The 142,265-nt window shown below is 47.1% G+C and overlaps 4 protein-coding genes and 1 long non-coding RNA gene across 7 annotated transcripts in view; 2 read left to right on the top strand and 3 right to left on the bottom strand.

Annotated features, from left to right (window-relative positions):
* The window catches only part of PHTF1 (putative homeodomain transcription factor 1), a 10,699-nt gene extending 4,921 nt beyond the window's left edge, over nt 1-5,778 (top strand). Inside the window, exons 10-18 of the mRNA XM_082778708.1 lie at nt 540-749; nt 1,140-1,268; nt 1,646-1,918; nt 2,482-2,613; nt 2,746-2,832; nt 3,832-3,987; nt 4,395-4,490; nt 5,132-5,257; nt 5,639-5,778. Coding sequence (XP_082634834.1) covers nt 540-749; nt 1,140-1,268; nt 1,646-1,918; nt 2,482-2,613; nt 2,746-2,832; nt 3,832-3,987; nt 4,395-4,490; nt 5,132-5,257; nt 5,639-5,659 — 1,230 coding nt within the window. The 3' untranslated portion in view covers nt 5,660-5,778. The remainder of the gene's footprint in view (nt 1-539; nt 750-1,139; nt 1,269-1,645; nt 1,919-2,481; nt 2,614-2,745; nt 2,833-3,831; nt 3,988-4,394; nt 4,491-5,131; nt 5,258-5,638) is intronic.
* Nucleotides 5,779-9,238: 3,460 nt separating this feature from the next.
* On the bottom strand, nt 9,239-68,492 carry MAGI3 (membrane associated guanylate kinase, WW and PDZ domain containing 3; the record flags this gene model as incomplete). Of its 3 annotated transcripts, XM_082778707.1 has the most annotated exons (22): nt 68,147-68,492; nt 38,824-38,940; nt 38,001-38,120; nt 35,655-35,864; nt 34,214-34,388; nt 33,284-33,363; nt 31,072-31,129; nt 30,037-30,131; nt 29,079-29,267; nt 27,046-27,654; nt 26,462-26,493; nt 24,451-24,604; nt 24,107-24,198; nt 21,881-22,073; nt 20,900-21,085; nt 19,255-19,440; nt 15,559-15,661; nt 15,316-15,448; nt 14,683-14,826; nt 11,783-11,921; nt 10,780-10,869; nt 10,194-10,332 (listed from the first exon to the last, which is right to left on the bottom strand). In XM_082778707.1, exons 1-21 carry the CDS (start codon nt 68,466-68,468, stop codon nt 10,820-10,822), a joined length of 3,387 nt encoding a protein of 1,128 aa, XP_082634833.1. In that variant the 5' UTR covers nt 68,469-68,492. The 3 variants fall into 3 exon arrangements, with proteins under 3 accessions (XP_082634831.1, XP_082634832.1, XP_082634833.1); XM_082778705.1 differs by lacking the exon at nt 10,780-10,869 and having other exon boundaries at nt 9,239-10,332; XM_082778706.1 differs by lacking the exon at nt 10,780-10,869 and having other exon boundaries at nt 9,239-10,332; nt 24,451-24,601.
* Nucleotides 68,493-91,288: 22,796 nt separating this feature from the next.
* LRIG2 (leucine rich repeats and immunoglobulin like domains 2) lies at nt 91,289-112,944 on the bottom strand. The gene is made up of 18 exons (XM_082778362.1): nt 112,703-112,944; nt 109,489-109,560; nt 108,940-109,014; nt 108,321-108,455; nt 107,652-107,795; nt 107,385-107,528; nt 106,551-106,694; nt 106,167-106,310; nt 103,486-103,566; nt 102,612-102,683; nt 102,406-102,474; nt 100,824-100,987; nt 99,448-99,768; nt 98,259-98,540; nt 97,201-97,650; nt 96,569-96,718; nt 94,971-95,252; nt 91,289-94,667 (listed from the first exon to the last, which is right to left on the bottom strand). The coding sequence occupies exons 1-18, from the start codon at nt 112,927-112,929 to the stop codon at nt 94,438-94,440; spliced, it is 3,186 nt and encodes a 1,061-aa protein (XP_082634488.1). The 5' UTR covers nt 112,930-112,944; the 3' UTR covers nt 91,289-94,437.
* On the bottom strand, nt 95,420-96,528 carry LOC309886991. Its single transcript, XR_014319011.1, has 2 exons — nt 96,122-96,528; nt 95,420-96,014 (listed from the first exon to the last, which is right to left on the bottom strand). It is a non-coding gene; the product is annotated as an uncharacterized lncRNA (long non-coding RNA).
* Nucleotides 112,945-126,492: 13,548 nt separating the features above from the next.
* Nucleotides 126,493-139,841, top strand: SLC16A1 (solute carrier family 16 member 1). Its single transcript, XM_082778545.1, has 5 exons — nt 126,493-126,547; nt 134,026-134,283; nt 136,463-136,606; nt 137,106-137,966; nt 138,277-139,841. Exons 2-5 carry the CDS (start codon nt 134,067-134,069, stop codon nt 138,552-138,554), a joined length of 1,500 nt encoding a protein of 499 aa, XP_082634671.1. The 5' UTR covers nt 126,493-126,547; nt 134,026-134,066; the 3' UTR covers nt 138,555-139,841.
* Nucleotides 139,842-142,265: the final 2,424 nt, after the last annotated feature.

Raw genomic sequence — 142,265 nt, 5'->3', positions numbered from 1 at the left:
CATCAGAACAGACCATTATTAAATAATAGTGCTTCAGCATCTTCAGGTATAACGTGTGGCCTCCCTACATGCGTGTTTGCAGCTTTGTGGACTTCATTCACAATTGTGACTATTCTATTTTGTTTAACAACAGCAAAAAAAAAAAAAATCATTCTACTAGCAGCACATTATGGTCCCAGCTGCCTTGAATTGCTTGTATTGAAGGCCTGGTGTTTGGGAGGCAGCACTGTGTTGTAGCTTTTATGCTAATAAATTCTGATTCTTGAAGAAATACTTTATTCTCATATACTCATTCACTTAATTACTTGTTTATCTTCCTGACCCACTGCTCCCACTATCTAAAAATAAAATATAGATAACATGTATGGATATAAATATTTTCATAAATAAAATCTTAACATAGATTATGCAGAAACCAGAAAAATTTTGCATTAGAATTAGTGGAATCAGCCATGGAAGCTGATTTGTCTGATTGCTTGGAGAGGGGAATGCAGCTTGGGTGTGGGGCTGTACTGTGTAAATTTTGTTCGTCTTCAAAGGACTCAAGATCCTGCATTAGCGTGGGATCCCGGAGCTGTAGCGTGACCCGGAGAGACTCGGAAAGTACCCGCCAGGACTCTGAGACAGAAGACATGCTTTGGGATGATCTGCTTCACGGCCCAGAGTGCCGCTCATCCTGCACCAGTGACAGTGAGGAAGTGACTGTGAAAGGTACCAGACGAGACCTGAAGGAAGATGTTTTCCAGCAGGTTTGTTGTTTTGCATGCAGTAGAGAGTACTATGAAAGGTTTTTTTTTTTTCTTCTTCAATTCAGCTACTCCCTCCCTCCCTCCCTCCTCATTTGTCTGCCCAAATAATACAAAAGATGCATTTGAATGCTGTTGGTATAATGTAAGCAACCTACTGCTGGATGAGCCCATTCTGTCAGCTGTGCTAATCACACAGAAGACTAGAATGATCTAAACAGGATCAATGAACTTCCCCCCACTATCATCTAGACTACTGCTAATCTCAAAGTGTTTCACTCAAAGACAACTTTGGAATCCCCTTTCAATCTAAATACTCAATAGTAAAATTAATTATTTAGTAGTGAGACAAAAATGCATTATATGCCTGTTGTGTTCTTTTTTCTTTTATAGAACCATTTGTTTTGGCTTCAGAATACAAGTCCAGCATCTGCAAAAGTGAGTGCACTGATCTGGGAAGGGAATGACTGTAAGAAGGTGGACATGTCCGTGCTGGAGATCAGTGGAATTATCATGAGCAGGGTAAGAGAGCTGTAAAGTATTGCAATCTTTCTCCCTTACACTTTAAAAAAACAACAAAAACTGAAAATAGCTACACTGGCAACCATGGAATGAGGCATAAAACTTGGTCCTCCCACAGCTGCAAATACAGTTGTCCTAAATGTACTTAGGAATTGCATAAACCAAAATTTATCAAGTCTTGGCAAAGACTGGTGAGCGTTTTTTGTTTTGTTTTTAATTTGCAGTGTTTGGACTGAAATGGGTGGAACTTTATGCTCTGTCCTTTGAGGCAGAGGGGAAAATGAGTGCTCAATTAAATTAATGCTGCCACAGCAGCGTATGTTTCCTTTGATGCAAAAAACCTGGTTGATCACGCTGTTTTTGTTCCTGCTTGCCAGGTTAATGCCTACCAGCAGGGAGTGGGGTATCAAATGCTGGGAAACATCATCACCATTGGATTAGCATTCCTGCCATTCCTCTACAGACTCTTCCGCACAGATAACCTGGAGCAGTTGTGCTCCTTTTCTCTAATGGAGCTTTTGCACATCTTTTGTGGAGCACCTGCTAGCATCCCCGTCATTGTTTTGTCTGCCATCAACTTCCTTGAACGTCTTTGCTTAACCTGGATGTTTTTCTTCATGATGTGTGTAGCTGAGAGAACGTACAAACAGGTATGCTTAAATATGTTGAAACTAAAATATTTCATGAACCGTGGAGCAGTGGGTCTTCCAAAACCATGCTACAAATTATAAGACAATGGCAAGACAAACATGTCTCAGCAAGCAGAAGTGTTGAATCTGGTAAGATGTGTGAGAAACTTAGGTAGGTGAGTCTGGTAAGACTCTTTATTTATCAGACATAAGCTTGTTGATACACTTGCTACTTAGGAAAAAGCATACTTAGCATTAGAGAGTTGGCTACATCACATTCAGCTCTGTCATAACTGGGCAATAGCTTTGTCCAAATGGTTCTAAATATTGCATGCTGTGAAGAACGTCGTCATTTGCTGGCTTTGTGGCTACCCCTGTGTAGCATCAGCAGTTCTACCTCTGCCGCGCACAAGATGAACAAATGTCTGAGAGGTCATGCAACAAGACCCTGCAGTTAGGTTTTCCCAGAGTGCTGTAAAGCTAAGGCTTTCTGCCAGTTACTGCTAAGCAAACCCTAGCAATGATTTTTCTTGGTATGTTTTATTATTTTCTAATTCACGTTTTTGTGTGTTTTTAATTTGCAGAGGTTTTTATTTGCCAAGCTTTTTAGTCACATTACATCTGCTCGGAAAGCTAGGAAATATGAAATTCCTCACTTCAGACTTAAGAAGGTAGAAAACATTAAAATCTGGTTATCCCTTCGTTCCTATCTAAAGGTGAGTTCTAATCCAAGAATGGGTGCGTTTGGTTACTACAGTGAGTGTAAACGAAGTCTCTAGGTACGTTACAGGTCTCTGCAGATCCTACATCCAAACCTTAGACCTGACTCAGTGTCTTTATTTCTGCAGAGGCGAGGCCCCCAGCGATCTGTGGATGTTGTTGTATCATCCATCTTTTTACTGGCTCTTTCAATTGCTTTTATATGCTGTGCCCAGGTGAGATTTTTTTTAAAGTAGTTAAAAAAATATTATATATATATATATATATTTTGCAGAACCTATTTAATGCTTGCATTGTAGCTGTTGGTCTCCAAAATAGTATGGGGAATGGAGTTCTGCATTTTTAAAAATTTTGTGATGTGTAGTTGGTTATAGATGTTCATTCTCTACTTTTGTGGTGGAAAGCTTGGATTTTGTATAATTTAGATTTCAGGACAAAGGCTTTTTGCACAAAATAAAGGACTCTGCCTAAGCACTTCATGTGTTTACAGGACATTTTATTTAAGAGGGCTGATTGCAGCACCATCTTTAAGAAACCCTGTGGTTGAAAATCAGTTCAGTAACTATTACACCTTTTAATTCTTCACTAAACCTTCTGTTACAGTAAGTAGTATTAATACAGGAGCTCTTTCTTGGTTTCTTTGGTTTTCACAAGAGATCAATTATGTTTTTTAGGAAAATTCTTAATATCATAAACATGGCAGTTGTGATGGAAATAGGACTGATGATTAGTAGATACTGACTTTCACTGCTGTGATTGCTTTTGTAAGCCACAGGTTACTGGAGAAAGCAATGACAGTCCCCATCCTGCTGTAATAGACCTGATGAATAAATGCACTCCTAGGAAAGGCAGAATCAGCTTAGCATGGCTATGGTGGTCTAAGGCTGTGCGACAAGCACACACAAGGAAAGACATTTAATTACTAGTTAATTGGAAAGAGGGAGGAAAAAGAAAATACAAGCTTTCAGGCTAACACATCTTTTTCTTGGTGGAAAGAAAAAAAAAAGCAAATGCCAAGCTAAAACAAGGTTGTAAACAAGGTTTTTTACTTTAACCTTGTTACATGAATGAATTATACTTCAAAGGAAAAATCATCAGTCACTCCAGAGCATGGATATCTGTTCAGAAGAGGAACAAGGGCAAGGCTTTTGCACCTCTCCAAAGAATAGGCATGTTAGTTGTTACTGATGTAGATGTTTTTGTTTTCAATACAGGTCCTGAAGGGTCACAAAACATTTCTGAATGCAGCTTACAACTGGGAGTTCTTAATCTGGGAGGCAGCACTTCTCCTCTTTTTACTACGCCTAGGATCCTTGGGATCTGAAACCAACAAGAAATACAGCAATATTTCCATCTTGCTTACTGAGCAGGTACCTCCATGCATGTTCTCCCTTTGGCTTTATGCCATTTTTGGATAAAACTATTGCATTTCAAACCATCTTAAAAAAATACCGGAATCAAGTTTTAAAATTTAAAACCCAACATTTGTGCTGCACTGCAATAAAGCAGTATAACTACAGCTACAGAGGGACAAGCTGGTAAACATAAGACCGCCTTAGATTTTAAAGTTTTAAATTATTTTTGGCTGGGCATTAACACATTTGCCATGTCAATCAGGAAAATAATGATATAGCACTGTTAAAGTCCTCTGTCTGTAGATGTCATCACTTGTTTAGGAGTGAGATTGCAAAAATGACTCTAATTTTTCCAAAGCCAGAACTTGTTTGGGGGCTAGTGTTGGAATATTAATCTCTAGTCTGTAATGTTTATGTCACAGATAAACTTATACCTGAAGATGGAGAAGAAGCCAAACAAGAAAGAACAGCTGTCTCTAGTAAACAATGTTTTGAAACTCTCTACAAAGCTACTGAAGGTAAGTTCATCTCCCTCAAAACAGGTGGTTGCTCAGCTTTATGCAAACAGTGGCTAATGACAGTGACCATGTGGTTTTGCTCTTTCCAGTTCCATTGTCTTTTGATTAGATAAGTTAGGTTTCGCAAAGGGAGTTTGACTGTGCTTCGACAACAGTGGTATAAGCTCTAGTAATACAAGATTCATGTAGCTAATTATGTTGCAAACATTTGACTAACAGCAGCTTGCTACAATTTAGAATGTCATTGTCCTTCAGCAACTTCAAAGTGGAAATTTCTTGTTGACAGGAACAGAGTAGCTATTTGAAAAGAAAGGGCATAGTCTAAAAGCCACCTAGAATAGTCTAGACAAATTTTGCAGCCTGTTGCATCACACTGTTGTTATGAAGCTAGTATTTATACAAAGGAGGTTTTTTCAGGTCCAGGATGGCTGTTAGAAAACATCTGTGTGGGGAGGCCTGAAATCCATAGTGGGAATTTTTACGTGAGTGTATAAGTAAGGCTACAGAGGCAGCACAATGTCTTCCAGAAAGCCAATATTAAGCTAAAAAGCAGATTAATTGCTTCAGGTATGGGCTAACTAATGACACGTTGTGGGTTATGTTGTGTTTTGTTTCTTTTCTCTTTCTTTCTCTTACTGTAGGAATTAGATACCCCATTTAGGCTGTATGGGCTGACCATGAACCCATTAATCTACAATATAACACGTGTTGTAATACTTTCTGCTGTCTCGGGTGTTGTAAGTGATCTGCTAGGATTCAATATCAGAGTAAGTATAATTCCCACATAAAGAAGAAAACTCTTGGGCATGCAGGTGTGTCACCCTTACACCACTGAAGGGGAATTTGGCACCCAAGCAAAAAGACTTGGTTTGAATTAGGCTCCCTCTGCTTGGTAATTCAGAGACGGGACCATCTTGAGTCAAGCTCTACTTGACTCAAAAGCCCTGAACCAGCTTGTGGCACGGGGTGGGGGAAGGACAGCCCTTAAGTTTCAGCCCTGCTCAGGCCTGCTTAAAGCCAGTAGTCAGAACCCTCAGTTCTGTCTTCAGTGCAGGATGGGTGAAGGAAAGGGGAGCCTTACCTGTAGATGAAAAGCATTCAGCCCGGTGGCTTTCAGGGCTATACTCATTCTCAACATCTCTTTCCAGTTATGGAAGATTAAACCCTGAGCTGACCAAACATCAGCACTCAGCCATCTGCTCCACCAGGACAGACCAGAGACCAGTGGCTTGGGCAGAAAGCAGAGGCGTGCTCACACTACAGAAAGATGTAACCGCCGAGGGCTTCAACAGTCTCAGCGTATGTACTGAACGTTGTTCCTCTGCTGTACTGTTCTGTAACTCTACTGGGCTTATTAGTTATCTTATGGCAAACACATGTACAACAGGATAAAGGGGGCTAAATACTAGTAGCTGAGATTGAGAATATCAGGAATTGTGTGCACATACTGTGGGGCATCAAACACGGTAAGAGTCATGGTACTGCTCTTACTGGGGTGGCGCGATGGGTGCCTTGTTTAACACCCGTCAATCCTGTGCATGAGATAAACAAAGAGGCCTCCTGGTTCAGTCTGCATCATTTCCAGAGAGCACTGGAGCTACACTGACTTCAGAACTCTGTTCAGCTAGACAATACTTAAAGGCAGTTACCTGAATGTGCTGAGGAGTATTTTTCTTAGCATCTCAGTGTGTTTTAGGCTTTGCCTCTTTATCGTGAGCTACTGCAGGATGCAGTGAAATTCAGTCCGCACAAGCTGAACGCTGCCCCTACGCTGACAGTTGTTGAGCTTGCAGCTGCATAGTAGATACAACAGATTAATACTGGGTAGCTTACATTAGGCTTACTGCAAATAAATTATTGTTTTTTTGAAAACATCAGTTACGTAAGAACAACCTTACAACACAAACAACACGTAGAACAGCTGGCAACTACAAGTATTTTGCTATGTTCGTTCCCGCTAACATCTCCGTTAGGGTTAGTCAGTGGGCAGTTAGTAGCACGTGGTATGTACAAAGGACATGCTCCTGTACCTTCTGGTGCTGCACCAAACCCAGTGTTCTGTGAAGTTGCTGCAGCCGTGCACTGCACTAGTGCCTTACACTGGAATACCTAAGGAAGTGTTCTGTTGCGTGGATCAGGTCAGTGGGAGATCAGTTACAAAGACCTCACTTAAAAATAGATTGTTTAGAAAAGGCATAGGACAGAGAAAAAAAAAAAGGCTATCTGTTAAACTTCCATTTTCCTTAAGTTTTGTGACCATTACCTTCAATTATATTAGCAATGGAAAAAAAACAACCAACCAACCAACCTTCTCATAGCTTCATTCTTTCACTTAAGGAGTAAGAGGGCATGAGAATCTTGGGTAGCAAATTGTTTATAGCTATTTTCTGTACAAGGAAAGGTTGTAAGATGGAAAAGGAAATGACATTTTTATATATCAAAATGTACAAATAAACCTACAGTACAAGTATTTCATCGTAAACAATTGTTTCTACTTGACTTCATGATTTTTATATTACCTTTGTTGAACATTTGTTATTTGAACCAGGAGTCCAGAAAACTTCCAATAATAAACTGCATTTGTTTTCCAGAAGAGTATTATGTTTGTGGGTAAAATCTGGGTTATATATTTATCTGTTTAAAGTATCACACCACTGAAAGTCAGCAGACAATCTATTTTATACAGTGCAGAACCAACAAGCAACAAACTGGACTTTCTTTTTTAATATCTATATAAAAAATAATGAGCGATTTACAGGTCTCTCTCTAGTCAGAACCTCAGAAGTATGTATAAAGGTGCTGTACATTATATAAACATTTACACCCAGTACATCCATACATTGCTTAGCATTCCAAGGCCACATTGCTAAGTCATCTGATACAGTAAGTACAGATACAAGTTCTATGGAAGGAGGATTCACACACAGATAGGACAATAAATCAGGTCACATTAATATATAGAAAAAATATAGGGGTAGTTGATGACAGGGAAATAATTTCAGTGGTGCTATTTCATCTCTGTACTAAACTTCTGAATCTGTTTCTGCATTTAGTGGTTAGGGCAAGTGCATACAACAACAAAAAACAGACTCTTGTTAAGAATACATGGTTAATATCTACATAGACTAACTTTGAAGTATTAAATATTTTCACAGTCATACTCCGTAACGTGGAGTACTTGTTCATGTTATGCTACACAACAAATCAATGGATCATCCAATGTGAAGCAGCAGAGCACAGTTCAGATCTGCTTTAAAGCCCATTTAATATTCAAAGTGTTTCTTTAAAAAGCTGTTTGAGTAGTCATCTGTACTTCCAAAGAGTTCTTCAACTCAGAACTGAATCACTGTGCTTCATTACGCTTTAAAAACATTACATGTTTCAAAGCCTAAACAAGTTTGAATTTTGATGAGTAAGTAAAGCTTGGCCTTCTACACTTCTTTTTCCTTCTGCAAGCTGGACCAATACACTCCTTTTACCACTTTTTTTTTTTTTCCCCAGTAATTAAAGACCTGTCACATCAGGAAATCACCTCTAAAACTATCATGGAAATAAAACCCTTCAATTTATGCAGTCTGCTGTTCTTGCAGCTATAGGTCTAACATGTCAGAAGATTCTGGTGGTAACATTCTCCAGTATTATTTTTAAAAAAATCTGTATTATAGCCCAAACAATAGATATTAAGACTCATGTACCCTGTATGTCTTACTACTCAGCACTCTTAGACACACATTTAAAATAAAATATGGGAGACCTAATACACACAGGCAGGAACTTCATTTAAGGAGCTAGTATGGCAGTTGGTTCTGTCCTAAAGATCAGTTGTTAGCTCTACAGAGGGAAAGAAAAAATCCAATTCTTAACTAGCATTAAATAATTAAAGATGTGACTTTTTAGTACACAGCACCACAATGAGGCTGAAAATAAATGCACACAATGCTTATGTTTACAAAGAATGCTAAGGAGGACATTGTGCTACATGAAACGAAAAGAATTATGCTATTTAACAGAAACCAGCATTTTCTCTGTTTTGACAGATGTTTGCAAACAGTTATTATAAGCATCCTCATGAATCAAGAAAATAAAGCAATTTTGTTGTGTTCGTAAAAGGCAAAATTACAAAACATTGATTTATGTCAAATATAATTTTTATCTACATGATTTTATATTAGGTATAAAAATTTAAGAAAAAGACATCAATTGGAACAGCATCAGTGGCTCATTTGCTGCCCTACAATTGATAGAACCAACCCACCCATCTTCTTACTGAACCAGTAAGACATGGGTATTTCCTTATGTAAACATGCAACATGCTCTTGAGAAAATACCCATTTCGACAAAACCTTGACTTTCCTGTGACTGGAATACATATGAGAAGAATTGGATTGACTGGATACAGTAGATAACTTGGCACAAGAACAAGAAGTGAGTCATGATCACATTGGCAATATAGGCATTAAATAATTTTGTTCAGAAACTCACAATACTATCTGAGAAAGCTGTAGCAGTGCAACGTTGAGAGCAGCAGAACACCGCCTTCAAAAGGACAAGGGGACAGCAGCTTATGGAGGCATTTCATTTAAGCAATCCAAAAGGTCCTTCATGCAGCTTAGATAATTTAAGAATGAATCAAATACTTTCCACCCTCTAACCAGTTTCTGAAAAATACGACAACTTTGTGTAAAGAAACAATGCTTTTAAATGATCATTATTAGAAACTTGATTACATGTTCTAAAAAAAGTGTCAGTCAAACCCGTTTTTCAGCCACACCTGCTGTATTGGTGACTTTACATGCACTTGGTACCCTCCAAGGTCCAGGAGTTATTGGTGTTTTCTTGACCGGAGAACTATTTTCAGATTTGGAAATTCCATCATCTTTGGTTTCATCAGGCAGCTCCATGTGTCGCTCTCCATGCTGTCTGTTCAGAATATCAGTCTCCTGTGCGTCGAGCCTTCTTTGTTTCTCCATGGAAAGCAGTGGAATATTGGAAAGGCTTGAAGTTTTGAATCTGCTGGAACTCAGTTCTCCAGAGTTTGACTTCCTCATTTTTTCCTCTTCGGATGTGTTTCTCTTAGAGTCACTGAATGGAAGGTTGCTCTCAAATGCTGCATATTTTATCTCTGGAGACCACCCTTCCTTCTTTCCGGAACTCTTCTGCTTCCCTTCTTTCCTTGTGACTCCTATTTTACCATTTCCACCTTTCAGTTGCTCAACAGTCATCTTATCACCACCAGTTAAGTCAGGATATTCTTGTAACTTGCAGAACACTTCTGTGTTTCCTTGCTTACTGAGATGCTTTTGAGGACTGGCACACCTGCCTTGATTTCCACTGGAACACTCTTTTTTGCTACTATTGTTCATCCCTATTTCTGTGAGTTTACTCTCACTCCTTCTGGAACTGTCAGGTTTATGTGAGAGATTGCCATAGCTTTTTTCAGGATCCCCCTTTCTAGGGCTGTGCAAACCTGTGTGATGGTGTCCCTCAGCTGCCCCTAACTTTTTTGGACTTGCAGATCTGTCTCTTCTGGTCCCTAATTCCAAACTACCTTTTGTGATTTCAAACCCAGGACTGGAGGGGAGATCCCATCTGTTATTTGTTCTCTGGGGAGAAGACAGAGGCTTCATCTCAAACTGGTTTTCAGTTAAAGTGCTTATCTTTTCAGGCACAGTGTTCTTTGCTTGTTCCAGTTTCTCAGACAGTTGAACTTTCATTAAAGCTTCTCCTGGTACTGGTAAATAACACACTTCAGATGGGGAAGCAGAATGTGAAGATGAAGATAATGGTGACTGTTCTTCATATATTACAGTTGATGAAGATGGATTATAACTATCCCAATCACCTGGAAGTAAACAGAGAGATTTGATTATTTTTTTTAAGACTATTTTAGAAACGTGCGTGCTACGGAGGTATCAGGATGTTACGTGAAAGCTTCAATTTAAAAAAGATTCTGTAGTGGCATAATCTCAAAGTTTTATTTAGTCATTTTTCCATACTGCATTGTTCTACAACCTACAACAATTATAAGGAAGTGACTTTGGAAAAAGCTTCTGCTTATGCTGGCTGGATTTCTGTGGGACTGACATGGTCTTTTACAAGCATAATTTTAGAGGCTACGTAGCCAAATTGCAAAACAAATTCCTGGTCTACATTGGTTACAAGAAAATCAAATAAATGCTAAAATGTTTTTTTTGCTAAAAGAAAATTGAAAATAATGAGAAGTTGAGGTTGTTCATAGCTTTACACTTTACTAATAGGAAGAGATGAAACACAAGACATGCAGATTTACCAAGTCTTTAAGGAAAACCCAAGAAAAGCACTGAAAGCCCTTAATGTTGCTCAGGTTTCACGTAGGGACACAAACTGGAGGGAGCCAAACCTGAAGAAGGAAGAGAAAAAGCCCAGAACTACATACCAAAATCACAGAGTACAGCAAGCAAGAATTTAATCAGGAATGTATGATTAACAGCAAGACAAGAGGCAAAACCTTTCCCTTCTTTACAGTCACTGATCCAGTCCCAGTTGTTTAAGGTTATCTCAGGACCTGACTTTGGCAGAGGGCTGGATCAGATGGTCTCTAGAGTTCCTGCCTGACTTTCTATATCGTGTATTTCTGCGTAACATTTAGGAAATTTCCATGCACAAGAGGGCCGGCAGTGGTTCCAGATAGCTCTTGTGCTGTCCTCCTGGTGCACGATGAACACTATTTAGCATTGCTGAAATTATACCAAGCTTGAACAGCTGTTAGTAAGGAGAGAGAGAGAGGTGAACCTCACACTGGTTCCCTCTGTTCTAGCTTGTAAGTGCTGATTTAAGAGGACCTCAGCAGAAGTTCATCAGAACACAGAGGACTCTATTTAACTTTCACACTTAGTGACAAAGTAATTCAGTGTGAAACACAAACAAAGCCAGTCAGGAAGCCAGCAAGATGGCACAGAACAGATCTCTTGGGTCACAGATGGGCTGTTTCCATGCCATGCGCTAATTCACTCTGATTTTACTGTGATGTGCAATTTGGAACAGTAAGATGTTCAGAACTATCTTCTAGCTCTCTGGAGGAAAGAAATGGAGAAACTTCTGAGCAGATTTTATCCCTTGAGCGGATGCCAGTTGCTGCCTGTAAATGACTGAACACAGCACACAATTTGGTAGTTCAAACTGCGTGTTTTAAAATTTTCAAGGGATAAACTCGTGGTTAGTTAACTATTACTGAAAAGCTCTTCATCAGAAAAAGTGACCTTACGATTTGTAAGATATTTACACAAAATGAAACCACACTTTAGATGACATACTGTGATCTGGTATCAAGCCAGTCCCTGGTCTCAGCAGCAGCAAAACTTTATTTCCTCCAGCCTGAATCAGCTCAATAGCTCGTGTGTGAGTGATTCCTTGGGTGGGTTCTCCATTGATTTCAACAATTTGGTCACCAACCTGGTAAGAAAATAACAACCAGTTCAGTTTTTATGAATCATGGCCACCATAAAATATTTTTTCATTTAGAAAGAAAAAACAGAGACAGATGCTTCTGTTTTAGCTCTTACATTAAATCCACATGAAATCAACAATAACAAAACCACTCTAGGACTGCTGATTACACAATGCAACACAAAACAACACAACAAGGTGGCAGTTCAGAACTCTTCATGTCAGGCCTCCAGTTCAGCCAGCTCAATAGAAAGTCTCAGCTTACTTTAAACATCTTCCATTTATTTACAAGCAACGAGACAGGTACAGCCATATTCCTGTGCCTATTTTCATTCTGGATCATCTTACAGAGGGATATTGACAAACCATGGAAAACCTGGCAACATGCGTCTGTATGTTTAATAAAAACCTGACTGTTACTACGGCAGAACAAGTTTCATATAAAGGAATGGATTCATTTTTCCAGGTAGGAAAGATCACCTTTATGCAGTTATCAGCACTAAGGTCTTTGAGGCCAATTAGCAACTTGCATAGAAGTTGGGTGGATAATTACCTTTCACACCAACTTTGCAGGCTACCAGAACGGGCCTCAGTATCTGCACAAAGTGTCGTGAAACCTATTTTGCAATACACGGGTCAGCCAATGGATGTCACCAGTGTTTAAATTTAACAGTTTAAAGAAACTGGGCTTTGTTAAATAAAATGCCTCTGCCAAAGAAGGTCAGTAGCTGGTTACTCATCTGATAGGACAGGGCGCTCTGCACCATGCTACGTGCCTCACATCATGCTCAGCTGCCATTAACTGGGTGAGAAATTCCTCTCCACTGTTTTAGAGAACAGCCAGAAAAATGACAGCATTTTACAGCTGCGGGAGGGACAAAGCGAACGACACAAAACCCATGAACAATCTCACATTGGGTGAGCTCAGAGCTGCAGGGGGCACGCACCACAGCACTTCTGGCCCTGCTCCACCGCTCCCACCGGTGCCTGACCAGCTGTGGAGGGGTACAGACCGCACCCACCATCAGCAAATACATTCACTGCTGAATAACAAAATCACTAATGTGCCTAAAACCGGTGTCCTGAGTGATGCAAGAAGTGGTGCAGACAGCAGCGTGATTTACTTACTTTCATATTGTACTAGCATTTTGCCTCCTCTTGCCACTGACACATCTGAATTAAGCAGCATTTTATTCACACAAATGCACCACCAGAAACGAATGAGGATGAAACACAAGCTAGGATTCTCTCGTGCTGGTGGGACAAGCAGCTGACTCTGTTCTGAATCCACTTTTCAGATGCGATTGCACTACTGTTACACACAGCTTCAGCACAGGAATGGTGTGAGTCTGCAGATGAGCTCTGCCCTACTGTACAGTCCACTTGTCTACTAGTCAAAAGTAGGACCTCTGGGAAACAGTAAGATGAAACTTGAGCCTATTGTTCATGTAAGTTTAAATCTTGCTCTCAGCACCTTTGCCACCTATGATCACAAGGCACTCCTGTTTTACTGGCCAAAAGGTGATCAGAAACAAAAGGGTAACAAAAAAAGATGTGGATGTGACTTTATGAGAAGAAGCATGAAACTCCACATCCAGGTTTGTTTTTATTATTTAGATTTTAATCTGTCTGCTAGGATAGGACTCCTTTCTGGTAAGAGATGAGACTGGAAAACTCAGAAATAGGCAACAGGATGTACCTCACTGTACCAGGCTGGACTTAGGAGGAAGAAACTGAGCATTTGAGGAGCCTCCCATATACATACATCCTTGGCACAGAAAGGTGCCTGGTGCCAAGAGGTAGGAGTGGGCTTTAAAAGACTGCTGAGGTAGCTCCCCATGGTCTCCCCCTCCCTTGGAATCTATTTTTGAGCTCCTTGAATGCAGCTATGTAGGCAGAGACCATCGGCTCCTGTCACGCTTGTCTTCTCCGCTGGTCAAAGACAGCATGCACTAAATCTTTACCTCTGTCAGAAATTTAATTTCTGCAAAGAATTAGGGTAGTGGAAGTTAACAATACATAAAATTTCAAATCCAAGTGAGAGTCAGAATAGCTCCAGCAAGTACTGAGTGTCAGCTCTATCCTGGTAGACTACAGTCCAAAAGGAGGCAGAGACGTGTGTCAGCAGCCACGCACAGTGAACCACCAAGGGACTGCATTTCACGGTCACCCGACTCAGTTGTGTGCTCCAGACTGTGAAAGTTCAGCTCTGAACAGAAGTCACAGATCATCATGTGCCATCAATTCTTTGCTATTGTACCTATACATTTTGTTTTTCCTATAATAATAGGGAGTGAATTTCTTACAAAAACCTAAGAATCAGCAGAGTAATTTTTGAAAAAAATAATAGACTTGTATCTTCAACTAATGCACAGAACAGCAATAGCACAACGTACACACAGAAATTCTTTACAAATTCACTGACTTGAACAGTGACTATACTTTCCGTTTTCTGCTCCACTGTGCAATTTCTTGTCTGGAGTATCCTGATTTACTGCTGCTAAGCCCAGAGACATTATTGTAACTCAGGCACATGGATAGACAGTTTGTTTTGGATGGCCAGAGTAACATTTTCTCCTTTAAAATCCTAGCACCACAGCATTTGCTATCGCTGCACAGTAGTAGCTGAAAGGACAGCTGTCCAGATGCTGTTCTGCCTGCTGGAATCCCGACCTCATGAACAAAGTTTGTTACCAGCACAGGCAAAGTAAGTATGTCAAAAGGCCGACTTCTGTGCTGACAAACTGATTAGGAAAGACAAACTCACATGTACTCTCCCATCTTTGACAGCTGGTCCATCTTCAGCTAGTCGAAGGATAAATAAGCCCATGTTGTATTCCTTTCCTCCTCGAAGACTGAACCCAAACCCTCGAGGGCCTCTCTCCAATTCTACTGGGAAACAGCCAGAATTCTGTGCAGGAAGTGAGACCAGAGGGAAAAAAAAAAGATGAGGACCTATAGGCAGACTTAAATCTTTGTTTCTCTGGAGAAATGCTTTACAAATTTCCACATTTTGAAAAGCATGCAATATACAATTTAAGATGAATTCATCACAACTCATGTATGATTAAGTGCAATGGTTTCATTCTAAGTCTAAATATAAATAACATCTTTCTTCCTAAGTTTTTGATGTGCATATAAGATTTCTTTAGGAAATGTTGCCAGAGGGTCTGTAGTAGCCCTGTTCCAAGGATTTTGTCTGAGTATTCAACTATGGCAAGTAAATAAATATAAATTATTAGCAAAGACATTATGTGAAATGATTTAGTGCATTTTTATAAGCAACTTTCTACCCAAGTCTGACAAGGAAACATTTTCCTGTTCTCATTTTGAATACTCTGTGGCAATTTCACAGTAGTGTCTTGAGGAACTGGCATTTTGCGTGCCTCTGCATGGTTACCTGCACCTGCGAATGACGACTACCAATAACTGCAGCAACGCCAGCATCCGGTTGTGTCAAGTGCTTATGCTCAGGCCACGAAAGCCTGTAACTATTTGAAACTTCTTTTCCAGCTTCAACTTCCGTAGCTACCCTGCAGAGAAGTAGAAGGAAGCGGATGTCACTTTTGCATGTAAACGATCCCACCAGTCAAGCTTTTCTAGTTGCTTTCAGTTCCTTTTGCCAAATACAAAAGCTCTGTACCTGTCTGTGCTGGAAGGGTTCATCTGTGCTGATCCCAGAGGTCGGTGCTGCGGAGCTGGACTCTGCTTGGCAGAGTTTGTTCCTGACGGAGGACCACGATGTTCTAATAAATTCAAACAAAAACAAGTCAGAGATAATTTTCCAAATATAAAGCGAGGCACACGCAACGAGAGACCACAGTGACCAGCAGTGCTGTGTCTGCTGCTCTCAACTGCCTGGATCAAAATAGAAGGTTTGCATCTGAAATTTTGGGAAAAACGACCACAGCTTTCAGAGGATGAGCTGAAAGGCAGATCTGTGTAACAGCTGATGGGCTGCTCGCGGTGATGCTACTGCCACAGTCCCTCAGGTTGAGCTGAGCTCACAACAGTTACCAGGTGAAGGGGATTTTCCCAGGTTTGGTGCTGTAAGCCAGGAACCAATGGCAGCTCATCAGTTCCACAGAATAAATTATGCAGAAATTTTATTCTTACTTACACTGCTTTTTCTCAGAAAAAAAATACAATTTTAACCAAACCAACCATGAACAAAATGCTTTTAGACTGTCTGCAAGCTGATAAAGAGCAGAAGGTTCGAGCCAGTCAGATCCACAAAGCTGGTTCAGATACTCGATGCAGCAGTGATTTGTAAGGGACGAAGAACAATGCCCATTTGAGAACACATCACTTTTTAAAGGTAAGAGGAGAACGAGGATTTGCAGGGGCAATTAGGATTCACCGATGAAGGCCTGAACAACAGAGGCAAACTGTCAACTCTTTTAAGCTGCAACACAGTCTCCTGTAGGCCACCTGGAAGCAAGGTTATGGAAATCCCAGAGCTACACTGGGGCAACCAGGTAACTGGCACGTACCAACCAGAATTGCAGTGTTCTGCTTTCTCCCAAAGGCTAAGTAAAAATTAAAGTATAACGACGCTTTAATAAAATCCTTTAAAATAATACAATTTCTTTACCACGCAAAGTAGTGATTGTGCATTTTACAATAAAACCACTGCATTTATGAAACAAGATGTTTCAGAATACAAAATGTCTGTCACTTAAAAGAGTAATGAAGCATGGTCTATGCAAAAAGCTGCCTCTTAGCTAGAAACTTAAATGGCAAATTGTGGCCCAAGATGAACTTAGGTACTGAATTATAAACTAATAGATTTATTTTCCTTATACAGTTTTAAAAAAATCCCAAGCAGTCAAAGTGCAGTTGTTCCAGTCCTCTGTTAGGTGCAACTCATTATTCATTTCTGAGTTAAAAAAAAAAAAGCCCAAACCCTAGTAAAATATATAAAAGGCTCAAGCATCTTATGGAAAGGAAAACATAATGTCTATTATTAAACTAAATTCCTCTGTTATGCTAGACCTCAGAAGTCCTTCATAGGACTTGTTGGTGCTATTACTATGACGTGCCTTAAAGAGGTTTTTCTCTAGAGACAAAATGTCAACTTTTACTCCTGGTTTATACTCAGAATTTTAATTTAGAAGCACAGACAAGAGAAATGCCATCTGTTTGTACAAATTTTCCAGTCCTCTTTCAGCCTTCTCTCTTGTGTTTCCAGCTAATACATGACAGAAGCTGACAGGCTCCTGCTTTTGTGAAAAATGTTAAAGAATGTCTTCTGGAGCATGAAGTGGAATTCGTTTATTCATATGAAAAGCAAAGACCACACATCTGTGAAAGCCGGAAGGGAGAGAGGAGTGCTACATGGTAGCATTCTCAGTGCCAGTCTCAGAGGATAGCACTGAAGATGATGCACTGGGGAACATTAAGCTCTAGGAGAGTTTATGTTTTGTGATGCTGTACAGCTTTTGGCAAAACAGGCATTTTCCTCTTTTGGAGCTGCGTGTTATATTCATCCTTGGTGTCATCCACCACCTTGTGAACAATCCCTGCAAAGCTCAGCTCTCTCCCTGGCACCCCAATAGGGGGAAAAGACTAAAGCCCTGACTAATTTACAACCACTCTGGCTTCTTAAGGGATTCTGCTGTATGGAGGGTTATGCTGTGAGATAAACACTGTTCTTCCAAGTAAATGAGTGAGAATTTTAAAACAATGATTTATTCCCATTTCTGTGGAACAGGTTCTGCTTCTCTCTTTCATTGTCACAAAATTCTTTCCATCTGAAATGTACAAACTTCAGCTGTTTTAAGTCCCCCACATTTTCTGATTGGTCTCCTCAGTCTAGTTTTATCACTTTTTTTTCCCCCCCTCTTAATTCTCCTCAGGCTCTTGATTTATCTCTACATTTTGGCTCCAAATATGTAATTGAGGAAAGGAGAAATGCTAAGTTCTTATACACTGTCCAGGTAAGGTCATGCATAAATAAGGGGAAAAAAGATAATATTCAGAAAGTTTATTCTAAAGACAAAGAGCCCCTGAGAAACAGATCTAATAAAACAAACTCAAACTTCAACTGCGTTATAAACTGCCCTGGGCAACTGCTCTGAGGTATGTCCCCTCAAACTGCAATGAATTAGATTTGATAGAAATGAAAGTCTAATAGAAAAATAACAATTTGTAGAAATCTCTCTGCTTTAAACATTAACAAAAAGGGAAATTAAGTTTTTGAAATTCTGTATTACGGGCTGAGATAGCATGTTAAATATTTGCAATGAATGTGAAATTAGAGAATGATCTGTTGGCTATATTCACATTCTGGCTTTAGGTATTTATTATCTGAAAGGTGACAAAAGCCAACTTTCTGGCAAAATAATGATAGCAAGTTTAATTAAACCCACAAGCAGCAATCCAGAAAAATGCAGTGGTAAGCAGGGTTAGAAAACAGCTTTTCAGTTCAAATGATTGAATTTTACATATTTATAGTGAACTGTTTGCGTAGGAACAATACCATATTGAATGCAAAACTGCATGAGAGCTTTCATTAAAAATATCGTCTCTGAAGCTGGGACTTAACGGTCACAAACATTCATTTTCCTGCTTAGATGATACAACAGTTGTGTGCGAAGAATTTGCTAGCAGCCTGGAAAACACCAGACAGGATTTCTGTGGTGGGATGGGACCATTTCTCAAGATGTATTTTTAGCAGGCAAGAACTACAGGGTGTTTCAATTGTATCCTAGGGATGCAGTACTAGTTCATTTGTGTATTTTAAGACAGCAAGAAGAAAAGACTCAGACTGCTTAAGTGGAGGGGATATAAAACGCACCCAGCTCCCGCCCTGTCGCTGGGTCCCTGCACAGCCCTTGCAGAGCTGTGCTGGATGCTCCTGACAGACCGTGTCTGGCACAAAGCTTCCTGACAACTACTGTAGCAGCAAGAGACACACGTACGGTCCCATGGGGTGAGGAGGTTTTCCTTCTCAGTGCAGTCCTTTATTCTGATGTAACTCCCCCAGAAGGGACAACTTCAGTGGAAAAACACAAGCTGTGGACAGGTCGTATTTCCCTGTGAGCAGCAGGATCTCTCTCACACGAGAAACCATGAGGGAAATCCCTCGCCCCAGATCATGCTGTTATTACTTGCATCTTATGTTTCAATATAACCATCTCAGCAGCTATCTCTTTCTACCCCATCTGTGCTGTTCTTCCAGAGCCAACAGATAAGCCTCATTCTCCTTCCTTTCATCCCCGAACACCTTAAAATGCTCCCTTGTCAGTGAATTGACTTCAGAAGTTACAAACATCAGATCTGGCTCGTGTGGTAGGCCACATTCACTCAACTCAGCCGGGCCGTGCATCCTCCTTACCTTCCTCAGCGACGACGGTCAGAGTCACCACGTGGCCCGCGTCTTTGATCAGCTGCACTATGCTGTCGTGCGAGAGCTCCACGATGGACTGCCCGTTCACGGCGGAGATGCGGTCTCCCACTTTCAGCTTCCCGCACTGATCAGCCGGGCTCCCGTCTATAACACGGCCGATCTTGTGAGGAATCACTAGGGAGTCAAGAGCAGGCACATCAGCTTTTCCAGATCACAAATAATGCTTGCGTTGGGCAAGCACCGTGCAGACCCAGAACTGCCACAGCCATCCCAGAGACTGTCCCTGCCCTACAGGCTGTCATCGAGGTGATGATTAGGAAAATAAAGAAGGATTTGCAGCAGATTCTCTGTCAAAAATGTTGTCTGTAATAGAGTTATGTAATAATGCCAATTCTGTTTATAACATTTTTCTTAATATCTGACTGTCCAGAAAACACGCCCACAACCCATGGCAACTCTAACCCTGAACACAGGCATCTGTGCAGCATCCTGCACCAGAAGGTGACAGTTCATGCTGTGCACTGCCATGGGGACCCAGCCCTGCAGCGGGCATTTGTGCCCAAACTGCCCCCCACAGCACAGGCTGGCACCAGGCACTTCCAAAATGGGTGTTTTTAAAATTCTTGCAAAAGTAGCATCTGAGCCAAGACGGCATCACGCGCTAAATATATGTTGGATGAATTCAGCACAATGTTAGTTAGAAACACTGTCTTCTGCTGTGTTCCTGCTGCTTTTTGTTGTACAGTAAAATGAAGTGGAAAGGCACAGGAAAGTGTCTGAGCCCCAGAAGAAGGATTCACTTTCAAGCCATCATTGTATCCATCTGCAACCACTTGAACAAGTTCCAGAGCAGCGATTTCCAATAAGGAACTAAAGGAACTGACTATGGATTTCAGGAGTTACACATTTTTCATGTCAGTTTGTGTGTAAACTCACTGGGCTGGCGTGTATTTTGAGGGCTGACACAGACAACCCAAACGTGATGGACAAAAGGAGTGAATCTCAGGAAGAGCATCCTACTCACGATCTCATGCAAAAAATGTTCAAAATTTCTTCTTGGCACTGCTAGTGCTTAGCAGCTATGAGCACGTGGAATACAAATCACTTGATTACACAGAGCAAAACTGATCTTCTGCAGGTGGTCACTGACCTTACCATTAATCAATTTGGACTCAGAGCTTCCTAAAAGAAGCTTCCAGCTTCTCTCCCTCACTCCCGCTCACAACATGTATTTTCCTTTTAACCTTGGTTATTTTGCTGTTTATCTTTACAACTGTGCCTGAAGCTGTGTTCATATACCAGAATTGTAATACCACAGCATGCTACTTTTTCATTTTGATGTTCTAGACAAACACTATCTATTTCTAAATGTCTGACAGTAACAACTTCATTGCTCTCCTCCAAGTGCTGCAGTCTCTGCTTTCTCAGATTCCCAAAGTAATAAATTAGATAATATAAAACCAAGGTTGAAACTATACTTCCATTTAAATACCTATGAATCAATGCAATGTGGAGAATATACATCACAAACAACCCGTGTCCTGCAGACATGTCCTGGTATAAGGACCATGCTAAGACAGTCAGGCACCAGTAATGCCAGGCAGTGACAAAACCACCAGCTTATCACACTTACCACCAGGAGGAGGTTTGTTTTTTGAGGTGAGAATGACAAAGCCAAATCCTTCATTCTCCTTCCGTTGCAGACGGACATCGTAGACCTCTGGGGTCTGCTGGTTTGCAAACTCTCCCCGATTTAGTCGGGGAGAACCATCCTGCGTCACGACAGGCTGTGACTCTTCCTCCTCTGGTTGCTTTTCTCCTTAGAAATAACAGATAAACAACAAATAAGGAAAAAAACAATACCGCTGCTTTATCAGGTAAAGACAACAAAGCTGTACATCTCAGTATCAGCGCTGGCAAGAGGAAGCACTGCCTGCCTTGGAAAGTATGGGACTGAGACTTGATCTTAAAAATGTGTTTTCCTTTTACTTGTTTATACTCAGAATGAATGGTTGACGAACGCATTGGCAAAGCAGTACTGGTTACTGATCAGAACAGGGGACTGTATCAGGATTCCTGAGCCCTATTCCAGCTGTCGTTTACATGATCAAGCACTATTAACTCGAGGTTAAATACCCTTCCATACACTGCAGACCTGGACACTGATCTAAAACTGCAGCATTACAAGATGCTGCACTGAATCATCTCTGGTTTGAATGCACTTGTCCTTGCTGCACACAGATGCCAACAGACTTCAGAATATAGCATGTAGTCCAGAAGACAGGTTGTGCTATTACTCCATTTGCATAGCATTAATGGCTGTTCTAACTACTATCTGCAAAACAGTTTGAAGAAAACAGCATTGCCATCTTAATTTTCAGTCTTATCTGTGTGAGCAGTGCCAGCCAGCGAGTGCCAAAGCATCCTGCTTTTCTCCACTTACTCAGAATTGTAGCTGACACTCCTGAACCTCAGGTTGCTCAATTCTAGTGCAGTAACTGATATGTCTCAGAGCAGCTTTAGTTGATTTGATTGCACCAAAGAAAGTGTTCCTTTAGTCACATCTACTTCGTGTGGTACACTCAGACAGACAGACAGACAGACAGACACATACCACCAAAGAAGACCTTCCTCCGGACTGTGAGCAGCACCTGACCGTTCCGTGCAGCACTGGTCATTAAGTCCAAAACTTGTTTGTGTGACTTCCCTTTAACAGGGACTCCATCGATACACATCAGTTCATCAGCAGCTCGAAGCCTGCCATCTTTTTCTGCTGCTCCCAATGGGATTATGGCTCCAATATAGATCTATCAACAGAGCACAGTCACTGGGTTTGAATGGCAGAACATCAACTCATCAGAACACGTTAACAGTTGGAAACGAGGTGAATCCCGACAGAAAAGGTCTTTTGGGAAGATATTTTAAAAGATTATTTGACCATCCAATTCTAGCAGAAAAACAGCCAGTGGGTGTACTTTGCACTTTTGACATAAGCATAGATTCTGTACTTATTACATATATACGACTTACAGACATTATTGAAATAAAAGTCTCTGTTTTTCATTCCACTTTTTAGAACTTTTAATTATTTAACTAAGAAAGCCCAGAGTGCCTAGCGAAGAAGCAAAAGCATTCAAAAGAACTTGAATTTATTTCTGAAAAGCTGCTCGGTCAGTTCCATGCTTCAAGTTCTTTCAGTGCACAGCTTTTGGTGATTAGATAATGAATTCAGACAGCTGCACTCCCCTTATCAATTCTGTCTAGCCTCACCTCTTAAAGTGCTACTAAATATAACCCAGATAAGAAAAACACACTATTTCATATGCTCAAATCACATGCAGGTTAAATGAAAGGTTAAGAATAATCACGGCCGGTCTGAGGTTAAGCAATGGAGAGCAGCTTGCCTGTATGCAGCGGTCATGGCATCAGCTCGGCACCAACAGCTATGGTCGTTATGGAAACAAAACACAAAAAATGCTACGAAGTGCAACAGAAGTAAAACTCTTTGGTTTTGCTCAAGAGAGGCACTGCTCTTCCCTTTCTTTAAATGCATGTTAAAAAAAAAAAAAAAAAAAAAAGGCTTGCACTGGATCATAGCTGTGAACAGAAAAAAAAGATCTCTCTCTTCAACTATAATCAGAAAGCAATCTATGATTATCTACTCCAAAAGTTTTTTTTTTCTCTTGACAGATGAAGCAACAGCCCCTGACATATGTTATTAGTCTTACTACTTCTTTGCAGAGAAGAATGTTTGCCTTTTAGGAAATTGAGGGGAGTCTCCTAAAGCCTGCCATAATGGGGTACCAGAAGGGCATTTGCCAGCCTGCCTCCAACTTTCCCATTCCTCAACAATTCCCACTCACATCCATGTGAAACTGTGCAACAGCTCTGTAGGCTGAAGCCAGGAAAACTATTACACTGATGACTTCAAACAGTAATTGAACCCTAATCACTGACCAGGTTAAAGCAACCCAGGCTCTAATGAGTATGCTTCCTCTGGAGCAAACATTAGAGCTACATTTTGATGCCACTTACGAAGCCAAACAATACGTACATCCATTTGCAGGAAGAAGCCAATTTTAATAGCTTCTGCTTCAAGGCTTTTATGCAAATTCTAAAGCACCACATTCTGTATTTTCTGAGATGAGAGGAAAAAACACAAGGCAAATATTAGCCTGAAAGAGTGCGCTGGAAAGGCCATGCTTGTATCCTCAAAATGAATTCACCAGAAACGACACAGGCTGACAAAACAAGATTTTTTTTTTTTTTGAAAATTTGGTGGGACTGGGAGGTGAAAACCTCATGAAAACCTCCATCCACCCTGCAGCTCTTCAGCTGTGGGCTTCTCACAGACACCCAACTGATCAGAGCCCAAGGCTACCTGCTGGAGTCCTCAGGCTGTGGTCAACGCCTTCATGGCCTCTGGGAACACACAGTGCTAGCACAAATTCCACCCAAGTGGACACTGACAAAGAAACACAAAACTGAATACACGCCACAGAGTTAGCTTGCTTTCCTAGAGCACTGTTCATGCCCTCTGGCTTTAACCAGGGCTGGATTACACCTTCCAGCTTTAACTAGATTACTGAAGAACATCTCAATGACTGAAGATGGGACTATTCTCTTCTCTTAGGAACTGGAATTGAGCTAGTTCTTAAACTCAGCATGAACCTGGTAATCTGAACGAAGTTTTGATCTTAAAAGGTAGTCACTGAACTGATGAATTTTTCCATCATTGGTCTACTTAGAATGAGAGAGAAAAGTCGATGACAGAGTAGGAGTCATTCGAACAGTAACAAGGTAAGGTACCCTGTAAGCAACCAGAAACAGTTTCACTTACAGGCTGGTCTGGTCCATCCCCTCCAAGCACCCGGAAACCAAAGCCCGATTCTTGTTTGCGCAGGAAAACGTCCAAATCTCTTGTGTTTGGAGCTGAGAGAAAACATTTCAAAACATGTAACGAGCTATCTTTGATTACTGAAAGATTATTCCTTTGTTGTGTATTCCAATGATTTTTATTGACAAAATGCAGTAGCCAGAAGTACAGAAACCAATTTGAACAGCTAAATCTTCAGTGAAGTTCTATGTCCACAATGGTAAAAAAAGGTATTCAAGAAAATGCCAAAAAAGGACAGGAAAAATTCTGTCAGTTGAGTATTTCCAAGTTGATGCTGCAATACTCACGTTTGTCCTCATATATAGTCTTGGACTTCAGGTAGACTTCTGAAGGGTCCAGTTTTGGGGAGCTCGATCTTACAGCAGTGGGTGGGAAAGGCATAGGCTGTGGAATGGGATCGTTGATAGCTTCCAAACTCCCTGAACTGTCCTGCTTATCCTTCTGAAACAGAGCCCCGCCCCCACAAAGCATGTATTAAACCAAAAGCCTGACGGAATCTGTGTGTGCAAAGACAATAACCATCACACTGAGGTGACATGCATGGCAAAACGTGGCAGTAAGGGTGACACTGCAGGTGTCCTCAGCTTTCCCAGCACGTGAGCTCTGTACAGCAGCTTGTGTCTGAATAGGCTGCTCCAGGCTTCCAGATAGGTCACAGATTTCTGCCAACCACTGGGCTTAGAAACAGGGTTTGAAGTGACTGATGCTCAGAAATGTGTAAACCTTGCAAGCCCCTGCCATTACCGACCCAGTGGCACGCTTGGCGGAGCAGCCAAGCCATTAGGGCAGCCCAGCAGCAGCACAAGGGCATTATAAAACCCCCAGCAGGAGGGAACACCTGAGTATCATGAGGCACAGATAAAACTGGGAATATAATTCAGTATTTACATTTTTCTCTTCTGCTGTGATAGCTGCAACACTACCATTTGCAGAGGAAAGGACACCAAGTATCCTTGTGGTCTCCCATCCTAGTTTCCAGTGGATTATGCGCTGAAGTAACTCTAAAAATCTATTCTGGGCTGAAACCCAGCCTAGAAAACTGGAACATGGTGGTCTGCGTGCGTCTGTGCACGTTAAACAAAAGCACGAGCAGAATAGGCTTAGATATGCCCTTTTAAGAAGAGTGGAAGAAAACCCCTCGAAGGAGTTTAGCAGTTTCACACTTCTTGTGTGTTTATCAACACAAGAACTTGCCCTTTTTAACTGAATTCATTTGCCATGTTGCTTAATGCCACTGAACATTGAGTGCTCCATGGGAAAGCTGCTCCTGCCTGTGTGCTGGAACACCATTCCCGGACTCCTCAGTATTTTTAGCATGCCTGCAGAGAGCGTGTGGACACAGGAGCCAGGCTGACAAGGCCTGCACCCTCAAGTTGCACAGATTTATGCAACGATTTATTTACTGTCTGCTTGCAAGGAACTGAATCTTCAAATCTTATTGAGTGCAGCTTGTTTCAACCATAAACTTGTGTGCTCATGCTATCCCACTGCTTGGATGTGACTACGATATTTGAACTGCACAACACAGAAAAATAAACTACGCCTACATTCTAACGGGGGTCTCCTAAACTGGAATCATTTGTTGTGTACAAGAAATATTTTTGAAGAAGCAGCTCTTTTCTTAGAGGTGTTCACTAATGGGCATTGACTAGGCTATTTCATAAGAGAAGCGCTCATGACAAAAATATGCATTATCATTCACATTACGAGGTACTTAATTAATCCCAAGGATTCTTTACTGAACTAACGTATATTAAAGATATTTCAATGGGTCAAACTTTACAAGAATAACAAACATCCAACTAGAAACGCAAAGCTACAGACAGACTTTCTGAAAATATGGATTCAAAGATAAGCAAGCAATTCAAGAAGGAAATACAAACCAGTTCATTTTATGTGGAGATCAAGAAATATCAAACTATCTTAAACTTCTTTTAGAAAACTTATTTCACTTTACTACAGGTAATTAGCAAGGCATAAAAAAAAAGTTTTAGATACAGTACTTTGTTTCCCCTTTAACACATACTCTGACAACATTTACCTATGGCAATGAATTTATTTTATATGTATTATCTTATTTATATGTATTTTCTTACAAGATCTTTGCTCTGTTCTTGATATTTCAGTAGTAAGAAAGAAGAAATCCATTGCATCTACCAAATAACCCCCAAAAAACTCAAAGGAGTCTGTGGAAGAACTTCTGTGCTAAGTAGATCACATTAACAAGTTTTTTTTGCAACCAAAGAAACCTCAACATTCTTCATCAGAAAGGAATTTAAATACACCATTAATACTCACCACTTTGCCAGTTTTAGTAGGTGAGGGTGGACCTGAAGAAAATAAAATGTAGAAAGCAATTTCAATTCTAGGTCACCACAAGTTTAAACAGTATTAAGGCAATATAATCAGTTTCTCCTGAGCTGAAAATGATAACTGCTTATTACTCCTTTTAAATGGCAAAGTGAATGTTCAGTTGACCAAAGCCATTACTTAAGTCTCAAATTAGAACTGCCAGCTTTACAACAATGAAAAACATGTATTTCTCTTTTTGCTTGAAACTAGTAAACCAAAGCACACATCAGTTCATTGGATTATGCTAGAGACTGCATTTTTGCTTTAGCATTCCCCAGACACTTGGAAGAGCCAGTGTTTAAACATATTACCATATATTTTTTGTTAAAAAAAAATCCCTAGTAGCATCCTCTTACCCCAAATACTCAGGGATATAGATTAAACCTAGAACATAATGGCTTAGAGGCATAATAAACTGCTAGTTAACTTTCAATACTGGACAGGTTTTAAGTATCACACTAAAAGAGGACTTTAAAAAAGCATGTAACCACATATAACTGTATATGACAACTGTAAATGTATGTATATACCTCCTCTTAAGATAAGCAGCGGCACCTCTGCTCCTACTGGAAACTGCTTCAGTACCTCCACCACCTGCAGATGTGTCAAGCTCTGCACGTTCTGATGGCAAATCTCCTTGATCACATCCCCTTTCTGAAGTCCTTGGCACCACTGGCTGTCTAAAATCATTTTTACCTTCTGCCCCGTAGGACTGTCTGCAATGGCAAACCCAAAGCCTTTAGGACCTTTGACTAGAGGAATGGTGACCAGCTCTGGCTGAGAGCCTCCTGAAGATGCGACAGAGATCCTCTGCTCGTTTGTATCCACGGGAGGGCCGTTCAGACGACCATTGACCAGCATAGGGCCCGTTTTCCCATTCTGGTCCAACACGACTGTTCCTGGCATCAAATCCTGGCTGGTCAGACAAACATCTCCTTTAGTCCCAGGCGGTCCGTTGATAATAGGTGTAGCTGTCACTATATCTACAACAGGGTCTTCATTGTCGTCAGGAAGAGGATAACCACGACACAAAGTCATGTTTACATATTGGTTGACAGGAACTAGCTGAAACATCTGGACAACATCTGCATGGGTATGGCCAAGGACACAATTTCCATTTATGTCTACAATGACATCACCTGTTAAAAAAGGAAGTTCAACAACATCAAAACCAAAGACAGAACCACCCACACCTTTCCAGTGTTCTGAGGCTCAGAAGAAAAGCCTGAGTGGACAAAATCTCAGTGCAGTCTTCAAAAAATAATAATTGACGCTGGCTGTGCCGTTACCTGTTGGCTATCTGGTGCCAAGACACATAAAGGATTTCTAAAGGATTTCCTCTTTGCATTTTTTTATGTCATCTCAGAACACAGTGTGCTAAATATATAAACTTTAATCTGCAGCAGATTAAAAAAAATGATACTGTATAGCCACAAGAGATGAAGCAATGTGCACACACATTACTGCAAGCAGATGTTCCTGCTTTAATTCATATTGTACAGCATCCTAATCTCAAACCAAAAATAAATCAGAGTTTTGAGGGAGTTCCTATGTTTATTTTAGGACTGGCTGAACTTAAGCTAGGATTGCGCCCACGTATATTTCATACTTTTAACACTGTTGACAGGTGGGTAAGCGTGTATTTTCAAAATGAAGTGGAAGTGCATGTCAGATCCTGAAACTTTGTTTCATAATCTGCATCATGTTGATCACAAAACTTTGCATATGCAATACAATATTCCTCGGGAGTAAGCTCTCTTGCCACTTAAATGCCTGTGTTAGTAATATAGTAATTCTCCTATGCCACGAAGTGTAACAGGAATAGATATGCATCGAACATGTGTATGCACTGAAACACAGTGCTGCACTATTGTCTTAAATTTTTACTGAGGATGAAATTGAATTATGTATAAACAAAGGGAAACATCAGGGGAAAAAAATAAAAAAATAAAAACAGAAAAAGATTTTATTTCCTAAGTAAATAGTATTAAATCATTGAAAGCATAAACTCTTCTTACTTGAAGCATTTTGTCTTTTCTAGTATGCAAACCATATGCTACATTAAGCATATAAATAACTTAATTGAGCATGTAATAACAATGAAAGTGTCCAATTCTTTATGCATTGCAGGTTCTCTCATCCCTCATTCCCTCACTTGTCCACTTCTTACAGCTTTGCTTGTTCATTCCTACTGTATTTTTTTATTTTTTTTTTCAATTTTTAATATCTGGTACTTTTTGGTAGTAACAAGAGACCAAGATTCAAATGCACTGTTTTTACTTTACATATGGAGAGAGAACAAAAACCATTCAGTAAATGGCTATGAAGCCCAAAGCTGACAAAACTACTGAAATCTTCAAAAGCGACCTCAAAATAGATTTGTCCCCAGAACACTGTTTTTTCACATTTCAGATACTGCTCTGCATGGATCTTTCAAAAATCTGACAACTAGTGAGGTATTCATATTCAGAGTCAGTGGACAGCACCATCCAACCTCCTGCACATCAGAAGCTGCACTCTCTAAAAGCACAAGAAACACAAGTTTAGAGAACTTGTAATTTACCTGGTGCAATTCTCCCATCTTGTGCAGCAGGTCCGTCTTTTAACACATTCTTCACCTGGAGAAACTCATCAGGCCTGTCCCCTCCGATGATTGTAAAACCAAAACCCATTGTACTTTTTTTTAGTGATGTCCGTATGAGGGCTCCTGTAAGCTGGGATGGATCTCTAGTGAAGAGAGACTTCTCTGGTCCTGTGCATGGTAAGATCCAACACAATTCACCATCAGCAATGCTGCTGTATGGTGGCATTAAATCCCCAAATGATGCTGACTACAGACATGTATAGGATGGCTAACCACAGAAAGAAGGAAGATGTTTTAATGGCTGAATACCAAACCTCTTTAAGTGATTTTTGAATTATGGAATAAAAAGACATGAAGGAAGAAGGATTAGTTTTGATAACTTTTTTTCTTTTTTTAAGGTGTCATAATGATTAATGCTTTGGTTAACTTTGGTTAATCTCCGCAGCACCCTCACAGAGTAAAGCACACAAGATACTGTTGCACTCATTTCACAGCTGAGTTAAGTGAAGAGTTACAGTTTTTCAAGACTGTATTACAAATTAAAACAGAACAGAAACCAAAGCTCCTACCTGTCATTTCCAATTGTACTCTCTAACTCTTGAACGTCAAGCTCAAAGTAGACCAAAAGCATAAAAATTCAAGGAGTGGGTTACCCTGCACTTTCCAACTGGCTCTTCTAAGTCTCCATTTATTGAAAAACTGCTTATGACAACCAACTTTAGAATGATTAAAATTCTTTTAAAGCAGTGTCAGGGTCTCAGTTCAATTTTAACATCAAAAAAATCATTCCAAAAACCTTATAGATTCTGGAGGGCAAGACCACAATGGCCAGCAGAAAGACAAGGCTAATGCCTTTCTGAATTCCAAAACAGGTTGCATACAATGCTTACTTTTAGATAAAGATATTAGTGACAAAGAACATAATATTTAGTAATACCTGATTTTGAAGGGCCGACATCAGTCTGTCCTAGCTGTTTTTTTCTTTTGGCTTCTAATACCGGGTTTTCAAATTGAGTTTTCTGGTTAATATGACTGTAGACAAAAGGTAGGATCAGGAGTTCAGAAGAAAGCAGCTTGCCTATTTCACAGAAAAGACAACCACAAAAGACACCCTACAAATACTAATTTTTTTTTTTTATTATTTATCTCAGATTAATACCCTAGAGGAATGAAAGCTGAACTATCATAATCAACATGAAAAGCATTTTTTTCCTTTCAACAACCTGATTTATTTAAAGCACAATGTAATTTTACTTCTTGCAGCTATTAAGTAGAGTACACATTCATTCCACTCTGCAAACTTCCAAAAGTTTGTACTAGATTAAATAGGGAAAACTTATTTCTTCTCTTGATCCCAGCTACGTGTTGCTTCCATCTACTCATAACGTTTACAAAACTAGCCGTCATTGTTTTAATAGTAGATACTGGAGTAGTATAGCAGAATGGGGAAAAAAAATAAGTCTGAGCAGGACTTAAACCTCTGTGTTGCCTTTGCAAAGTCAAAAAATGTTAGCTTGTTCTGTGAAGCTAATATTTTCAACTCTGCTAATTTTCCTATCCATGGTTAAAGAAATGGGTCGTTTCCTCTGACCTGAATTAGAGCTTTTACAGCAGTTACTTACTTGTGAGGGGCCTTTGGAGACAGCAGTGAGATGTAAGTTACTCCTGCCCTTTTACATTTAACAGGTGCCACTCTTAAATCAAGTGACCCCATTTTTATTAGAGCTAAGAAAAATGACACGAGCTCATTCCCATTAATTAATTATTTTGGTTGCTACTTGCTTTCCTTCCCTGGAAGAAATACACTCCAATAAGTCAGTATGGTCACACTAAGGATCTTCAGCGCTTCAGAAATGTGCACCATGGCCTGTTGAACTGTTTCTACTCAAGATAAACTATATATAGTGCTAAACAAGTGCTTCATTACTTTCTGCCCAATTTATGACTACGTCAAATTATAACTAGCACTTACTCAACATAATATGTTCCATATTGTGGGTCTTCTATTTTTTCCCATCCATAAGGAAGTTCTACAATCAGAAAGAACAAAATTATTCATTACAGTAGAAAACTGTATCAGAGCTCTGCAAATATCAGAGCTTTTAATAAAGAGAGGACAGATTACAGGCTCATGAAAAACATTAATTATATAGAGGTAACTTTTTTCCCTTTATTTGTTTGAGGCTGGTCCTTCTGATGAAAAGATATTAGTCTCTTCCAGGGAATATGGAACCTTATACATCTCACTCTTTCTTCCACTGGATGAGGAAACTTGTATTTAACAAAATCACATCACTTTCAGCCTATAATAAACTTAAAGACAAGGTACAAATTAACTTATTTAGAGAAGAAGAAACTCTCTAAAAAAAGAAAGGGGAAGAAAAATACCTTATTTTAAAATAATGTAATTATCAATCATCAGTTTGATTTGATAGCTGTTGACTTTTCTAACTAGGCAATATAAATATGGTTGCACAGTCTCTACCCGGAAACACCACGAGAAAGAACTATAAATGCCCCAGTGTCACATCTCAAGCTTGTAAAACAATGCACCTCCATTTCTTTTTAACTTTCAATTTAAGACCACTTTGCAGAAGAAATGCCATCTTCATTTATTCTATTAATAACATCAATGTATTTCACTGTATTCTGACAGTGTTTCACTTTTGAGTCAACTCAAGGAACCTTCAGCCAGAAATGTAACAGGCATAAGTGAACCTGACTGTTCTGATTTTTACAATATAGCGCCGACACCCCAAAACCAGCCAGCGCTTCTTTAGGTCTGTCAGCATCAAATTCAGCACAGACTGCATGGCCTGCCAAGACAATGAGAGGCAGTTCTGTACTGCTGCACTTTGACTGCTGCTGCAGCTGTGGCAAAGTAGCTGGTAGTGGAATGTGCTGGGACTGCCTTAGACTTCCCTAAATTTAGGGTCTAAAATAAAAAAATACCTGTTTGGGAAAGGTACCAAAAGAAACATGTGAAATAAAACTATATCTTGCAAAGATTTATTTAAAAAAAAAAAAAAAAAAACTATTATAGATTTCAGAAAGCTCCTTCTAAAGGCAAATACACAATCTGGTAAGATAGTGCGCAGCAACTGACCATTCCCGAAGAGAGGTGACAAGCAGTTAAAACAGGGGTCCCGTAATTCTGCCTTTATTGTTCTTGTTATTTTGACCATAGAAATTTAAATATTAGCATAACAGACAGAGTCAGGTAGCTAGACATTTTGAAGGATAAAATTGCTGTCTAATCTTGTTTGAAGGTAAGAACAATTTTCCAAGCATATGACAGTGTGTTACCACTTATTAATATCAGCATCACTCCACAGGATTTGACAAAACACCCATTGGGACTATTCATTTAAATGTTGTTCACTTGGATATCCTGCATCTCTCTGTTTAAAGTGCTCTTTTTATCCTGCGGTGAGCTGCACGTATGTTTAATAAGCAGCAGTATGAGTCCATTGCTCCAGCTGGCTTGATTATGAATACATGATTGCTAGCCTGTGCAATTTAAGAAGACAGGCCATTCCGAGTCTGCCTCAGCTTTTGCAACATGTCAGGCATTTGCTGAAGACAGAGCTATTTGGTACTCTTGTTTAGCTGACTAAATTGCATGACTACGTAGGAAATGGTTGCAGGAATTGTCTGTAGGTCAATCATGAACCTGACCTGTCTTAAAGCAGCAGCATGAAGAGTTGTTCCCTTTGCTTACACATTCAAGTATTACACCACAACACATGCCGTACATGTTCCTAGCAATAGGCACTATGCTGCATTTTCATTATTCATACATTCTAATACTTATGGACCTTTTCTTCCTGCCATATTCCACTCACATAAAAGTTTCCAGTGAGATCATCAGCTTTCCAGCTTTCTCCTTAGCGATGATACTTATTGGAACAAAATATACCATTCTCTTCTCAGGAATGCAGATATATCCAGTGGAATCAGTCAGATTCCACTGCTCCAGGGAAAACATACTATCGTCTTTCCCAGCCTTACGTTAACTCGTATTGCCACCTCACTATGGACACTCAGTGCTATACTCTGTTTGCTCCAGAGAGTCAAGGGTCTGAGGAAGAAGCTTCTATCACAGCAGTAATGGATCTTACCCAGCTCTGATAAACTCAGACATTTATCAATCAGAGGTGACAAATGAATTCTGAACATCTCACCTCCATCTTCACAATCTTCAGGAGCTTTGGCTTTCTTACAGAGCCGAGGATCAAGCCACGTGGTTGTCTTGGTGTTGTGACTGTGGAGCAAAATGCAGCCCATTAAAAGAAGAGGATTTCCACAGACTGAAGAAATGTTGGTTTTCTTTAACTTTTAAATATTTACTACCTTGGGCAAACTATAGTCTTTAGACAATTTAGCCTTTATTTATGCCTCAGCCCCATCGTAAAATGCTAAACAGAAAAGACAACAATACTGCTCAGAGGTACTAGCACACTGGAGATCTCCAGGACAGATGTGAAACATTAGAGCTACAAACACCATCCCCTGCCCCTAAAAGCTCATTTGGGAACGTCAACTATTTCGACCTGCAAGGAGAAAACATTTTTAGCCTACTCTTATGCTTAATGCTCAGTTAGGGGTTTGTTTCTTTCGCCTCAGAATTCATAAATGAGAATTCATAAATTTCACACATGAACTGCTTTCCTATCCTGATCTTTAATCTGTGCTGCTTATCTTTTTAAGCAGGCATTCCAAGTCAAGCAACACATGAGGAGAAGAAAGAATAAACAAATCCGCAAATTTCAGAGAAATCTGTTATATTAAAAGTTTGTACGGTGTTACACCTTACCTAGCAATACCCACCCAGCTTTGCACTTTGTGAGATGCATAGCTCATATTACAAACACACTGACTACGCATGTGGAATCGTAAGACTTCCCTGTGCAATGGCAATCATACCAAGTATGTAGCGCAATGATTATCAGCACAGAACAAAACAGCAGAAACATTCAGAATTCCATACAGAAATATAAGGAATAAGAATAGAAGAAGAGAGGTGTAAGAGCAGGAGGCAGCTTCCCAGACCAGCTCCTCAGCACGTCTCTCACAACGGCACAGTAACTTCTCGGCGCTGTCGGGCTACTCACTCGATGAAGTAGATCATGCCAGTGTCGGTGTAGGCCATCTCCCAGTTCTTGGGCAGAGGTTCCAGGGTCTCATCCCTTGACAAGTAATTTCTGAAGTCCATGGAGCTGCTTGTCTGGTTGTAACTGGGAACAGGTTTCATCCAGTCAGAGGAATCTGAATGTTTTTCTTTGTTTTCTGCAGTTGTTCAGGGAAAGTGTTACTATTTGTCAGATGCTTATGGTGTTTCTCACTAAGCACCACCCTCTTAATCTGGCTACGAGAGAATGTCAAATACATTCCTGGATGCGATGAGCATTTTTCCACTTCTTTTTAGCTATGAACTTTGAAAAGCTGACATGAAAACACTGAACTCTGTTCTGCCCCTGCCAAACAGAATTAACCTTGTATTATTCGTCTGAACCTAGGCTGAAAAACATCAACGCTGGCAGAAATCCAAGTTGACTACTTTGTTTCCCTTCCCACGGTGTTTGTAATGCCACTGAAAATAAATAAATAAAAATCCTACTAATATTCCTCAAAGCACCAAAACTGAAGTGCGGAAAAGACCCAAACTGCCAATAAAATAAACACAACCCTCCTGCAATCCACGAGAAGAAAAAGCTCCCCAAAATCCCTGTAGAAAACTCTTAACTGCAAGCCTCGGCCCTGCATCCAGAGGTTATGCTCGGTGTTCTCAGCTACACGACCGTGTCCATGACTTTCACATAACCACCAGCCAGGCCAGCAGGCCTCTCTGTGCTGTGGTGCTGCCAGCCCTAAAGCTCGCAAGGCTCGGTCAGGTGCGCTCAGTGTAAGTCCTACACACACACAAATGCAGCGCGACGGCTTCTCTCCACCGTCACTTCTTCCCCCTCGAGATGAGTAACTGTGACAGCAGGAGGAAAAGGGTGTCCTGCCAGTCTCTGAAACATCCCACCAGACACTGGTCCAGCCTCAGTGTGCTCCGCTTTACTTCCCTCCGCAAACACCCCCGTAGGCAGTTTCAGGTTGTGTGACAGTTCCCTTAACCAGAATAATATGAAAATTTTACAGTATGAGTTAGTGTTGCCCCTTAAACTAACTGCTTCACTAAAATCTCCTGCATGCAGTAAGATTACTGAAATGAAATGATCAAATTTACAGGGTATGGATTATATTCTGCAAAGGGATTCTGTCGTACGGATAAATTTTTCCTTCCCTGTTGTAACTGGCCACTACCCAGCACTACATGTTCTCTACTGAGCAGTGCATTTTATGATGCAATTGCACATCTGGCTGAGAGAACAGCTGTTTCTTTTTAAAATCTAATTTCAAAGGAGAGTAAAAACACCCGTCTGAGTAGAAAACCACCTTCAAACTTAACCAAAGCTAAGGAAGCACTTCAAGCAAGCATGAATGCTATCTGTGTACTTCTTATTCATTCATGAAACACTTCAGGGAATTTTTCCCTTTGTAACCAACCTATCCCTCCGCTGCCATTAACTGCTTCCTTTTCCTCCTCTTCCTCCTCTTCAGGGAGAGAACTGTCCATCCTTTGCATTTTGCTGACTGATGTGGTTCTTTTCCTTTGCGATTCAGTATCAAAGTCATTGTCAAAAAGAACTTGATCCACTGGATCGGGCTGAAAGGGGCTGGGCTCTGCTGGAGGCTTCGGAGTACCATAAAAATTACCTGACAATGAGACAGAAATCAGGATAATGAAGGCACTGGTACTTGCTGAAAGTACTGGCAATTCTAGTGAACGTTTTATTGCCCATGTAATGTGTCTGGTGTCATGTCTTAACTGTAACTTCCTAAGGAAGACATCAGCATCATCAAAAACCAATCATTACTCAAAAACTACTTATTCCTACAATGTGGTTTTGCTCATGATTACATTGTATATCAGAGAACAAGATGTTTAATTCAAAATTTCTATCCCGCCACAGGTTTTCAAAGTAAATGAACGATTTGTTATTTTGCATGGAATTCACTAATGCTCCAGAAAGAGACTTGGGGAACAGTCTTAGAGAAGTAGAGCACTGAAGGTCAATTGCTCTTACTTTGTATACTGATTAAGTGACTAATAGAGTAGTGTACATTAATAGAAACATGCTGAAGTCAAAAAGCAAAACAGTATGTGCAGAAACATAAAATACCTATTTACGTTAAAAAAATACAAATAATTGATTTTTAAACTACAGTTCTACATTTTTCTACTGACCATATACATGCTGTTAATACAGCTCTATCTAATAATGATTTGTAGTTGAGAAAAATAAACTGATTTTTTTTTCTTCAGTATTTTCTTTCGAAACACAAAGATTGAGAATCATCTGTAGTTTTCTGGAAAAGAATTTCAGCAACTGACCTCTCTCCTGACTGCTCATATGATTTTTATTAGGGAACTGAGCAAACAGCAAGAGAGCGGCCTAGAATTCCTGCTGGGTTAACATTTGGTGGCTGGATTTTGATTTGACTGTATTTAAAAAAAAAAAAAAAAAAAAAAAAAAAAAAAAAAAAAAAAAGAAACCCAGATAAAGGGGAACTCAGGAAAAAAAAAAGTACCAGTTTACCCTAAATTTGCTTAGAAGATTTCCCCAGACCAGGCAATGTTATTTGACAGCATGCAGCACGAGATACATAAAACGAGGAGGTACAGAGCCTTTCACACAGTTTTCTACTTCAGACATTTGTATTTTTTGTTTGTTGACACATCAATCAAATTAATTCAAGTGCTATTATAACCACCACCTACCAGAGAAGTCCTCTAGAAGCATGCTTACAGCTATTTGTATTGTATGTCAAAATCAGGCAGCTTTATAATTTGGTAAGCTCAGTTTAGCATCAATGAATGCTGCACACGCTCAGCATTTCTGAAAATTTAGTTCATTTCAAGTACAACTACATATTTGAAAAAACCTTAAGCCAGCTCGTATTTCAGGATTTATAAACTTACATTAAAAAAAAAAAAGCAATGCCGTTTCTTCTGTTTAAAGTGTCAAGAGGTAAATTGTTCCATAGTAAAAAGCAGCAGAACACAGGCAGTCATTACTTGACACACATCTGCAACAGGGGAACGCTCTATAGCAGTGCAAGGCTTCCGAGCCAAACTTGTCCCTCCTCCCTCTTACTGTAAGCAAAGATGGGTTGTGGGGCCAGCACCCCCACCCCCACAATACAGCATTGTGAGGAACCTTAAAGTTATCTCTGGCTGCTATCTAACACTTTAAAACAAAACAAAGCAAAGCAAAAGCCCATCACATGATGGCAGTTCCAGAACTCTGGATAATTGCTTCCTGATGGTTCAGCCCCCATTACATTTAAACCAACTTTGCTACAGATTTGGACAACAGAGTCTAGTGCTGAACAGTTTTTCACTGCAAAATCCTTTCTTCCTGTGTATCAAGATTTCTCCTGCCTCCTGTCCTTTTGATGCATGCCTCTGAGAAGAATGTCTCTGCTGTCAAAGGTTAAAAAAATTTGTCTATGAATTCCTTTATGACAAAATTCTACTAAGTATAGGCAAAGATTTTCAGAACACCTCCTCAAAAATGCAACATGGAAAATAATCCGATCATGGAAGACTGGTCAGCAGGACCAGTTGTGATGCAGTAGCAAAAACAACAAAGAGCCCAGACAGAGTTTCAAAACAAGACCTAGAGTCCTCTCTCAGGTATTCCAATATTGCCTCTCTCCTGCTCTAAGAACCATCAAAGTGGGCAGGAAACGTGGCACCTCCTGTGTGTGAGGAGCTGTGCTTAGACCAAGATTTTGGGTAAGAGCACTGGATATTTGTTCCTGTTCCAACAATCATCATCAACATACCATCATACGTTCCACTTTCTAGCAAGGCTCCACTTTCTTCAAGTGCTTTGAACTGCTCAACAGGAATAAAATTATAGTCTACCCCAGGGACCTCCCCATCTCTGGGAGCCCTTGTAGTGCCTGGAACGACAGAGAAAACACACTTGTAAGATACGTAAAATCCTTCATGTTTACCAAATGCAGGAAAAAAAAGCAGAATAAGGTGGCAATTACAATTTTGTCTTATGCTCAGTGAACTGAAAACTTATGCTGTAGATGCTGACAGTGACCTGGGCCAGGCAACAGCAGCCTGGGGTTGGAGGTAGCTGTTTCACACCTGTGGCATTTTAATGCAGTGTTAGGGGTGTTTCATCTTCCCACTGTCTCCTGACCACCTGTACCCATTCAGTAATTTTTGATGAGGTCAGTGTGACTAAGCATACTTGATTACTGGGCCACCAAATCCATAACTAGGCACAAGAACTATTTTTTAATCTTACAGTTGAGAGGACAATTCATCTGTATTCCAAACCCTGGCGAGAGGTAAGTTTTTTCAAAATAATCAGTAAATTGTTGTATTAATGCAGAAGTTCTCAAAGTTTTTATGTCTATAATTAAGGGACACACATAGTTATAACAGCTTAATTAAAGCTCTCCTGGTAAGGAATTTAATTTCATCACAACTTTAAGATATGAAGCTATTCTATCTAGCAAAGTCTTTTAACAAAGTTCCTGTTGAAAGGTAAAACTACAAACCAGATTGAGAAAGAAGACATTTATATCTCTCGAATTATGCGATGGTTAGCACAAACAGATCAAATGAGGCTGACCTTTACATACTTACAAGGGATGGTTCTCAAGTAGAGGTTGTCTCTGATCACTTGCTGGAGCTTATGGTCTATTGAGCCCTTCTGGAACTGAAGGCTCAAGTAGTGACGCAAGTCTTTGTTGATGACTTTTCCTTAAAATTTTAAAAAAGAAAAAATAAAATAATAATAACAACAACTTGTAACTATTAAGCCAAAATTGCCAACAACGACATTTCACTACCATAAATATGTCAAAAAAAAAAAAAAAAAAAAGAAAAAACAACCCAAGGCTTGCTGCTGCTTCTAAATGCACCAACTTCAATGGAAAACATATTACTAAAGCCCGATTCTCAGCTGGCGTAAATCAGGCACAGTGATTTTAAGCACAGCTGAGTGACAACCACCCAAGCTCAGCATCTCCTAAACAAGACGGTGCCAATATTCTGGAAGTGTTTTGAAATAAAAAAGTATTAAAATACAAAATTATTAGCAAAATTAAAACTCTCTACAGATAGAAAACTGCTCCAAAACATACACAGAGATAATACTTTCCATTCAATTTACTGCTATTGCTTAGACACCTGAACTCAATATTTTGTCACACGGGAGCCTACATTCTTGGTATTACAAAAGAAAATATTTTCTTTTTAAAAGCACTGCATGACAGAAGATTTTTTTACAATTATTCCTTTGCAATACTTCTGCCAGGTATCATTAGCAAATCTGTCATATCGCTAGATAGCCATGGCCCCTTTAGCACACAAATAACTGAGCTCTTGTGTTACTGCTTCATCCTTCTGACAGAAGGGTACAAAACAATCTTTTGTACCCTGTCATCTTCCCAGAAAGCACATTAAATAGAGTTCAGTGACCCTGATAAATTTAAGTTACGTACTATAGCAGAACACTCAGGGCTTCAGGGAAAAAGGCTTTTAGCTTTTGTCTTTAAGAACTGATATAGGAGATGGCCAGTAGCATGCCTATGCTGGTACATCTCAATGGGAACAAAAATTGGATTGGTCCATACTTATTTTAAGTCAGCAACAGTGATGAAACTTAAGAAAACTCCCATATGAGTGATTCTAAAAGGGCCTCTGAAGTCTGCTGAGACCCAGCTGCTGAAGAAAACCACTTCAAAGTGCCAAAGAGAAGGGAATGGGGCATCAGACACACACCAGTCCTAACACAAAGCTCATCTGCACCTTAAAACCAAGGTTGTTGTCCTGATACTAAACGTCAATCTGATGTGTGCGCTGCACAAAAATCCCTTCCGCTACTACCAACCATATTTTTCCAAGCCACGTCATCACTGCAGCGAGGTTCATTGCAGATTTTCATTTTGCAAGTTTGTACCTCCCTTCTCCATACATAATAGATCAGTAACTTTATGCATCAACTACTAGTACCAGCATTGTTGGGTTTGTTTGTTGCATTTAAAAATAGAAGCAACCCCCCAAAACTTAAGCAGTTTTAAGTCTTTAACAGCTTAACAACATAAGGTGGAGCGTGGAGAAGAGAATGTGGTGATCTGTCTAGAAGTACAAATGACACACAAAAGAATACAGTGGGTATGACAAAATTTATGGGGCTGAACTTCAAACAAAATGCTGAAAAATGTGATAAGATTCTTAACACAATCTTGTTCAGAATTTAAGATTTTTAAAAAAGCTAAAATTCATTCTGCACCATCATCAAGAACTAGTTAGAAAATATAGGTAACGTGGGGAAATCTAAAGTATTCACACATCCTGACATTTAAGGAAACACCTTGCCTGCAGTACTGAAAACCGATTTCCAAACAATCCTGTGTTGAAAACAACCTTCAGAAGGGAAACCATGCCAGATTTCCTACCAGCCTTCTCCTTGCAGAGGTCTGCCATAAAATGGCCCAAACCAGAAAGCAACCGAGAGACCCAAAGCCCCCAGAGGAATGAGCAGAAAGCCCACCGCACCCACACCTCCCACAGCACACGGAGCCCTCAGCTCTAAGGTCTCTTTCTCACCCTCGTTTAATTCTGTCATTTATCTGAAAACTACATTCAGAAACACAAAAAGCATTCTACAGTATTAAGAAGACCCCACAGCATAATCCTCACAGCTTGCCAGGAGTAAAATAAATGATAAATAATTACCGCTAATGGGGATGGAGGGAGCAGCATAACCTTCTGTGCCCTGCTCCCCCCCAGCCAGGAGACCCGCCGTGGCGTGGTGCTCCCCTGGGTTACGCGCTCTCTGCTGTTAGGGCAGCAAGCCCTGAGCTGAATTCCCCGTTTTGCCATCACGAGCCTTTCTTTACAAAGCTTTGGGTTTGCTTCCTGCAGCATAATGAGCAAAACATGTCACGGAAAATGAAAACAAATGGTGTAATCTCCAGCAAGAAAAATATTTTCCATTTGTTACCACAAATCTCTTCATTGTTTGTAGACAAGATGGTTTCTCAACATTAAAAAATGTTTTACCACTGAAGCGGTCCATCCATCTCCCTGCCAAAGCCAGATCTATAGCACTGCACTTGAACACACAAGCACATTTCACTCAGGCAGATCAATACGCGCGTATTTCACTCCGGCAGATGGATCTGGTTGTTAGCCATGTTCAGAGTGCTGCACGGAGGGAAAACTTGGCAAGAGGTGAAATTCTGAAATGGACGTAGACTTGCAGAGGCTTTATTCACTGATCTCCCCCTCATCATGTTTTAAAATTTAAGAGCTCATAAGCCTTTTTCAATAAATACAACTCAGTCCCAAAAAAGGAAAACCAAAGCTGTCTGTACGGATATGCTGGCATTACGGGGTTAATCTTAACACTAAAAACCTCGCACATCAGACTGTATTCTGAGAGCAGGAAGACTAAGCTGAAGATTGAAAGCACTGCCGGAGGAAAATAGGAGAAAGTCAAACAACACACTAAGCAGCGAGAAAATGATGGGAGGTCACGTGGAGAACCGTATGCATTAGGAAGCAGAAAAATAAAGTAACAGCGAGGATGCTTTAGGCAACCTCTAGGGCTTGTTCTTATGTAAAAGGCAGTTATTTCCTCCTTCTGGAGTTTAACATGCTGCTTTACATCGTTTCACACGAGCTTCTCGGAAGACCTCACGTATCAGACCCTGAAATGACCTAATAAATGCAAGGCTGCTGCTTGTTGTGCTGCTGAGCTGTCTCTTTTGGACGACACATGAAACACAGCAGCCAGTCGAGAGGAATAACATACTTTATACCGTTTGGCTCTCTAAGATGAACAGGCACAAGCCTCTTGCTTTCAGATTTAATTTAAATTAACCACAAGGGACCTGTTTACGTGAGGATATACACACCGCAGTTCAGCAAGGAAAACTAAGCTCCTATGAAGGACAAAAAGAGGCCTGAGTAGCACGGCAGCAAAATAACACACTGCGAAGCACAGACGCAAGCATGAGTGAGAGAAACAGAGAAGAGAAGGGCTTCCATTTAGCTTGTCTCCTCACGAACTGCACAGGTGAATGCCACCGTGGCTGCTGACCCGAGCAGGGCTACCCACAGAGTGCTGCCCAGAGCCAACCTGCTGCGGCAGCGATGAAGTGTACGGGGTACAAACAAACGTGTACCAAAACGGTGCTGCTAATGCCATACAGAGAGGTATGGTTCTGAACTACCAATGCTGGCAAACAGCTGAGGTGAAAGTTTTAATGGGCGGGTAATTTCTAAGCATTCAGTCCGTGAGGGTTTTACGTCGCTGCCCAGTGAGGAGCGACGGCAAAATAATTTCACAAGCGTTTCTGAACAGTGCTGCTGACCCACAGAACACCTGACGTGTGCTCACACAAGGCACTTTGAAGGCCTCGTGGAAATGCTGTGCTTCCTTTCAAAACCCACCAGCAACCATAAAGGCAAATTTCCGTGGCTGCAGCTTGTTCCAGGTACGCCACGTCCCCTTCAGGTCGCAAAGCCCCCAGTGGGTGAAGGGCCGGGGGGGTGCTGCAGGTGCGCGGGCGCCCGGTGGCACCGCTAAATCCCCTCAGCCCCCCTGCTCCCCGGATTAACCTCCCGCAGCAGCGCCTGAGAGGGTTTTGGGGGCATTAAAGAATGAAAAAGGCGCGGATTAGATGCGGCTACGGGATTATTTTGCCTTGTGGTGGGCACAAAGCGTGGGAGGAAGCAGAACCAGGCCTCACTCCGCCCCGGCAGCCCCGCCACAGCCCCACGGGGAACACCGAGGGGCAGCAGGAGGCTACAAGGCCCTGCGCAAAGGCAGCCCCCTGCAACAGGAGTTGTCGGGCTGATCGAGTGGAAAACTTACCATTTAATTAAATCTAGGACATTATTATATAAAGCAAGATTAATTGATCTTTGACTCGAGTATGCAAAAGTCATTTAAATACACTTGCAGGTACACAAAGCAGGTATGTCGCTCTAAGACACCAAAGTTATCATTAGTGTGCAAGACCTTAAATTTATGATACTCCTCGGCAACTACTCACAGCTGATAATCCAGCATGAGTTACAGATCCAAATACATGCACGTTAACTGCATACAATAAGTTCTTCCTAAAAGCACGAAGAAGAATCACAGCATTCACAGAACAAGCAAAACAAAAGACAAAAAAGCTCAGCAGTAACAGCAGCTTTAGTACTCGCCTCACAAGGCTGCCTACCTAGCAAACATTCTGCTGCGTTCTCAGCACAACATGTAGGAGGTTCAAATTACTTCAATTAAAGATGAAAAAGACGGCAAAATTTTGAGAATGTCTGACCTACTTAGCAGGTGCAGCTCAGCTAAGATTGCGGGGCAGAAATACAGATAGAGTGCTGTGTAGAAATCGGCTTTTCCTTCATGGAAAAAGAGGAGGCAGCAGTCCTGGGACCACCACAGAGCACACCTCCACCAAGGACTTCCCGTCCCTCATCAGGGCAGTTCAAACCAGCCACAAGGAGCAGAGGTTTGGACACTGCCTGTCACAAAGAGAGGAGCTCAATAGAAAAATTCAGGTTGATAAGAAGGTCGAGGTGGTGACCGAATCTAGGACAGCAATCAGTCCGGAACAGATATCCTGGTCCAGATATGGGCTGATCTCCAATCGAAGCAATTTCTGCTTATTCACTAGGTAACAACAACTTCTTAAAAGAGCAATCAGCTGCTGCATTATTTTGTAGGGGACAACGAGAATGAAAATCACTGGGTTCAGTAGACAAAACTTAATAAGCACCTACATGCTACCCAGCAATTACAGGCCACTTTGGAGTTAGGCTGCTGCAGGACATTCAGAAGACTAAAAGCAGATAATCACCTCAGGAATGTGCCATGTGCGCTTCTGCTTGTTTGCCTTTTAATGAGACTCAAACAGCGGTAGGTCCACACTGCTCTGCTCGGAAAGTCTAAATTAATCACGTCTTTTGATTGCCAGATCTGACATCAGAAACTGTCAGCCACTTACTGATGTTGAGCATTCAGCTGAGATTCTCCAAACGGCCACAGTGGGCATGCTTTTTGGCTGAGATATCATAAGGGCATCTTGATTTGCTGTATCACTTCGGTTACGGGTAGTGACATTTAGGTTAGGTAGTGACATTTGTCCTAAAACAGAAATCTGTCAAAAGACGTAAGTTTTCCTCTGCACAATGAACAGAACAGACAAGGTAAAGAATGGAACTTCATTTTCTAGAATGAGAGAAGAGAGATGTGGGAGAAGAACCAAATACATAAAAAGCATATATATATATATATATATATATATATATATATATATATATGCAAATGATATATTTACAAACACAAAACAACAACAAAACTTAGATTATTAAAGGCCATGAAAAAAAGAGAAAAAATATCTGTAATCTGTTCTGGCCATACTAACAGACTTTTCACCTTCTCCCTCAACACGAGTCTTTCTGGAGATTTAGACTGGGAGCAGACATGGAGAAGACATCAAGAGCTGAGCTCTCCTGAAATTACTGCCACTGCTATCAGCAGAGAGAGAATCAGAGAAAGAAAAAAAGAAAAAGGATCACTAAAAATGATCTAAGGAGTGATCAACATATGCCTTTGCTGAACATTGCCTTAAGATCTTCAGTGAATGTGGTGACCAGGGAGACTGTTTCTCAGTCCTCAGTCTTGACCATCACGACATACACTGTGTTGTAGTGCTTCCCTGAAATCTTACAGTGGTGGAAACATTCCACCCAATATACGAGTCCAGTGTTGGTAAACCTATGCAAGAATAATTTGACTTTGTGTTTACTTATGAACTTTTTCATTAAAAGCGTTTTAACTTTTGAAGATAACTAAAATATAGTTTGAAAGGTACATCCCTAAACGATCTTTAATAAATACAAAAAGCATTGGCAAATAATGCTTGGTTTCTTCAGAAACAACACGCAGAGCTGAAAAGGACAAGTGAAGAAATGTGAACAGCAGGAGCCTGTATTCTATCCTTCCGTTTTTTTATTTTTGGCAGTATAGGAACAGCAAAATCAACTGTAACAGAAGCCTCTAGATAGTGAATGTCTGTGGCTGGGATCCTCATGTACCATGAGAAAAATCCTTTGTTTAGTGCAGAAGGAAGAAGAAAGAAAATACTGGCAGAACATAATGGCGTTTACAGGGATTCTTTCAGTGCCATTTGGTTGGTGTATGAAAATAACACTTGTTACCCAACTAACAATTGCCTCAGTTTGCAAATAGATGTGTCATAGTTGACAATCTTGGAAAGAAGGAATAAGGACCCAGCATTCTGAATCCAAAAGGTTTTTCACAGATGAAAGAAGCATCTGCTACCATCTACCAAGTGCATCCTCCAGCTCCAGACAGGACCAAGTCCATGGTGGGAGAGACTCCTCTGCCCCTGCCCACAGCCCAGGCAACAGCTCCTGTCTAACCACAAACAGCAAGAAATACAGCTTTTCCTTAAACCACCTGAAGGTAAAAGCATTTGCCTCACATTCCAGAGCACGTACCAAACAAATACAGCATCAGTAAGGCTCGAGTTAAAAGCCTTGCACTGCAGGGGCCCTGGTGGCAGAGCACCAGTGGAGCAGCTCCCTCCGACCTGCTCAGGTGCTGCCAGCAGCTCTTGCAGCAGCATAATGCAGCCTGACGGTGATGTGCGCCAACAGAAAACTGCAGAAGAAGTTGTAAATTAAGTCCAGCTGTATTTGGAAACATGTAGGTAGGAAATCAACACATAAATGCACTACCAGACTCAAAACCTAAACATTTTGCAATACACTAATATAATTGCATGACTCGCCTTCATCACAGCCCAGCACAGTTTTGTCAAGAGGCATTCATCTCTTCATGAAAGTAAGTATAGATAGTGGGGTTAACATGAAACATGCATTTTGAAAAAAATTAGAGATGATGAGACATGCTGGTAAACTGGTGGACAGCACATTCAATTCATTATTTTTCAGCGAATGCTATTTTTTCTTTTGCATATCTCATTAAATCTACAGACATTCTCAGCCTGTGCACGGTTCCTGTGAATGACAGCAGGCATCATTTTAAGTTTGTTCTACGTGATGCACTGGTAGCAGAAGCATAGCCTGATACATTGTCTGCCTACAGCCTTAAGGATTTTTAAAACGAAAATCCTTTGAGTGAAGAACTTCAAACTTGCAGATGCCAGCTTCAAATATAATATTATCAGATATAATTATAGTAATACATTGCACACACATAAAAATCCATTAACGATGGAAATAGAGTCAGGAGAATTACAAATGGGTAGGCTTTTCTCTGATAATGCCAAGTATTTTAGCGTAGCTATTATTAAATAGGAGAATGGCAAAGCACAAAGAACTGTACAGCTGTTTCTGATATAAGATCAGAAACTGAAGGAGATATGAGTAGAACTCAAATGATTTAAAATAATGAATGGGTTTCAAATAAAATGCAAACATAACCATTTCCTTCAACTTAACAGCAGGGAAGAAAAATGCAAAAGAACTTTCCACAAGAGAACAGTTTGACCTTTTACATAATATATGGAGACTTTCTTCTCTCTTTGATTTGGTATTTTCTTTAAAAAAAGAAAAAAAAAAAAAACTCTAAACAGATCAACAATCTTTCACCTATTTATAAAGATTTGCTATATTTTGAATACATATTTTAATTTTCTATTTTTCTCAAGATGCTTCCCACACTTTACTGGGAGGCAGCATATAGCACACGTAATTCATGGGGAAGATAGAGCGTTTTACAACTTTCTGAAACAACCACAGTTCAAGAGAATTTGCTTTCAATTACTGCAGGGTAGTACCTAAAAGCAAAGACATACATCTCTCCTACTGCTCCCAGCTCTCAGAACAGTATTCTGTGTTTTGATACTATAAGATGGTTGGGGGGGAAAAAGTCAGTGGAAGAGTTTCTGTGCAGAAAGTCGCCCTTGAGATACTGCTGTTTATACACCAGATTAAGCCGTACTTGCAGGTCAGCAGGGAAAAACCATGATTCTCTCTGGCTACTACTGGAGCTGCCCTTTCCCTTCGCCTCCAGCACTGCTCTGCTTGTTCCTGTCCTCATTTTTAGCAGTCCCCACAGCACTTCATCTGCTGAAATGGCACACGATTTCCATCCATGATTTCCATCTCAAATCAGATGCATTCGCGCTGATGACAGAAAACCAGAATCCAGATAAAGTCCCTCTGCCACTGCTGGTTTGAAACAGAGACAAGGATTTACACAGGTATCTAGAAAGCTCAGTGAACACAGCTCGAGAGCTTGAAACACCTCACAAAACAAAACTTAGATTCGCAAGATCTAACTATGCTCCTGTAAGACAGAAATGCAAAGCGTGAGAGTCAGCAGGTTTCTGACTTCTCCACAGGAGATGAACACAGGGCACCATTAGCAGGACAGAATGCGATGCGCTGGGAGGATCGGGCTGGTGAAGCCTGCACGGCGACACCACGCAGGGCTGAAGGGAATTAAAGGAGAGCGCTACAGAAGTCTGATGGGACAAAACAACGACGACGGTTGGTAATACACAAACTTGTTCAAAAATTTTATAATACTGGGTTGCTCTAATAATAGCACTGACTACTTTATTAAGGCTTCCTAATCACATACTCAATCTCTTGCTGAGGTTTAATCAGCGCACAAATGACTACACCTACAGAGGCTGTTTGGCAGGAGCAGTATCTGTCGCTGCTCCTCTTCTACTGGGAGCTACAAAATCAGAATCCTCTGTAGCTGTTAGAGGTTGTAACAATACATTAACAAATATAAAAATAAAAATAAAATAACACCCCCATACGCAAAGACAAGCACCCAGGCAGCAGAAGTGAATTTCCTCAGGACAGCTATGGCTTGTTTTTCCCAATTTATAAACAATCTGCCACTCCTTTCCTTAAATTCCCAATGTGTGCGGTTTTAGCATAGTCACACTAGAGAAAATGATTTCTTGAGACTGCAAGGAAACAATTTGCTCTGGAAAGCAGAGTTACCATACACAACTGAACAGAACGTTGTCGCGAAACTGTTTTAATACCACTGCTGCCCTTTGACAACCTGCAGCTGCCGTGTAAATTTAAAGTTACCAAGCACTTAATGAGTGGAGTTTAAATAGCCCACCCTAACAAAGGATCCCAAACAGGGCACTTTTACAGGTTAACCCATTGCAGTGTTGGGCAACAGCTGTCTGCCCTGGTGTTTGCCCTACGTGAGCGTCACGTTTCACATGCAGACATACGTGTAACATACCATATCTTATTGCTTAAGCAGCGTGAAGTTCTATAGAATGACACATTTCAGTCATCCCCAAAAGAAAAATGTCCTTGCAGCTGCTCTGTGTTACACAAGCGATTTAATCTGTTCGGGACTTGGCATTATTTTCCCAGCAGAAGGGTACATGTTTGCATGCCAAGACCTTTTTTTTTTCCCCTTTTTTTTTTTTTCTCTTCCCAGCGTGCTCTGATTAGAACTTATTCAAATAATACGCACGCTTATTTTTAGCCTGCTTTTCATAGGAAGCAAGACGTGCAATTATCCTGTGCATAATTTCTAGGCCCACTAACCTATTTCAGTCTGGAGATTGGCAGAGCGGCGTTTGACAGCGACACCGTATTTCTGTTCTGAAGCACAGCAAACCTTTCGGGGTCTCACCACCACAGCCAGCAGCAGCTCACCACCCGTCCGGCCATGCAGAGGGCGAGCTCCCTCCGGGGACACCAGCCCCATCCCCAAACTCAGGCTAGAGATTTGCTCTCTTACCACAAAAAAAAACTATTCGCGCACAGTTCAGCTTTGCACGCTGGGAGCAGATCGGCCACAAAAAATGAAGAATCACCATGAACCACAGGCATAACCGGCATTTTTCTGCCTCTCAGCTTCCTCTCCCTACTGTTTCCAATTGTCCCATCGCTGACCTTTGTGGAGCAGAGCCATTTACACAATTCATTTACTTTTGAAAAGACATGGATTGCAGCTACCTTATTTTCCTTATTTTACCTTATTTTCCATCTGCTACACTTGCTCTTCTTCACTTTTAAACCGATAAAGCCCATTTCAAGCCATGTGTACCCAAACCCCAGGCCAGGGGGCAGCGACTGCAAGGCCCCCCAAGCGCAGGAGGGGCAGGGTCTGCCTGCCACGCACCCACAACAGCAAGCAACAGAGCTGCAGCGCGGCTGATGGGAGAGAAGTAGAGCTTCTCAGACAGGCTTTTCAAGGAATTCAGGAAATCCCAGCATCTCAAAGCACAGGCTGTGACATTCCCTAAGGATAGCTGCTGCTACGCCAGAGAGAGGCAGTGCAGCAATAAATTCAAGCTCCAGAGGACAGCGCGGTGCCTCCCTGCGCTCCCAAGGACTCCCAGGAATTTAAAAATATCAGCGTTAAGTCCTAGGGCAGCACTCCTCTGCATCAAACGAACAAACGTGCTGTGGTCACAGCCGTATTGATCACAGACATCTTCAAGTTGAATTGGAAAACCAACAGCAACAACAATACCCCCCACAAAAAGCTGCCTTTGTCTAACGCTCAGCAAAACCCCTTTAACTCCAGATGTGCACTGGCCATGACTAACGCGAATGCCTGACACACACATTGCACGTTTCTCTCAATTTTGGAACTGAGAGAAGCCTTATTGAGTCTGCCACTGTAACTAAGGATCGGGGTACACCAGCGTGTGCTGTAACTCTTGGTAAGAAGCAATGAGCATCCACCAAAGATGAGTCCCTACAACCGCCCGGACTGAGCATACGGAAAGCCAACGCGGGAGTGAAGGCTGCAAAGTGTTTCTTATAGATGTCCTCTTTTACATAAGCCTGGTTGGAAGGAAACAGGTTTGTGTTCCTCACAGATTGTTCAACACATTTCTCAGCAAAAACAAGCTGGTTAGAGGAAAGTATAAACGCTGACATTTTAAAGTTCTGGCATAAACAGCACTGCAACTTTTAGATTGCCTAAGTCATACCAATTTCATAAAAATAAAATAAGAAAAAGACTTCCTCTCAAAACACAACCTACAAAGCAGCATTTAGTGTCAACTGTGGTTAAGTCAAACCCGTCAGGAATCCAAAACGACAATTTTTTTTCCCCAGAATGCCTCTGCAAATGTACTGAGCATCCACTATGTAGCTTTACTGTAAGTGTACCCAAATCACACAGTGTTCCTAACAGTAACCTACAAGTAAGAAAAAAACCCTTACAAGACCTACCAGCATCTTTCAAACTACTTCCAATTTGGGAAGTAAGGCAATTCTCTCTTTCACCTGTATGCAGACGTCAGCCACAAACACTTTCTGTCCATTTTTTGGCAATACCTCTACGGGGGAAGCTGCAGCCGCAGAGCCCGGAGGCAGCCCAGGGCCCGCGCCCATTAGGGTCTGCTCTGGTTCAAACCTCGGCCCCAGAGCTACCACAGCCACCCATCACCCTCACAAATCTCACCAGCTTCATTCAGTGAACTAGAATTTGTTCTAACTTAATTTTGAACACTGTCTGCAAGGAAAATTGTGTTTATGATCTTAATGGCATGTTGTCAAAGTAATCATGTAAGGAAAGAACATTTCTCTCTGTGTTGATCCTTGTGCAATATTGAAAATGAAAGGAATTTATCTTATCCCTCACACGGCATATCCTATTATCTCATCACTATTCATTTACTACGATTTATTTTCAGTTATGGCACCCAGGATTTTCAATTAAATAAGAAATATGCTTCCTCTGGAAAGAGCATGCAAGCAAAGCTAAATGCCAGCAGAGGACCTGCGCAGCTTTTGGGATTCCATTGCTTTCCAGCAAAGTCCAAACAAGACAAGTGGCCTAGTCACTGAAATTGCTAACAAACATAGCAGGTGATACAGCCCTACTCCTCCTGCTACCTTCACTGCTGGAGAGGCGAGGCAGATGCCTGGGGTCAGCTCCTGCCGTGAGCACCCACTGCCAGCATCGCACTGTGGTGAGCTCAAAGGGACCCCGCACATCACCCAGGCTGGCCCCCAGCCCAAGCAGGGTCCCTCAGAGCAATCAATTCAATTTAAATCTGCACCTATGGAAGCTTCCAGGGGGACTGTGCACAGGACTTCAAGTGCAACACGCTCAGTATGTCTGATGCACAAAACACTCTGAAAACGCGGGTTAATTCCTTCATTTAACTTTGAAATCTAAAGCACTCTCCTCCCATAATCTATTTGCATGAAAACACATCTAAAGATCAAGCAGATTGCCAAAGCAGCTATTGTGGAATCTCATTTGTTCCTCAGCACTGCTGGACAGTAACTAGAAGGCATCTGCAATAGCAGAAGCCAAACACAAGCTAACAAGGACCAACAGTACTGTGCTGTCACCGCTTGATTTCTGTGCTTCTGCAGGGAGAAAAAGTACATTCTACGTAATGACCCATTAATCCCACAAACCACACAGCACGCTAATTATGACATTCCAAAATATATTAAAAAATTAGAAAATGCATGTTTATTCTACACCAGGAATTTGAAGTTCTCTTCCAAAGTTATTCTGATGAAATGCTCACATTTAGCAGTATCTTAGCCTGGCATGTCTGGGGAAATGCCGACACTAAAAACCATACCCCCTGACCAATGCAAACAACAGGCTCTCTCCTTATCCTAGAGAGAAATGTAATTCAGAATTAACATTCAGAGATCTTTGTAAATATTTCTTCAACCTAATAAATTCCTTCATACCCAACTGCTAAAAAGCAGTGTTATAGTTTCTAAAGTTGCTTAAAAGCCACTTATAAGCTTGCTATAAATTTGTTCTTCAAACTGTTGTAAGCTGCGATGAGTAACCCATGAGAAAAACAGGTGCAGGGGGTAAAACTGGAAGGGTGGCGACATTCACAGAGCAGCACAAACTAAATCATTTCTCTAATGAGCAATAAAAAGGCACTGCGGAAAAAAATATTGCAGAGGACAGAGTTCTGTACCTGCAGCCACAGCTCTGCTATCTATATAGCCAGAAGGTCGGACCGATCTTTATCTTCCTCCTTCACACGCGCTCACCCGTGTAACAGTGGCGACACGGACTTCAGCTCCAACTTCACCAGTTAACTTCAGGTGGCTGCCTGTCTTTTTGTCAGTTCCTGCGTTTGCTGGCGTTGACTAAACATCTTTACTGAACAGCAAGTAAAAACTCTACAGTACTTATTTTCCCTTATTCAGTCACTCTGCCGTTCAGATGAGGACTCACCTCGTGCTTAGGAAATGGAAACGTTGCATTCTGCTCCCAAAGGGTTACGGACTCAAAGTCAGCTCAACTGACCTTGGTGTGACTTACCCACAACAGTCAGCTCCTCCGTAACACAGATGGTTGAACTGATGCTGCCAGTGTTTTAAGCTTAGAAAGTGCTTTTAATTTTTTTTATTATTATTATTATTATTTCCTCATGCTGTGTTTACTGTTTTACATATGCCTCTGACTGCCAAGGAATTGTTAACTAATCACCATGAGATTCATTTTGTTAATGCACAGCTGGGTACTTGGTCATGCAACATCTGCTTCTCAGCATTTCTGCTTTCCTTATCTAGCTGTAGTCAGTAAGAAAGCAGCCTCAACAGAGCATGCGGAAGCTGAAAGTGGTAAATGAGTTTATTAACAAACGGTGATTAATATTGGAACCCTCAGACTACTAATGAACGCGTGTGTCTCGCAGACTGAAAGGACTAACTGGAGCAGCCAGGCAGCAGGTAAGAGACATTCTCATCACCCCCTCCCGAGGCATTTATTTGAGGTTACTTCAGCGTTGGAGGAGAGCACGAGGCAGAATTGTGCCACCTACCCTCAGAGCAGCAGCCTCACCTTCCCAAGCAGCCTCGGCCGGACGGCAGTGCCAGGACAGGACGCCTCGGTGCAGCTCCTGCTGCAGGGTGGCAGCGGCTCCTCTCCAACACCCTATTATCTACTAGATCATCAGTGATCAACTTTCACCAGTTGATTGCAGTTTAATTTTTGCCTCCAGAAGTTCTACACATGGTAGATGTCCTGAACAAAATGGCAATGCTTGTACAGCCTATGCGACAGGAAGGGTCATTCAGTTACAATCATAAAAGTTTCAGTTTGGGAGCGCTTAGCTCTTGGATTGTGGTGCATTCAGCTCGGGAAGCTTGCCAATCATCGTCTTCATACAGCTGTCTCCAAAGGCTGGACTCATTTATATCTGCTTAAAGAGCTCACTAAATTCAAGACTGACACAGAAATGGAATTCTCATAAGAAAGCACTTCAAATAACAAGACAGCTTTGAAGGCAAAGCCAAATCTAATTTCTGTTCTCAATTCACAATCAATCAGAAGGCAGCTATGTACACACACCCCGATAGGAAAACCAAAACTGACAGCACAGTAGTTTTTTTCCTGTATTTATTGCATCATTTGCTTTTCTGTCACCCCTGTCTGACCATATAGATTCTGGAGTAATCTCTCTGAAATGCTTTACTATTACCAGAGCACAGTCTTTCACAGAGCAGATACTTCTGTTACCCACAATAAATACTTATTAAAATGCTTCCTTATTCAGAGCCCGTACGTGGTACTTTCAGATTTACTTGCACTGTTTTCCCAAGACAAATGAACTCAAGATTAAAATAAAATTCCATAGCCTGAACTCCATGCCTTGCTGATCTCTCCCTCCTGTCAAAAAGAGACCGTGTTAAATGCAGCTTCTTCAGTTGTACAACCCCTCCAGACCACGACCTTAGCACTCAGATGTCGCTCTGGAGCCACCAGTCAAACAGCGCGGCAGAAGTGGGATTTTGAGTTTGGTCTTGAAATGAACAGGGTCAAAAGAGCACTTCCACCTTTATTGGAAGTGCCAAACAGGAGGAACTGCAGTAACTTTCCAGCTTTAGGTGACCTTCAGTACCAAATTTGCATTTCAATCTATCTAATACCTGTTTAAGGCAGCCAGAAGGGACACAACCACAAAGCATTAGAAGCTGCACCTAGTAGGGGAAAACAAACCAAATCCACCAGCTGAGATCACCTGCACGTGTCCATTTTATTTGGCTGTAGAATTAATTGGATGCATGAAAACAAACACTTAATGCAGGCCTACAAGTTTAAAAGCCATCGACCTGGGCAGTTATGGCAAAGACCTGGAACAACCTTCAGGCAAGCTCAGCAGGACTGGCTTTGGGCACAGAAACCACAGCACTGAAATGGCAACAGCTTTACCTTAGGCATTTTGCGAGACTAAGCAACACCCCAGTAAGTGCCCCAGCAAACACTCTACCTTCCTTCTCCTAACAATTTTCTCTTCCTTCCTAATTTTACTCATCGTATCGATTCATGATCAGGGAGCAGTTGCCTGAATTCTAAATTCCTCAGGTAAGATCCAAATTTTTGTCAAAGACTGCCTTAAAAAACAAAACAACAACAAAAACACAAACACTTCCTCATTATTTTGTTAATTCTACATCTTTTATATACTCCTTTTTTTTGCTATGAAATGCTGAATATTAATTTTCCACTTTCTCTTCATAAACTCTTTTGCAGAGTTTCTTGATTCTGTGTTGGATTTCTTTTTTATTGTGGTGGTCTTAAAATCTCTCTTAAAACGTCAGGTCCCATACTGTGGGTATACTTCACTAAATTTCAGTTTAAAAAATTTTGAGCTACTAAAAACCAGTCAGCCTTTAAAACTACTTTCCCATTTCCCATAATGATTAATTCTGGAAATAGGAAAACTCATCTCTCTCTGTTTTTAAACAAACTTTAAGCAGTTTTCTTATGTTTAAGTAATAACTGTAAATACTGAACAGCACAGAAGTTACAATGCATGAACAGGCATAGTTTGCCTTTGCTGTTTCCTTAACATCCAACATCTCTAAAACCCTGCAAACCAGAAAGAGCAATGGACCTCTTAACAACATAGTTCAATTAAGAAAAAAAACAGACGTGTTTGCCAAAAGGCAACAAATAACGATTTCAGAACAAAACGTATGCCCCCTGAAGGTGATTCAACAAAGCAGAAATTGATTTAAGGCTTTTTTTTTTTTTTTTTTTTTCCTGCATTTCACCCAGTGCAAGAAGAAAAACACAGAAAGAACTTCCTCGGGTAAAAACCTTTTTACCGTTCCTACAGGATGACATTCCACATTACGTATCAGAGACTGATGACTGAATGGAAGAATATTCCATTTTAGTAAACTCTTAGCTTGAAAGAAAAATATACAGTAATATGCAGTATAATATAAAACCATACAGTCCCCTGCAATTACTCACTATTTTGATGAACATTAAGTGTCCTACCCTAATGAATTCATTTAAGTACTAGTAGCATCTCCTAAAGGGCGTTAATTAAACTTTTTCAGCACCTCTACCTTCACTAGAGAAAAGTAATTACTCATTGCTGTCCTACAGAGAGGGAAATAAAAGCCACATGATTAGGTATTTTTACACTGAGTAAGTAGGGCAGACAGGAAGGGCTGCAGTTCAGAGGCAAGTTGCTATACGTAATTTCACTACACGAGCAATACTTCAGGCCTTGCACTGAGAAAAAGTTTTCCTGCTGCCCTTAAGAGAGCCACAAAGTAGGGTTTGAAAGCACATAGGTCTGTCAAGGACATAACTCCATCAGAACATCACATAAACCAGTTGGCCACCATCTCAGCTTTCTGATGAAGTTTAACCACAAGTCAGGTAGACACATCAAGCTTTCATACCTATTGATGAATACATTTTAAAAGTATTTATAAATACAGCATATTAATACTTCTACAGTAAGTGATTTAAAAAACAAACAAACAAAAACACATACATGAGTAGCAGCTGTCAGATCTTGAATAATGGACCAGAATAATTTTTATTTATTCATACAAAACTGCATTACACAACAGGGACTAGCTTTCAATCTGAAATATAATCACAGCAATTTTGTCTTCAAGCTTAGGTCATTTGTAATTTTTGTCATACACCAAACACATTGCATTAAAGCTCACATTACAAACACTGTCTTCCGAAAACATGGCAAATTTGAAGCACAGTCAGGGTAACGCATATTTCAAAATATTACTCAGCAATGGAGTGACACAGCTTTTTAGGCATGGGCACTTCCACCTGATGGTGCCCACAGCACCAAGCTGTTCCCACAAACACAGCTCTCCCAGCATCAAAGCATTTACAATCTAATCTCACTGCAAAGAAGATTAGTGAAATTACTGAGCAGTAATAGTTCCAGCAACAGAGGTAAAAATACTTCACTGGCACTTTTAGTCAGCTGATTTCTGAGGAATTCTTTAGACCAATAAAGGACAAAACAAGCCATTAAACATCATTCCCCTGGATTAATACGGGACTCTGCTTCCCTCTTACATAACGGGATTTTGAAATTCCTCTGATGTACATGCATTAGGAGGAAATCATCTCTGCAGACCTAAAACTTTAGGGCTTAGTTATTTCCTGATAGTTCTGTGGTTTTAGAGGAAATAAACTGAACGTTAATCCTCTTGGATTTAATGAGTAGTACCAGCAAACTCTGCTTCTGCCTATTAGCAAACCTTCAGCCTGGGAGAAGGTCACCGTAAACTTGGCCTATAACCAAAACAAAGTTGCATCTACTGGCAATGAAATCTTAAAGATAGGTGGGAGGCTTACGTGGTTTGGGTGTTCTTGTTCTTTATTTGAGCAAACACTGTGTCAAAATTATTTAAAAATTCACCTATGTCTAGACTTTTTCATGAAAATCACTTAGCACAGTAGGAAAATACCTCATCAGCACGCTGACTTACACTGAGCTCAAATTATTTGTCAATGGTTTTTATACGTATATATTTATTTATTTATTTAATAATAATTTCAGAAAAAGAAATAACTTACATAAATGCATCTCTGAATTCAGCTGCAGGATGAGGCTGGGAGGCCAGCAGCTGTGCCAAACAGAATAAACCAGCCCCCATTCCTCCTTCGATTGTATTTATGTTGCGACCTTCCACTAAGTCTTGCGGGAAAAATGAAAATTTATACAGAAGCAGGGACTTTTGCTTTTTATTTTGATCTGTTTTTAAGAGTGATTTTCCTGCTTAATGCTCACTGAAGTTTTACTCTTGACACCACCCACCTCCTATGCACTTCTTCCTTTCAGAATGCAAAGCGGATGGGGAAGACACTATACAAATGACTTTTTCTGAAGACTGACTACAAGTAGAGCAACTATTTAAGATAAAGAATGCCTTTTAAAGAGGCTTTCTGTACTGAAGTAGACAGGGAACCAGCTAGTCATCTAAAGATTAGCTACACTTCCACATTTTGCTATCTTTAACTTTTATTAAAAACATTATGCAAAACAACAGCTCAAAGTTGCTCATCGGTTGCCTTGCCTATTTCTTTTTAACTTTTACTGCTAGTCTTAACCACTACAAGAAGTCCATTTTCCAGGATCTTACACAAATAATTTATGTGAATCAGATTTTTTTTTTTTCTTAGGATATCAAGAAGCAGAACTGGTTTAATTATCTGTTTTCTTCCAGTAGCCTGATTTCAGGAGTTAAGAGAATGTTGCAGATCCCCTAAGACCAATTTAATTGCAGATCCAAATACCCTGGGACATGTTTTAAACTCTGCTGGGACCACGTTGGTCAGTCACTAGCGGCTGCACCGCTCTCCGCTACAGATGCTCGGCAGGAGGGGTTCTTAGCTCACAGCCACTGCAGACTGAGACTCCCTGAGTGACTCCTCTAGTGCTCATGAAACATTTCAGTAAAGCAAACAGACCGAAAAGGGGCTTAACTTTGCTATACAAGACCTGGTGACCCTAGAAAATAATGAAGAACCCACAGAGATCAAGAAGTTGAAAGTTGCTGCTCTAGAGCAAACACGCTTTCCACCCTAAGATTATTTCCACTAACAACTTAATTTGATAAACTACATCACCATATCAAGCCGTAATTAAGCAGCTACTTCAGATGGAATTTTTCTTCTCATCTGTTCTTTCATCATCAACATGAAAGAAGATTTTTTTACAAACATGTTTCTTCTGGCCAAGCACAAAACTGCTGCATATTTTACTGGGCGCCGCTCCCATCTCCACGCGGGGAATCTGCTGGCACGGCAGCGCCGCATCCGACCTGAGCGCTCCCGGCTGCAGCTGAGCAGGGGCTTGGGGTGATGCTCTTCACCCCAGCACAAGCACTTTGCAGCATTTCCACCCCGCCTGCCCTCCGCACACAGCACTTGTGCATGCAGCCCTGGGTTGAGTCACAACAGCCACCGCAGGCCCCAGTGCAAGCACCCTGATTACACCCACAGAACGTGCGAACGCTGATCAACCTTTTAAATGGCAGGCAGAGGAGTCCTGGCAAACTGGGCTGCATCAAATCACTTGCTATGCCCCCTCCTGCATACTAAAGCAGTCCTTAATAGAAGGGACACAATTTGAATCCCAAAACGTAATCAACACTGAAATTCTCTCAGAACACAACTGTGAAATGATCCAAGTCCAAGGGAAATGCAATTCTCCCTGAACGCTTTGTTAAAATTCCTCTGACAATGGCACTGGGGACATTTCAGTAGAAACTCAGCTCTAAATCTGTTCTTCCATATTTCTACCTTCAGAGCCTGATACACAGGCAATACTACCAAGTAACTACAGTTGCTTTTCAGAGCAATTTTTAGCAGATGACTGCAGAGATCTCCTGCCTTACACCTTAAAATCCAAAAGGGTCCTTGGTGTTCTTCATAGCTCATGGATAGGGGCAGATGTTGCATACCTTAAACTGAATTTGCTTACCAGAAAGTAAACAACACTGGATCATACCAAGCATCCATTTTTATTTCCATGACATGAGATCTTTATTCAAATTTGCACTACAAAGAAGTGAAATGTCTAGTGGCCAGGCTTAAAAATGCACGTGGGTTGTTCACTGGGTGGGCGAGGGGATCATGGTTGTTCTTTCAAGTGACTTCAATGTTTAGTCTATGATGCATCTTAAATCACGAACTTCTAGAAGTGTTTTTATGTAAACGCATAATAGCCTGCAGACAGCTACTGAGGGCTGCAAACCTACAAGCCAAGAATAGAGGATGGATTAAATGTCACTCAAGATTCATATTTTCCAGATGCAGTAACATGCATTCAGTTAAATGATCAGTTAAGAAGACTAGTTTATTAAAAACAACAACAACAACATTTTCAATTTCTTATTCTTTACTTCCTGGTAGTAAACCTGATAAATCACCCTCAGAAACAGGCCGGGCTCCACCAGGGGTTACCTTCTCTGCCACAGAACCAGTCACAGGGTCAGGGTGGCTGCCAGAATTCGGGTTCATGGCTTCTGCAGCAGCACCAAGGACAAGGAACGGGCCCGGGACATGAGTGCTTGGGGCCTGCTGTAGCCCCAGGGCCCTGCTCCTGAGGGGCCTGTGCCCAGGCTGCCCTCGGCCCTGAGCGGACACCAAAGGCCCCGCCAACAAAACCAGGGCAGAAGGGTATCACATCCCCGCCTCAGCCAGGAAACCTCAGTCAGGCATGTGAATGCTGGGGGCTGCGGTGGTTTCTGGGTGACTCTGAGCGAAATTTCTGTGATCCAAGCCCAAGACTTGGGGAACAGGTTTGAGAACATCCCGCAGCAGCAGCCAGGCTCCGCCGCTCTCTGCACTTCAAGAACTTCACCCAGGCACAGACGTGTCCGTATGTGTGGGGATTCCGCAAGTTGCTACAGCTCCCACTTGGCTGACAAAACGAAGAAGTTGTAAATAACAGTGCATGGGAGGGAAGCGTTCCCAAGTCTGCACTTTGAAGAGTAAGCAAAGCAGGAGATGTACAGGAATCATAAGAAAAACGCTAAACATCTGTGCCTTTCTGTACAGAGCCCTAAATTAGCACGTACAAGTCAGCAAAGCCATAAACGTTACAAGGCTTAGCCAAAGTTCAAACAATTACTGAATCTCGGTGAACCCTACTTCAGTAGCTGCTCTAGGCGCACTAACACCTGTAAAGGCATTTCCTGTTATCACCAGTTCCCTGCTGTCACCTCCTCCCACTTGCGTTGCGAGAGGAGCACCAAACCCCGAGCCCAGCTCTTCTACACAGCATGACCCCATTCCCCGCATCTGTTTCCTTCATGCTCTGTTTCCACCCTTCTCTGTCTCATGGCACAGGGCTTCTTCCACCCAGCCGGCCAGAAATGATAATTCGTTATCATGCAGGTAGAAATAACATTTATAGACAGCCATACCAAAACAACAACAAAAAAAAGGATAATTCTGATATTTATATAGCATTCACAATCCATAAGATGTCAGCTGTTAGTCTTATTGTATTTATTACCAAAAGCCGGTAATGAAACAGCACTGAAGTAGAACACAAAAATCAATATTCAATAAAAATCAATATGCCATGATCTGACAGACAAAGAATTCAAGTTTTACTTTTTTAATACAGATAACTGAAGAGAGATAGCTATCCAGAGCTTAAAGGAATTAACTCGTTACTTACATACTGTAAGTTATTTTCATGAGATGAATCAACTTATATGAGCTAGACTACTATTCAGCAACTGAGGAGCGACACAGGATTGATAATAAACACACTGGTGATTTTCAATTTGAGGAAGTTACATTCAATTAAAAGCAAGCAATAATTCACGAAAAATTACAAGCTCATGCAACATACATATTGAAAAATAGCTTCAAGCAAGCATTTTTGACAGCTCACTTGGAGAGAGCCCAGTGCTGTATCTAAAAGCCTTGGTGTGCTTTGCAAATGAAATTACATTTCCACATAAGATCATTACTTTAATACATTGCATTAGTATATGACAAAAGCAAGGGGACGTAAGTTTGAACAAAGGATTGCTATGATTTTATTTCATCTTGAAAGCTGCACCTGAACTAAATCACCCAAATTTGCATCAAATAGCACTGATGCAAATTAGCATGGCTTGTACAGAGGTTTTAACAGCTAGTGTGGAAAAATCAAACTCCAGCGTCCCCGTACTCGCAGCACCCACAGCAGCAACCCCTTTCCTCCCTCGGTGCCTTGACAACAGTCTCCTTGATACCACGGACAAGCGCCCTTGCTGGGTGACTCCCCTTTCCCCCTGAAGAATACGCTCTTGATTTTAAGACTGATGAGCTTGGAAGCCAGCCCAAAGCATTCAGCTACTGCTGGCATGTCACCTGGGGGCTGGTCCCATTCCCACCACGACCCCAAAGCAGAGTAATTCAGTACAGACTCTACCAGCCATCAGCAACAGAGAAGGTGAATTACAGAGAATTCTGGTTTTGAAGACTGGTATAGCAGATCAATACAAATCTGCCGTCTTCCCACTGCATTTCCTCTCACCTTCTGTTCAGCTGAACTAAATCAGAAATTTACTCTCAAATACAAAGAGCTCATATTTTTCTTAATCCAAATCCAGTCCTCTCAGGAATACCATTGCCTTAAAGAAGAAAACTGTTCCCATTCAGGGAACAATATGCAATTTAACCCACAGTCCATGAACATTAGAAGATATTTCTTAAAAGGAAGCATCTCAAATTAAAAACAAGAACCAGAAGAATGAATTCAGAAGACTTTAAAGCAGAGCAACAATCAAAACTAGAGTAATTTTTTCAGCTGTCAATTTGAATGCATAATCCTTTTTATATTTGTAAGATACTTTTAAGAACAATATCTTGAAGCAGATGTTACAATAATAAAGGAGCATCGTGCAGAGCAAGTTAAACAAGCACAGCTTGTTTATTTTGGGAAAATTCTAAAATGACAGTTTTGTTCTGAAGTGCCTTCTAAAAGTAAAAAAAAAAAAAAAAAAAAAAAAACTTTGAAAAAATTAAGGAAATTGAATCTTCTAAGACAATAAAAAGAATAAAGAGACAGCCATTTTCTACAACTGACTAGCATTTCATTAAAGCCAGCCAAGAATTCAAGGGCAATACTTAGACAAGAACTATGAAGAAATCTGTGGTTGAAATCACAGCTTCTAATGAAGATTCATGTTTTGTTTAATTCTTGGTTTCATTCACATAGAAAATAAAGTCTCCTGCTATTGTAGAATAGTGGCAACGGACAGTTTCAAGGATTTTAAACAAGTTAGTTCTGTGCCAATGTGTAAACCTAGGCTGCTTCCTTTTTTTTTTTTTTAAAAGGGAAAAAACCCTCTCCTTATTGCAACCAATAAATATATATGCAAAAACTTCAATCAAAGTTGTCTACCTGAGTAAGAAAATTTTCCTTCCAGGAATAACTGGAATACAAGTGCTCAATTGTTCTGCCCTAGTGAAATTCCCATGCCCCACAAGGAGGAGACAGGGACACTGTGGTGGCAGCTTTGAAGCTCACAAACAGGGAGAGCAGACGCTGCGCTACCGGCTCCTCCGCCAGCTCAAGGTAAAGGCTGGTCTTACTCTGTGCTGTTCTGCCAGGTCTCTCCTGAGAGACATCAGCGAACAAACAGGGAACAGAATGGCTCTCCTGAAGGGAACAAAAAAGTACAAATTAAAACCATGGTGTTAAGCAGCACAGTAGCAAAAGCCACATGAGGCCTCGTTATCATTTGAAACTAACGTGCTAAGAAAGAATAGAATAATTAGAGCCAGTGAAATCACAGCGCTTATTGCAGTGAGATTTAAACAAGTATGTGAAAGGGAACGGCAGCATGTTCTATGCCAAGAATAACATGTTTATATAAAGATGAATAGGAGAAACAAGACTACAAATTGCATACACATACTAATGCTAATACCAATCCCTTGGCAAGCGCTTGATGGTCCTCTGCATCCACGCACCTGAGATGCAAACTAAGAGCTTGTAGTGCAAGGTGGCTCTCCCAAACTGCTACGCGATGCACCATCGCTATTGCCAATGCTGGACAAAAGTGACAGGGCCCAGCTGAAAGAGTTTCTCACTCAGGTTTCTTTTTAAAGATAGAACATCTGTCTTCTGCCCACTTCCACTAATCTGAGATACCCTACACATCTGTTATAGGAAATAACATGTACATTTGTTTGTTTTGTTTTTTTTTTTAACCTCCAAGTGTGGTAAAATGAATCAACCTTTTCTTTTTTTAACGGGTCACTCTCTCACACGCCCTCGAACAGGAAGGACTGTTTTTCAGACCAACACCCACAAGTCCTCCACCCGGTGTGCGCGAAGAGCGAAGGACCCGAACCGACTTCCTCATCCCCCCAGTAGCACAGTAACACACTGGTCTGGTTAATCACCGAGCTGGCCTGCTGCCAGCTCTCAGAGAAACACAGAATTAGAGTAATGCCTTTCCTCAGAGAGGCAAAATTATCCTAGTGTGTATTCTGATCTCTGTTTTAACACGGCACATTTAGAATTCATCAGATTTTGTGAAAACAGCCTCTCAGTGCTGTGTGCGCTCCTCTCTGCCTTAATTGCCAAACATGCAAATGTTTACCCCCACACAGAGGCTCAGCGCCTACCTCAAGCACAAAAGAAAATGTAAATCAATCTTACGTACTCAGCTGCAAGCATTATGTCTGAAGCATCCTGGTCTGAGCTACCGCAGTCATCTCACGCCTCCAGCTTCAGGGGAAGGACACCACGCACAACCGGCCTCTGACCGCCCCCATCGCTCCTTCTGGTAACGGGCACTTCACAGGTTAATTACTACACAATTTCACCGTCACGTGAGAAAACGCATCTTACTGTTTTCTGGTAAATCTGTAGTAGACTTTGATCCAGAGAGCATTTCGGTAAGCTAAGGCCTTGATATCCTCAAGATTCCTACATCTTGAGAACGTTACGTGATTTAGTGAAAGATACTGGCACGAAAGCCAAAACAGCTCGGTACCAAGAACTTCAGAGTCCTGCACCCACCCGTCGGTCACCTCACTTTCTGTACGAGTGCATCGCAAGCCAGGGGGAAGCGACAGACCTGAAGCCACAGCAGACATCGAGAGGCTGCGGCTGGCCAAGCGCACGCAGCAGCAACGCGCCCCTGTGCTGCACCAGGGGGCAAAGGACTGAAAAAGATCCCATGAATGTGAACGGGGAGGTTATCTGAATGCCCCATCTGGTAAAAAAAAAAATAAAATAATAATAATATCCTAACCTGAACTGAACTTACTGCATGCCTGAGAATCCCCAGCGGAGGTCACTGATAATGCCCCCGCTGCAGAACAAGTTTTAATCACAGCTGAAGTTGTGACAGTCGGCTATGAAATAAACACAGAGGAAATCAAGGTTTAGTGGTTTCAGGAGCACTGAGACTTTAAAAAAAAAAAATCAGAAGATAATCTGAAGGGAACTTTTAATCGTTTGGAAGCTCACTGCATTTCTTGATTACAGACCGGGTTAGTCACAACAGAGCTGATACACATTCAACAATAAGCCAGGGACAAAACTCCACGGTTTGGAAGTGGAAGAGCAGCGTGACTCTGCCTGCTTCTTCCCAGATGCTAGTTATATGAAACCATAATAATTGCCACAGAGTAGCTTTATGCATCGAAGCTCCTTCGTTTGGAAGGAAAGCACATTCCTTCCTACATAGTATCTGGCAACCCAGGCTCCAGAAGGAGGAACTTGCAGATAATCAGCAATGCTTGCTGCTTTACCACGTTAAGTCTGCAACCTACTTCTGATGCTGCAGCACGCTGCTCTGAAGAAAATACGCATTCAGAGTGAGAGTGTTAAGCATTTTAGCGAGTAAGCTCAGCTTCACGTACAAATATTTTTCAGGCAGAATGTGACTGTCACACGCAACCAGTCGGTACGTTTACAGGATGAGCTGAGCAGGCAGAAGGATGATGGACTGACTGCAAGCAAAATGCTTCAGTTTTTCCTTAATGGGAATAAAAGAATCAGAAACAGCGCCAGCTACTTACAAGGCTAATGCAAGTACTAATCCAAGTGACATTGGGCAGGGAAGGTCCTTGAGCCACCTGGCAGCCATCGTTGGGATGCACATAAGCAGGTGATTAGCTTGAAACCAGCATTTAACAAGTGTGGCTAAAATACAGATGCGCTCATTACGATGAGGCTGCTCATGTTAGCACGCACACAGGACGAGGAGCCCTACTGCTCCGTAAGGCCGGCTCTCCTCAGCTGATCGAGATGATGAATGACACAAAAATAAAAGCAGGGTTATAATCTAAAGCACCGAGCAGAACGAAGCAATGCCTAACTTTCATTTGGACAACTCCGATCCCAGCATCGGTCCAGGAACACTGGCAGAAAACCCGAGAGCAGCCTTCCTGCAGGTCTCACCGCACGGCCCCTGCTGCTGAGGGGCTCCCAGCGCCTGCAGCCCCATCCCGGAGGTGGCTGTGACCCCAGCCCCGAGCCCTGCTCAGCCTCACGCCGCTCTTGTTCTGCTTCACGAGGAAGAACGGAGTGAGAGGGAAGGAGGAACTTCATCAGCAAAATGGTCCTTCGTTTGTGATGTGCAGTTAACAGATGGCGTTCAATTTAGCATTCGTATCTTTCAAGTGTCTTATCAAACAAGACTAAACAGCATCTTGAAATTTCCATTTTAAATTTTCTATGAGATTGCTAGAAGTATCACAGACGGATTCTACTGCTGTCAACTAAAGCTGTTGCTGCCTTCAACGAAGGATGCTCAAAATAAAGCACACGTCCAGCCTCCTGACGTGCTGCCAGAGGCCACTGGGACACCCGCACCAGATTTCACCGAGAAGACGAAGCCAGCTCTCAAACACTGAGAGCCAAGGCCTCACACTCTCCAAGACCAAGTATGAGGAGACCAATTCCTCCCTGCCAGGCGGGAGGCAGCAGAACACAGCATGGCCCTGATGATGCAGAAGTTGCCCAGAAGCAGCGCGCTGCCTGCCAGAGGCTCTCCCAGTCTGGCAGCGCATTCAAAAGACAACATTTGGGGCTGGAGAGCAACACGGGGCCTTAAGAAGTGGGGCAGCTCGGACCTCTGAGCATCCAGCCATCCCACAAGCACCACACGCCACCACCTCCGCAGCCCCTACCCCTCAGCCACCGTCATTGGGGTCAGCCAGCCTGGAGCACCCCGGGTCGCTGCGGGAAGAAGGGGAGCCACGGCCAGAGTCGTGGTGCTTCTCTGAGAACACTGTGCCAACAGCTCTCGTCACACGTACCCTAATTGGAGTATTTCCACAGAGTGCTACTGTGGCAATTGAAAAAATAAAAAGCAACAAGAAAAATAGTCTGCTTTAAAATACCGCATTTAAGGACACTGAGTCTAACACCGAAAACGCCTGCCAAAATCATCTGATGTGGTAAATAAGCTTGCAATATGCTCTAGTATGGAAAAACTGCTGGATCTGAAGCATGAATTTGATTTGTTCCAAAAGTTACATAAAATCAGCATAGAAATGCTACTTCTCTTTACACAACTTGCCCAGTGTTTAGTTCACAAGCCCAGAATGACTACACTTAGTAACACCGGGCTGTGCAAGACACCAGCAGCACTTTCCTTCTGCTGAGAAAACCGCTCCTACCTTTTAACCAGTTCATAATCCCCAGGAGAATTCTGCTCTTACCTTTCAGCAGCAACACCGGCACACAACAGCTCCGTGCGTGCCCCACTCAGGGGCTGCTGACACCCCACCGAAAGCCTGCCCAAAAACCCAGCTGCACCAACTCACGGCACTGCACAGCAGGAGCCCAGCACCACTGTCTGGTGGGCACCACGCTCCTCGCCTTCTATCCCCCTGCTCCACAATCGATTTAAGGAACAGAACCTGCACTGCTTTTTAGTGTCTCACCTTCACAACACCTACACCTACATCAGAGCATCATCTGGCTCTGGCAAGTGTCTGCTCTTCATTGCATGCATTTATTTCAAATCTTTTCTGCCAGTTTTAACTTGAAAGTTTGAGACATCTCTCTGTTACGGAAAGTCCCAGTACGGGAATATCCCATTTCCCTCCAGAGTAACCACACAAGAATTTCGTTTGATATTCTTAGTACGGTTTCATCTGCCATTAACTTTTTAAAAAAGAGATTTGTTATTGTCTCGTCTTTAACAACGTGTTCCTTAATTTATTTATTCTTTTATTTGAATTTAACTTGCAGCAGTTTGTTCTTTCCTAGTTTCCTCATTCAGACGGGGTTTCCAGTTTTTGAAGGCAGGCATCTCGGAGCCAGCAGCCTTCTGTAGCTGCTTTAAGGTGTTGCAGGTTTCATTTTTTTTTAACAGGTGATACACATCGGGACTAAGTAAGTGCTCAATCTCCGTAGCAATGATAACTTTTAATTAGTGGTCAAAGGAGGAAACTCTGATTTAAGATACGCGTTACCTAGAGTCAAAGAGCAACCTGGGCGTTATGAAAGAAGCACAGAGCAGGTGGTAAACAGAGAGCCTGTAAAAGCAGCGTTTTGGATTTCAGCCCCTGACAGGCTGTTAGCGGCTGGGATTCAGACAGGCACAGCTTTAAGAGAGCTTCTGCACAACGCACCGAGCTCACACCTGGATCGCGACCAGCAAAGCTGCAGCTCCGGAGCTCGTTCGCTGTGAATCATTAACGCGTGTGGTCGCGGGCACCGGGGAGTGCCGGGCACCAACCTGACGCCCGACACCTGCTGGCCCTCATTACCCGCAGCGATAACCCCGACCCAGGGGGGGGCACAGCCCAGGGGCTCCTCCTCAGCCCCCCGCTCCCAGCCGGGGCCGAGGGCGCTCGGGGGCCGCGGCCGGGGCCCGATCCCGGTCCCACCGCGCTCCAGGAGGCGCCGCCCCCGCGACCCCGGCCCCGGCCGCGCCCCGCCCGGTGCCGGCCCCGGGGGGTCGCGGGGAGCTCCGGGGAGCTCCGAGGGGCCTCGGGACCCCCCCCATCTCCCCCGGACCCCCAACCCCAAGGCCCCACCCAATCTCCGCGCTCACCCCGGGGCCCCCCCAGCCCTCTCAGGGCCCAACCCCAGCTCCGGAGGGAGCCTCCCCCCCGCCCCCAGCGGGGCAAGGACGCGGGGCCGCGGCCCCGGCCCCAACCCCGAGCGCGCTCCCCGGGCCTGCCCGCGGCCTGGCTCACCTGGGCGCACGGTCTTGAGGCGCACGGGCTCCCTGAAGTGCCGGATGACGGCCAGCGCGTCGCGGTGCGTCAGGCCGCTGACGGGGGTGCCGTTCACCTCCAGCAGCACGTCGCCAGGAGCCGGCGCTTTACCGGAGAGCAACGCGGGGCCCGGCCCGCCCTCGGAGCCCGGCGGTAGGCGCCCCGCCAGGTAGGGGAACTCGCCGCGTTCGGCGCCGCCGCGCAGCAGCTCGGGGTCGGGGCCCGCCGCGCCGCCCCAGGACACCACGCACTCCTGCACCTTGCTCAGCCAGTGCCGCTTCTTCCGCAGCGTTTTGGACATGCCGCACCCCGGCCCCCGTCGTCGCCGCCGCCGCCCGCTCCGGCCGCGGCTGCCGCCCGACTGCCGCGCGGCCCCGCCCCACCCCCGGCCCCACCCCTCGAGAGGCCACGCCTCCTTTGGGAAGCCCCGCCCCTTCTCGAAGCCCCGCCCCGCCGCTCTGTGTAGCCGAGGGGCGGGGCTTTACGTCACGGGCAGCGCGGAGCGAGCCCCGCCCCCCCCCCGCCCGCAGTCCTGAGGGGAGGTGTCCCCTCAGCAGGGCCTGTGCACACCCAGCTCCAGCCTCTGCCACAATTTTTATCCTTTATCCTTTATCCTTTTCTCACATAGCACCTTAGGAAAGGCGTTGTCTGGCCACCTACAAGGACCCTCACAGCGTTTTTCCCCTCACAGCGTTTTTATTTTGCGTTACAGTTCATCGTTCATCCTGCTGTACGCTCCCTCAGGGTTCAGGGATGCTGCCCCCGAGCTGTGCTTTGGGGTTTCTGCCTCGCTGCTTCCTCCCCACTGTCCCGCTTCCCCTCCACAAACTACTAGGAACAGAGCAGTGCCAAGCCTGCAAACATTAACCCTCCCCGAGTCCTATGCTGACGTAGTCGCATGTGCATATATCTGTGTGCATCAGGATACACCCCGTACATGTGAAAGCAAACAGTTAATTTACCATTAAGCACATGAAGGTTTTTATATTCTCACTTCTGACTTCCAATTTAATTGCTAACTGAGACACGTTGCAATATGTTAACAAACCTCATTAGCCACACACACACACACACACACACACAAAACTGGCTGGCCTTACCTCCTTGTGTCCCTACCAGGAAATTAAACCCAACCAGGCATTTTCGAAACTGAAAACACGATGGGGATGTACAGAGCAGAGCGATCAGACTGGCATTTTGAGGATTTGTGTCAGTCTGCCACCTTTGAAGGAATCTGCCATGGAAAATATACCGGGAATGAGTTCCTAGACAGAAACTAATACCTCAGTGAAATCCAAAGTAATTTAATGAGTCTGAATCGCTTAAACCGAAGGCTTTATTTACTTCATAGGTATCAGCAAAGACAGCTCCAAGAATCTGTGCTAAGATCAGTGCTCTCAAACCCACTTCCATTATAGCCCTTCATTTTATGCTTTGTGCCCGTGGCATTTGCCTTTCTGAATTCAGCTCTACTTCTGTCGCTAACAAACTTCAAAACGTGAGCAAACTGCTCAGAGAACTGACTGACAATTTTAATTCTCATTTATGCCACGTGACGATGAGTACATTCATCCTGCCTTCCTTCTCCCCTCTAATTACTGCAGCTCACAGACGTGTGAGGCGTCTGCACCGCCTCGCAGTGATCAGAAGGAGCGGGCTGTGCGCCGCCAGCCCCAGCCTCCTGCGCTGTGAAGAATTAAGTGTTTACTGAGCACCAGCATTTGAAATCTCGACTAGCTAAAAGGGGCCATCAAAGCAAAAACAGCGCTCCGGCATCTCCAGTTCATCACATCAGGCCATGGCAGCTGCCATCCTTCTCTGCTGTTGGCATCAGCTCACAAATGATGCCTGCAAACACGGTGCTGAGCTCTGCTGTATCAGAACCAAGGGAAGAAACTGCTTCAAGGAGCAGCATCTTCCTGGTAGGCAGGGAAGCGACGTTTGTTTATCACACTGCCAAAGTTCAAAGGCAATCAAAACTGCAAAAACATGTCAAACTGCTGTTTAATTAGAGTGTGAAGAGGCTTTCTTGGAGAGGACAGAAAGGGAATTGTGGTGCTACATTTGGACTCCTACAGAGTCGTTCTCCCAGTGCCCAGCGCTTGCAATGCAACTGCCTGTGCTGCATGCAATTCGTCAGTCCTGCGTTCAAAGGGAAGACACCCAGTCCAATGCTCATGCAATACAAACAAAATAGGCACAGTTCCACCTTCAGCAAGGACAAAATGAAAGCAAGTTGCGCCCATGCAGAGCTATTTGCCTGTGCAGAAGCGTGATACTGCCTGACCTCCAAGGGACTGGGCGTGCAGCAGCTCCGTCTCACACCAATACCATCTGAGTGCACTGCTCTCAGGACTTTTGGGAGAACCAGCGATGATGGGTGACTGCCCCGCACTGACGGCAAACAAAAATACTTGCCAGGGAGGAGCAGCAGGCACAGTGCTCCTCTCGAAGAGAAGCACTCATCTCAAGCATGGGGTAACAAATTATTCAGGAAGCGAAGTGTCTCTGAGGAAGCCTAAACAAATCACAGTTGGGTAGAGTGGTTCAAAGCCAGCCGCTTGCTATTCTGTGGGCAGACAAATCCAGGATTGTCTATTTGAAAATTGCGTTACCCTAGGATACAGTTATCTAATGGTAAAGTTTTAAACGCATCATAAATTAACTCGGATGGCAGCAAAAGCTGCTTTGCAAGCAAATCTTACGTGAATTTTGTCACAATTCAAAAAAGCCCAGAGAATAAACCCATGTCTTAATAGAGATCTGTGTCAACCAGGGCTGACTAAGCCCCAGTGTCTGGACTGCTCACCTGAGAACAGAAAATGGATCAGCCCCAGCAGGCTGCAGATCAGCACCAAGCAATGCCTCAGCGATACGAGGCTGCTCTGTCCTTCTTTTTGGTACATGCCACCACCACAGCACGCACGCAAGAGGCAATACCAACAACAGCAGCATTCATGGATCGCTTTGTCTTTCTCTCCTGTCTCTGCCCCCCTTCCAAAAATAAAAAAAACCCTTGGGCATTGCAGATATTAATTAGTGATCATTACATACAATAGGCACTGAATGACTCTCATGAACAATCACGTTAAGTTTTCAAACAACAGGAGCAGTGGTCTGGGAATTTACTGTGCTTTGGCTAAGATGTTACAGTAAATTAATTCCAGTCCTATCTTCAGCATGCCTCAATTTCCCAGCTGCATATCCAACAATATTTCATTCCTGAAAGAACATGAGTTCCTTTAAACTAATGCTTATAAAATGAAAGAAGCCTCTATGAAAGGAGGCTGTGTACAGGCAGATCATTGCTATGGGGAACGTTTAAAAAACCAATAGTTGGTGTGCTTGCTCAATACGGGCATTTCTACCAGCAGGTGAAAAGCGTGGACAACTGACGAGCCTGCTCCTGCACTCAGGGGTGTTGTGCAGTGGCAGGGTGTTTAGCTGTCCTCCATCTGGAAAAAAAAAAAAAAAACAAACACAAAAAAACGGGGGGAGAGAACAACAAACAAGGCACTGCTGCAAGAGGGGAAACAGCCCCCATCAGCACTTGTAATGGAGACACGCACAGACCATGCAGCGATGAGCTCTCAAGCACCGCTCGTCCGCTTTGCTGTTCCCTGTGCAGCTCGTGCTGAAGTCAGAAGGTACCAAACGGAGAAGGAACTGCAGAGATCGCTCCACATGTGCCTGCTCCAAGCGCGGTTGGCTGCCACTGTAGCTTTCTGTATAGCGGAGTTAAAGAAATGAGCTAAGAGGACTTGTCAATGTGAATAAAGCCACAGTCTATGCAAACCCCTCTGCTGCTCGCTCTGGGACACATGCTACACGTCTTTGGAGCAGTGTGATCAAGCGCTGGGGATGCCGACGAATGCAAAGCAGGGATAAAGGCCTGAGCAGCGAACCGAGAGCCACGCAGCCACAGGGAATCACAGCCAAGCACGGGTTTGAAGTCTGTGTACTGGATATAGAGCCTAGAAGTAGTAATGGAGTGATTCAGTCTGGATCTGGAGCTTAGTGCTTTGCAGAACAATCGGGACTGCTGCAAGACCAGGAAGTACTTTTTGATTCAAACGAGACAATTCAGGCGTTAGGAAACCCAGTTGGTCTCTTGCTCTTTCAGACTGGGCTCACTTGTTTGTCTACTTGTGTACCAGAGGGAGAGCTTTCCATCCGTGACCCCGTAATCATTCACAGGAACAGAATCTGCTGTTGCAAACATTGCCTCCTCAGAGCTTACCTAAAACAAATCAAACTTCAGAAGCTGTTGGCTTTGTTGAGTCTTACCGTGTTTATCAATTCAGCCGTTACACTCCGCTTCTGCGTGTCTCTGACGATCACTTGCTAAAATCCTCCGCTTGAACCTTCTCCCTGGTGTCAGATGACTTCACGAGAAGCCGGGTTAGCATCTGTAAGCGTTTCAGCTCTGTCAGTGGTTTTACATCTTTAATGGGATCTGAAATATCTGAAGCTGCCTTGTCAAGTTTCGTAGCCCCATTCACAGGGATTTGGGATAGCTGACACGGCCCAAAAGCCTACCCCAGTCTCTGCCTGATAAATGTAATCCCCAGCTCCCTCCTGACTCCTTTCCACCAGACACTTTCATAACCGGGTATCAGCTGCACGAGCAGCTGGGGACACGAGGAGGAGCCGGTCCTGGTGGCAGAGCAGTGCTGCAACCTCCCTGTTCTGTACGGGAACCTCCCTACCCAACGCGGAGGGAGAAGCCGGTTTCTTGAGAACAGATTCCCACTCCTCTAAATCGCTGCCTTCCAGGCACTGGGCCCCAATAGTCCCACAAGCATTTAAAGGCTGTACTGCAGCCTGTTCCCATCTCTCAGACACAACCTATTGCCATCACAGCACTGAGGCTGGCTGTGAAGCAGAAATGGGGGGGAGCAGCCATCCAGGCCCGTCCTGTCACAGCGATCCCACTGCAAGAGCCACCAGGGAGGAGCCGGGGGTTAAGCTGCAGCAGCAGGCTGACAGTTCGGTGCTTCTAGAAGAGGGGATGAAGGCAAAGCATCGGCTGGCTGGGAGCAGAGCCCCAGGCCTCCTTCCCCTCCTGCCCTTGGCTGCCGCCTTCTCCAGGGCTGGCTCCCCGGCAGAGGTGAGCTCTGGCCCTTTGTGCACTACTGCCACTGAGGATCGCTTCCAGCACTAAGCACGTTTCAGAAAGGCTCATCTCAGCCAGCAAACCTTGCCCAGCTGAAGAAGGCTGGCCGTGCTGGTTATTCCTAGCACTGTGATAACTCATACCTGGCTACGTTATTCTGCACGAAGTTATACGATTAAAACATTTCTTGTTTTTCCACGACTAGTGTTTAAGCAGCAGCAATGCCACACAAGATTTTTTACAGGCGTATTTAGACGAGACTGTCCCCATTCTTCTTTTTTTAATGTTAATAATGTAGTTAGAGTCGCAGAAGATCTGTCATAAAAAATATTATCAAAGGAACTAAGATAAGTGCAGAATTATTTGCTGTTTGGAAAATCCAGACACATCACAGAAAGCAATAACAAAACAGAATAACTTTGATAAAAGTTTTAAAGAAAGATTTTTTTATAGCCCCAGCAGTAATTACAGCTTATACTGAAATAAGCTCCTTACAGCGAGTTTAAGTTAATTTACATTTTAGCAGAAGAGATCAAATAATGTTCTGACAGAATAGACTTCACCTTGAGGGAGGGGTCATCCAGATACAGCTATTGTAGATGAAGAATTTGGCAAAAAAATGTACCTAGGGCTCAGCAGAGATCCGCAGAGAGATTTTCATCCCCTCTGTTTTGCAGGCTTCGGAGGCCGTCCTGCTTTCAGGGGCCATTCACAAATCCCAGCGTTCCTCAAGGAGCACTGGGGGGACACCTTGCCCTAAGATTATTTTCCTTCCTTCCTTCCTTCCTCTCCATTATGACATCTGTAGTTCTCAAAGTCCTCTTTTATTTTAATTCAGTGTTAGAATTATTGCTCGAAACACAACAAGAACAATTTTCTAGATTTTTTTTTCCCTGGTGGTGTTTGTACAGCCATACATGTCACTGTGGGCCAAAGCCTTATCAGTGCTTCTGGTTTTTGTTATCAGATTAATAGTAAAGGACTCCTTTGGAACAAAGGGGATATAATAGCAGCTTCATAGATCTGCCATTACACTTTACCACTACCATTTAGAGCTAGTTACTTTAGTAGTCATTAATGAATAACGACAATATAATAATCTTCAAAGCTCACTATTCCAGCACCAACCTTTCCTCCAGCTTATAATTAAGATGTCAAAATTAATTTCCCTCTCAGAAAGCAGGGCCTTTTTCTCCTTTTTGATGGATATTTTGCAGATATCGGTTCTCAGCTTCCACAGCTCAGCTTCACCTCCCTGTAAAGGACTGCGCGGTTGCGTGCACGGTTCTCCATTTCTCGGTGTCTGTCCTCCAAAACCAGCCTCATAAAGAAAGAAGGGAAAGAGAAGGGCCTGGTGCTGTGTGGCCTCCCAGGGCTTGAGCATCGCAATTACCTTAGCATCTCACAGGGGGGCTGCAAAGCTTAATTAATTTGCAGGGCCTCGCTGGGGCCCCTGGGGCGAGTCGCTCGTGCTCCCATCCTCCAAGGAGGACCCAGACAGCGGCGGGTGACGGTCAGAGCAGGACGAGGGGATGCAGCACCTGGAGGTGAAGCCAAACCTCTCCTTATCACACTGCAGCCTTCGTGCTCAGCTGCTTATTAAAGACCTATCAAGACAAAAATTAAACAGGCCATTAAGCAGCACTCCGGTGGATTAACGTTAGTCTGTCTCCCTTACGCTGCAGGATTTCAACATTCCTTTGAAGTCTGTGCATTAGAAAATCACTTTCCAAGCCACATAACTTTGAGCTTTAGATGTTTCCTAACAATTCTGGGGCTGATGAACAGCTGACTAATCCTTTAGGATTTAATGAGGTTAACTAACATGCACAGCTTTGTAGGGGAGCTGTAGGTGGTATTCTGGTAGCAAACAGGAAAAACAACGACAGTAAGTTGTGCTCTGTGAAGAGCCATTACGGGATCCCAGCATCGATCAGCAACTTCTGCTGAGGCTCCTCTTTCCTTCAAAGAGCCCAGGGAGGGGTTCTGCTCCTGTTCAATCACAACAATTAAGAATGAACAGCTCTGCTTGCTTGTAACTCTCACCGAAGCCAAGAGGCTCACACATTCCCGTGCTCTGGGTTAGCTTCTGGTTTGCCGGCGCGCCGACGGAGCAGCAGGGGCGTTTTGCTAGCAGACAGTAACTTTTAGCAGCTGGGGCAGGCGGCGGAGCCCGAGCCCTGCTGGCTGCCTGGCCGAGCCCCAACCTGCTGCCCTGCGAGGCCTGGCACCGAGCCTGGCACCGAGCCCTGCTCCCAGCACAACGCTCAGCACGGGGAAGAGACCGCAGCAAGGAGCCCGAGCTGTCTGCATGCTGCTGTGGGCACCTCGTGAACGCTTCTTCTGCTCCCACTTTGTAGGGGCACGGCCCTGCTCGGCTACAGCTCGAGGTGCCCCAGCCTTGTGGGCCTGCGAGGGAGCACGGCACGGCTCCGGTGCCCTGCGTGCCGGAGGGCTGAACGCTGAACTTAATTTGGTATTTACTGAAGATGCCAGAGTTTACACACAGATTCATTAGGATGCAATTACAGAGATCAGAACTCAGGCTACTCAATTATTCTTAGCGAGAGCATGTAATTAACTGCAGGTTCGCGTCAAATGCTACCTAGTGCCTTGGATCAGGTTCAGAGGATCGGCTTGCCCAGAAACAACCAGCAGTGGTATTTTTCTAAGCACAGCCCCTGGCTGGGAGGCAGCAGTTAGTGGGAAACAGCAGCAGCCCAGGGAGGGGGCTTGCTCGGTGGGAGGACAGCCTGAGCGAGGAGAGGGGAGGAACAGAGCATCCTGCCTGCCACCCAACAGCCCATCCTGAAGGGTCTGGACAGCAAAATGCATGGAAATGCCAGAAAGCGTGAGCCTGCCCTGATGGCACGGCTGCGAGCCCCAGGAAGGACTTCAGGTAAGAGGAAGCAAAAGAAGAGGCGCTTGCTGCTCAGCCGATCGCTCTGACAAGCTGGCCCACACTGTGGTCATAGAGACCAGCAGAGGAAAAGGGTGTGATATGCAGGCTGGTGACATCGTAAAAGCTTAAATGGCTTTCCGAACTGAGTGTGCATTAATGAGATGCTAACCAGAACCGACGGTCGAATACTCCAGCAGAAAAACTGCTCTTAGCTGAAACATCCTCATCACTTCCCAGCTGCTGCTGCTCAATTACCATTTCAACAAAGGCACGCAGCCTCAGCTCACAATGTAGATTTCAGGGCTGATTTTCCTACACGGAGGAGGCATTGTGTAGCCCTGCTGCTCCGTGTAACTGCTGCACCATCAAAGGGAGCTGCAGGGACTAGGGCCGTGAGAGCACACGGGTGCACGGAGCTGACTCTGAGCAGCCCTCAGGCAGGAGCCATTCCCTCCCCATAGCCACACGGACCCCTCGGACACGTCCTACCTGGACGTGAGCAGGACAAGGAGCAGAAAACCAGGTGAGTCCCCGTGCTTGGGAAAAGCAGCAGACCCATCCTGGCTACTCCAGGGAGTGAACCGAGGGCACTGTAAGTGGGTCGAGTATTCCTGCCTCTGCGATTTTGCTGCCTCATGATTAAGCACCATACATATTTATGATTTATTACTGCTGCTTTGGAAAGATCTGCCTGCTACAGCTCATAGATCACAGTAGCACTAGTGGAAAATAAAACTCCGTAAAACTGTTTGCCTGTTGCTCATTTGTAACTCTCCCCTTCAGCTCACAGGAGCCTGGAGACAGAGGCTGCTCTGTACAAGCACAGTTTCCTCACCATCTTCTCCACTCATGAATTATTTCAGGGGAAGATTTCTTTTCATAATAGGAGTGGAAAATTCAGTGCATCCAATTAACGTCTCAGTCACCCTGAGGCCTTCGCAGTCCCTGAAGAAAATATGAAGTACCCAGGTAAAAATCCCTTACAAAGCAGTAGCCAGGCAGGTGATTTTTTTAGGGCCTTTTTAGAGAAAAGAGGACGGAGATGGGCACAGTGCCTTCCCCTGGTTAATTGTCCAGCCCTCCGTGCCCACGGCGGTACCGCGGGGTGCCCAACTCCCGGCTCAGGAGGACGAGATGCAAAGAGCCCAACCTTCTCACATCTTATCTGCAACTGGACTTTTAACAGACTCCTACCGTCTGGAGAATAATAAATAACAAGCCTTTACACTGCAACATCCCAGTTACTGCGGAGAGCTTTAAGCAAAGCCTAAAGAGGAATGGATTTTAGAAGATGGTTGTGAATGCAGCGCTGCTGGAGCTGCAGCACCCGGGCGAGCGCCTGCAGGAACGCACCCGAGCGCAGCGCACAGGCAAGTCCTCAAACACAGAACTTATTTCCAGGCTTAAAGCCATCGCTGGAGAGCTTTCATGTGCGGCGATGAAACGAAGGCAGTGGAAGCGTTACAGAAAATACCTTATTACAGCAAAATCGCGCCGCTCTGGATTTCATCATTTCCCTTACGCTGGGGAAAGCTCTGCCAGCAGGCAGCGGGGCAGGGGCAGGGCGAGTGGTGGCAGCACCTGCTGCCGGGCAGAACCAAGCAGCCCGTGGGCGCCGTGGGGCAGCAGTGGGGCAGCAGAGCCAGAGCAGAGCCGAGCCCACCCACGGCCAGCCCCAGGCAGCCTCGCAGCACCTGTAGGAGAGCCGTCGGTTTGGGCACCGCTAGCTGGTGCGCTTCCCTGCTGCATAACCCACACTTTTCTAGCAGAGGATAAAAACTCCACAATTGCTATTGTGCAAGTGCCCATTAATGTGGGGACTGCCAGACAGCCCTCGGATTTGGGAAGAGCTTTTGAGAGAGTGCCAAAGCCTGTCCTCTGTAAGCAGAGTTTTGAAAGCTGCTGCCTGGTAGGTAACAGGCTCCAGGCAATTCTCTGGTGGCTGCTGAGCTGCTGCTTCATCTTGGAGCCTCTGATGAACTTGGAGCTTCGCAGAAGCAGAAATAACGAAATAGACCCTTCCCTTTATGTGAAGCTGGGTGCTGGATGTGCCGCATTGTTCCTATCCCTCTCCTTCACCGCGCAGCAAAGCAAACGCAGCACGGAGGTAAGAGCAGTCATTCCCAGGAGTAACACAGAGAGGATGAAAAACAACCTCAGAGTCGTGTTCTGTGCAAGGTTGTTTATAATGCCAGGAACTATTTTTAAACCTGGGCAATGAAGGGCTGCCAGCTGCAGAGAGCCCTTCTGGGCAGGTACGTGCGCTGCTGGCAGTGCAGGAGCGGGCGCTGGGTGCGGGCAGGGATGGCCGTGACACCACCACAAAACCCTTCCCAAGGACACCGCTCAGGGTAAAAAGCCGTTTCTGGAGCTCAGAGGAGAGGAGGAGCATGGAAAATCCTGGCAGGTGATGCCATGTGCTGCGCTCGGCCATCGGGCAGGAGGGAGCATGCCGGGCAGGGCGGCTGCGCGCGGGGACAAACGGCACGCGGTGCTGCGGCTCCTCGGCGGGGCAAAGAAGAGGGCAGGAGAGGCAGCCAGCCCCTCCTCACTGCATCATCCACACGTCAGCTCCCAGATGCTGACAGCAGCTATTTTGAACAGCCTCTGGCATGGATAAAGTGAGAAATCAATTCCCAGAGCCAGAATTCCTGTCTACGGCGTTTTGGAGAGATTTGAGGCCACCCAGGCTCAGGCTGCGGATACCACCACGGAGCTGCGAGCCCTGTGCCCACCCTTCCCACCGCCCCGGCGAGGGCGATTCCCCACCACCAAGAGGCTCAGCAACCACGGTGTGGCTCTGGCTTACCGGGGAGCCAGGAGCTGCTTGCAATCTGCTGTCACCTCCTGAAGTTTTGGTGTGCGATCATCAATCTGAAAGGGATTAAAAGAGAAATGAATATCGTAAACACCCCAAATGAGTCGGATCTATAATGGTTTCCGAGCACACTGTCAATATACGTTACAGTATTTAAATAATAGGTTAACAACTTTTGCCTATAAATTAAACTATTTTATTGAAACGTATGCTGATTACAAGGCAAATATCTTTGTTCTAATTATCTTAATTACGGGCTTTTAATGGCAAGAAGCTGCAGAAATAAAAACACACATAAACGGCAGCTTACAATGATGATAGCCGCACCTGCCAGCGCTTCTGCTGTGTTGTCAGGGTAATTCATGCACCGATTCCCACCGAGGCCGAGGGCTGTGCCGGTGACGTGCGGGCAGGGCGGCAGCCTGGGCTCAGCACATGCCCATGGGGGGATTCACTGCATGGAGGGGCTGCTGTGGAGGGACGGAGGGCAGGGAGGGCAGGGCAGGGGGCACGGGCTGCTTCGACCCCTGGCACCACGGTGCCTCGATGTGCTCCCGGCCATCCCCGCTCCCCCCGGCACAGACAGCTGCAGTGTGCCCGGGCACCCGTCCTGGTCCTTCAGCCCCAGGGCCTCAGCTGGGCCCCGTCTGAGTCTGCACGGAGAAGAATTAATTTCCATTTGCTCTGCTCCACTGCTAGTGACTGCATTCAACCTCCCGGGCTGCTGACTCGGCTCCCATTGCCTATGCCTGACAAACTAATGAATTTCCTTTGATTAGACGTCTGCGCTGCGTCTACCACCTTCGTTTTATTCTCATTTTAGCTCCTTATCTTTCTTCACGCTCCCTTACCTTCAGCCTGTGAGTGGCTGCAGCCTCTCCGGGTGGAGGCTGCGTGCCTTGCTCAGGCTCTTTCTCCTCTCCGAGCGCACAGGCAGCGATCGCCCTCGCTGGCCTCTTGCTGGGTGCTCCACAGCAGTCCCAGAGACACAGGACTGGCCTCAGCTGGGGAACACCACCTGGCTGGTTAGCAAGGAAAAGAGCCCTTGCGATGCAAGCCCAAGCCGAGGGCTGTGCCTGCAGGCCTGGCTGGCTGCAGCGCTGCGCTCAGAGGCTCGGTGCAGAGCCAGCAAAGCACGCACGGGCAGGGGCTGCGCTCCTGCACCCACTGCTCGGAGCCCCAGGGTTAAATGCCAAGCGCTGGGAGCAGAAGCAGCGGGGCAGCACGGGGGCACCCACCTCTCGTCGGCTCCTGATGGCAGAGAGTTCTGCAGGACCGACAGGGGGGCTGTGCCATCTCCTGCTGCAACTCGTAACGGTGGGGACACGGCTTCTGAAAAGCATGGAGCAGAAGTAGATCAGAATCAGGTTTTATTTCCCTTCAGATTTATGCAGGCAGGGCCATTTTGGCTCCCCAGCCATGCATTAACCCTGGAAACACAAAGTCCTGGCCAAACTATCGCGATGGTACAATTTCAAACTGGATTCCCCATCCAGGTTGTTTTTCTTTTCTATCTGGACGTATGGATAGAGGAAATCTTTGGAGACCCTGAAAAAGCAAACTGCCTCACTTTGAATTCCTGAAGCAGCGGCATGGCTAAGAATAGCCTCCGAAGGGAGTGACAGGAGGAATTCAGCACCTTTCCTTACTGCCTAACGTTCACGAAATTTAAAATACTGTACAGAAGGAAAAAAAAAAAAAAAGAGGAATAGCCAGTCACGTTGAGGACATTTGGAGGAGTGTGCTATTATGTAAAGCGAGCCAAGGAAAGGTTAGTAAATACCACTCCTTCCCCTGGGAGCTCTTCCCTTGCAGGAGTCATTAGTGCACTGGCAGGATAACAGATCCTCGCCGCTAATTCTCTAGGTCATAAGCAAATGAAACAGCAAAGCTGATCGGCTCTCGATCCACATTAGGCACGGCTGACCAACTCACCTGCCTGCTGGCTGCCATTGTTACAGCAAGGTTAGGGCTACAAATACCAAGCTCTTGTCATTAAACCAAGCAAATTTTGCTCCTAACTGCCAGGCAGACCAGGCACGGGGCCTTAGGAGACTACAGGGTGCTCGTCCCCGTGTGCTCACACCACGATCCGGTCCCTCCCGTAGCCTCGGGGAAGTTACACTTGTACTAAAGAGGCAATTTTATTCCAACAAATTGTGATTTCAGTGTTCGCACCATCAGCCTATGTATATAAAGATGGTCATTTTGTCACGCTGGCTCTGCAGAAGGGAGGTGTGGCCCCTCCTTTGCTCCTTCCCTAAGCAGTTTGGTCCGGAGCCCACAGGTGGCTCGGTGTCTGGCCACCAGCACCGACCCACGCCGCGTGCACGATGCTGGCCGTGATCCCTGCAAGCCTGGGCAGCACGCCCAGCCCCGTGGTGCTTGGAGAGGCTTGTGCGAGCACTTTGCTGCAGGGCAGCTTTGGGGAAGAAGCATCCTTCTTGCTACCTCTGCCAGTGCTCTCCCATTCCAGCTGCTGCAGGACACCGCGCAGATGCGCCAAAGCCCACGGAGCAGCAGAGCCAACTTCAAACGGAAACGCTGCCTGTGAAACCTCCGGAGTCGTAATGCAGCGAACAAAACCAGCCACCCACATGCAGCACACCGTCCCAAATCCTGCCTTTAATCTCAGGTTCCAGCACCAGCCTTCCCCCCACCCAATTACTTGTCTTACAATTGACATCGCAATATTAAATTCCTAAGAACTAAAGCACTTTGAAAACATAACCTACTTTAAAGCAGACAAGATTTATAGCAGAAGTATTTACTTTCTAGTCCTTGATGCTATCAAAGTCCCTGCTGTCTGCTCAGCAGCCCCTCAGCGAGGCCTCCAAGCCCAGGGGCTGCCGGGTGCGCACCCCACAGCGGGCAGTGTCTGCCGAGGCGCCCTGGGGGCTCTGCTCCCCCGAAGGCTGCGGTGTGGTTTGTGGCCGTGCTGCAATTTTAGCCCTCGAGAGCAGTGCAGAAACCACAGAGAATGCCTCTGCCATGGCAGTGAAACAAGGTCACGGCAGCGAACCTCCAGAAGGGAGGCTCAGAAAAGCCCGCAGCAAGGTGCTGGCCAAGCAAGTGGGGGTCGGGCATGGAAAAGGACTGAAGAGGTGCCCAAAGCGGGCGAGGGGGCAGCGAGGGTCTCCCCGTACTCACTGGTGGCAGGAGCAAGACAGTGCTTTCCCTCTGCTGCTCCTAGGACATAGTAAAACAGCCCAGAGCCACTGCTCTCCTTGCGCTTCTCTCCTGCTGCCCCCAGCGCCTCCAGCCCAGGGGTGAGGGTGGCACCGCGCTGCCCCTCCGCTCGGGTACGGGGGCTCTGGCACCGCGGGCTGGTCAGCACGCAGCTGTGACACCCAGAGGCAGCTCGGATGTAAAATGGGAAATCTTTCCGCTGGTGCAAGTGGAAAGTCTCCCGGCAGCAAGGCAGGCAGTGGGACTCCTGGTGCACTTTTCTGCCTGGCCTCATCCCTAATCATATATTGCTGCGCTAACCTAAATGGAGTAACATTAACTTTCACTCCTGAAGCAAGGTGCAATTAGTTGGGCATAAAAGAACACTGAAGTGATGCTAATTACCCTCTAAAAAGATGAATAGGATTGAGCCAGAGAAGCAGAAAATTACCTTTGTGGGAAATCAGTCTCAGAGTCTGTACTGAACAGCGGCAGCAGCAGCAGGACAGGCACGGCCCGGCACAGAGCTGCCTCTCCTCCACATCCAGCCGAGCCCTGAGCAGCCGAGGATGCGGGGAGCATCCCACCCGTGCTGCCTGTTAGCCCCACACCGAGCCCAGACCCCCCGGGCACAACAGCACCGGGACGAGGCACTGGGAGCGCCCGCTGCTGCTGGGCAGAAGGGGCTCAGCCACGTTGCCCCTGTTCCACAGGGCACTGCTCTCTAAAGCATAGGGCAGAAAAAACACATCCGACAGCAGCTCAGGGAGGCCACAGCCCTGCAACTTTGCCTGCAGCAGCTGCAGGAACTGCGGCTCAGCCAGAAAACACACACAGGAGGGGCTGTGCCACCGATGTCCCTACGCAGCGGCGCAGCGCGTGGCGTGGTGCCAGCACACCGGCCGTGGCACTGGTTGTACCGGTACTGCAGAAAGGCAAACATTGGCAGCACCCTGAGGTGCCTCCGTCCCAGCTGGGAGCACGCAGAGGGCTGCGGGGCAGCTGCAGGGCTGATTTCGACTTTCCTGGTTCCAGCAGGGCTGCCTGTGGGGCTGTCACCGTCTCCCACGGCGCAGCAGCTGCTGTTGGTCCCCGCACAAAGGTCGTGGCTCTGCTCTGCGGGAGATGCTCAGGCACAGGAGGATGAACGGGAGGGATTGGGAGTGGCTGGGGCTGCCCAGGGAGGGGGCATCTGCTCGGGGGTGCTGCGCCCCCAGCCAGGAGGATGCAGCGCAGCGGCACGTCAGCTCTAACCCCTGCGCGGAAAAGGTCTCGTAACAACAGTTCACGAGTGCCCCGACTGTCCCATCCTGTTTGTTCTTGGAAACCACCCAGGTTTTTAATTAGACATCAGCTATTCCCTACCCATTTAGCAGCATTCAAAGAACCCAGTGCGTTTCTTTCCCCTACCATCCGGCAGGTTCCTCGGCGCTGCCTCGCGGCACTTTGCTGGCCAGCGCCTGCTTCCAGTAACAGGCCGGCATTCCTCAGGGCAGGAATCCAGCCACGCTGCAGTCCAAGGCACTTTTCTGACCTGAAATCCTTTTTTACGGAGGTCTGCAGGGTGGCCACGTGCCCAAGGCAGCCCAGGGCACCTGCCCAGGAGCTGGACACCACACGGGACAGCTTCAGGGCTCGCAGGACCAACACGAGGTGCAGCGGAGCCGTGCCACAAGCAGCTCCTGCCGCAGCCCTTCACAATGTGCTTTGTGCAGCTTTCAGGCTGAGCAGCAGAGGGGTGGTGATGCTTTCACCCTCCAGATCACAGCAGCGAGCCTCATGGCCACAGCCAGCTCTGCTGGGTCTGCAGAGCGGGGAAGTCCCCGGCGTGCAGGACAGGGCTCCCCAGCACCTCCTGCTCCGGACTGGGTGTCCCCAAGAGAAAGCTTGGACCTTACCTAGTGCAAAACCACCCGCACCCAAGACCTCGGGGAGCTTCACCCCCATCTGCTCCACTGCAGGCAGGCTGCCTCGGTACTCTGCAGCTCCCAGGACCTTTAATAGTAATTAACAGGCTGCTCTGCTCCAGTCCTGGTGGTAAGGGGAGGCAGCTTGCTGGGGTCCGAAGCACGGCACGTAGCAGGACAGCTCTGACACGGCTAAAAATGCTCCTGAGAGGGGGCAGAGACCCGGCTCCCTCCAAGGGATAACACCTCGGCAGCCTCCTGCTTTCCCTACCGCTCCGAGCTCATACATACACAACCTTCATGTTCCCATCAAAGCCTCTCCCTGATTTATGCCCATGGGAGAAGCTCACGGAGTTATGCTGTGGGAACTAAACATTTTAAAAGGCAAATTGAAAAGCAGTCCAGAAAGCAATCTGCTCCCAGGTACCGCTGCCGTCTGCTCTCCCTGCTCCACCAGACTGGCTGTACCTGCAGCACAGGCTGCTTGTTCCAGCCATGATGTGAGCGCTGGTTTCATTTATAAGATGCATTATTTACCAGTCTGACGTGCAGCTCATTTAAAAAACAAGATTTATCAGCAAAAAAAAAAAAAAAGTAGTGCTTGCTATGGCAGCTTCCAACAAGCGCAGCGGGGCTCTTTGCTGGCCCGGTGCTGACCGTGCAGATTCCTGCCCCATCCAGCACCAAAGTGGCCCCAGGGCTCATCCCCCCCATGCCTGGGGCTCCCCACGTGGTGCCACCGGCCTGCAGCCCCCTGAACTTGGGAGTTAAACAAACGGGTCAGGGATACCTGCACCAAGGAGAGACCTTCCCAGCACCGCGGTAACTCCCATGCTGGTGGAGATCCCAGATCCTGCAGCCTGGCCCTTTTTGGGGAGCAGCAGCTCCCCAAAGGGGTGCTTCCCACAGAGCTGGGGTACCCCCACGCTGCTCCCCGAGCTGCCGTGTTCCCAGTGGGATCTGCCCTGCTCCACTGCTGCCCGCCCTGCAGCGACGGGGCCGTGCTTGCCTTTCGTGCCCTGCTCTGCTGGTAGAAGCGGCTCCCTCCAGCCCAACAAAGCCAGAGGAGCTGCTCCGGTGCCAAGGAATTTTTAGCAAGCCGTGGGAAGTGTCAGTCGCTTTGCAAAGGTGCGACTGTTCTCAACGAGCAAAGCGTAACCAGAGCTCGCCGAGAGATCAGGATCTGCAGCGGGACACCGGGGCTCAGAGAACCAACGTCCTCGCCCCGCGTGCCCCCTTCCTGGCCAGCACCCACTGCTGCTGTGCGCCCAGCTCCTGGGGCCACGAATTTCCCTCCTTCGACCCCTTCCTCCCCCTGTCCTTGCGTTGGTAAGCCAAGGGATGATGCCACCCTGCTCGCTGTGCCCCCTGCCCTGGTCTGAACACCCCGGGGCTGTACCTGCAGGAGGAGCTCCCCAGGGACCCGCTGCCCTCCGACACCCGGCGCCGTCACGGCCACTGGCACGTGCTCGATCCTGGCCCTGCCGCCCCTCCTCAGCAGCCCGGAGCTGGAGCACGCTGTAAGCACAGATGAACGTTTAATGCTCAGAGCGAGTTTTTGCGTTGACCTACATTTCCTTCCCCCAGACACCACGCTGGGGCCTGAGGGGATCGCGTGGGGCAGGAACGTGGCACAACCCCCAGTGCTCGTAGCAGCCCCCAGCCCACACAAGCCAGGCACCAGATCCTCCCTCCCTGGTGCCCGGTCCTCTCGCAGCTCCAGCCTGAGCCAGAGCTGGTGCACGCCTGCGGGTGCTGCTTCCCCTACCTGCAACGGGTGAGCGCCCAACTTCCCTGTGGGTTTGGGGGGAGCAGCTGGGATGCTCCGGGCAGGATCAGGCCGCTTTCCGCAGGGGGCAGCTCCCAGGTTGGCCAGAGGCCTGCCAGGAGCACCCAGCTCCCCGACTGCTAAAACCAAGGCCAGGCTGACCCCGAGGAGCACACGAACCTTGTGCCAGGGTGGCCGCAGCACCGGCAGGGCCCAGGGCTGCTGCTCCTGCACGTGGCCGAGTCGCATCCTGCAAAGGCAGCGCTGCCCCATCAATAATAAAAAGCAATTTCCCCGGACAGAGCCGGGAGATTACGCGGGCATTCGCGCTCCTCATCTGCTGCTGACAGGATGGGAAGGACTTTAATAAGATGTGATTTGACAGTAACACAAAACAACAACAGCATTAAGGGAAGAGTAATGGCAAAGGCAGCTGTCAAAAACCTCATGTTCCCTAACCAGGAGAAAGAAATCAGAGCTGTCAGGCCTCGGCGGAGGAGCAAAGGGCAGCCAGGACAGGAGTGGGTGGCCAGGTAGAGCTGGCGGCCCCAGGAGGAGGCGTCGGGGCTGGGGAGGCCGAGGGGACCCACCGGGGAGCTGCAGCAGTGAGAGCAGGAGGAGCGGGGCAGGCAAGCAGTGCTTCGTGCCCACCATGAAGCCTTGGTGAGCACGAGCCAAAGGACAGCTGATGGATTGAAAGAGAGGGAAATGAAACGCATCCAGGAGTCGGGCTCTGCGAGGCCGTGCCAGCACCCTGCAGCACCCTGCGAGGATCCACAGCACCCCACAGCACCGCAGCCCCCAAAACCTGCAGCAGAGGGAGGACCACCAACAGGGCAGGGACGCACCAAAGCCTGTGGTGGGGAGGGGACCCTGCTCAGCTGGCAGCAGCCCCTTGGCCACGGCAGGGCTCAGAGAGGATCCACGGGGCACTGCCGCTGCCGGGGAGCGCAGATCAACAGGCGGCACCCACACAGCACGGAGAGGTTTGGGCCAGACGAGATCTCATTAAGATTCTGTTGTGCCTCGATTCTTGTAATTAAGAAATGAGGGTGAGAAACGGAGAGGCCCCAGTAAAACCAGACACCCCCCTCCCCTTTTAATATGGGCTGCGTGTTGTGAACCGCATTAGTACAAAAAGCGCAGAAATACAACTTGGAGGCCTTGGAAAAGTGCCCTGCCCATGCAAAGCAGCACGCAGAGATGCTCCAGTGGTGCTGTCAGCCTCCAGCTGCACGCAGCCACGCCAAGAAACCCCTTGGCCAAAGCAGCAGCACAGTCACAGCCCAGCACCACGGCTCCCCGTAGCGATGAGAGCACGGGGAGGACGACCACAGCACGGGTAGGAAAACCTGGGGTTCCACCCCGAGGGACAGCAGGAGCCTCGAGAGCACTGCCTGCACGGGAAGCACCTTCCTGAGGAGGAGCAGCCCCGAGGAGGACACCGGGCTCCCATCAGAGGCTCCACTAAAAGCTTCCCCATTACAGCCCCAAGGAGCAGGGGCTGCCCCGTGCCCTCACGCGGTGCCCGCTCCCAGGGCAGAGCCTGCCCGAGCCCAGGGAGCCGCTGCCAAGCCCAAAGCCACTGAGTACAAACCAGGTTTGGGATTTGCTCACGTGAGTGCCTGGCAACACAACCAAGCAGGGCTTCGTGAAGCCTTTATTTTAAAAATATGTTTTTTAATTTAAATGCAAATTCGGCGCTGTGTTATCTGTAAGGTCATTTGAAGTGACACGCTGCTTAATTAGCGGGGATGAGTTTCAGGAAGCAAAAGCAGCTAATGGCTGGCCCTTTCCTGGGCATTTGTTTTTTGTTTTAAGTTAATTAAAATTTCTCAGAGAGGGATCCATCCTGCTCTGCAGAACGGCTCCTGCCTCTGTCCAGCCAGTCCCTCCCTAAGCCAAGCGTGCTGCCAGGGATGCTCTCAGCAGCCCATTAGCTATTAATCAAGCAGAGCACATTTATTCCTGCATCCTGAAATCCCCTTTGGCGTGTCACAAATCACAGCCCACCGCTCGATGGATGCGCCTGCACCACCCAGCAGCAGGCAGAGTGGTCCCTGCGATACATCAGAGCGAGGATGGGGGAGATTTTTCTTAATGCTGGGAGGAATTACACGTCTAAGCCTTCAGAAGAGACATTAAACCTAATACGAAATTGAACCTTCAAAGCGAGGAGCGGAGCAGTTACCCTGTGTTACGCACAAGGAGCTCATTTGGAGACGAGCTGCCTTTGCCAAGAGCCGAGCTGGAAGCGAGAGCCGCGCTCCGTGCCGTCAGGGGCGTGCGTCACAGCTCCAGGGAGGGAGTTCAACCCTTCCCTCAGCCCTCCTCTGCCTCGTGCCCCCGTGGCCCGCTGGTGTGAGGGGTTAGGAGCAGAGCCAGGGGCCTGGACCTCGCAGCAGCGACGGCTCCGAGGGCGCACGGAGCGCCTCAGCCCCCCGTGCTTGGTTTAATGCTTGGTTTAATCAGCGTAAGTCCCTTCACGGTGCGGATCGATAGCCTCTCATTGGGAGAAAATGAGATAAACGGCGGCCTTAATAGCGCTCCATTTCCCTGCAAATAGGAATCCCGATCTGGGTCTGCCTCCCAGCTGCAGGAAGAAAAGGCCCTTAATTAAAAGCCCTGCTCGGAGGCTGCCCGCTCTGCGCAGCGCTGCGTTTCATCCCAGCTCCTGTCCTGACCCGCTCCGTGCGGCCGAGCAGATGCAGAAATAGCTGGGTGCCAGAGGAAGGGAAACCAGGCAGGAGAGGCATGGGGTGAGCCCTGTCCTTCCGCTCCATTACTCGCTTCTTCTCTTACCCAGCACGTGCCCTAAGGACACAAAAGGCTGGGCTCAGAATCCTACGACACCCTGAGTTGGAAGGGACCCTCAAGGATCATCGCATCCAGCTTCTGGCTCCACACAGGAGGAGGACCACATAAAAAAAAAATAAAAATAAATCAAACCTATAGCTGAGAGCAGTGCTCAAAAAGTTCCTGAACTCCACCAGGCTGAGCCCCGGGGAGCCTGCTGTACGTCCAGCCGCCCTCTCGGTGAGGAGCCTTTTCCCAACACCCAGCCCAAAACACTTCATTTGGTGGAAGGCAAATCCCAGCCAGGAGCACAGCTGGGACCCCGGCTGGGTGCACCCTCAGCTGCTCCGAGCTGGACCCTGCGCTGCTTCAAACCATGGAGGGATTAAAGCGAGGAAGGGAAAGGATCTTCCATGAAAACTCAAGTCGTTAGCGAAGCCTGAGGGTAGATGCAATTGTTTTCTGTTTTTTCCTCTCTTTGATGACCCAGTTTTTTTAATCTCATCAGCACCAGGCTGCAGTGTTAATTTTTAAATATGCTTGGGTAACTGAGAACATTAACTATTCATGATCTTATCTTCAATAGCTGCTGGTTCTCTGACACTGTGCCAAAGTTGAGATGTACATAATAAACCTGGGAGAGCTGAACTTACCCGGAAAGGTAATATCTGGTTTTTCCTGAGCACCTTGTTGAAATGATCACAGGACGGGGTGGGGTTTCACAATACTTCTCCACAAAGCAAGGCTTGGGGGGCAGGCTTGTATCACGGCGGCTATCTGCATGCAATTACCGTGGCTTGAAAATACTCAGAGCATGCAAAAAGCTGGTATCTGGGGAATGCTGTGGACACACTGCGACTGCTTCAGCTCCAGTCCCCTAGGAAAACCCAAAGCGTTCTAGAATTACCAGGGAAGCCTCCTGAGGCCAGGCACGGGCACCGAGGTCTGTGCTGACAGACCTAAGAGTTGAGAGCCTTTATGCAGAGAAGCAGCAGCCCTTTGGCAAAAAAAACAAAGGAATGCAGCACTACGGCAGTAAAATGAAAGCAAAAGTCCTGATGTTTGCTTGCAGCCTGCCTTCGCTGTTGGGTTCCTGCAGTGCGGGACCTATGGCTGCGAGATGCTGCTGCTGGGAGCACACACGGCCCACGAGCAACCCAAATGCATCGCATGCTGCCACGCAGAGCCGGGCAGGGACCCAAGGCAGGGCTGCCAGCAGCCGAGCCCCTGCCCAACAGCGTGCTCCGACAGCTGCCAGCAAGGCAAGGCAAGGCAGGAGCCTCCGCAGGGGCTGGCCGGCTCTCCTGGGAAAGCGGCGCCGAGAGCCGCATCTGGAGCTGCTCTCTGCCAAGCCGCTCCCCTGGGCAGCCCCTGGCTGCCACGGCCAGAAGAGAAAAGCCCTGAGCTGGAGGTTGCCACGTGCTGAGCTTCCAACAAGCGCGGCGTGCCAAGGAGGGCGGCTCAGTTCTGCTCGTTGGGCTGGGGTGAGCTCTAGATCCACGCTTCGTGGCACAAACCTTGGGGGTCAGCAAGAAGAGAGGAGCAGGCAGCCACGGCTCAGTTAAACCTGGGAAAAACTGTAGTGCTGACAGCTCTGAACAGGCAGAATGGAGTGCAGGAACAGCGAACGTGCTTATCAGACATGGACTAGCAAAATACCAGTGGTAGAAATAGGATAGGTTATTCAAAGGAACAACAATAAAAAACTTACGCAGGTTTTTAGGAAGGATGGTAGCTGGTAGGGTGGGAAGTAGTCGCCTCTCCTCCTGCGGCAGGTATCTGGGGACGTGCTGTCACTACCTCATTTATGCTTTTGGTCTGTTGCCAGAAAGAAAATCACTTTTGGCACTTGAAAGGATCCGAATAGCAGGACGGCAGTGCTATGAGCACAGAGATCGCTGAGTCTTCTCGCTCGGAGGCAACAGCCCTGCTGTTGTACCGCATTTCCAGAAGTCTTTGTGCTTCCTAGTGGAAAACTGAAATAAGAACTATTTGGTAACAAAATCTACTTTTAATGAAGGCTCTAATTTTGAAAATAATCTGTGTCTAGGTGGGAGGCAGCTGACAAGAAAAGCTGGCACCGTTCTCATCTCTCACAAGCAGCAGGTGCCTCAGGTAGCATATACAAGGCACCTGAACCAGGACTGCAAGCAATGAGTTTTCATGAAAACTGACAACCTAGTAACAAATTCAGATCTCACCTTGCTGCAGAATTACTGGCGAACCTATTGAAATGCAACATTTTCCTTCCTGACTGCCACTCACCTTCAGTTGTTTCCTCCCTGCTTGCTCCGTGTGCTCCATGCCAGGCCTGCAGCAGTGCCCATCGCGGGCAGAATCAGCCAACAGCCCCATGCCCTGGCACAGCCGCTGAGAAAGAGCTGCAGGACCCCGTTCCTAATGCCAGCTACCACTTTGTTACCATGTGTGGAAGCTTATTTGTGAGCCAGGGTAAATACCCGGTGCCCTTCCCATAATGAAAGGAAAGGATTGGTGTAATATTCATGTGAAAAAGACTGGAATCCTACCTGAAACCGTTTTTATGAGGCTTACTGCGTTTTCTTCCCTATAAAAATGAAATTATAATTGAATAAACACACATTACTTAATCTGCAAACTAACAGAAGTTACAGTGACAGCTCCATGTATACAGCATTTTATTGAATGAAGGTATATTACAATAGACAAACATATATTACACATGCTATACAAAATATACATTCTTATGTGAAAAAAATATAAATAGACACTAGGAAGTAGCAACAGGGAACAAGAGCATCTTTGCTCACGCTGAACCCCAGCTCCTGTACCGTTAGTACTTTGGCATTGATTGAGGACACCATTTACTGCAAACTGAACGGCCACTCTGCTCTTTGCACCTCCTGGAGGAAAGGGTAAAGAAAAGACACCTGATTTTTTTTTCTGCAAGTCTGCCAAGTAAGTTTTTCCACAATTAAGCACCGCAGCATGTTCACCTGTAAATAGCTGCATGCAACTGGGCCGTGTACTTTCACAGAAGTCAGTGCAGCTTCAGCTCCTAAACTCTTTCAAGAGCTGGGACTTCAGTTTGTTCTGGTGCAGACAGCATAATTTTAAAGCCTTGTTCTGGGCTAAGCACATCTTAACGACCTAACACGAGTATGATCATATTGGGTAGTTGTGCCTTAAGTACACCTAAGGTTTTGGATGTTTTGGATGCCCCCCATGCAAATCAACAGTTATAATGAGACAGCTGAGAGACCTGCATTAGCTTAACCCCACAGAAGAGAAGGATGAAAGAAAATAAAAGGTAAGAAGCATTTGCCAAATGGTGATGGGAGACAAGTGGAGGTGCTACTTTCTTGCTTGTGGGAAACCATGGCACTGCACGTGCTAAGAAGCAACTGTCACATCAGCCTCTGAATATCTGAGTAAAGCAGCAAGCAGCCCAAAAGGATGTGTCTTTGCTGCTGCTGTAGTTTCATGACCTGACCTTTCTCATCTGAATTTAAACTGAAAGTTCCTGCAACAGAAACAAGTTTGGATTGAAAATAACCACTCGGTCTTAAATGCTACCTGGGAAGGAAAAGCCTGGAGCAAATAAAACCAGAAAGGAACAAACATCAAATTCTTCTTTTAGCATGTATGTTACGTGTAAGCCTTTAAAATATTTCAGATGTCAGAGGTCAAAAAGAATTTAACACACCTGTTTCTCCACTTTATCCAAAGGTCAAGGAAAATTACATCTTCTTCCTACTAAAGCTGCTGGCTACCAAAGTCACTCTAGCTGTTTTCAAAACATGGTAAGAGCCATTAATAATAATTGCTCATTTGCATAGATCTGACTACTATTCATGCCCAAAGAGCTGTGGGAAAATAATCACTATTCCCAGCGCTTCCTCACTCTTTCACTCAGCTAAACCACAGCCTCAGAAGGTTCAGCTGTGATTCTGCAAGACTGCATCTGATAATGCAGTCACACCCCCTTCTATTTAGGAATGGATCAACAGGAAGCCCTACATACTTCTCTTAGGCTTGTCCAAAAAGGCTTTTGTCTTTATAAAAATATACCTTGCAGCTGTTTTCACTCTAGTGCATATCCTATGGCTCCAAAAGATACAGCAATGACCAGGAAGAAAGCCCCTTGCTCTTCCAGCAAGGCTACACAGCGTAGCACAGAAGCGCTCTACCTCCGAATGCGAGACACTTGCTGAAAACCCACTGCTGCTGGGTCATATCTTTGTGTAGAATATGTTAATATTTTCTTAGAAGAACTTTTCAGGAAGTCTTCAGAATGTTCCTCCTCCCAACTTTGTCAGGCATGTTCCACTAACAAGTGAAGTTTCTTTGCTTCCTCTGCTTCTCTCATCCAGTACTAGACTTTCAGTAGAGTGGTTCTCCCCCACGTTATTTCACTGCTCACCTGTGAAATACTTACACCTTTTTGCCACCCTGTGGTCTAGGGAACTATTACAGAGCTCAATATGGCCAGAATTTTGCCTGATCTTTTACAAAAGAAAAGGGCGCAAGTGTTTTAAAGGACACGTGCCTCTTGGCTGTGCAGAAGAAACAGAAAATCCACAGTATAGTTCACAGATAATTTACCCAATGCTTCTCCAATTTATCTAATGTTCTTCATCACATTATTCTTTTTAAAAGTTCATTTAACTGGCAGCTATGAAAAATACACATATACCTCTCTGCAACATACACAACACAAAAGCTTTTTAAAGATAAAAGCTTAGATAAACTTCTGAAATAAACCACTCAAAGCTCCCACCTTAAAGCTATTTTAAGAGATGAAAAGAAACATGTTGTGTACTATTTTTTTTGTTTGCTATTTACAAAGCTTCTGAGAAGTTGTATAGTACTGCCTGTAGTGTAGGCTAACGCCGTTAATGCAGGGTCCATTGGGCTTTATGCTCTCCTAGAAAAGACAGGCAACCTAATATAGAAATTGAGACTCACTCACCACACAGAAGTGTGCCAAACTTGGAATTCTGCTAATCTAATGAAATTGATCAGCTTGCAGTCAGGTCAGGCAAGCTTAATGCCTACAGAGTTGTATGTGACAATGAAATTCATCAGTATCACCGTTGCACCACATATCTATAGCAAATTCACTTCTTTCCAAAATGAAGAATTTGTTATCCCCCTCAGAAACAAGCTTTCAATACCACCAAAAAAAAAAATATGGCTTGATATGCAGCTGTCAAGACTAACAGTATAATACATACTTTGGCATAATAAAAAATATATTTACATTACAGCCAACACATTTATATGCTTAGTGTATACAAAATATTTATAAATGCAAATTTATTTACAACTAGAGTCCATTATTCATAGGAGAAAACAAGCCCCAAAGTTAGACTGGTAAGAAACGCTTGCCAATAGTCTGAGGAACAAAAAGCTGGCCAAGAGTTTTATGCTTACAATTACTGGGGAATTCCATGAGGAGGCCCTGAACATTTGTTTTCGAGCAGACAATGTACTGTGAAATAGCTACGCATTCTTGAGAGCTTTTCAAAGCATGCACCAACACAAAGGCTGTCTCCAACACCAGAAGATCCATGTTTTAACACTGTTCTTGTGGATATCACTAATTGCCATGCGTACGTCCCACATTCCAGTACAGGTGAATCCAAGCAAAAAGGGCATGTGCCACCTCCTTCGAGGGAGTCTGTCTTGGTTTACTCAGCCTGTAATTGTAGGCACATGTACAAAAGCATCTTTGGCCTAGGGGTTAGTCCTGAGGTAGTAAATACAAAAAGTCGGTCGGTATGGATTTGCTTCCAAGACTTCATTTGAGTGTCTTACGTGGTTTCACTATAGTCATGAATGTTCCGTGTCCTATTAAAATCAAAGTTATGTTCACGTAACCTGTGGCAAGGTCGGGGTGAAGCAGCTTGCTCCCGGTCACTGTCAATAATGCCCTCGTTTCGAAGAGGTCGTGGGGTCTCACGGGCTGACGGCTGATGCAGGAAGTGTGAATGAGAGAGCGCTAGATCTTTGTTTACTCCCCATAAAGGAAGCTGAAAGGGTTCTGAGGAAGAAAAATTAGCAAATGAACAGGAGTGGGTTCATGAGAAGTACATGCAAGGGATCACATTTCACAAGCTTTAAGAGAGGAATTAAGAAGTACCATCTTTAGTAACATCACCCCCTTCAACTCTTGGATATTGGATGCAAACAGAGCTAGCTCTGAGAACAAGTGGTTAACAGAGTAATTACTCCACAAACTATGGCGTTTGTAAAATTAGCTGTGAACCAACACTGAAAGGCAGCACAACAAGGGCTAGCAGTGTCAGGGAATACAAAACATCAGAAAGGAAAAGGATATGCTCACCATTAATATGCTGGGAAGAGATTTTCTTCTCACTTATTCTGTCATGGTTGGTAAGGAAGACAGACATGTCTCTGTCTGCTAAAAGATTATCAAGAGTACTGGGTTCATGCTGGGTGCGTGCTGCATACGTTTCCTTAGGCATCTGCACCATGAGATTAGGGAGAGTTTGCTCCAGGGGGTCCTCTTCTGAGATGTAGGCATAGGGACAGTACTCGCGTGTCCTGGAGTAGATGTTTGCGTTGTCGTAGCAGTCTGAGCAGATCACCAACGGCGCTGTACCACCTGGCAAACAGCAAGGAAAAACAGAATACTCTTAAAGCAATAAGGATGTTTAAATTCCATCGACTTCCATGTATTAGGATGGTTTCATGATTAGGATGGCATTATAGCAGCACAGTTTGAAAGGCCTCTGTATAAAGGTAACACAATAACAGAGTATTCAGCTCCACTGTTTACCGAGGAAGTCACGTGAGAAATGCTCTGTTTGTCACCATCCCAATTCCCAATAGCACAGCCTTTCAGAAGCTGATTACAAAAAACCACAGGAGTGAAAGAATAATCTCATGTTTGCTTTCCTGTTTCAAGGGCAGAAGGGCTCCAGCAGGTCCAACCAGCTTAGGCACCAGGCTGAAACAGCGCTGGAATCAAAGCTATCCGCACAGGTCTGTGTGTTGAAAGGTTTCACCAAGGCACCCTGGGCTACACCTGTGCTCTGCTATGCTCTGGTCTCAGACTGGGTGATAAAGTGGTGACTGAGACAAGTTGCTTCTCAACTCCTTTCCTGGTACAGGCTCTAGAGACTGACTGGGCTGCAGATGAAGGGAATAGATCACAGGACGCATGTGGAAAAACTGAAGAATCACTTTTGGAAGCCAGGCTGTATAAAGACTGAATGGCTCCTCAGCATTTGTATGGTAAAACATCTCTATAGACTCAACATCAATATCCTGAAAAGTGTCCAAACAGGGCAGGGAAGTACTGCAGACCCTTCAGTTGTAATCTTAGTCAGCTGACCAGACGTCCAGCAGAGGCAGTAATTTTATGCTAAGGACAAAAGTTACAGCAAGTCATCTTCCACGCAAGCTTTGTTTCCACCTCTATTTCTTATTATTTTTAAGATGCCAAAGGAACGTAGCAGCATAAAAACCTACCTTGACATTTAACCTAGGAATTCTCTAATGGCATCCCTGTCTTGCTGGACAGATCACAAACCCTGAAGCAGAGAGCCTCTGGAGGAAAATGTACTAATTCTGGGAGTTGAAGGATGGCAGTCATGACATCTACACACAAAGGCCCTGAGAGCAGAGCAGAAGTGAGCCCAGACATTGCTGAACCGAAGCTTAAACTATCTGCATGGAAAGCAGAAGCTTTGATCACAGAAAATAAACACTGGAAGAAAAACAAAAGCTGCCTCAAACTCAAAAGAGTCAATGGAAACTTTATGATCAACCTGAATTCTTCTCCAGGAAAAGTGAGGAGCTTTCTACTCTACCAGGGCATCCTTCTCTACTATCCTACATTGTGCAACACTGCTGCCAGCTATGAGGACTGGAGGCATCTTGCTCAGTGCAATTGATAGATGTGAGGACTTCACTTACCATCTGTGCCTTTGTGCACGTAGCTACCGGCTGGAGGCATAAGCTGCTGATGGCTTCCTGCCTCTGAGGTACTGTAGCCTTCCTGAGGCTCCGACAGAGTTCCTTGGGAGGATAAATAACTGGGAATGTCTGCAGGTAGGTTCATCTCCTCTGCAAGGCAGAATTAACAGTGATGACATTCAGAGCTAAGTAGCATCAGCACTATTATGCACATCAACAGCAATATAATGCAGAACTTCAGCTCACATATGGTTCTCTCTACCTCAGTGATTAAAAATCCATATATCTAGCTCAAAACTAACAGGGACAGAATAGCTATTTACACACATTATTCCAGGTCTTGAAAACATTTAAGTTAACTCAAATATTGATTTTCAAATTAGTGTTTTCCCTCAATGCAGAACAAATCTAGTGTGTCAGGAATAAAACAGACTGCTGATACTTAAAAATAAAAGCCTAAGCTCGCCTCTTCCCCTAACGGATGAAGGAATTTGAGCAAATCCCTGAATAGATTTTAGAAGGAAATCTTTAACGCTTTGATCTTATCCAGCTGTAACGAAACCAGAAATATCACCACTCTTCAGTGTTTTGGATTAAAAACATGTCTGAAGCATGCTGCTTTGGCACTTTACCTGTGTTAGTGATGCTATAATCCTCATTCTTCCTTCTCATGTGGTAGATCACAATAACCCATACCAGGGACGTTCCCACAACACAGCAAACCACAACGATAATCACAATGCCTACTGTTGCCCAGCCATCCTCCTCATGGACAATGCCACTCTGGGACGAATCGCAATTTGGGGAAGCCAGGACATTTAGGTAAATATGACCACGCTCGGTGCCCAGCGTGTTGGACATAATGCACGTGTACTTTCCAGCATCCTCTAACCCAGCATCCACGATGATAAGGAGTTGATTGGCTGCAGCAAAAAAATGCCGTTCTGTGACTGTCAGAGGCCCATCGTCTTTAGTCCAGTTGAGGCGAGGGGCAGGACTGCCACCAGCGATGCACTGCAGGACAGCAGTTTCACCTCGGGTTACTGTTCTGTCTTCTAGAGGCCTAATGAAGGAAGGAGTTTCTGTAGCAATAGAGGAGGGGAAAAAAAAAGTAAGATAACTTCACTACGCAAGCACCCCCGTGTCACCACGGTGTATTCCATGAGATTTTAAGTCTGACTTTACAGCCTGAACATAAACATAAGCAACAAAATAGAGGATTCAGGAAATCCTGTGACGTCAGTTATTCTATGGATCACTGCAACAAATGCAAGTACAGCAAACATCCTGAAGATTACGCTAGCCTCATTCTGCTTTATGTATTCCAGTTCTAAATTTGCCTATGACCATAATGTTAGAAGTGTCTCCAAAGAAGACTGCACTATAGAAGGAACTGTCCTTCCATTATTACTCAGCACGTTTCATGCTGCCTGTGACTAGATTTGTTCCAGTACAACGAAAATTCTCATTTACATTGCTGGGCTGAGGTATCTCCCTCAATTCTCTCCTGCAAAGATCACACTAACTTCACTGGTCAGCACTGAAGCTTAGCTTCTAAAAAGCTTTGCTGTTCAGAAGTCCTGAGTGCAGCATTCAAATGCCCTCAAAGCCCTCCAAAGCAGTTCAGAGACGCTGTTCCAAAGGCAGAAGTGAAATGATCCATGCCAGCAGAGATAAGCACATCACTTACCTAACACAGTCAGCGTGGCATTTGCTGACAAACCGCCTGCAGTGTTTTGTGCCATGCAGCTATAGATACCCATGTCTTCTATTTTTACATTTGCAATAAAGAACACATCATCCTCGGGCATGACGTGCATTCTCCTCTCTCGTGCAGCAGGGAAGTCTGTGCCACCATCTTTCTGCCAGGAGATCTGAGGAGTAGGGTGGCCCTCTGCAGCACACTCCAGCCGAGCCATAGCCCCAGTACGGATAGTAAGATCCATGGGGGTTTTCAGGAAGGAAGGCAGCTCTGGATCAAAGGGGATACTAAAGCTTTAGTATTTTCAGAAACAGGAAAAAAGCAGCAAAAGCACAGGATATCTGAAAACACACAAATCTGGAACACCTGTAGCTCTCCCTGGTTAAGGCAGATTATTAACAGCTGCACAAATGTTAGAAGTGGTCACTTTTAAGAGCCTATCCTTCAAATTTAAATGTAATACCTACACTGCTCATTTAAGATGATCTGAACAATAACATTTCTCATCAGGAAAACACAGGGGAAAGCTTTAGCCTTCTTCATGAGCCCTTTGTCACACTTTCTCTTCCCTGGTAATAGGGAAAGCAAACTTCTATCTGTTTTATACAAGCAAAAGCAACACATGCACCTCTGCTCTCCAACACAATAGGGATCAGTGGTCTACTGACTGATAAAAACAGTGCCTTCTCAACTCCCTTCTCTGAAGGGAAATAGGGATTCTCTGTTACAGCCAAAAAAAAGGGATTTCATAATTTGATTTTTCAGTTTATTTCCAGTCCCACAACTTACTTTTAGTTGAATCTTCCCTAGCTTTACAAACACTCAGGGAAGGTGCTTAGTTATGAAGAGACAGCAGAGGGAGCTTTTAGTTTAAGAGAGTTCTACCTTCATTCAGCTAGATGAACAATTCAGTTCTAGTGAAAGCATGGGAGATATCTGCCCCTTTTCAAAAGTGAACAGAAGGCCTTTCACAGCCAGTTTCACTTATCTGCTTTATAAAGAGATGTTTGATGCATTGAAATACAAGTGAGACATTATTGCAAGGCTATTTTGAGCCAGCTCTAGCTGAGAATCAAGGAAATCTATTGGGTTTTATAAATCAAAATGAAAACATGAAAAACAGACTCATTACACTTCAGGTTGAACATATTTCTTCTTTGTTACTGTTATTGCTTACCATTAACGGTCAGCTTGGCTTTGTTGGAATAGTTGGAGCCAAAGTGATTGGTAACAATGCACTGATACCTTCCTTCATCAGTGAAGTTCACATTGAAAAGATGCAGGACAGTGGTGTACTCAACCACCTCACCACTTTGCTGCTGATACCTGGCAAAATTCTCAACCTCTGCATCATACAAGACTTCACTGTCCTTACGCCAGGCTGTGGACATGGGTGAATCACTGCTGCTCACAGCAGTGCAAGTCAGAGTCACATTCATGCCTCGCAGAGCAATCGTGGTCTCAGGATGTACTCTTATCTGCGGTTTAGGGAAGTTATCTGAAAAGAAAAGTGCCAATATTAGCTACTTTGCTCTCCAACATGCAATTAATATTGCGGGAAAACTCACTGAAAAGACAGTGTAAGCAGAATGAAACCTGTAGGAACAATATGTGCACCCCAAGCAGGACATCTATGTTATTTCCATATTTTCAAGCTAGAAAAAGGATTAGAACCACAGGCAGAAGTACAGGAAAAGCACTGAGGTCAATACAGAAGCATGATCTTGAACAGCACCCTGCAATTTCTACAACTGTCTAGAACTTGCTCTATTCAGATTACAAAGACCACGCTTGGCTGAAGAACTAGGTTATTTTATAAAAGACTGAAGACTTACTTTCAGAGAGTTTATGTATCTTGAAGAGTCTTTAAGTTATACAAATAAAGAATAGCAAGCTAGCAGTTCGCACCGTCTTATCACACTGAAGTTATTTCAATACCTATTATTTCATCAAAGGCATTCTCACAGGTACACAGTGTTCAGTGTCAGGCACAATGGTGGTAACGTTCGTATAGGGAAGTTGATGATTGTGCCTACATGATGATATTGTAGCCTTTGCCACCAAAAGAATGAAAGAATTATGCAAACACAAGTAACTGTTGTTAAACCGTTCATCTGGAAAACAGAACACCAGACTATTTCCAGGCCTGCCACAGACTTCACACGTGATTCTGTGTGAAGAGACTCTCAGTTTTCCATCTTCACAGTTTTGTTACAGAAATAGGTATATTTGAAACCGTGGTGGCACAGAGACAGGTGAATGTTAGAGATACGGAGCACCAGAAAATATACCAGAGTATTAAATATCCTCACCTTGCTGGTAGGGACAAGAACAAATAAGAAAGTGCTAAATAGCCCGTGTAAAGAGAAAGACATTTATAGTCAGGAAGAATGGAAACATGATCAGTTCTTAACAGTAATCTAAATGAAAACCAATGCAGTCTTACAGAATTAAAGACCAAGCACTTCCAGCTGTGTTACAACTGGGTTTCAGAAAGGTACCTGCACAGATTTGTGTTATGTTTTGATATCAAAATTAATTTAAAATACAAACCACAGACAAAGTCATCAGGGTCCACACTGAGAAGGCTTTGTCCTGCTAACCATTCAGGATGAGCACAGCTAACGTTTACAGCCTGCTGTAAGTGACTGTCAGTGAGCCACTGCGGCAGCCATTTCAACTGGCAATCACAAAGCAAGCTGCTGGTGTTCAAAAGCCTGCAGAAACAAAGCAAAATGAAAGTGCGATGACAGTTTAAGTATTTCGCAGTCCTACACGTGATTTCACCACGCAAAACAACTTTAATGTGTATATTTCCAGAAATTACAAGATTCACAGTATTCTTTTATGCCCATGGGTGTTTACTATACCATGTTATAGATGCTAAACAATCCAGGAAAAAAGAATGCTTCTACTATCAGTATTAAAACCTTACATTTCTTTTTAATTGTAAGGAAATTAGCCTTGGATCTGCAGCTTGTAAGTATGTATGTATGGTCTCTCTTTAAAGGAAATAAAAAAACATAATACTGCAGAGCAACTCTGTATCTCAAACTAGACGCATTATGAAGTGAGTGTAAGTCTCAATATTTGTTTTCATGCCAGCTAATAAATATTTAAGAATTAAAGTGATTTGTTTCACAGAAGCATCTGCTGCAGATTGTTTTCTTCTCTGCTCCCCAAGAAAATTGAGGAGGGAGAACAGGAAACAATGACTGGTCAACTTTTTCCTCACTGCGTGCTTTCAAAGTTTCTTAAATATTATATGTGAACATAATTGATTGGAGAGAAAGAACAGTATTGTAACAGAAAATTATCTTCCACTCAGATGAATCTGATAGATCTGCAGTGAGAATAGAGGCACACAAGCCAGAATTCCAACCTGCTGTTTGCCCATACATAGCAGTGATTTCTCACTTTTAAGATACATAAGAAAATGCAATCAAAGTCTCGTCTTTAACACCTAGAATGTGTCTCATCGCCTTCCTCCTCAAACTGTCAGACCTTGCAGACTAACCGTCCATATGGCCAAGATTATCTAACTGGATAACAGTTTTAAAACAGATTATATGATATTCAGAGACTTTATCTCATAGAGATGACTGTGTTACACTAGGATTAGTCTTGGGTGTGAAGGTCACTTCAAATAATACTTTACATGTCTGAAGATCACAAGTCTCTAACAGCTTAAGCATCAGATGAGCAACTAAAAGAATGTTGTCAAGTTTTGATTTTTAAGGCCCTTCCCTAGGCAAAAAAAGGGAACAATGAAAACATAGGGTTTGTTAAACCCCCTGAAAGACTCTTGATGAATCATTTATGTTGTCTAAATACCAGTGTGTTCCAAGTTTGCAGCAAAATTCTAAGATACAAGAACTTATGGTTCACTACTGCAAGAAAAAAATCATTTTTCTACTAAATTGCAACTAAGGAAATGGATGTTTAGATTTTTATCAAACCTTAAACCAAGCCAAGTATACTGCCAATACCTTTTAGTTGATAATTAGTTTTGTTTTACATATTTCAGGATGAAAATGGGATGCACTTCGGTCAATTTCAGCTAATCCTGCAACAGCTGAAGGATTCTTAACACGGTAAGAATTATACAGAATCTGTAAAGAACTGTCAAACTTACAGCTCCTTCAATTGAGCCTGTGCAAATGCATTTTCTTGGATGGACATCACTGCGTTGTTGCTTAAATCTCTGCAAGTTAAGCAAAGAACAATAATGTAAGTGTAACTTCATAGTCTACCTTCAGTTAAATTCTTGAAAATTTGAGGGAGAATACAAGGCTGAAGTTGATAAACAACTAGGAGTTCTACACAAAGCAGAGTACTTACAGATGTTCAAGTCTTTCAAGACCGGAGAATGCTTTCTTCATAATTGATTTAATCTGGTTTCCTTGCAAGATTCTGAAAGACAAGCACCCCCCAAGCCCAAAAAGCAGCTTGAATGTCAGTATGAGTTCGTAAGTAAGACATAAAAGAAGTTTCTCTAGGATGTTTAACTAAGGTTTTCTTCTTTCTAGAAGAGATGAATGACTGAATACCATTTTCTGAGCTTGAAGGCTCATCTAATTTTCTTATAGTGTTTCTTTTCTATCCTTAACTTTGAGATCTGGGTCTGAGATGGGCTCTGAAGATCATTCAAGCCAGCAGAATGAAAAAACGATAAACAGAACTTGGGAGCAGAACAATAATATCCTAATACCAATCTGCCACAACCACATTAGTTCCTGAGACTGCACACTCCTACTATTTGTTATAAGCATTGTCTGTAGTTGCACAGGATTGCATAGCTCCCTGCAAAGCACACAGCACCAGATGCAAAGTGCATAGCCAAAGTACTGAAAAGCTGCTAAATCAGTATTGTCTCATATTTGGACAACCCCCTCCCCTCAAGAAACTGTAACTTTTACCAAACTAAAGCAAACAAAAGTAACAGTCACCATACAACAAGACCGTGCCATTCTAATAATAAATACAGTCAAATATTCTTGCTTAATTTCTTCAATATGGTCCCATAAAATGATCCAGATCCATGGAACCCAAACCTCTGAAGGTCACAGCACGAAAGGGGAAATAAACTGACTACAGCTGCCAATTAGAAAGTCTTTCTGCCTCATATCATCGATTTCACAATTATTATTTTGCATTTTCGCTCTGTTCTGCTTGCCTGAGAAGTACTGTCATTGCAACGTTTTGTAATACGTACAGTTTATCCAGCCTGCTGAGTCCTGCAAATGCTTCATTTGCATCTTCTATGGCCCATGAGATCTCATTGTTCCTCAAGTCCCTGCAGGAGCAGAAAAGCCTGATTACAAACCTTGCAACATCACTGTGACCACTGCTTGTGCTTAGCTATGGAAGAGATCTGACTGTTACTTGTGCCTGGTAATGGTGTTCTGGGGCAGGCATCACAACTCATACAGAACCACGTTTGTCAGCGGGTGACTATTGCATTTCAGAGATGCAAGGGAAAACAGGATCGTTGGAGATCAGTGCCTCAGACAGAACCACAAACAAACCCTGAAGTACAAATTCTTGATGTGGTATTGAAGGACAGACCCAGTCTGACTCGCAGTTGCCATGTGATGGGCTGTTTACCAGAAGCTGGGAGAGGCTCCTGAAGTCGGTTCATGTAAGTGAATTAACCAATACACCACCAGCATTAATCTTCCCGAGTAACAGGCTTATAATGGCATTAGCATATTAAGAGATTACACACAGGTTATAGCGCAAGGCTGCCAAGCACAATGTAGCAGATTTTCAGCATGAAGTTGATATTCTGCTCACAGATCTTGTTAGCAGCTAATGGGATTTCTCTTTGACCTCTGCACAGCTCTTCTGCCCCTCACACAGAACAGCGGCCTGAGCAGAAAAAGCAATATAGCAGCACTGTTTGTAGAGAATTACATGCTTGTTAGAGAGAAGGTGAAATAAATCCAATAGTATTTTTAGCTGGAATGGCATGGATTGAGCAAAGAGTTTCTGATAAAGCCAGTTTTCATCTGTCCTAATACAACCACACACAGAATTGCAGATAGTTGTGTGTTTAGAGGTACACTGATGGGAAGTAGTCTCTGCTGCGCTTTATCAGATATTATATGGATCAGCTCAATGAAGTTTCTGAAGAAGTTATGACACAGAAAGCTAACTACCTATACACGTGTACGTGTCATCTCATGGAAACGCTTCTTTCCTTCTGCTGGTGGTAGAAACACGCAGCATCTACTTGTCCTTGCGTGAGATTGTAAAAGCTGTAGATTACTATTCTGGGAGAGACTGGGATCAACCTCCGGGATGTTGTCAGTGGTAACACGTTGTCTTATTTGTCTTACTTTGAAAGACAGAAGGCTTGTTTTTAATACCTCGGAGGAGACACTTCCACAATACATGTACTTTAAAGATTAGGACAAAAAGAAAAGAGTGCTTGTAATTCCACAATTCAGGTATTGCAAGGATTGGAATACAGCCCTGAAGCTTGCTCACGTTAAGATTTTTCCTCTTTGAGAAGTATTTCAGTTTAATGTACTGGACATTGAAATCATCTACTGAGAAAAATGACCAGATGAGTAACATGCCTAATTTGTTTCCTAGTTGCTTGTTCCTGTGATTTAAAAGTAGTTTCTGTAATTCTCTCCAGGTCTGCTTCAGAGTTTTAGATTGTGAATGCATGAGTGGTATCAGTGGCAAGCTAAAATATTAAAAAGTAATGAATGTTTTAGAATTTAGAACTTCAGATCCTCAGTGTTATTCTTTGATACACCTTCCATCTTACTTTGCTCTTATTACCTTGTGGTTTATATACAGTTTTTACAGTTTGTTCTAGGTTATTAAGGCTACCTTGCAGAATAGTGACAGGAGCTGAACCTACAGAGAAATATTTATGTCAGCCTTAGCACTGAAACAAATAGTATACAAGCAACAATGGAGGTAAGCCGACAGCACCACAGTATCTAGTTTGTAGTATTTTTACACTCCGCTACTCCAACCACTTAGCAAAACGAGTGAGCAACCCAAAAGAAAAGCCCCTCATTGTGTGCACTGAGGAGCTGGCTCCTTATGCTTGGCTGGGCACGAATGCTTGGAGCTTTGTTTGTCACCACAGCCCTGTCCCGCACATTCCAGCCCTGAAGCAAATGGCCAGCTTTTCAGCTGTTTATAGCCCCTCAGGAGCCCAGGAAAACCCACTAATTAATCTGCTCTTGTTCTTTTTCATTCTACTCTAGGTCTAAGAAATTAGTTTTAATTATTCCATTAAAAGGTTGCATTAAGGCTAACAGAATATGACCGCTTACATAGGTCTGATAAGTTTGCTTATTTAAGCATTTATTTAATGAACTGACACAGGGGCGATAAACTTACACTCCTTTCTCAGCTACTATTGTTTAAGATGATTACAAGTTTTCAGATCCACTTGGGAAGTGTTTTTATTATTATTAAAAGCCAGGACCGAGTTTTATAAAAAAAATATTGAAGAGCTGCAGCTGGTAACAGGAGTCCTGACAAAAGCAGAGCTGTGCCTCAGATGGCAAGTAATCCTACTCCTCTCCTACACCCTGCCTGACTTCAGCTCACACACAGGGTGGGCTAAACAGCACTTTCTGTGACTGTGCAGGATTCACCATGTGGTTTCATAGTTACCCAGCCTTAAGAAAACCACCTGGAATAGAGAGAGGTCCAGACTGGCAGTCCTACAAGCTGCCTATCCACAGCTGCTCAGAACTGGTACGAGACGTAGCTGAGTGCTTAAGGTCATCACACCGCTTCTCATCAGCACACTAAGCCAGGATTCTGTTATCTCAGCATACCGAGTACCACATTCATCATCATTACTTCCAGAAGTGTTGCTGAATTAAATTGAGATTCTAGCTAGAGGTTTTCTGCACTTACAAGATCTGAAGATTCGTCAGACCTCTGAACACACCATCAGCAATGTGACTAATGCGATTGTCACCCAGGTTTAGTTTCTCCAATAAACCAAGTCCCACGAAGGCAGATTCCTTGAGGCGAGTTAGCTGGTTGTACGACAAGTCTCTGAAAATATTGAGCAAGACAAGTGGGGGGATTAATTAGGAAGATACTATTGAACTTGATTAACTATGGAATCTTGATAAATTTCTAGTAGAACACAAAAAAAAGTAAAACACACAACATCACCATGGGCCTAACAAAGAAATTGAGTACTTCCTTCAGTAACTCACCCTTGCTGTGTACTATCCAATACATTACTTGCAACATTACAAGATCCCCACTGAAAAGCAGCCCAGAACTTACAGCTCTGAAAGTCTTTGGCAGAACTCCCACGCATCTGGACTGATCCTGCTAATGGCATTCTGGCTAACTTGGAGTTGTTGCAATGTCCGCAGACCATACAGCCAGCCCTTGTTTATTTCTGTTAAGTTATTATGTTCCAGTTCTCTAAGGAAAAGAGATGGAAAAGCATTTGCAAAACAGGTAATAAATGAAAACACATTTACAAAGTTTTACCTAGTGGATGTTGAAATGATTTACTAACATTAAGCCTTACGGAACTTGAAATTCATGATTATACTCGTTCCATGGAAACCAAGAGTGAACAAACGTACACAAAAAATCCAGCAGCAGAAGTGAAATTGCAGTCTGTCCTAAAAGATGACTTTTTTTTTAAAAAAAAAAAAAAAAAAGCCTTTTGCTAATGTTGCATTGCATACCCTTGTGCTATGTCAAAACATTACCTAACAAAGAACCACCCCATGTTACAGAGAACACAAATGCTTTCTTGTAAAGCAAGAAGTGCTGAGTTTTGACTACTCCTGTATTTGCTATCCTATTGGTACTAAAGTGGAGAAGCGATTCAACTAAGCATGCTAAAATCAGAAAATTGACAAATATTCACAAGTACACAAAAAAAAGCTATCGACAGTGACAAAGCATTCTTGATCACTAAGTGGAAAGAAGTATCTTTACACCTCTAAAGGAACCAGATATGATATCAACGTAATGCGAAAATGCAGATCTATAAACTCTCATCTTGTGACACTCATCACTATTTCAGTGCAGTGTCAGTGTGAGGGTAGCAATACAGGACTGAACCCTACACAGAGAAATTCCAGGACTGGGTATACTCACAATTCTTCTATGTTATTCAGGCCAAAGAATGCTCCATCCATGAGTCTGCTAATCCCATTGCGTTGCATTTTTAAAGATTTTAGGGACTCCAGTCCTTGGAATGTAAGGCTTTCCACTATTTTAATCCTGTTCCTCTTCAGTTCCCTTATATAAAGATGTTAGAAAAACGTTCAGATGTATTTAATAAGCAACATTTTGTGACCGTCAAGAACACGTACTGAGATAGTGTAAACACCATCTTTTTAACCTTTCAAGACCGCTACTTACAGGAACTGCACATGAGGCAATTTGAAGATCTTTGGTGGAATCACACTAATCCTGTTTCTGTTCAGCTTTACCACTATTAGAGAGCTCGATAAATTATCAAGACAGCCTGCTTCTAGCGTAGTTATTCTGTTGTTACTCAGATTCCTACAAAAGAAGAGGAGAAAGGCCTTTTAGAATGTGCAATATTTTATGAACAAAACTGCACAAGCATGTTGGAGCAACCACTTATCACTAGAACTCAAGTTCATTGTGATGTCACATCAGAAATCTGAGTTCTAGCATACCAGAAAGCTGTATCATTTTTTTCCCCAAAATAATCCATGGTAGGAGCTGATTTTGACTGCATGCCATGCTTCAGTTAGACATGGTTAAGACAATGTCAACAGGAATCTACACAAGATGAGCTGAAATCATTCCACGTCCCTGCGGGCTGAAGTGCCAGCACTTTGGTAACAGCAGTTATTGTTTCCCATACTACCAGAGGAAAAAGCAATATGGATTGCTATGAAAAGTATTTAATTTCAAGCACATTTGTAGCTACATTGAGTGCTCCTAGCAGTTCAAAGCCACACAATGTGGCCTGCACTAAAACAGTAACCTAGGGTAGATGAGGAATTCAACAACGTTGAGGAAACAGGAGCCCAGGCACGGCAGACCGCTCATACTTACAGGTACTTTAGTTGCATCCGTGGAAAAGAAGCAGCTTTAATTTCTGAAATGAGATTAGAACTCAGGTCTAGATTTTCCAATGAAAGGTAAACTTGGAGCTGCTCAGCATTTATTTCTGGAATGGTATTGTGTACCCTGAAAAACATAAGCAACAGAGCTGGTTACCATCACATCCCATCCTGCCCACTGCGTGGCTTTACAGCTACAGGATTCTGTCTACCAACATCACCAGTGAGTCCCTTACATGGGAAATGTAGCACGCACTGCAGAACATTAATTCTTAAAGCAGCACTGAAAATCCAAGACCGATCTGCCGCCCTGACATAGAAATAGATTCAAGTTCTGGGGACTGTAACAGGGCTGTATCTCATGGGAACTGTCAGTGCCAGACTGAATCCCTCCCCTTCAAAGCTGCCCGTCTTGGTGGACTGCATTTTGTTGGTAATTTAGGGTGACTTGATTGTCTAACTGATTTGTATTTCTTTAAAGAGTGCTTACATATTCCCTACAGCACTTTAGAGGAGTAGCATTTCAGACAAAACAAATGCTTTCCTACAACTCGATAGCAAAATTCTTACTTTTGTTAAAACAAGAAAAAGGCAGACAAGCTGCTACTTACAATGAGAGCAGAGTTATGTTTGAAGTTGTTTCTCCAAAATAAGGAATTTCACTTAGCTCATTGTAATTCATTTTCCTTAAAGAAAAGTTAAAAAAAAAAATAATCTTTACTGACACCTCAGAGAAAAGCCCTTCTATATACAGCAGAAAACTCGTATCACAAGACATTTAACAATTTAATGTTAATATTAGTCGTTAACAAAACTGGTTAAGAGCTTAAATCCTAATAACTTCAAAAATGTAACAGTGAAGCACACAAGTTCTTACCATTTTTAACGGTTACTATTCCTTCTCTTTAACTTCAGACCGGCCATAGCGAAAACAAACAGCTCATTTCTTTTTAACATATTGGCCTGCTAAACTTTTACGAAAAAGCATTCTGCACACAAAACACCATTTTTCCATACAATTTGCTGCCAGCAAAGCATCCATTTTTAATTAACCAGCATTAAATATTTCTGCACGTCAGACCAGACTTCTAGATACGCAATGAAATGCGCTCATTAGAATCACGGAGGAAACCTTCAGCTTATCATAAAAAGCAACTTACACTTCTTGCAGCGTGCGAACGGATAAATCGATGCTCCAGTTGGATGACAGCAGATGATTATGGCTTAAATCCCTAGAGAAAAAAGAGGAGTTATTCGAGATGGCACTCCGTTCTGCAAAACAAACTAGGCTTTTTGACGCCTCTCTGGCACTAGCCCAGCACAGAGATGAGTCGCAGACACTTGTGCCGACAGCCCCAGCATCTCTGCTTGCTGGATGAGGCCAACGCTGAGAGCAGGCGCGCGGCACGCTGCCGGTACCCTCGCCGCAGGGAGCACAGCGCGCATGCACCTGACCCCTGCCCAATAATTCGGGGAGCCCGCCGGGGGCAGCGAGCTGTGCCTGCCCATGGGCATGACACCATGGACACACCATTTCCAATTCTGCCCCCACGCACAGGGTCGCAGCAAGCCGTTTCCAGCAACAGCTGCTCACCTCCTGGTTAATTCCTCCCCAGGGGCTCGCACCGCGGCTGGTTTTAACTCCATCAGCCAGGGCTGGCACAGGAGGCGGTCACCCTTTAGGAACAGAACTACCACTACTAAAAACACTAAAACATAATCTGCCACCATCAGTTTTCCTGCTGGTGAACAGGCTCAGCGTCAGCACCACGGGCACATCCTGCGCTCTGGACCCGGGGACAGCTCCAGCTACACCGAGAGCCGGCCGTGAGGCTCTCCAGGAAGGATATGGGGTGAAGACAGAGCTGGCAATGCCCCTGCTGAGGAGGGGGACCCAGAATGGGTTGAGCCCTCGCTGGGCACAGCAAGGATCTGCAGGGTCGGTCAGCAGCATGCGCAGGGCACAGGATGGCCTCGCACTGGGCAGCCCACCAGGGGCTGGGGGCAGTTCTGGCAGGGAGTTACTAAAACCTTGGGAAATGGTGAGAAATCTCTCCACTGCACTCAGCACTGGCTTAAGTAGCACAGCAATAGTCTGACGTTCAAGGTAATCCCTGGCTTTAGCTTTAAAAAGGTAACGATTTTGAAGTCCCGTTGTGTGTATTTGCTCAAGATTTGCCATTTGTAATAAAGAAACGGTGACATAAAAGCCAGAATTCAGTTACAAATGACAAAAAGAAACCACATTTTAATTCCCACGGGGTTTAATTGGGCCATTATGGTAATGCAGCAACCTGTTCTTCTAAGACAGCTTTTCAGCATGCCAGTTATTTCTCCGTGAGGCCGCTGACTGATGCCATCCCCAGGGAAACGCACCCGTTCTGCCCTGCAGCACACACACACCCCATCGTGGACAGGATGCCCAGTTGTACCCCAAAAGATCTCAGCTAATACAAGCTGGAAAGTCAGCAGGCCACGTGAATGCTTTCTTTTCTTCCACAACCACCCCTAACGCCCTGGTCAATGGGTCTGCCAGCAACCAGGAACCCTGCCAGAGGCCTTAACAACAACCCAGAGATGAGGATTTTGATTTGGAGCACCCAGGAGAAGCATGCCCCAAGTACTAACCACGATGGGACTACACCACCGTTTTTGTCAGGTCCCCTTTCAAGAAGTTCTGCACAGAGCTCATACCTAAAGCAGCTCGGGCATTATTTATATCTAGTTACTGATGCTTTCCTTTTCAAAGTAGGATGGATGGCTAAATACTAACTGAAAAACATCGAATGATCGATCTATGAACATACAAATCAGACATCCACATGGCTACGTTTCTGGCTTTCTCACACAGAACCAAATTCCCGTGTCCTGAAGCAGCAGGACACCAGAGCAGCCCTGTTATTCTACAAGCACTCGGGCCTTTACCGCAGGGCCCACCTTACAGAGGACATACAGCAAACGTGCAGAACTTGTGTTTCAGAGACTCAGCTGGTATCGCATCTAAAATCACCTAAACATTCATTTTGAGCTGAACTGGTGGTAACATCAGCTGCAAGCAGCTCGAGAGTTATGGAAAACAAGAACTTTCAGTCCATAAAGTTAGGTGAAACGAGAACTGAGGGGGAAAAGCCCATTAGGGACTTTTTCATGTGAGGAAAAAAAAAAAGCTTTGATTAATTTTAAACAGCTTTTATGCATTACAGCTCATTTAGAGTCAGAACTGCTAGAGCTGTCTTAGGGAAGAAAAAATTCCCCCCCCACACATGCTTCGTGTGCCAAAATCCTGGAAGCCACAACAGAGAATATACACTTAATTATTGTTTGCAGCATATGGCAGATTGCATAACTTAGCACAGCGCCAACACCACTTCTTCCCAGCGCAGCCTGCGCCAAGCAGTTTGCAGCACACCCTCTGTTGGCCTGCAGAAAGACACGAGCCCCTCGAAGCTTGAAAGCTCGCTCCCAAACACAACAGATATCGCTTTGCTCATCAGCCACCTGATGAACCCCCAGCTCACCTCTCCAGGCCCTGACAAGCGCTAAGATATCCTCCTACCTTTCTAAAGGTGAAATATTTTAAGAGACGAGTTAACTGCATTTCTGTGCTGAGCTCTACGTTTCCTCTTCAACGTTTCTGATTGATTATCGTATGGGGAAAGAAGAGAGCTACAAAACCAGCACACGGCAGTGCAGTGACAAACTTCCTTATGCACGCCCAGCTTTTGGCATAGCTCAGACTCCTCAAGTCCTGCCAAAAGGGACCCCTGGAGCCAGCTGCACGCACTCTGCTCTGCCAGGCCCGCTTTATGCTGCCTGCAGCCCCGTCCCCCCGCCGTGCTGGGGACAGCTCTGGCCTAGGAACCTCGCTGGCTCCAGGAGGGGCCGGGAACTCCCGTGAGCAGCGGGGATTTACCCCCCCCCCCAGGGGACAAACGGCTCGGGCAGTGCTGAGTAACGGCCGGGGGCGCCCTGCCTGGGCCCTGGGGGCTGTGCTCAGGTACCCGCGGCCCTAACCCAGGGCTGCCAACCCCAACACCAACCCCAACCCCTCGGCTCCGAAGCAGCAGCAGCGGCGGCACGGCCCGGGGAGGGGGGGGGGGTGGCCCGCAGGGATCCCAGTGGGAAGCGAGGCCCAGGCCGAGGCGCCGCCGGGAGGGCCTGCGGCCTGCAGCAGGCCCGGGGAGGACGGGGGGGGGAACGGGGACACCGAGCCCCGCCGCGGGCAGAGCCGTGCCCGGGGCCCCGCCCGCTGCCCTGGGAGGCGGCCGCAGGCCCGTTAGGCCCAGCCCGGCCTCACCGCACCACCGCAGGGCCCCGACCGGTGCCGCCCAGCCCAGCCCGGCCCAGCCCGGCCCCGCCGCCCCCCGGACTCACAGCGCGGTGGTGCCGGCGGGCAGCGGCGGGATCCTGCGCGGGCCGGGCCCGGCGGGCAGGCGGTGGCGGCTGCAGTCCAGCAGGCCGCGGCGGCAGGAGCAGGGCGCGGAGCAGGGCTCGGAGGCGGCGGCGGCGGCCCCCAGCGCGCACAGCGCCGCCAGCAGCAGGGGCAGGGCCCGCGGCAGCGCCCCGCGGGGGGGCCCCGCGCCCGGCCCCGCGCCCCGCATCCCCCGGCACGGCGCGGCCCGGCCCGCACCGCGCCCGCCCACCCACCGACTGCGTCACCGCGCAGCGCGCCGGGGGGGTGGGACCTGCGTGATGGGCGTGGTCAACGGAGGGGGCGTGGCCTAGACGAAGGGGGCGTGGTTACGGGGCGCCGCCGAGCGGGGCGGTGCCGCGGGAACCGGGAGGGGGCGTGGCCGGGGGCGGAGCTGGGGGCGTGGCCGCGCGGGGCCCGGTGTGGCCCGGTCCCGGTCCCGGTGCCCGCGGTGCTCGGTGTCGCTGTGCACGGGTCCCGGTGTGCCCCGGTGCCGGCGGTGCTGGCGGGGCCGCTCCCGACCGCCCGGTGCCGCCGGCTCCCGGTGAGCCCCGTTACCAGCCCCGTTACCGGCCCCGTTACCAGCCCCGTTACCAGCCCCCTCAGTCTCCCCGACCACGGCTCCCCCCCGCCATTTCCGTTTCCGAGCTTAGCACCGCGGCAGCCCCGCCGCGTGCGCGTTAACCGGGGCTGTGCCCCTCTGCCGGGCTGCTCCCCGCACCCTCTGTGCCGCACCCAGCCGGTGCCACCGGAGCCCTACCCACCCCCGCCGGGCTCCCTCCGGTCCCCCAGCGTCCCGCCGGTCCCCAAACTCCATCCCCCGGGGCCGCCGGGCGCGGCTCTCCCTGCCCCCGGCCGCTGGATGGCACACGAGCCCCGGCGGAGGAGCCCGGCGGGGCCCGGGGCTGCCGGGGGGGGGAAGGCAGCGAGGGAGGGGGCAGCGCTGGCTGCCAGGGGTGGGAGCCTCCTCTCTCGAGTCGCTCAGTGTCGTTCATGACATCTCTGTAAAGTAACAGCAAAAGCTTCAACCCCGCAGCCCCGCAGCCCCCCCAGTGGCTGGCCCAGCCATGAATCCACACCCTCCTGGTCATGAAGCACTTCCCAGGAACAGTGAGGAGATCTCCAAGCCTGTTTTTTTTTTTTTTTTTCCCAGGGAAATTACTGCAGCATAATAGCATCTTCAGCTGGAGCCCAGCTCAGGCTCCGAAGACATGTGGCCAACACCTACAGCCCTTCCTCTCCCTCCCTTTCCAGCGGTTATGCTTGTTTCCTTGAACATTTATGGGTCAGCCGGAGTCAAGATTGCTAATGAGTGGGGTGATTATGGCCCAGGGCGCTTCTCAAGCCATTCCTGATGCCGTGCTGCACAGGGGACAGGGACGGGGACAGGGACGGGGATGGGGACAGGGACGGGGACAGGGACAGCCTGGGGAAGGCTCCCACAGTGCACAGTGGTGTCGGGCAGCCCTGGTGCACTGCGTGGCATTTCAGTGGCAGTGAAAGCCCTGGTCAGGCCGTACAATCGGGAGCAAACTGTCTCCCTAAGTTGGGTTTTATGAGCAACAAATCAGGAGCAGTTCAATATTTACCCCAGCGTGGAGACCAGATACTCTCCTAAGATGAACGATAAAATACTGCTGTTATATCATAACCTTTAAGCTATATTTAAACTAAGTGTAAATTAATATTTTAAAAGATCTGTTTTTATTCAGATTTACATTTCTATTACCAGATTAGATCAAAGGATTTCCTGGGGAAGATTATTTTAGGAACGTTTTTGGGCCATACACCTGTGGCGCTGCTCTAATTCGGACCAGTCGTAGCTCTTCCTCAGTGCCACCCGGGATTAATTCCAGCAGTAGAATAGGAATCACCCCATGGATCTGTGTAGAAAAGTGCCAGATTTGGGCAAGGATACCAATGAACTCCCCAGTGTCTCCATCAGAGCACCTCACCGTGCTCGCCCCGGCCAGGGGCCCAGCTCGGGGGGAGATGTCAAGCCCAAGGCTCTGCAAAACCATCCCCTGGTCCTCTGCTGCTGCTCAGAGGACTCAGGGACTGGTGGCGATTGGGATCAGAGTGAGCCCGGGGCCTTCTCCTCCCCGTGGCGGGGTCCTGCCTGTGCCCCTGTGGCCCCCTCACGCCGCGGCCACGGGAGCTCCCAGAGCCGGTGCGGGATCCAAAGAGCACACCAACGTCAGAGCCGGGGCAAAGTCTGGCAGGACGCAGAGAGGTGTGAAAGGCAAAATGCCCTCACATGTGTGCGCTACACGTGACTGACAGCGCCCGCGCTGCCTGCCGAGTGCTCTGCAGTGCCCTGGCCGCGTCCTGGAGGCGTGCTGGGGCTGCAGGAGCAGAGCAGGGCCGGGCCGGGGACGTGTCCCACCGCAAACATCTGCTGGAGCTGGCACTGGGAGAAGGAGAAGCAGCCTTCTCTGCTGCGTACCTGTGGCATACTGGTGCTGTGGGCACCTTGCGGCTGTGCCTTGCATCCCAAATTCACCATAGCCCCCGAGCCCTGCCCTGGGATGACCGCGGCACTGCGGGCTGGCTGCCTTTTGCCAGCGGGGTGCAGGGACGGGCGCAAGCATGTGAGGGTGCCTGAGCACCCCGGCCAGGGCATCGCCTTTCATGAGGCTTTGTCTGCACCATCACTAATAATATCAAGGTGTTCTGCCAAGTTCCTTCCAGCAAACCCATGACTTCATTCAAAGTGACAGGGGACCTGATTTATTATACTAACGAGCCACTGATAAATAAACATGACCTGAGAGAATCCCAATCCCACAATTCCATTCTTGTTCGGTTCCTTGGGGGAGATGAAAGGTTTCCTGCAATTTCCCAATGCTACCCAGAATCTCCCCTACTTGGTCTGCCAAAGCTTTCTACTGCTGTCGAGCCTGGCATTTGATTGAATTGACAGAAGCAGCTTATTAATTGCACTAATGAGGGGCTCAGAAATATGGAGCGGTGGAGAGAGTCCAGTGTGGCTAATAAAACGCTCAAAGCTGAGCAGAGCATAAGGTCACCGTGTTGCCAGGCTACTGGCTAAGCTGCCTGGAAAAATAATACGCGAACCAGTAGGTGACTCTGGGAAAAATATTGCTCCATAACTCACATAATTAATAGGACAGTGATGCTTTATTTTCTTAGGAAGAGTGTACAGTAGGAAAGTCTGAGCGCACGGACGTCGCAGCCTTCCTGCTTGGTGCGTGGGGACCGGCGGCTGGGGCGCTGGGGGCTGAGGCCAGGCTGGCTCTGCTAACCTGTGAGCAGTAATGGCACAGATAAGCAAGAGCCCCAGGCCAGGCTCCAGAAAAAGGCAGTGGGAAGGTATCCACACCATGAACCATCTCAGCGTGTGACCTGAAGGTAGATTACAGATATCTGGTAACATCGAGGACTCTGTCCTGTGTTTGACCTGTGCTAGTTTCCCAAATACCATCACGGAGAGAGATAAAGAAGGCTGATTAGGGCTAACAGTAACTGTAAATTTGGCAAGGGGATGTTCTCGGGACCTCTGATCTCTTGAGACATTGATTCCCACTGGGAGTTTACCATACAGCTCCCCAGGGTTTAGAGCAATAAACGGGAATATTTTTGCTCCAGTAGGAAGGAAAAAAAAAAAAAAAAGGACAAATACTGATCTTAATCTTTTTCTCTGCATTCAATTTTGGAGCCCCCATTCAAGTTCTCCAAATTGCTCCTCACCAGGGAGCTCATCCTCATACCGAGACTGTTATCTTAACGAAGCCTGGAGAACAAACCCTCTGGTTTGCCGTGACAGCCCTGCCTAAAGCAAACACTGCTCATTGCTTCCCCTGGCTCTTTCAGGCTCATTTGGGCCTTGGAGCCGTGTCCCTGGGGCTTCCTGTGCCTGGCCCCGTGTCCCTGGGGTGCTGTGCCACCCATCCCAGCAGCTTGGCATGGGTATTGCTTGTGGGGCAGCGGGGTGCAGATGCTGGGGCAGGAGGCAGGAGGAAGGGCAGCCTCACCCCCGGGGCTGCCGAACAATGGCAGGGAAGGCAGCAGGGCGCTGGGAAGCACAGGGAGGGGGACACACAGAGCCTGGCAGGCTGCCTCCCTCCCCACTGGCCTGCCCTGCTGGCCCCTCCGAGCCATCCCCATCCTGTCCCGGCCCCTGCCCCATGGCCCCTGCCCTCTGCGCTTCTGGAAGCCCAGGGGTCTGTGGCCCCTCTACTCTGAGGCAGCAGCCCGGCCCTTCCCTCTGAACGCCTTTGTTTCTCTTCTCTAGAGGGAAATGGAGCTACAGCTCAGGTTTCCAAGGTGGAAAATCCACGTCTTCCCTTGCAAATTGCCCCTATTTTGTTTTGTTTCCTAATCACTGCTGACCGGCCCAGGCCGGGAGGACCGGGGGCAGCTGCCCGCCGTGCAGCTCGCAGGCACCATGGTGGCTGCCCGCCTGCCCAGGGAACAGCCCGGACCCAGTGCCCACGGGCCTTGTGGCAGCACAGCCGCGTGTGGGGAGCCCTGGGGAGCTGGGGCACCCCTGGGCTCAGCTACTGCAACCTGTCCGAGCACAAAGCTGCATGGAGGGTGCCCGGGCAGCATGGGGTGGGCACACAGCGCATGGACGTGTCTGCAGGGTCTGGCATGGTGCGGGTCAGGCCTGGCCGGCGCACAGAGCTCAGCCTCAGCCCTGGGCTCAGGCAGGCATGTCGGTGTTCACAGGCTGGGGTTACAGCCCCCTGCCCAGCAAGGGGCTCCTGCCCAGGCACACGGGCTTCTCGCCCCGGAGAAATGTGCGGAGGGGCCGCAGGGCATGGACAGAGCGGGGCAGCGGCAGGGCTGGGCCTGGGGAAGGGGGAGGCAGGGCCCGAGCTGCTGGCTGCGGGGCGCTGGGATTTTCGCTTGCATTCCCACTGCAGCTGAGGTGAAACTCGAGGCTTCCTGGCACGAGGGCTCGGCTGGCCGTGCTGCAGCCTCCGTCCTGCCGCCCAGGGTCCCCCCGGGCAGGGCAGCCCACGCCACTGCCTCATGCCCGTGGGCCCCCGCCAAGTTCCCTCTGCCGGCTCCTCTTGCCAGCTTGAAATTCACTTGGGAAAAAAAAAAAAAAAAAAAAAAAAGAATACTTAAAGAGCCTAACAAATAACAAACCTGGCAGATGGCCAGTGATTCAAAGGCTCCAAAAATGAAGCCTAAATTTGCAGCTGGCCACGCTCCCTGCCTGGGTTGGCAGCAGCGCTGGTGTCTGAACACCTGCCAGGGGCAGGAGCAACTGCGGAGCCTTCGGCAGGATGCGCTGGGGCAGCTGGCAGCAGGAGAGAGTGCTGGTGGCACCAGAGCCCTGGGCTTTATTCTCACAGAAAGGGACATGCTGGGTGCAGGGAGCAGGCGCTGGGACAAGGAACGTGTCCTGCAGAAATGTCTGCAAACAGCTGGGAGAGGCATGGTGTGTGCGGCAGGCAGAGCGGCGGGGTTCATCCCAGCCACAGCAGCAAGGTTCGGTGCAGCCATGTCCCACAGCTCCCCGAGCGTGGCTCGCCAGTGCTCTGTGGGATAAGGCAAACTCTGCTAATGCCGAGTGACACCGGGATGCAGAGGTGCGAGAGGGTGGAGGGGCCGCAGGCTGCGGCCGGAGGAGCGGTGGTGGGCGGGCGCTGCCTGGCCTCCCGCTCCCGGGCACGGTGTCATGTGAAACGGTAATTGGATCCCGGGATTTGCTGAATGATACCGTGGATTATTTCCCAGCCATCATGTCTCAGTGTAATCTTGTTATGGTATTACGCAGCCACGTGTACACACAGCGCTGCGGTGCCCACGGCTGGTGATGCACGGGGACCTGCCCAGCGTGCCCTTTTTCCAAAGCTTGCTCTGAAACCAAACGGCAGAGGTGGCGTTTGGCTGCTGAGGGTGGGTGCCTCCTGCCACCCTGCCTCCTGAAGACAGGCCGGCAAGCTGCTGCTGGCTCGGTGATGGAAAATTCCTCCCCCTCGGCACCCTGCCGCCCTCCTGAGCCACAGCCAGCCGGTCCCACCGCTGGGACGGCCTAAATGCTCCCCTGCCGGCACAGCCCACGGCACTGGTGAAGTGGGTGTTGGCAGGTTTGCAAGAATAGCAGACGAGCTGGGACAGAAAAACAGCTTCCACCACAGCTTCCTGCTGTGGTCCGGCAGCCCCGTGGAAGTGGAGATGCTCTCTGCATTTTGGAGAGCCTAAAGCCAGTGGGAAGCTCAGTGCTACAGAGCAGCTCCTGGGCAGAACGGGGGGCACTTACCAGACTAGCACAAGCCCCTGGGGTTTCAGGGGGCATGGCTGGAAACCTGAGGGTCCTCCTCCTCCTCCCTCGTCCCTCTGGTTTGGGGAAGTGGAAACCACGGGGCAGCTGCGTGAAGCGGCTGCAGGCTGAGCCGTAGCACAGCCCACGCCCTGGGAACAAATTCTGTGTTTTACCAGGGGATTAATGATCTTTGGTGCTTGTGTCCCAATGAACTTCCACCTACAAATAAGTATTTCTGCCTGGCAGCAACGAGTTTAATCAAAAACAAGCTTTTATAGCATTTTTTTGGTTTGTTTGTGCCCAGCTAAAACATTGCAGATGCAGCCAACTCTCCCACAGCAGATTTCCAGCAGGTTAACTTTGGACTAAGATGATAACAAATTATCTGCTAAACACACATTTGAAGGGAAGTTAATGCTAGCATGTTTGACATGTCTCTAGCTGCTCCTACTCTAATTTTCTCTGACTTTTTTTAAGTCTGAAAAGCAGGGGAAGGGGTACAGTGTTTTATCCTAAGATGGCACATGACCTCCTGCTTAAACACAAGGCTGGCTTTATTTATCCTGAAGTTGGGCTGGAGGAATAACAGAAATGTTTGTTGTCCCCCAGAAGACTAGCTTATCAGCTGTTATTAGAGCAGGGATGATAACTCAGAATGAACAATTAATTGGGCACATTTAACCCCATTCTCTGTTTAAGAAATATCTGGGTTTTGTTAAGATTTTAACTGTGGTCACTGCAAGGATTTTCTTCTGAATCTCTTTGGAGCCAGCGCATGCATGTGTCCTGCGTGTATGCCAGCATTCTTGCCATGGGCTGTTGTGTAGCTGTGTCTGTGTAGGTCAAAAGACATTTCATAGGGCACTTGTCCAGGTGAGAAAGCAGTTCTGGCTTGTACATAGGAGTCATTAAATTGTTTTATGTAACCTCTCTTGCCTTTACAGCCCAACCACAAGAGTTTGTGTAAACTAAACACAGAAAGCACATGAAGAAAACAGAACCTAACTGGTCAGCAGTGAGAGCTAGCTTTCACAGGTCCCTTGCAGTATTTACCCAAACCTTATCCCCGGTACTGTGGACTTGGAGGGCAGCACTCAGGGTGTGTTATGTGTTGACTCCCCCATCACAGCTTTCTTGTTGCTCACGGCTACGGACAGCACTATCTCACAGAGAGCAGCTGTCGGGCCTGCCGCTCAGCAGTGCAGAGGCTGACAGCGTTTCTGTGAGGGCATTTCGGATGAAGTGCAGGCAGGGAAGTGGGATTTGCTGAACACAGAGGATCCGCAGCCAGTGGGAGCAAAGCATCCCTGAGGGGAGGCAGGAGGGAGGCGCAGACAAGCAGTGGGATGCAGCAGGCAGGGCCCACGGCGGAGCAGCAGCCGCTCCTCGGGCAAGAAGTCCCCCACAGCCTGCTCTGACCCTCTCTGCTGGCAGCGCACAAAATCCTGGCCTTCACTGCAGCAAAAGGCAAAGTCCCATCAGCTGTACCAGCGCCAGGACTTCCTCCAGCGCTGTGCACTTTGGTGGTGCTGGACTTAGGCCTGTGTTTGCACAGGGACAGGACCTGACCCTCTTCAGAAGGTGCCGGCTCTGCAGTGGGCCCCTGGGACGGGCATCCAGCCAGTGCCTGAGGCGCTGCCACCTCCTCTCCCCTCTGCCCATTGCAGGCACTGGCCCTGCTCACTCTGTCCCAGCGCTGGGGCTCGTGGGGACCTGTGGGGACCCCTGGGGACCTGTGGGGACCGCGCTGTGCGAGGTCTTGGGGAGTCCTCGGCCGGGCTTGCCAGGGCTGCTCGCGCGCCAGCAGCCGGGATGTGTTGGAGCACGCAGCGGCTGCGAGCTCCTCTCCAGGGATCTTTCCTCCAAGTAAGCAGAGTCGAACAAAGCCAGGGGATAGAGGCTTTCCTGACATTGTCCATCCTGGCTCTTTGGGAACAGAACAAGCGGGGTTTTGGAATGAGCAACGCCGATGTGTATTTACACATGCACACAATAGGTCGTGTGCTCACCAGCGCTGAATGAGAAGCTGAACGTGGCTGTGCTGCTGCCAAATCCTGCCAGCAAGGGGAAGGCCAGGAGAGCAGCTCTGATATGCACAGCCACAAAGAAGCTGCCAGCACGTGGAGCACTGCGTTCGCTTTCCTCACATCCATGCAGCCTGGGAGGCTGTGGGTGAACAGCAGTGTATTTAGGAAATGCTTCTCAGCCTCACTGCTCCTCCCAGCTGCACTCTGCCATCCCCAGCGCCTGGCCGATCCCACACTGCTGCCATCCATGGGGTTAGGAAGCACCACGGGGGCAGCGGGGCAGGGCTGGCAGGGGACAGACACACAGATCAATGTCCGTGCTGGCTCTCCATGGCCCCACTGGGGCCCAAGCCCAGCACTGCTGTGAATGGATGTGAACGTGCTCTACCAGCCCCTGCTTGGACACCCAGTCTGAACAACCAGGAGCTTGCCTTACGCTCTGCATCCCCCAGACTGGTGTAGGACACAAGGAGCATGTTCCTGACCTCCTCCCTGCAACTTCTGCCTTCCCTTTCCAGCTGCCACCTGGGTGCAGAGCAGCCCAGGCTGGGCAGTCCCTGGGGCTCTGCCCTTGTCCCAGCCTGGCCAGGGAGGTGCCTCCTGCAAGGACAGGCACTCAGCCCCACCGCCTGCTGCAGGAGCATGCACGAGGCCCAGGGGCTGCGAGCACAGCCATCCAGCAGGTGACTTCCTTCCCAAAGCACCTTCCAGCTTGGTCACCTTCACTCACCCCACGTGCGGGGACCAGGGCTGCCCAGATGGTGCGGAGGGAGCAGGCTTCTTGTCATCCTACAACCAGTGTGCTCAGACCAGGAAATCCCAGCCCTCTGGTGCTTGCCAGGCACCAGGTTTAAAAATACTTAAGGAAAATAATCCTCCAGCCTTACTGAGGCCAAAAAAAATCCTGGGCAGGTTTCAGAACAAATATTGGTGGTTGTGTTTCGTCTCCTCGGCAGGCTCCCGCGCTCTGGCCCTTGGCTCGGCGCTCGCTGCCTCCCCAGGGACTTGAGCAGCAGCGACGTCCTGGTGGCAGCCCTCGGCCACATCTCGACGCGCCAGACAAGACATCCGCTGCGTGCTGCAGGGCAGAAGTGCTCGGCCATGCTTACAAGCCAGGAGCAGCCCCGTGGTGGCTGCTGCTGTCGGTGGAGTTTGGGACTTGGGCGTTTCACAGCCACAGCTGTGATGTGAACCCAGCCGGCGCTCACCCTCTGCTGCAGCTTCCCCTGGAAGGCACCTGCTGGCCCCGCAGCCTGGCCTTGCAGTCAACACATGCAAATGCCAAAGCACAGAGCAAGCGAGGGCATGGGAGGAGGAGGAGCTCAGTGCTCTGCTGCCCACTCCCCGTGCTGGCACTGGCGGTCAACTGGGGCAGCAGCAATGCCTGCCCCCAGTGCAGCCCTGGGCAGCTGTGAGGTGGGACCAGTGCACCCAGAGGCCGAGAGGCTTCTCTGTGTCCTGAGCCTGTGCCTGGAGGGAGGCTGTTTCACACCTCTGAGAGTGTGCTAAGCTCCCCCCGATGATGTAGAACCAAAAATACTGAGTACTGCACAGAGCAATAGTGTGTTGTGCAACATCCCAAGGAAACAGCTGCTGCAGTGCATGACTGGAGCTGGAGAGCAGCCTGGAGCTCCAGATTTTCCCTTGCTGAGACTATCCTGAGATCATCGCATGAATAACCGAACTTGCCCAGGAGCAGCCCAGACACTAAATGTGCAGGCGGTGGAAGCTGACCCTGGTGGTGCCTTGCGTGGAGAGGGAGCAGAGCTGCAGGCAGATCGAAGATCAGGGACGTGGCAATGGATGCCACCAGCATCCAACAGCTGTGGGCCACCCAAGGCTGAAACGGGTTCTCTGGACGGGGATACGAGGGAGAGTACAATGCAGGGGAGGCAGTGCTATTGACCCGTGAAGTTATTTGATCTGGGATATGGTTAAATTATTTGCAGAGCCCCCACCTTTTCCTCCCCACCCCGAGAACAGGAATAGAGTCATTAAAACAGCATGTTCTGGGACAGCAGCGCTCCCGCGGGAGGGCTGCACACGGTGAGAAGTACGCCCACCGTACACCCACCCCTGCCTCCTCCCTCGGGGACCCTAGGGCTGCCCGAGAGCTTCTTGCGAGGAAAATCATCCCAGCGGCTGGTGAAATGTCACAGAACGGGATCCTGTGGCCGGTTGGGCTGGTCTGGGTGTCCCCGAGGGCGCTGACCCCAGTGCGAGGAGGGCAGTGGGTGGGGTGCTCCGCTGCCCGCAGCCCCCCAAGGATGAGGACGGGGTCTCCATGCCCTGCATCATCCTGGTGCCATCCCATCCCAAGACACAACCGGGGTGTGATTCGCCTCCAGGCACAGCTCTGAGCTGCTCCTCGCCAGGGAAAGCTTCGGCCCCTGAGGTGTGGAGGCACTGACCCCTGCCAGCCAGCCCACAGGTGGGGGGCTGCCCTGTGCTCTCCCCAGGGAGAACACGCGAGCGGCAGACCTGGCAGTGCCGAGATGTGCTGTCAGTCAGCCAGCACTCGGGAGGCGAGCACGGGGAGTATGGAGGGAACGAGCTGCTGTGCCAGGAACATATGGGGTGGCAATCTGCAGGGAAGGACGGCAGCCCCCACGTTCCTGGAGGAGCGAGCAGAGACCTCCCGAGTCCCCACGGAGCAGGAGTCAGCACTGAAAGTACATCGAGCACCAGCACCTTCCCCCGGCTAAGGACAGCAAGGAAGGAGGAACAGAGATACCATTTCTTGTGCCAGATAAGCTTCTTGGCAAAAGGCAACGGGCTGCTATGCTCCGCACCAGCCGTACCATGAGGAGACGAACCAGAGCGTGCCCACCTCAGGGAACGAGTTAAAGGCACAGGGTGAGGGTCGAGGCAGGACCACGGTGTGCATGTGGCATCCCTTAGGGCTTGCTGTGTGGTCTCCATGTGGCCAAGGACCCCTTGCTTCTGGGCAAGCACCCTGCTCCTGGCCAGGGATGCACAGCGTTGGGCCCAGCTGCAGGGCTGCCCTGGGAGACACTCAGTGAGGCCATCCTGCCTGCTGCCACACATCATCTGACGCCCAAATTAATGTCTTTGTCTCACCACATGCCCCTGCAACTCATCTTTGTAAGGAATTCGTTCTGCTGCCATCGTTAACACTTACTGGTGCAATTAATATGCTGAGGGAGGGTGAGAAAAACCTCAACTCCCGTCCCGCTGGGGCAGCTCTCTCTGAAGCAGTCATTAGCACCTGGCCTCAGGAGCACTTTGCAGAACACAATCCTGTTAATCCTTCGTTTGCTTCCCAAGGGAGGACGTGTTTGTGAACCTGGGAGCAGCCCAGTTCCACATGAGCTGGAGGAGAAGCCCCTTCACTCAGAGGGTGACCGAGCCCTGGTGCAGGTTGTCTGTGAGCGTACAGAAGACCATATTTCCAAAGGTTTTCTATTGATTATTAGTGGCCATTTAAAACATTTTATCAACAAACAATTACTTCCCAAGACATATTATTGTCTAAACAATGACAGAAGCTGTTACACACCCCTGAACAATCTCATGCCTTTGTCATCCGACAGAGGCAGACCCCCCGCGCTCCCCAAGGACGGCGCTCCGACGCCTTCTCTTCCACAGCCATTGTCACAGGGTCGTGAGGATGGGTGAACTCAGGGCCTGGAAGCTCAGTTAAAGTTAAATGCGAACCCAAAAGTTCAGAAAACCTTTTTCCAAAGCCTAGTCAGGAAACTAGGATGGATATCTCGAAAAAACAGGCTTTCCCAAGAGATTTCCAATAATTCCTGGATTTGGACTCCTGTTTGTTATCTCTCTTATCAAGCAGGACACACGTATTCATGGCAGATGAGGGGGATAGCCTTTTACACCTGTTGGAGACATTAATTCCAATGGAAACCAAAGCTAGTGATTATATTTTAAGATTACTACAAGTCCTTAGTGTTTACAATGGGATACAGAAACCTGAACTTGAATTACTCTGCTGTGACCTCTCACTCATTCTGGAAGTAAAAGGGCTTGGCTGTACCCAATTTTCAACTCGATTAACAACAAATGCAGCCAGTAGTAAGGACTGCAAGGCTGCTTATAGTTGCTTTTCAAGGGCAGCTTTGTTGCCCAATATCCTGAAACAATATCCTGTTTTCCTCTCAAGAAAAAATTCCTGGAGGGATTAATATTAAATCTGCCTTTTAAAGGAGACAGAAGAGCAGAGGCACAGAGCATGGACTCCTTCCCGCTGTCTACGAGACGCAGCAGCAGCGTCCCACGAAGCCCACGGTCCCTAGTTAAGGCGTTACAGGACGGCAAAGCCAAGCGGCACGTTGAGTTTGATCCCAAATTGCCCTTTTTAATTATTATTCGCCTTGTTGTCTAAGCAAACTCGAGCGCGGGCCTATCCCTGTTTACCGAGTTGCACGGGAGATGTATCAAGAAAGCCGCCCGCCCACTCGCTCCTTGGTTCACGGCGTCGTCTTGCTTCAGAAGTGGGTGAGGGAGTTTGCTGCAGTGCCTGGTGCGCTTTTATCGAGTGCACCTGGCCCATTAAGTGCCTTGACACACAGCGCACACCCCTGCACGCGCCGGCTGCGGTGAGGAGGAACCGTGGTTGCCTTTGATATGAAAAGGGATTGCACCCCCCCTGCGGCTGCTCCAGCTCCCATCTGCTGAGTGTCACTGCCTTTTTGCCTCTCAGGGCTCCGAGGTGAACTGCACCGCGCTTCTCTGCTCTGAAACGAATTAAGAGCATTAGATGTGAGACCCAGAGGACAATTAACTTCATTAGGGCCGCAGGAACCGGCGGCTGCAGGGAAGCACCCGCAGGGAACAGCCCCTCGAGCAGGGCCTGTTACACACAGGGGGTGCAGGGCTCGATGCGGCGCTGCCACCGCCGTGCACCCGACAGCGAGGGGCTCCGCATGCGGGCAGCTTCCAGCAGCTTCCAGCATCTTCCAGCACCTTCCAGGCTCCATCAGCCGCCGAGCCTGGGCCCGTCTCCCGCAGAACCGACGGGGAGAGCCCCGGGCTCTGCGAGGGGCGAGCGGGGCACCCAGCAGCGCATCCCAGCTCCTGGCTCAGGGCTCCGAGCACAGCCCCGGGTCCCCCCGGGCTCCGGGGCAGCACCGGGGACCGGGGCCAGCCCGGGGTGGGCTCCCTGCAGCTGGGCTCGCTGCTCGCCCGTCCCCACCGACACCCCCGGCGGCTGTACCGGAGGGGAGGAGCCCCCCGGGGACCAAACGGGGATGATCCCGGTCCCGGTGCCGGTCCCGGTGGGGCTCCCGGTGCCCGGCTCCGCGCCGTGGCCTCGCTTCCCACCCGTTTGGGCGGAGCAGGGCGGGGGCTGGGGGGGTGGGGGGGGGCCCGGTACGTGCCGGGGCACACGGCGGCGGTGGGGCCGGGGGGCCCGGGCGGGGGCCGCGGAGCGCACGTGGCGGCGGCGGCGGCGGGGGGGGGGCGGGGAAAGGGGCGGAGCCTGGGTTCGGCCCCGCCCCCCCGCGGTCCCGTATAACGGCGGGGCGGGGGGGGCCGCACTCGGCCGGCGGCGGCACGCGCAGGTAGGGCCCGGCGGGGCCACGTGGCGGGGGGACGGCACCGGGCACCGCACCGGGATGGGATGGGATGGGGACGGGAACGGATGGGATAGGATGGGATGGGGGGGTCTCGGGGTGGGTGGTGCGGCTCCGTGATCCCGGGGCTGCCGCTCCCGGCCTGGCGGGGGCGCGGGGCGCAGCCGGAACCTCGTGGAGGGACCTCGTGGAGGGCGCTGCGGCGGTGGGGACACGCGGGGCCGGCGGGCACCGGGCCGCACCGGGTCGGTGGATGCCCTCCCGTGCCGCTGGGGGTGCGAACCGGCCGGCCCCGGGCCCCCCGTCGTGGCTTGGGGGCTGGATGGAGGCCGCACGGTGCCGCCGCCCCCTCCCCGTAACTCCGGGGTCGACCCCCGGGGCCCCGCAGCCGCCGGTCGGTGTCGGGCCGGGGATGCCCGGCCCTCGTTCCGTGACCTTCCCCGGTAGAGGACTTTGGGTGCCGGTTCCTGGGCCCGTGTTCCCCCCCTGTCCCGGTGCAGGGCCGTGGGCAGGCGGTGCCCCCCGGTGGAGCTCCTCGGGGTGAACGGGGGGCGACCGGTGACCGGTGGGGGCCGGTGCACGGAGCCGCCGTCCGGGGGCTCCGCAGCCCTCGGGCCTCCCGGTAGCGGGGAGGGCAAATCCGCCCCGTGTGAGCCGCAGATAGCGGGGGGAGCCGGGGCTGGGGCGATTACAGCCCCGCTCCGAGCCGCCGATAACAGCGGGGAAGGGGCCCGGGGTGGCCGGGGCGGGGGGGGACCGAGGCCCTCGGGCTGCCGCCTGCCCGTGCTCCCCGGTCCCGTAACCGCCCCGAGGAGGTCACGAACGGGGGGGCCACAAGGAGAGCGGGTGACCTGCGGCTCCCTGGGGAGGCTCAGAGGGGACCGAGCTGTGCCCTTTGTCCCCCCCCCCATGGCAGCAGGTCCCAGCAGGCAGCCCCAGGGCTGTCCCCTCCGCCAGGCTCCTGCTGCCCCACGAGCTGGGGCCATCTGCACAAGGTGTTCCTGGGCTTTTAATTTTCTCGGGGGGGGGACTAAAATAAGTCATTTTTACCTTTCCTACGAGACACCTGAAATCCAGGGGTAGTGTTTTCTTGCTTTTCTGTCTGCCTGGAGCCTTTCTGTGGTGCACAAGCATCCCATTTTCATGCTAAGTGAGGTAATTTAGTGCAGGCTGCCTCTCCCGGGTGGCTCTGCTCTGAGGCTTTTCTGACTCCTGAGAAGCGCAGGGAACAGTGGCTGCGTGCCTGGGGGGCTGGGGCTGCAGGCAGAGCCCCACAGCTCCTGCTTGCTGCTTTTATCTTCTCACTTAACCACCGGTGTGGTGGATCCTCTGCCTACAAACAAGCGTTTTGCTGCTGCACTGCAAACTTCCCCGCCATGCCGTGACCCTGACCATGTTCTTTCTGCCCTGGTCCTTCAGGCAGAGGGTTGAGAGAATCACCCCCTTTTGGGAAAGCCGGGAGGTGGTTCCCAATAAAAAGGTGCGAATGGTTTGTGTGATTTCTGCTGCACTCAGATCTCTCACTTGTCTTGATTAATCTGGCAGCTAATGTGGAAAATACCCGGTGACTTTTATAGGCTGGAGACTTCCAGTGTTTTACTTCATATATCCCTTGTGAGGAGTTGAAAAGTTGCACGTAGGCTATGCAGGCAAGCTTTATTGGAGCACTATAGTGCTAATCTCAGTTTTACGGCTTCTATTTCCTTCTGTGAAATCAGCAGATAACAGTAACTTTTCTTAAGAAGGCAGAAGCCTCTTCCCATTATTGTCTGTAAAACTCGTTGTGAAATGTTCCTTCTGTTGTTGTACAGTTGTGCTGTAGCCAAAGGTCTGTGTGAGGCTGTAGCTGACTCCTGAAACCACAGTCACCCAGGTGGTGTCGGGTGGTTTCATCCATGGAGCTGCTTTAGCCCTACTTTGGAGGCTCTAAAGGCAATGGTACAGAGGTGGCTGGGAACAAAGAGCTCGAGCTGGTGCCCTCAGGAAAAGGAGCAGAAATGCTCTGTCTGTAGCAACTGTGACTCTGGAGTTTTGCAGCCTCACACAAACACGCTCTGCAGCGAAATCTGGAGGGGATGTGTCTCTGGTGGTATTGATGTCTGGTGAAGGAATGCCGATGCTGCTTGGTACCACATTTTTCTCATTCTGAGCATTTCTTGTTGAGGCACAGATCAGCTCTGAGGAGGAGCCCCTGGCACTCAGGCCTGCACTGCCTGCACCTGGGACGTGCCGGGTCGGGGGGCTGTGTGTCTGCAGCCCCGCAGCTCCTGCTGCAGGTGAGCTTGTGGCTTTGTGGACGGAGCACGAGAGGCACGGCCGCGGTGCCTGGCAGCCCTGCCTGGCTGTGCCCGGGCTGGCCTCTCCCTGTTGTGTTTGCAGGGGCTGTGCTGGGCGTGCAGCTGATCTGGGCAGTGCTGTGCCTGTAACCTGTGCGTGAGGTTTGCCCGTGGTTGTGGGTCAGAGGGTTCTGGGAGAGCCTCGCTTGAGTCATGGCAATTGCCAGGCAGCAATGTAAGAAAACAGCCAAGGTTTTTCCCTTGATCTTTTTGATAGCTTGCTTAAGCTTGCTTCACGCTTTCTCATAGCAGTGCTTGGTATGAGAAATCCCATCCTCCCATACCCTGGGTCCTTGCTCAGGCAGGCTGAGCATCAGTGGTGGTAACAGCTAAAGACAACAGCCTGGAACGGTGCTTGTAATGGACCCGTTCTGGAGGGAGATCTGCCTGTCTTGTTTGTTCCCCCATCCCCCTTGTGCCCCTGACAAAGGGTCTCGATGTCCCTCTCCCTCAGCCAGCTCGCTTTCTGAGACCTGTGGCGCGGCCTTTTTGTAGCCTGCGAGCCAGGCGTGGTGACTGCTGCGCAGGGGATTATCTTCAAATCCCTGGCGTGCTCTGTCCTCAGCAGACGGTGTTTGTAGTGGCTGATGTTCAAGGAGAGCCTCCAGCGCTCGGCAGCCCTGCCCAGGTGAGTGCCTGCCCGCCGGGTGCCGGTGAGTGGGCTGCCGTGCACCTCTGCTCCGCGGCTGCAGGCTGGGGCTTGCAGCGCTGCGGGATCGGGCTCTGAGCTGAAGATGAAGGCAGCTGCCACTTGCTCCTTCCTTTACGAGTGCAAAAGTCTTGCCTTTTGGCGTCTAGCTGTCTGTTCTCCAGGCTGGCTCACCAGGCTGGCAGACTGGAGCATGTCTAGGGATACGCCGGCCGCTTTCTGGTAGAGGAGGGGAGCTGAGCAGGCCGTGCAGCTGCTGGCAGGAGAACCTTGAGCTCATCTGTGTGGGCTGCTGTCCTTGGGCAAACTCTTTACATGCTGCTGACCTCGCTTCACCCTGGGAACAAACGCTTCAGCTGAGCAGGACCTCAATTGAGTATTGTTTTGGTGCAGAGCCCTTGCAAACGCTGGGTCGTCACGTATGCCATGTACAGGCAGGTTAAACCCTCGGCTGGGGGTGCTTGCTGGGATTACATCCCCATGCTTAATTCCGTAAACCCGCTTTAAACCAGTGGAAGCAGCGTCTCATTAGCTTATAACAATCTGTGTTTGATCTTTCCTCTAGCCAGAAAAAGTCCAAATCTGAAGCTATGAAGCGTTATTCACCATAAACAGCTTGCAGCTGCTAGCAGCTCCCAGCAATGAGCACAAGACTTCAGCTCAGGCGGAGGGGTGCTTGGTTTCTGCTGTGGGTGCTGCCTGCCTGCGGCTGCCAAGCGAGTCCTGCTGCTCTGGGAGAGGTTTTAAAAGCACCCAAGGCAGTGGGTGCAGTGTGGATGTGTGCCTGGTGAGGTAAAACCCTGAGCTGGAAGGATGGGAGCGAGGGGGATGGGCAGGGACCTGAGGGGCTGGGGTTCTGCCCCCTGGGGAGAAGCCCCTTCTCTTCCTGCCCTGGAAAGAGTGTTTTGAGGATACTTTGCTAAAGGGCTTGCCCCAGAAATATTTTTCAGCATTTGCAGTGCCTTATAAATGTGATCCTCTGTCTTTCTGCTGTGGAATCCTGCCAATCCGGGGCTTTTAAAAGCACAGTAATTTGCAGCATTATGTAAGCAGAAGTCTTAAAATCTTCCTGATCCAGGCAGCTTCAAGCAAGGAATCAATCGCAGTGCTGGTGCGTGGGACCTGGGAGGAGGAAAGGATCCTGGTCCTCTCCAGGACCTGTTTCTGGATGATATGGTGTGGACTGCCTCAGTCTCTGCTCTTGCCATTGCTGTGTAGGAAAAGGGCTTGCTGTAGGCTACCCATTTCTGCATGTTTGTCAAGAAGTTTACAGGCTGGCAGATGTGATACTTGCAGTCATTACTTGGGCTCATCAGTCTTAATTACTGCAAATATGGTTATTTTATTTCCTAATAGGGCAAACTGTAGCTGCTGCCTGGCAGCTGTGAATTTGATTTCCAAACACGTCTTACACGTTGCAGCTCTTCCAAAACAGAACTGTAAATGTCATCACGGCATTGTTTTTTTTTTTTTTTCAAAGGGGAGGGAAGCTTTCCTTCTGGACTGACTGCCTCGCATGTGCTTTTTTCCACTCTCATTTGAAACTACGCCTGTGTGGCGGCACAGAGGAAATCAGAAAGAAACCTTAATGCGGTAGAAGGAAAAGCTTTCTAAAACTGGTCTGTCTTAATAAGGATTTGTAATGAGTCGGGGAAAAATGTTGTGGCACGCAGAACTCATGTAAACCCTCTGGCGTCAGATGTTGGGAATCTGGTTTAATGGTCTCAGACTTCCTAGAGCTGCTTTCAGGCCAAGGCTTTTCACCATGCATTGGCAATGCAGGAGAGGTTATGTTTAACCCCCCAAAAGTCCTTTTTCTTTTATAGGAAGGCGCTGCCTGAACAGCCATAGGAAGAGGGATGTTGCTTGCAGAGGAAGAACAAATAAATGAACCAAACCACAGTAATTTTGGCACAGCTGAGCTTCTCGGGAGTGATGGAAGAATTAAACCTGTGTTCTGTCTCAGAAGCAAAGTGGAAAAATCCCCAACCTCATGAGCACCGCCCAGCTTTTTGATTTGATACCTTTATTGCCAGTAGCTTTTATTTGCACTATTGGGAAGTTCTTACTACTTGCTAGTAGCTGATAGCTTTTATTATCAAAATGTGGCAGTTTCTCTTTTTTTAAGAATGTTTTGGGCAAATCAGGGTAGTTAAATGATGCCTTTAGAGCTTACTGAATGCTCTGAAAGCTCAGTCTGACTCAGAAAGCAAGAGTAAGCAGGAAACTTCAGTGTGCACTGTCCGGAAGGTGTTGATAACCCCAATATTCATATCAGCTTTCCAAGAAGCACGTAACTTCTGGAGGAGTTGTCTCAATGGCCAGAGGACAAAGTGCACAGTGGCTGCGTGTCATGCAGGGCTTGGCTGGCACCGTCCTCGCTGGGGACCAGCCGGTGGCTGCGGTGAGTCGGGCTGATGGGGGGGCTCGCCTTGGGGAGCGTCCTGTCAATGATTTGTTTGTTTGAAGGGGCAGCGTGCTTGTGACAGTCATGTGCTGCATTGGCTGGGGTGCGGGCAAAATACTCTTCCAGCCGGAAAGCTCCGTGCCTGGGCCAGGCTAAACCAGTCTTAAGGGCTTAGGGAAGGCAGCCTGCAGTGCTGCCTCCTTCCTGTTGTGTCGCAGGCCTGTGGCCGGGAGGCCTCTGCTCGGCAGGAGGAGCTGCGGGGCTCCGGTGGGTGGTGGAGTGAAAGAGCAAAGGAAAGCGATACGGGTACCTGCGGTAACGCACGGGCTGCCAGCAGTGGGAGGGAGCGTGCCAGGTGGATGCTGGCATGCCAGTGGCCGTGGATGAGATGGTAATCGCAGGAAGCCCAAACGGATGTGTGCTATAAATAGGGCACGCTGCAGCTTTGAGTCCATGTGCTGCTTTGCATTTGGAGTTATCGCTGCATTGTGGTGCGACTTACAGAAGCTCTGAAGAAAGGTCTTTTGCTCAAAGATGGCTTTTTCTTCAACCGAAAACCTGAGCAGCAGAGCAGAAAACTAGCAGGAGGGTTTAGACTCTGCCAAAGGAGCCTGCTGCCCCCTCTGTGGCTCACGAGGCTTGCTCTGAGCAGAGCATGGCCTGGTGGTGCTGCAGCCATCACAGCGGGCCTGGGCTGCCTGGCTCTGAGCTCTGCCTCTCCCTGGCCCCCAGCAGATGTCCTGCGAGCAAGATCCCGGCACTGAGAGCATCTTGAAATCTGTAGGGGCATGCTGGAGTTTCAGGGACTGTGGCAGTTCCTGTTGTTTTGCATATTGTGAAATGTGTATGTGAGCAGCTGCGCTTCCTCTCAGGGGTGGCTCGTGCTGCTCTCTGCTGTCTGGAGCAGCCTTGTTGTTTTTCAAATAACCACAGCTTCACTGTGTGAGCCAGCCCTACAGCGAGCACAGGAGCTGCACTACTTGCACTGACCCAGCCTTTCCATGCTCTGCCTAAGAAAGATCCTGTTATTCAGCAGATAGAATTAGAAAACAATAAATTTCATGCATGTCTTCGAACTTTTAAGGTCATTGCTGCTGGTACTTGGGTGCTCTCATGAAATCTGCTGTAGCTTTTTTGGTATCGGGGAGGAAGTGTTTGGCTACGGCTCGGTTATGGGGTGGGTGCGGAGACGTCCTATAGGGGCAGAGCCCTGGGGAGGCCGGCCTGGAGCGAATCCACCTCCTGCCCCGGGGCTGCGGTGAGCCTTGGGAGCCCTGGCAGCATCCCGGGAAGCTTCCCACTGTTGTTGCTCATGGCTAAGTTTAGCTGCGGCCTGTGACCTTCAGGGGGCTGTGCTGGGGTGGCACCTGTCTGTCTGCCTCGTCTGTTTTTTCCTGGTGTGCGTGCACTTAATGACCTGTGTGTGCTGCCCCTGCTGCAGGCAGCCCTCCAGAGTGTGGGGTGGCCGCTGGAGGCGACACCTGGGGTCCCTGCCTGCCTCTGGGGTTTCCCCTCTGGCCCTCGCCTGCCTGGGTTTCCCTGGGTGAGGGTCAGGAAGGCTGTGGACCTGCTGGAACACCACTGGGGGCCATCGGGGTGGGTTTCAGCATTCCCAGTGTGGATTAATTAATGGATCTCACTGATAGCAGGTCTCAAGAAAACCCATGTGTGCAGTTCAGTGCTGGGGGTGCCCAGGGCCTGTGAGCCCCATCCTGCTGGGTGCTGCCCCGTGGGACCCTCCAGGGCCTGGCCCGGTAGCACGGCCCTGCTGTGCGGCCTCCTCTTTGTTGCTGTGCCCGGCCGCTGTTGGCAAGATCACCGCCTGCCCTTTTCGGCTTATAATAGCATATCATGTCTTAAACCTGTCGCATATAAATAAATACCTGCTCGCCAGGGCTTTTAAAGGCCACCAGTGATCTGAGCCTGTGACTTTAGAGAGCCTTCAGGGGCCAGCGTGCTCACGAGCCTGGGGCGCACCGAGGTGATCCGGGTGCTGGTGGTATGGACTTTCTGTGTGGCAGGGCAGTGGGGACTCGTTTCAGCTGAGCACAGGCCAATACTTTGTCCTCTGCAGGTCTCTGAGCCCCAACTGAGTCATCACCAGCTTCGTTCAAGATGCCCCCGGCCGTCGGAGGCCCTGTGGGATACACTCCCCCTGAAGGAGGATGGGGATGGGCTGTGGTCATCGGAGCTTTCATCTCCATCGGGTTTTCCTACGCCTTCCCCAAATCCATCACTGTGTTCTTCAAAGAGATCGAGGTCATCTTCAACGCATCTAGCAGCAAAGTTTCATGGATCTCCTCTATCATGCTGGCTGTTATGTATGCAGGAGGTAAGTGAGCTGGAGACAGCGGTGTTGGAGTATGGGGTGCTGGGTCTGATTAATTGCATCTCACTGTAACAGCAGCCAAAGCTTTACTAAGAGTTGGAGCTTTATGTGAGAACAAAACTTCCCTTAGCAAGTTTGCTTGAAGTAGATTGCTCAAAAAGTTCTCTTTAATGCCCAGAATGCAGAAGCTGGGTTAATCTGTCCGTCTCAGGAAAGCTGTAGGTAAAATCTTTCCGGGGAATTACAACTTGTATAATTCTGCACTTGTTACAACGCACGGCTGATGCTGTCTGCTTCCAGCACCCACGAGGAGGCTGGGGACAGCGGCTGTGCTGAGCGGAGGAGCCCTGTTCACGGGGTCTTTGTTTCTCTTTTAGATAAAACACTTTCATTTTGAGTCCAGCAAGCAGTGGCTGTCTGTAAGGATCTGTTCCCTTTTCTGATCAGCTCTGACTGCTGAAGTGTGTTCTAGAGTGAGCTGAAGTTTGTCTGTTCTTCCCTGCTGGTGCTGAGCAGTGCCTTAGACAGCTTGTACTGTTTGGAGATGGCAGAATGCACTGGAAGTACAGAAATGCGAGCAGAACAAAGCCAACTGCTTAGTGAAACAGCTCCCCTCCCCTGTGCTTCAGAAACTACTTGGAGTTGTACTCCCCAAGCTGTGCATTTGCTGTTTCTTTATACCAGCTAGGAGCCGGCAGCCTGTGGTCTGCCGGGGCGATGCATTTCCAGTCTTTGCATCTCCTGTCCTGAAGTCCCAGTGCCTTGTACCAGCTTGCAAATGCAGTTTTGCACCGGGTAGCCTGGCTGAAAGAAACTCTTATTGGGACGTTGCTGTTGTGTGTACTTCAGAGGCAAATCAGAGCTTGTACTGCTGCCATCCCAAGCTGGCAGAGTGCCCGAGTCTTATTTGCATTTGTGCATCAAAAGGAGCTGACGTCAGCGGCCCGGCTGAGCGTGAGGCTTTTCCTTTGGGGGAAACAGGCTCTGCTTTGTCCTTGCTTAGCTAGCGAGGCGACCGGCACATCTCCCTGCTCCGATGTTATAACAAGCTTGTAAACTGTGTAGCTGCCTTAATGAGGCTCGATCTGGGCCATTCCTTCAGTGCTGAGAACCCATCCCTGAGTGCCCGGGGGGTTGCGGTGCCTGGTGCCCCTCATGGGCTCTGTTCTGGGGGGCTCCCTGTCCCCTCTCCACGCTGACACTGCCTCTCCTGCTCATCCTGAACAGTTGGCACCAAATCCCAGCAGCTCACCTGCCTTGACCTACTTGCCTGTGAGCTGGTGGCACAGGTGCTGCCACCCACACCCAGGCAGATGTGTCCCTCTGGCCTCCAGGAGAGCTGCTACAGCAGCAACCAAGCTTCCCAAATGTTCTCCAGGCTCTGTTTAAACTAGGCAGAAAGGTCAAGTAGTGTCTGAGGACCCATGAACAACATGTTGACAGCCTGGCTATCTGTTAATGGTAAAGCTAGGTCTGTTAATATTCAATGGATGTTCATTCAGTTTATTTAAATACATCTTAGTGTCTGTAGAGCATGCTTCACAGTATCTAATCACTGTTTGCTTTGGATTAAAGCTGCTGATAATGAAGCACTTAAAAGGCAGGTTTGCAGAGCAATTGGGCTTTTCCTGCCTCAGGGCAGCAGTGAAAACAGAAGCCCCCTTTCCCCTGTGTCTCCCTGGTGCAGCCCAGTGGCTTTTCCTCCTGCGAGCCATCGGGGCACTTTGCCCAGTGCCCATCGAAGCTGCTGCTCCGTAGCCGTGTCTGGTTCCTGTGGGAAGCATGGCTTTGCCCTGGCCCCGAGCTGTGGCTGTGGGGAGCAGGTGGTCTGGGAAGACCGCTTACTGTGGCCCACAGAAAGCAGCTTGCTCAGGACAGTCGTGGCTTTCGGCAGCCACAAACAGCTCCTGGTGCTCAACAGAAGCCCCAGCCTACAGCACTTGCTGTAGTCTTGCTTCCCCAGCTGGGATTTCAGTGTGTGCTTTAACCAAACATCACTCTTATCTTCAGCTGTCTCTGCACCTTCTGTCCTTTCCCCTTACCCCAGTTCCCTCGCTGGGTGAAGTGTCACCGTGTGGGATCTGGAAGCCTTTAGCTGTAGCCCTCCTGGGTGCTTGCCTGTCTGTCTGGTCTCCAGTACAAAAGTAACTCATCTCTGGCCATGTCTCCTTTGCCTTCCCAGGTCCCATCAGCAGCATCCTGGTGAACAAATACGGCAGCCGACCCATCATGATCGTGGGTGGGTGCCTCTCTGGGTGCGGTCTGATTGCAGCTTCTTTCTGCAACACCGTGGAGGAACTCTACTTCTGCGTGGGGGTTGTAGGGGGTAAGTGACTCTCTGCTATAATGGGACTGCAACCAGGAAAAGTCCTCTTTGGAGGAGGGACTTCTATCTAGTAATTCTTGTGAAACAACTACCCTGGATTTGCGTAAGTGCTGATTTCCCCTATGTACTCTAGCTTAAAGGTGGCCCTGGTGACATAATGCAGGAAGAATGTAAGTGCACAGGCACTTGTGCCATGCTTAAAATAGAAAGCCTTCCATTATTGCTGTCTCAGGTTAGGATTGTGCCATGCCAGTAAATGTTAGGCTTGTTGAGGATTGTGCTGGTTCTCCTTTTGCCTCCCCTAACTCCTGCACACAACTCTGCTGCCCTAGCTTGTCCTCCCAGATACTGCCAGGAAGGGGTAGTGAGGGGCTGGAGGTTAATAGAGAAGTGGTACTCTGAAATTGTGACAACTGAAACCCTGTTCCTCTTCCTCGGCCCCTGTGTCAGTGCTGCTGGCTTGCGGAACTCTGAATCCTTCATTTCTTCTCTCCTGCAGGCCTCGGACTTGCATTTAACCTGAACCCAGCCTTAACCATGATTGGCAAGTACTTCTTCAAGAAGCGTCCCCTGGCAAATGGACTGGCTATGGCAGGCAGCCCCGTGTTCCTGTCGACCTTGGCGCCTGTGAACCAGATGTTCTTTGGTATATTTGGCTGGCGAGGGAGCTTCCTCATCCTCGGTGGTCTCCTGCTGAACTGCTGTGTTGCTGGGTCCCTCATGCGGCCAATTGGCCCCAAGCCAGACCAGCTGAAAAAAGAGGCTGCGAAAGAGGTGTTGCAGGAAGCTGGGAAAGCAAAAAAAGATGATGGTGATACTAGCACAGACCTCATCGGTGGGAAGGCGAAGAAAGAGAAGAGCACGCTCTTCCAGACGATCAACAAGTTCTTGGACCTTTCCCTGTTCACCCACAGGGGCTTCCTGCTCTATCTGTCGGGCAATGTGATCATGTTTTTTGGGCTCTTCACTCCCTTGGTCTTCCTCAGCAATTATGCGAAGAGCAAGAAGATTGCTAACGAGTCTGCAGCCTTCTTGCTCTCCATACTGGCCTTTGTGGACATGGTAGCCAGACCTTCCATGGGACTTGTGGCAAACACCAAGTGGATCAGACCGAGAGTCCAGTATTTCTTTGCCATCTCCGTGATTTACAACGGGGTGTGCCACCTCCTGGCCCCCATGTCCACCACCTACGCTGGGTTCTGCATTTATGCTGGTTTCTTTGGCTTTGCCTTTGGCTGGCTTAGCTCGGTGCTGTTTGAAACCCTGATGGACCTGGTGGGAGCACAGAGGTTCTCCAGCGCTGTCGGCCTTGTGACCATCGTGGAGTGCTGCCCGGTGCTTCTGGGACCCCCTCTGCTCGGTAGGGTGCCTGTGTGTGCAGCCCCCCTGGTCTGGCATTACGTGGGGTGTGGGTCCTGGCAGTCTTCCTGCTGAGTTCTATTTCTGGGTGGAGGTGAGGGAGGGAGGGCACCAGCCACTGGACCTTCCTGGGATTTGGGGGAGTGGGGGTGGGCTGAGCGCTGGCCCAAGTTGGGGAGCAGGGGTCAGAAGAAATAGGGACCTGAAGCAAAGGTGATGGGCTTGGGCTGCTCGTGGGAAAGCTTCCTTGGCCTGGTTCCCTGTTGGTGCTGGGAGTAGTCCTGCTAAGTTGTCCCCTCTCTGTCTGTCAGGTAAGCTCAACGACATGTACGGTGACTACAAGTACACGTACTGGGCCTGCGGGGTCATCCTCATCGTCTCCGGGGTCTACCTCTTCATTGGGATGGGCATCAACTACCGCCTGGTGGCGAAGGAACAGAAGGCAGAGGAGAAGACGAGGACCGAAGGGAAAGAGGAGGAGACCAACATCGATGAGGCTGAGAAGCAGAAAGAGGCAAACAACGACGTGGCCACCTTGCCGCAGAAGAGCACGGAAGATGGTGTCAAAGAGGAAGAAAGCCACATGTGAGGGACTGGTTTTAATCCCAGTGTGTCGGGGGGAAGTGCCGCTGCCCTGGAGCGGTGTCTGGGGAATGCTCTGCTGGTGTTGAGCGGCTGTGAGAAGTGTTTAAACCAGGTGTTCATTTTTAACCAGGCTCTGAATTGTCTTTCCATCTGTGTTCAACAAAGGTAACAGAGCTACGTGTGCAGTATCCTCGCGTGTTTGGGGTGGGGGTGGGGGAAGGGATGACTTTTTTATATTCTGGCTTTTTAACAGTAACATGATTGTACTAATACGTGCCTTACAGTCTTCATATCTAGCTGAATCTGGATGAGCCTTAACTCTACTCTGTAAACCGTGCTTTAGCTCTGTATTCTGCTCGGGGTATGGTGTGTGTGCGCGTGCCTGTATTTTGAGGAGTTCTGTTGTTAAAAAGCCATAAAAAGCAGGATACTGGATTTGTTGAAGCACAGGGGTGTCAGGGCCAAGCCCCGGATGAATACCGCTTCACACGCTTCTTACTGCGGGCTCTCCACGGGGGGGAGATCTGGGCATGGGGGCAGGGGGTCTTCAGCTCCTCTACCAGATGCCTCCTGGCTCTGTTAGGTGGTCTTTAGGTATGTTTTGAAAACACTTTAGCTACTGTAGTTCTCTAAAAATCCTTCTTTTTGTAGTTGTGTTCTCACGGGATATTCAGGTTTGAAAAAAGGATGGCCGGAGTTCGTGTCGGGTGGTGTCTGCTGTGTGAGCGTCCCCGTGGGGGGCTGGGGTCTGTGCCCCTGGGTGGGAGCCTCCTGCCTCCCCCTCTGCTGTGCCTCTGGGTGTGATGTGACACAAACGGGGAACTGGCATGGGGGGCACCAGTCCCCCAGTCCACCTGGGGGGGGGCTCGCAGGTGCTGCCCGTCTCTGGGGTGGGTTTCTACCTGGGAACCCCCAGCTCAGAGTCCCGACAAGACAAGTGGGTTTGGATGCTTAATGCTTTGCAGGCTGAAGGGGCCAGACAGACCGGATTATCGTTGTTACATCCCTGAGACAGGTATTCTGCTTCTGCTCTTTTATCTCTTAGAAAAACCTCTTCTACTTGCTTCTGTTCAACTAAGATATTAAGGCAACGGATGCCAAACCACTCACATCTAGGACGTGTAAGGGGGTGGAAAGAATTTGTACGTATTTATTTTTTATTTTTTAGTGTTGGAAAATATCTCAACGTACGTGGAGCAGGTTAATGGCTCTCAAGTTCTAGTAAATGTTGATCAGAAATCTTGTAAGAGGCTGAGTATTTTTTCAAATAAACTTGTTTTTTTACAATTCACCCATCAAATGTTGAACTCTTCTTTCATACTTACAGCCATGTTCCAGGACCGTGCCAAACAACGTATCAACGTGTATTTGGGGTTGGTTAGGGGGAGATGAAATGGGGTAAAGCAGCCTGGCTGGGCAGATATGGTGCAAAGCCAGTTCCTTAGGCCAGGTCCTGGTGTTGTGAGAGGAGGCAGCAAGGAGACTCGGTGCTTTCCTTTAGGGGCTGGTTTGGCTTCCCTGTGCAGATCTCTTCCTGCAATGCAAAACTCCTCAGCCTGAAACTCCTGCCTGCAGGAGAGGGTGCCCTTTCCCATGGGCACAGCGTCAGCCTTGCCAGGCTCAGGTTGGGGTGTGTGGGAGTGCGTGTGTGTGCATGCCTGCGTACGTGTCTTACTGCCTCGGTTGCAGCCTTTGCATGTCAGGAAAACACAGCCTTGGGGAGAGCCTGGGTTCCTACCTGCTTTTCCAGCTGCACAGAGCTGCTAATTTGATGAACCCTACCTGGGGGGAAGCTGCTGTGGTTCCTGCAAGGGATGAAATGTGTTTTGCATGTCTTTCAATCTCTTCAGCTGCAAGAGGAGGCTTTTGTTTGGAGTTTGCAAGATGGCCACAACTTGGGCTTTTTATTACTTTTTTTTTAAAGACACTCTGACACTCTCCCACCCTTTTTAAAAGGACATTTACGAATGCCTTAAGGTTCCTCTTTACTATGGGGTGTGGAAGGGCACCCAAATGTGCTATGGGCAGGGCTGTGATGAAGGGGCTCTCCCTGCCTGCCCAGGCTGGCAGCCTGTGGTGCTGTGGGTGCTCTGTGGGCCTGGTGCTGGTGGGATGAGGGAACCCAAACCCCCTCGGTCAGCCTCACACCCTGCCCCAGGGCTGCCTGGTGGGGCACCATGCAGGGTTGCTGACTGCTCTGCTCTGTGCTGCTGCTGGGGTTCTCCAGCTTTGTGACAGCCAGCTCCACACCTCACAAAACCAGACGAGGTATTTCATGCTGTAGAGAAACTTTATAAAGCCAACAGTATTTTGTACAGAAGGTTTTTATTGTACTGAGCGGCGATACTGGAAAACCAAGTATCTGTATTTCCATAAATGCTGTGTCTGTAGCTGTCATAACTGGTTCCCATCGCAATAAACTAACCGTGATCAGCTGAGCTGTGGTCCCTGTTCCTCTGGGTGCATGCTGGGTGTGTTTCCAGCCCCTCTGCTGGGGGTCCCCTGAGGGTGAGGGGGGCATGGGGCTGCCCCGAGCTGGCATGGGGGGCCTGGGGGCTCGGCTGGTTACTCCTGCCCCAGTCCTGGTCTGGGGACCTGCAGTGCCCCTGGGGGTGTTGGACAGCTAATGGCTACTGCGGGTGGTGTTGATTTCCCCTGGGACGAGAAGCACTTGGCCCTGTCTGCTGCGTTCTTCCCCTGCTTGACCTCTGTTAGCTGCCTCATAAAACCAGGTGTCCCATTTTCCCTGGGTTCTGGTAGTGTAATAGCCGATGTATGCCTTACCGTAACTAACACGACTTTCCTGCCTCTGGCTTCCCAGAGGCTTGCGCAGCCAGGGCAGGGGGCCAGCTTGGTCTTCTAAGGAAAAATGTTTAAATAATTTCCTGCTGTTTTGACTTGGCTAGCTGATAAGGCCTTGTTCCTAAAACCTCTGTTTTCTAGGAGTGGCTTCTGCCCCATGCGTCCCTCAAGACCCTGTGTCAGCCCCACTGGGCCTGCCCTCGCCTGCTCCGTCCTGAGGCCTGGGTGCTGGGGGAGGAAGGGGTGCGTGTGGTTTGGGGAGGAGTGCTGCCCTGCTTGGGCAATGCAGTGACTCAGACTGGGGATCCTGTAATTAATGGATCCCATAATCAATCATTTGTGAGGCACGGGCACTGCTGCCCCGTGGTGCGGGTGGCTGGTGCGTGATGGGCACCGCAGCCTGCGTGGACTCTGCCCTGCAGCACGCCCGGCCCCAGCGCTGCCTCCTCACCCCGCTCCTCCCTGGGGGCTGGGGCCTTGAGGAGGGAGCGGTGCCCCAATTAGTCACAGTGCCACAATTAGTGACTTCCAGGCTGGGAGCAAAGGGTGGCTGCAGAGCTGGGTGCTGCCGAGGGGCTGCTTCTCATGGGGGCCACAAAAAGCCTGTGGTGGGTGCGGGATGGGGCTCCCTGAAGGGTGCTCCCGGGTCAGCGCTGTGCCTGCCCCCCGCTGCGGCTCTGTGAGGCTGGGCTGTGTGAGTTATTGCACAGATTTCCTTGAAACCCTCCGTCAAGCTGCCTTCCTTCCGCCTGGGGGAAGCAAAATAAAATTCTCTTCATAGCAGGTAGAATTGAGGAAATACTTGGGAGCTAATTCCCATGTAGTTTGTTTTCCCAGACCTCTGAGGTCTCTGACCAGAAATGCTCAGCGGTGGCTGGGGCGGGGGCTCCGGCTGGCGGCCAGGAGCCGGGAT

This window comes from Aythya marila, assembly GCF_965140915.1.
Source record: "Aythya marila genome assembly, chromosome: 24".
Taxonomy (NCBI): Eukaryota; Metazoa; Chordata; class Aves; order Anseriformes; family Anatidae; genus Aythya; species Aythya marila.
This window is presented reverse-complemented; position numbering and strand designations above follow the sequence as displayed.

What these genes read in the sequence shown, in the direction of transcription:
- LRIG2 (XM_082778362.1), bottom strand. Translation starts at nt 112,929, where the DNA reads ATGCGGGGCGCGGGGCCGGGCGCGGGGCCCCCCCGCGGGGCGCTGCCG. An exon ending in AACATAACTCTGCTCTCATT is followed by an intron (nt 108,456 to 108,939) that starts GTAAGTAGCAGC and finishes TATGTTTTTCAG; the next exon opens with GGTACACAATACCATTCCAG. An exon ending in CTCTTCCCAGCATATTAATG is followed by an intron (nt 94,668 to 94,970) that starts GTGAGCATATCC and finishes TTTCTTCCTCAG; the next exon opens with AACCCTTTCAGCTTCCTTTA.
- SLC16A1 (XM_082778545.1), top strand. Translation starts at nt 134,067, where the DNA reads ATGCCCCCGGCCGTCGGAGGCCCTGTGGGATACACTCCCCCTGAAGGA. An exon ending in CTGCGTGGGGGTTGTAGGGG is followed by an intron (nt 136,607 to 137,105) that starts GTAAGTGACTCT and finishes TCTCTCCTGCAG; the next exon opens with GCCTCGGACTTGCATTTAAC. An exon ending in TCTGGGACCCCCTCTGCTCG is followed by an intron (nt 137,967 to 138,276) that starts GTAGGGTGCCTG and finishes TCTGTCTGTCAG; the next exon opens with GTAAGCTCAACGACATGTAC.